Source organism: Neofelis nebulosa, chromosome 5 (genome assembly GCF_028018385.1).
Source record: "Neofelis nebulosa isolate mNeoNeb1 chromosome 5, mNeoNeb1.pri, whole genome shotgun sequence".
Lineage (NCBI taxonomy): Eukaryota > Metazoa > Chordata > Mammalia > Carnivora > Felidae > Neofelis > Neofelis nebulosa.
In genome coordinates, this window is record NC_080786.1 from 70,589,954 (window position 1) to 70,712,703 (window position 122,750).

The following is a 122,750-nucleotide window of genomic DNA, read 5'->3' on the forward strand; positions in this document are numbered from 1 at the left end:
ACATAGTATTGCAAAGCAAATATTTACAGGCTTAGAAATTCAGTGTGATTGTTGCATTTGACAGAAACGTATTTTCTTGTTATATGAAGCTTTGGGTGAACGAATTTTAACATGGAAGATAATTTTATAATTAAATTTTCCTTATAAGTGAAGATAACAATAGAATGCATAAACAGGTGTTTTGAATTCTGTACAAATCATGAAGCTGCTTTTGATCTCTCGTATAGTAAGTTACAAGAAATGTCAATGGAAACTTTATGGCACCATTGTATAAATTTATATTTAAAATTACATTCAGATTACACAAAAGTGATTTGTGTGAAGAGTTAAATCTCTTTAGAAATATTGTTGCCAAAGAATCATTAGCTCTATGATGTAGTGAAATGTAAATGTAGTACTATAATGTAGTACTTCAAAATAATATATTTTAGAAATTTATCCTAACATATAAAACTTGTCACAACCTATAAAATAAGATGCATCAGGAAAAATTTAACCTCAAAATTAAAAATTATCAAAAATTGTGTGATCTTGCATTTGACAAGAGCACTAATAGAGTTTTCAGTTGGATCATTTGAAAATTAAATTTTTAAAAGTATATATTTTGCTGGGTTAACAAAATATTGGCAAGACAAGTAAGGTAAATAATCTCACAATAAGTTTAGATACTGCATTTAAAAAGTTGTATTTTTATTGTGCTGTATAAAACCATGGTAGCAAAATATTATTTTTTTGCTGGTTTTGTGCTTATGTTGTTATTCATGTATCGCCATTACCCTATTACATTAATAAGATATTTTTAAAGGTAAAAGCTTTCTATTTGAGTATCTTTAATGGCACTTTTTTTCCTGCTGTTTCAACAGGAGGTCCACATTTTCATTTTGCTTTGAGCCCTGCAAATTATACAGCCAAACCTGCTTTGAACATTATGATTTCAGTTCTGTACCCTTTATCCACTTTCTCATCTCCACTCTCAGAACCCTCCTAGCCAGTCCTACTCCTCTTCCCGCCTCACCCTGCACATTCATGATTCACTCCTGCCTTCTTGCCTGCCAGCCATTTGCATCACAGCATGTTATTCCGGTTATAACAGCATATTTGCCATCATTTTGAACACTTATTTTTGCTAAATCCTTTATATATAGCACCTAATTAATTGTCACAATCACTCTGTGGGAAAGGTATTTTAGCTTAATTTTATAGACAGAGAAGTAGAGGCTTATTGATTAAATGTTTTTTAATGTCACACAGCTCATTGGAGTTTGAAATATACTAGTAAACTGGGAGGAACATTAGATTCCAAATTCTTGTTTAAGACATGACTATAGTGGCTCATAAATGGTGATGTTTCTTCCAGGGTCTGTCTTCTTTGGTTCACAGAGTCCCTCTCCTGACACTTTCATTGTCCTGTTAATGTCTCCCAGGCTTCCAGAAATGCTCTTGGCCCATTTGCTGAGATCCTACCAATTCCATCTGAAATATTTTCTCCATCTTTCTCATTGAGCAAATGCCTTTTCATTTTTCATGACACGGCTCAACCGTGCACCTTCTTTACTGAGTCTTGCCTCATTCCCTCTCCCTCACTAGACAGAGTGACTGCTCTGTTCCACACATTGTTCTCTCAGAGCCTGAGCACTTCCAGCATACTTAGACAGTGACTTATTGGTCTCTAGTATAGGATGATTTGTCTGTCACAGATAACAGGGTATCTTAATTTGCCTTCCTCTTCCCAGCTCAGTTTACTCTGAATAAATAATGAACAAATGAGCAAAAAAAAAAAAAAAAAAAAAAAGTTGGGGAGAACTAGTTCCCCTTATACTGGTAAATTATTACTACTACTTCAGTTACTACTACTATCTAATTTGTAGATATCGTTTCTAGTTCTAAGTGCTTTTTGTATAACTGTCAATTTATAGATCACATCACCTCCATGTTCGTGGACTCGTTATTTCTTTCAACACAGCTAGAGAGGTTAAGTTCATTGTTCAGTTTCATACAGCTACTAAAGGAGTTGTAATTTGAGCTGAGATACTTCTAACTCCAAGACCTGAGATCTTAAGAAAATGTGTTTCAGGGTACCTGGGTGGCTCATACAGTTAAGTGACCAACTCTTGGTTTCTGCCTAGGTCATCATCTCACGGTTCATGAATTCCATCCCCATAACAGGCTCTGCACTACCAGTGTAGAACCTGTTGCGGATTCTCTCTCTCTCTCCCTCTCTCTCTGCCCCTTTCCCACTCATGTGTATACACTCACTCTAAGTTAAAAAAATATGTTTCCTGATACTCTGCAATTATTAAAGCACTTATCTCACGGAATATAACTCTTCGTTTAAGTAAACCCTCTGTGCTAGGAAATTGACTGAAGTTCCCTGGGACTAAAAAACTGTATCAGTATCTCTTTCCCATGCCAGATGAGAAATCACCTTTCCCATCCAACCCCTAACTAGTTTGCCTGGATCCGAGATCCAAGATCCAAGATTGCACATCGATCCTGTATATACTGTTGTGGAGTCTTAGTACATAAGGGAAGGGGTGGGAGGCCAGCATCTTTCCCATCAGGTCCGTTCAGGTTCTTCCCAGCAGACACCTTCCTGGTAAATAGATGCCTGGCCTGGCACAGAGATCTGGGTGCCTCATGGTTCCAGGGCATCCATGCTTTCCGTGGTTCCTTCCCAACATTTTGTATTCTCTCTCTCTGGGGCATGTACGGTAGACAGAAAATCGCTGAAACTTGGTCAGCTTAACTTAAATTTTGTATATATAATTTTCAGTTTCAGAATATCTAAAATTTATACTAGGCTGAATAAGAGATGTAAAAGGAACAGAGAAGGAAAGATACAATCTAGTCTCTCTTTACCATAAGAATTCAAATTAGTAATTGAAATCACCTCTGTAGCTAGTTTCTTAGAAAATCTTTTTCTATGACATTTTATTTGAATTTGAGATTTGGTAATCTTTTTTTTAATGCTTAATTGGTTAAGTACTGTATTTAAGGAAGCTTCTCAAAGGACAAATCATCTACAATTCTCTTAATGTTTATGAGATACTAATAAAGGGTAAATTTGCAATTAGGGCTATATTTTATATGAATTTAAATACAAGACTAATATTTATGTGTAGTGAGAGCAATTCTTACTTTGGAATGGTAATTCATTCTTTTCTTTTCTTTTCTTTTCTTTTCTTTTCTTTTCTTTTCTTTTCTTTTCTTTTCTTTTCTTTTCTTTTCTCTTTTCTTTTCTTTTTTTTTTTTTCCTTCACAGAACAGCTGAGCCTCTGTAGTACCCTCCATCATTTGTCACATTTAACAACCCAGAGTAAATAGCTCTCTGAAAAGTAACTACAGGTCCATCTTGTTGATCCCAATTTGTCAAACATTGCAATGAAGAAAGCGCTAAGCCTTTAGGAAGGGTGTGAGGAGATTTGTAATTTATCTGAAACTCTAGACCAAGGCTCAGAAATAGATTTTCTTTCTTGCATCTATATAGTTCCTATTGACCTAAGAGTGGGATTTGTTATGTCATATGATACAATTGAAATTTCCAAGTCTTCAGTTTTTCTGATATTATTTTTCATTGAGGATACATTAAGGAATTTGTTAATATCCATGCCACCTTTTTCAGGCATGCCACCTTTTTCAGGCATTACCTTTACAGAAAGGGTAAAATATATTACACTAAACCATGTACATAGTTTATAGTAAAGGCAAGATTCATTTTCAGAAATGTTTGGCAACCAAATTCACTTTATAGCAAAGAATGGAAGCAAGAATATTGAGGATACAGTGATTGAGGACCATAGAAAATGTCTACATAATGCTGGGTAACAGCTAAATAACAATATTTAAATCCAGTTAAGATATGGATGTTTTTATATGTTCTCATATAAAAAACAACTCTTAGCTGGTTTGACACTGATTTTCTAATTTCAATTATAACCATTGGATGACTTACATTAAGGGCTTTCTTGTTTATGAAGAGTTATTGCTTCCTGTTAATAAGAGGAACATGTGGGGGCATCTGGGTGCTCAATTAAGTGTCTGAATTTGGCTCATGTCACAGTATCATGGTTTGCAAGTTTGAGCCTCACATTGATCTCTCTGCTGTCAGAGCAGAACCTGCTTTGAATCCTCTGTCCCTTTTCCCTGCCCCTTCCTCCCTCTTAAAAATGAATAAACATTAAAAAATACAGGAGGAACATGTGCTTACCTAAGTATGTGTGAATTGTATCTGTCATGTAAAGTTTCCTAATAAATGACCAGGTATCATCTCTCTGATACCTTCATTTATTTCCCCAGCAAAGCCAAGGCAATTAAGTCTCAGTAGGTTATTTTTCACAACACAACTATACACTCTAAACTGTAGCATTGGTAAGTCTCTATAGACATTTAGCCAAGCTCACCTTTACTGTATAAACTGGCTACTGTGTACATGCTAAGGGGATGAGGATTGAAAGTAGGCAATATTGAGCAGAGAAAACATATTATGTCAAGCTGGACATAATACCACTTGAGAATACAGAAAACTGCTGCTGCATTAATAGAAAGCAAAGTTGCTATTTAGAGATCTCCTTCATACATACAACATGGGTACAGTTAGATTCTGTATCAACACCCAGCCTCTTCTCAGTAGCGTCTATAAAACCTCAGGGGCTTAGGGACTGTTTCCTTCACTCAACCTTTTATTAAAAAATGAAAAATCATTCTATAGGCCAGGTATGTAAGGAAGTAGCACAAAAATGGAGACAGCAATTTTCATATACAAAACAGATGTATAATATAGCAAAACAGAGAAGGTAGGACTACAAAACAAGGCAAAATCAGAAAGAATTATAGTGCTGTACGTATTTAGGTGAGAGATCGTCTGTTGGGTGATAGTGGTGGATTGAAAATAGGATGTGAAGACAATAGAATTTAAAACAACTGATGTGATGAGTATGGGAAGGAGTAATTGGATTAAATGCTTATTACAAAATTATGAGAGCACATGTAAAATCAAATAGCTTGAAATCATAATCAGTACATATATGACTATCAAAAATATTCAGAAGCCTAGGACTATAGATAATCTGTATTGTATACTTGAAAAATTTTTTCCCATCCCCTTCCCACCCATCTCACCTCTGGTAGCCATCATTTTGTCCCCAATAGTTAAGAGTCTTTTCTTGATTTGTCTCTCTCTTTTTAATTTTTCTCAGTTGGTTTGTTTCTTAAATTACACATGTAACGGAGATTATATGGTATTTGTCTTTTACTTATTTTCCTTAGCATTACGCTCTATAGTTCTATCCATGTTGTCACATATGACAAGATTTCATGCTTTTTTGTGGCTAATATTCTTGTGTGTGTGTGTGTGTGTGTACACACACACACACTTGGGCTGCTTCCATAATTTGGTTACTGTAAATAATGCTGCAGTAAACATTAGGGTGCATGTATCCCTTTGCATTAGTGTTTTTGCTTTTTTTTTTTTTTTTTTTTTTTTTTGGTAAATACCAAGTAATGTGATTACTGGACCATAGGGTAATTCTTTTTTTTTTTTAAATATGAAATTTATTGTCAAATCGGTTTCCATACAACACCCAGTGCTCATCCCAAAAGGTGCCCTCCTCAATACCCATCACCCACCCTCCCCTCCCTCCCACCCCCCATCAACCCTCAGTTTGTTCTCAGTTTTTAAGAGTCTCTTATGCTTTGGCTCCCTCCCTCTCTAACCTTTTTTTTTTTTCTTCCCCTCCCAATGGATTTCAGGATCCACATAAGAGTGAAAAATATGGTATCTGTCTTTCTCTGTATGACTTATTTCACTTAGCATAACATTCTCCAGTTCCATCCACGTTGCTACAAAAGGCCATATTTCATTCTTTCTCATTGCCATGTAGTATTCTGTTGTGTATATAAACCACAATTTCTTTATCCATTCATCAGTTGATGGACATTTAGGCTCTTTCCATAATTTGGCTATTGTTGAGAGTGCTGCTATAAACATTGGGGTACAAGTGCCCCTATGCATCAGTACTCCTGTATCCCTTGGGTAAATTCCTAGCAGTGCTATTGCTGGGTCATAGGGTAGGTCTATTTTTAATTTTTTGAGGAACCCTCGACACTGTTTTCCAGAGTGGCTGCACCAGTTTGCATTCCCACCAACAGTGCAAGAGGGTTGCCGTTTCTCCACATCCTCTCCAGCATCTATAGTCTCCTGAGTTGTTCATTTTAGCCACTCTGACTGGCGTGAGGTGATATCTCAGTGTGGTTTTGATTTGTATTTCCCTGATGAGGAATGACGTTGAGCATCTTTTCATGTGCCTGTTGGCCATCTGGATGTTTTCTTTAGAGAAGTGTCTATTCATGTTTTCTATTCATGTTTTCTGCCCATTTCTTCACTGGATTATTTTTTTCTCAGGTGTGGAGTTTGGTGAGCTCTTTATAGATTTTGGATACTGGCCCTTTGTCTGATATGTCATTTGCAAATATCTTTTCCCATTCCGTTGGTTGCCTTTTAGTTTTGTTGATTGTTTCCTTTGCTGTGCAGAAGGTTTTTATCTTCATGAGGTCCCATTAGTTCATCTTTGCTTTTAATTCTCTTGCCTTTGGGGATGTGTCAAGTAAGAAATTGCTGTGGCTGAGGTCAGAGAGGTTTTTTCCTGCTTTCTCCTGTAGGGTTTTGATGGTTTCCTGTCTCACATTCAGGTCCTTTATCCATTTTGAGTTTGTTTTTGTGAATGGTGTAAGAAAGTGGTCTAGTTTAATCCTTCTGCATGTTGCTGTCACTGGACCATAGGGTAATTCTATTTTTAATGTTTTGAGGAACCTCCATACAGTGGCTGCACCAGTTTGCACAGTGGTTCCTTTTCTTCCCCTTCTTGGCCAGCGCTTGTTATTTCTTGTGTTGTTGATTTTAGCCATTCTGACAAGTGTAAGGTGACATCTCATTGTAGTTTTGATTTACATTTCCTTGATGATGAGTGATATTGAGCATCTTTTCATGTATGTGTTTGTCATCTGTATGTTTTCTTTGGAGGAATGTCTGTTCATGTCTTTTGTCCATTTTTAATTGGATTTTTGGGGGGAGTGTGGAGTTGTATACATTCTTTATATATTTGGGATACTAACCCTTTATTGGATAAGTCATTTGCAAATATCTTCTCCAATTCCATAGGTTGACTTTTAGTTTTGCTGATTGTTTCCTTCACTGTCCAGAAAATTTTTATTTTGATGTAGCCGCAATAGTGTATTTTTGCTTTCATTATCCTTGCCTCAGGGGAGGTATCGAGGGAATGTTGCTGTGGCTGATATCAGGGACATCACTGCCTGTGCTCTCTTGTAGGATTTTATGGTTTCAGGTTACACATTTAGGTCTTTAATCCATTTGGGTTTATTTTTGTGTAGGGTGAAAGAAAGTAGTCCAGTTTCATTCTGTAGCATGTCGCTGTTCAGTTTTCCCAACACCATTTGTTGAAGAGACTGTCTTTTTCATTCCTCCTTTGTCAAAGATTAACTGACCATATAATTTGTGGGTTTATTTCTGGGTTTTCTGTTCTATTCCACTGGCCTATGTGTCTGTTTTTATGCCAGTATCATACTGTTTTAATTGCTACCACTTTGTAATATAACTTGAAATCTGGAATTGTGATACCACTAGTTTTGTTTTTCTTTTTCAGGATTTTTTTTGGCTATTCTAGGTTCTTTGTGCTTCCATACAAATTTCAGCGTGGGTGGTTCTAGTTCTGTGAAAAATGCTCTTGGTATTCTGATAAGGATACCACTAAATGTGTAGATTGCTTTGGGTGATATAGACATTTTAACAGTGTCTGTTCTTTGAACTCATGGACATGGAATGTCTTTCCATTTCTTTGCATTATCTTGAATTTCTTTCATCAGTGTTGTATAGTTTCCAGAGTACCAGTCTTTCACCTTTTTGGTTAAGTTTATTCCTATTTTACTGTGTTTGGTGCAGTTGTAATTGGGGTTGTTTTCTCAATTTCACTTTCAGTTGTTCCATTATTAGTGTATAGGAGTGCAACAGATATTTCTACACTGATTTTTATACCCTGTAACCTCAGTGTATTTATTTTTCAGTTCTAGTTTTTCGGTGGAGTCTTTAGGGTTTTCTATATATAGTATTATGTCACCTGCAAGTAGTGAGTTTTATTCATTACCAATTTAGATGCCTTTTATTTCTTTATGTTGTCTAATTGCTGTGGTTATGACTTCCAGTACTATGTTGAATAAAAGTGGTGATAGTGAACATCCTTGTCTTGTTCCTGACTATAGAGAAAAAGCTCTCAGTTTTTCACCATTGAGTATGATGTTGGCTGTGGATTTTTCATATAGGGACTTTATTATGTTGAGGTATGTTCCCTCAAGACCTATTTTTCAGTGTTTTTATCATGAATGGATGTTGTACTTTGTATACTTGAAATTTTTAAAGGAGTAAATCTTAAGTGTTCTCACCACAAACACACATGAAAGGTAACTCTGTGAGGGGATGAATAGGTTAATTAATGTGATTGTGATAACCATTTCACAGTATGTAAACATATCAAAACATCACACTGTATACCTTAAAGATAAACAATTTTATTTGCCAATTATACCTCAATAAAGCTGGGAGAAAAAAAAGAAGCCCAGAAGTGGGAATGGGAAAAAGCAAAAATGGGTGGTGATTCAGAAGTGGGGACTTAACAAAGCTGGAATGGTTGCCAGTCAAGGAACAAAAATTCTTGGGTGATATCAGGTGGTCTCAGTTGAACCGAGTAGACCAGAGGTACAACTGGGGTGGGAGAGAATGAGTGTGCTCAGAAGAGATGTGATGACTTTGGCACAAATGGAATAGATGGACTGGTGTGATCACATGCAGATGGAGAACAGGTTCTGTGATGGTATGGAGCGGGGATGTAGAAGGTAATAAAGTTATTGTTCTAAGGGCATGCTTATTCCTCACATTTCCCAGGAAGAGAGGTAATTCATTTGCAGAAGGAAAAATTGTAGTAGGAGAACTTTTCATGCCTCTCTCAAAGGAGGGGTAGCAACTTCCTTGGTGGTAAGATCAGGAAAGAAGCCTTTGCTGCTCAGTCCCTTCCAGAGGACTGTACTTCAGTCTGTCATCAGGAAGCATGAATTCGTGTTTTCTTTATATGGGGGGCCTTCCTATCTGGGTGGGCAGGCTTTAATTCATGAACAAAAGCAGTAAGGGGGCGCCTGGGTGGCTCAGTCAGTTAAGCATTGGACTCCTGATTTTGGCTCATGTTGTGGGATCGAACCCTGCGTCAGGCTGTGCGCTGATGACACAGAGCCTGCTTGGGATTCTCTCTGTCCCTCACTCTCTACCTCTCTCAAAATAAATAAATAAACGTTAAAAAAGTAGTAGGAATCCCATTACACCCAAGCCTAAGCTACATGTTCCATTTCAGCACATTCAATAAATGCTAAAGCCTCATCTCTTTGATACATTCCTAAATTTCTCTGAAATAAATTTCTCAATTGATTCTGAACTTGGATGGAAGCAGGATGTAATTGTTACCTCCCCAAATTCTAAGAGCCATGATGAAAAAAACTTTTGAGGTGGGGAAATTTGATCAGTTGACAAGGTATTGCCAACAAATGGATGACTTGATAGAAGGGTCACAGAGTATGAGGAAGCCAAGAATCTTTGAAGTAGTAATATATAGAAAACTTACTAGCATGATGCTAAAGTCTCTGAGGGAGATTTCAGGACTTAGATAAGGAAATGTGGGAGTGTATCATCTAGTCTTTTAGATGCTGAACAGAAAAAAAAAATGTTGGCAAGGGTGTGAAACAATGATAGCTACCATACACTTATATTGAGAATATAAGTTGATATGGTATGGTTTAGTGTTATCTAGTAAAACTTAAGATGTGTATGTCATATGATCTTACAGTTCTTCTCTTAGGTATCCACCTTCAGAAACACCACACATTAAGGCAAAATACATATTCACATTTGCTCCTAGAAGTTTTGTGGGCAATAGTAAAAACAAATGATCAAAAACTGTTCTCATATATTGCAGTGGAATATTATACAGTACTAGAGTGGAATATTATATAATAATAAAGTGAACAATCTTCAACTAAACCTAACAGCACAGTTCTGAACCAAAGAAGCAAGGCAAAGGAATATTTAAACTATAACTCGTTTAAAAAGTTAAGAATAGACAATATAAATCTATTATTTATCAAATCACTCTTGACTTTTGCTTTTATACATTCCTTACTCATGGGCTTCTTAGTGTTTCTTGAGAAAGTTATAAATGTACAGATTATAATTCAAACTACCTCATTTAAAATGTGCTATCTTTATTTAATGTGTTATCATAAACAAGTCACGCAAAAAATAATTTGAAATAATCACTTTGGAATGGTAGAAACACAACAAAAGGAAACAAGATGAGAGTTAACATCATTCAAATAGTTTTGCCATTTATCTCTAAAATTGTTAAGTGACTTGTCTAAGATTGCTCAACTGAAATGGACACAGCTGACATTTTAATGTAGGCATTTTGCTCTGGTTCATTGGTTCTCAGATTTTAGTGAGCAGTCTAATCACTTAGAGGGCTCATTCACACTCCTAACACACTCCTGATATTCTGAACTCCTAACATATTCCCAGGTAATGCTGATTCTGAGGAGGACAACTGGTTTAGATAAGGAAAATAATAAGAGTTATCTTATAGGATACACACACATTTAAAGGGTTAATAACTTCGGATAGGTAAGACACTTAACATAGTGCTAGGCATGCAATATTCACACATAAATGTCACTTTTTATTATTATTATTACTACTATTCCTCTATAATCTTTAATGGTCTTGTGAAAGTCCCACATTAGGCATGCCACCTTCCTCCCTTTTCACATTGCATCCTCCTGGGTGCTTCATCTTTTTCTTTCTTTAAGTTTTTTTTTAAAGTTTATTTTTTTAATGTTTATTTATTTATTTTGAGAGAGAGAGATAGCATGTGTGCATGTGCATGAGTTGGGGAGGGGCAGAGAGAGAGAATGAGAAAGAATCCCAAGCAGGCTCCACAGTGTCAGTGCAGAGCCTGATAGGGCCCTAACTCACAAACTGTAAGATCATGACTTGAGCTGAAATCAAGAGTTGGATGCTTAACCAACTGTGCCACCCGGGCTCCTCTGGGCTCTTCGTCATTTTACATGCAGATGGGCAGGCTCTTTTTCTCCCAGATCTTCTCCTTCTTCAGAGAGGAGAATCTAAGAGATCTCTGTAAACTGCTCTTTGCTACTAGAGATTGCCTTCCATGAAATAATCTTTGACATGTTCTTGTTAAACACCACCTTCTCAGCAGGGCTGATGAAAAGAATGCAAGAATTGAAAGGGTTAGAGCCTCATTCTGTTGCATTAAAATGAGAATGTGATGAAGTCATGGTCAAGCAGAAATCCTTCAGTGGCTCCTTCCCAGGAGGGAGACTCAGTCTTCCCTGTGACCTGCCCTTACCAACCTGTTCTGCTTCCTCAGATACCCCTCTCCTGCTTCCCAGTCCTGGGAGCCACTGGTGCTTCTGATCCTTGGAGTTCCTCCTGCTTCAGGCTCTTTGCTCACATTGTTCCCTCTAGCATGATCACTCTATCTTTCATCCACATGGCTATTTATTTCCCACTCATCCTTCCACTATCTGTCCAACCATTATTTCCTCAAGAAAGCCTTTTATGATATTCTAGATTAGTCAAAATCACTGCTTTATGCTCTGGAGCACCTTCATCTTTTATTTCAGAGCATTTATCACAGTTTGTAATAGTATACTTATGTATGTGATGATTTGATTACTATTTGATTCCCTCACTACCAACATTATTTAATGGAACTTCCTGTGATAATGGAAATCTTTTATATATTAAACACTTAAAATGTGAGTAATGTGACTGAAGAGCTGAAGTTTTAGTTTTATTTAATTTTAATATCCACAAGTGACTAATAGCTACCATGTTAGACAGCAGAGTGCTAGACTGTAGGCTCATAAGGAAAGGAGCCCTAACTATATTGTTCATTTCTGTATTCCCAGCTTCTATCACAGGGTCTAATAAATGAAATGATCTCAGTAAATATTTATGAAGTGAATGATCTCTCCAATGTCTATATATTTTAATACTGTAAAAGAGTTGAAAGTCTTTCTTTTTTTTTCTATTAGAATAATTCCCTCTTTTTATTTTTTTTCTTATAAGAAATTAAATAGAACATTGGTGACACTAAGAAATGCTTTTTGTGTGAAATTCTGAATTGCCTAAACCTTGTGGCTTATATATAGGTAACATCTATTGCTTCAGTCCACTGAGAGTACATTTTAAGATTCTTTGTAATTAAAAAAAAAAAGTTAATTTATTTCCAACTATTCTTTCTTTTGCTTAGAATTTTCTTCTAAGTAGTCCTTATTTCTCATTTACTCAGAGCATTTTGTAAGTTTCTGCTGTCATTTGATGATTTAAAATGATTTCTTCTTTATGAACAAATAATTGCAGACACACAAAGAATGTTAAAGTAGAAAAGTAGCCATATGAGTATAATTTATAAGAAATACCTTATTTTCTAAATATTATACCATTTGCCTACATTTCCAAAAATTACCTAAAAGCAGTCAATGATAAGGAGCTTTCTTGGATTAAAAATGACCACTCTCAATTTTTGAGCTCTAATCATTACTATATGGATGGCTAAACTTTAGGTAACTACCCAAAGATATCCGATCTAGTCCCTGGCACACACACAACAGGTACTAATAACATGGGTTTTGCCTATTCAGTGTTTCTGTCAATTAGTACAATTGCTTGTCGGGAATATATTGATAAAAACTAATGCCTTTATCCCTGTAGGGAAGATTATCTAATGATCCCACTCTTCCTAACTTCCTTGAAGACTTGGAGGTTCAGGAGGCCAGTACTTATTTCATTTTGATGGCAGAGGTTGTTTCTGGCACGGCTTCTAAAGAAACTCTTACTTATCTTCTTGCTTATGACTATAACTGTTTTCCTGAGTGTGAGATTGGGGTCACAGGGACTCTGCTACAGACTCTTTATTAAGGGGGGTAGGATGGTGTGCAACAGTTGACTATTTTTCTGGGTCTTTACAGTCTGTTTAAAGGTCATCTTCCTTTACTTCCTATAGTAAGTCAGCCAGAAAAAAGAAAAGATGACCTTAAATTCATAAAAATATCCTATTTTTAAAAATTTTCTTTGAACCTCTAAAAAAGCACCCTTTTGTATTGATGTGTCTCTCATTCATATACTGGGCATCTGCCTTGAGTATAGGGACCATAGATGTGTTACCACTATGAAAATTAACTATTGCAAAATAAGATTAATGTGGAAAGTTAGATTTTAAAATCAAGATATAAGAGAACAAGCAAAGATGTGCAGAATCAAATTGAAGAGAAAGATTTGTTCTGAGTCAGGCAAGAATGACATATGCTCAATTAAATAGCCATTTTCAGGGGCGCCTGGGTGGCTCAGTCGGTTAAGCGGCCGACTTCAACTCAGGTCACGATCTCGCGGTCCGTGAGTTCGAGCCCCGCGTCGGGCTCTGGGCTGATGGCTCAGAGCCTGGAGCCTGCTTCCGATTCTGTGTCTCCCTCTCTCTCTGGCCCTCCCCCGTTCATGCTCTGTCTCTCTCTGTCTCAAAAATAAATTAAAAAAGTTAAAAAAAAATTAATAAATAGCCATTTTCAGTACAAAATCGATATCAATGAGAAGAGGATAGGTGGGTTTATCAGCCATGGGGACTAAGAGGAGAATCGTAGAAGCAACTGTTGGCAGGCAGTGCCCATGCCAAGGAAATGAACCCTGCCATTTCCTTGGCTTGACATCCCTGTAGGAGGGAAGAACTTTCTCACCAAGAAACCACCTGGGTGTTTAAAATGGGCTTCATATTTAATTTCCCTCCAAGGAAAAATGTATAGAGAGGCTGGTATGGGTATATGGCTCTCTTGACAGCTTCTAACAAGTAATAAATGATTTGGCCTACTATCTCTGCCAACAACATTAGGTTCCTGAGCTGTAATCTTGATAGCCAGTTCTGAACCAAAGACATTTCCCTGGTAAATAGGTTTCTCTGCTTCAGCACGTAAAATACAAAATGCCAATTAAATTTGATTTAAGATACATAATCTGGAGAACAGTTATTCTAAAAATCATCATTTATCTAAATTTCAAACTGAACTGGGCATCCTACATTCTGTCTGCTAAGCCAACTTAGTGAAGATCTGTGTGAACTGCCAACTTGCCTAACCTGCAAGCCACCCTTGGACATCACACTGGTATGAGTTAATATTTGAGGGTGAAGCCATGTCCTGCACTTGATAGGGCTGATGATTCTTTTCCGTCTTATCTGATTTGAGCTTCACAATGAATGTGTGCCCTCCCTGGTGTGCATGACTACCATGTGTTCATCATCATGAGAATAATGAGACCCTCTAACTTCTGGTCTACTGTCTTTTCCATTTGACTGCCTCTCTTAGAGGATGTCTTATTTCACATCATTTCATTAGCTGTTTGTGTTAATCCCTTGATTCTCACTTTGAACACTTACTCCCAGCATCACTTTCAAAGAGTAAGTCATTTCATTTGCTTCCTAACTGATAAGGAGTTGCACTGACACATAATACTTCTCATGGGAATGTAACAGTAGAAATAGAGGTTCAGAATACGCCCCAAGCAAACTTTTGGTTTGACAGACCTTGGATTGGGCACCTTTCTGGACTTCTTTTCTAAGTCAGAAGTCCCTTCATTCCTACCCGCCCCCAAGTATTGAAGATTTCCTTAACTGTTGTTGTTATTTCCTTAAAAAGTTCCAACTTTTCTTTCCAAACCTTCTGTCAAGAAAAGACCTTTTTGCTCAACTAACCTAAGGTTAAAAGTACCCAATAATGGGCTTAATTAAGTTAAATGAATGCTTATGGACAGCTTGTAGGGAAGAATGTTATGGTACTTTACTATTTAGATGGGGATCTTTTCACTTACTCTGAAAAGACTGGCATTTGATCTTTATGGAAGATGGAAGGTTCTAGGAATGTTTGTAAACTCTCTTTAAAAATTATTTAGATCAATAGGCGGACAATCAAAATCACTGAATCCTGTCTGAACAGGGAGCATGACGTGAAGAGGACAGTATGGTTCAGCTTCTCTTGCATGGAAGAAGTTAATATGCAGCCAGCAGGTCTGTTGAGAAACAGGACCTGTAGCTTCAGTGTCTGAAATCTGTCCCTGATTCTAATGACTCATTTTGTGACCCTATGCAACTTATTAACTTCTTTACTCTAATCTTATCTGCTGGAAAAGAGATTTAATAATACACAATTCATAAGAGATTATAATCCCAAATCATTAATGCAAGAATCTGTAGAGAGAAAATACTGTTAGCTGGTAGAGTGGGGGTGATAAAAGTAATTCTGAAAGGCAACATTTGAAAATCTGGAGACAGTAACAAAATAAACTTGTAATGCTACAATTATGGCTTAAAAAATAGAATCAAGAGGTTAAATCATTGGAGACCTAGAAAATGGAGAGGCACTGTAGGGAGCAAGAACAAATCTAAACCATATTGTGCCATGTGACATGCCTGTTTCCATTGTCACTACCCCCACTTCCTATGACCTCTCCCATTTTTGTCTTTTCTCCACATCCCAAAAACTGAATTCTATTAAGGGCCTTCTCTTTTTGCCACCCTAAACCTGAAACTTGTTCTGAAATGCTTTTTATGTACTAAGACAGGTATGAAGTAATAAGTCAAAAGGGTATTATTTTACAGGCTGGTGGCAGAATTTCTTCTGAGAAAATATTTTCGGTTTAATATTTGAGAAAGAAAGGTGAAGGCTGCAAGGATAGGTCGGAAGGAAGCAACTAAACTATCTTCCAAAGAAATGACGTTGTGGGTGAAGGAATACTCCAGGAGATGGAGAAGAGGAAAACAGAAGGCTGGCAGAAAGCCAGCAACCCAAATTGGTAGCAATGGCAGAGATACTCTGTAAAAACTTAGACATCTAATATTCATTCTTAAGCTGTTCACATTATTATGTTATAGAACTACCCACACCAAGGCCTTTGTGCTTTCATCTGTGTGTGTGGAATGGAGGAAATGGGTCACAGTGCACTTGAAATGCAAGTCTAGGTCACAAGAGGCAGAAGCCAGACAGCTGGTGGACAAAAGTGAAATGATGAATTAAATGAACTCACACGAAATAGAGTTTTGAAGCTTGAGGTGACTGAGAAAAAAACCAAATACTTCTCCTCCAGAATTTCCACTGATTTCTACCACAAACAGGAAAGGGTTTCAGTGCGCTTTGCTTTAATTTCCACAGACTGGTATCTTAACAACTCTAGGATTTAATTTGGGCTATAAAAAGCCCCTCTCTGGGGCTGTGTGACGTGGGGCAGAAAGCTGGCATCCCTCATTTCCCTCTTCCATTTCCCCAGTCTACCCTCGCCTTGCTGCTCCTCGTGGCAATTCCAGAAAAGAGTTCCTTTGAACTATGAATTGCACAGCTGGGAAAAAACAAACAAGCCAACAACAACATTGTTTTAAGCAGTTGGAAAATCTCTTTGGAAAGATATTTCTATTTTAGTACAGATCAAATAAAATGATTGGGACTGTGTGAAGTAATGTCATGCACAAGGCTTTCCAAGAATGTGGGGACAAGTTGGAAAAGTGTGCACAGGGTTGGGCTGGAAGATGGTAGGCCAGATGAGGAATCTGGAGGATAAAGCCTGGAATTTGAAGTCTTCCCAGTGAGCCCCAGACATTCCCCAGAGGAGCATTTTCTAAAGACTATTTTGGCAGAAAAAGAGAATAGATTTTAAGAAGAAAAACTATAATTTAAGTTCAATTGCTGACCTTTAACATTATATTCTGCTGTCAGAATATCTCAAAGACCTTGAAGCTTAATAAAAAGATTCAAATATTATACCATCCACTGATGATAGCACAACTGTAGCTTATACTGTTTTGTTTTTGCAAGAAGTATTACATTTTGCTGTGAATGCTAATAATTTCTTAAATAGCATGTAAGATAGAAGTACCAAGAAACTCTTCTCTTCATATAAGAAAAGGTATAATTTTTCACTTAAAAAAATTAAGATTTTATTCCCATTTCTTCACTTCCTTCAAATTGCTTTTTAAAAGGCTACTTAACATTTCTTAAGCTTCTTTTACAAAGGTGATACTTTTGAGAACTGAGTTCAGGATTCTCAAATTTCTCTTCTATCATTTGGTGCTGGTAGAGATCCCCTCACTTTAAAAAATGACTTTTAAATGACAATCTCACAGCTCATTTTTAAATAGCCTCTTTCCATTTCTGCAGAATTGCCTTGGAGTTCAAACAAAATTAGTCACCCAAGGGAAAAAAAATCACAAGCCATTTTTATGCATTCTCCAGAGCAGAAATTTAATTTAATGGCACTGATATAGAAGAACTCCTTCATGCAGCAATTTAAAAGTCAGTTCCTTTACTTTTATGACAGTAACAAGTTATCTATGCAGATGAAATAATAATGAGTGGTGAATGAATGGTGCTCATATATGTATGGGAATGGGGTGCTGGTGATGAGGGAAAGGGGTGGGTAGACATAGTATCAAAGGGATAAATAATTATGTAATATAATTTGGGGGGAAGGTGTCATTGGAGCCCTTCCTGCCTCCTCACTGGGATCAGAGCCATCTCAGTCCCCCATAGCTCCTTCCTTCCTCCTCCTCTGCCTTCTGATTGGAAGGGTTTTCCTGTGGGAAAAATGGAGGATGGCAAAAAAGGAACTTGAAGTGGTTCAAAATTTCTCTACAAGTTCAAATTGTTTATCTCTACCTTATGTCTGTTTTTCTAACATTACAGAGAACTTACCAAGGTGTCCTGTTCTAAGTCCTATGTCCCCTTTCTGCCATGAGGGTCCTTTCCTTGACTCCCACACCTGGGGATGAATCCACTACAGAAGTAGATAGATGTGTGCATACATGTTCTCACGTGCCTCAAGAAAATCTACATGTTTAGAATAAGTGACAATACTGGTCTAAGGTCTCTCTGTTACATTTTGAAATGATCTCTATGGTTCACAATTTCATTTCTTCAACAGGACATACTTTTTATTTATGTTTTATTCAGTATAATTAACATACAGTGTTATATTAGTTTTAAGGATATAATGATTTAACAATTCTATATATTACTCATTGCTTGTCACAGTAAGTAATTCCTTTATCTATTTCACGCATTCCCCCACAACTCCTCTCTGGCAACCACTAGTTGGTACTCTGCATTTAAGTCTCTTTCTTGGTTTTTCTCTTTTTCCTTTGTGCATTTGAGTGAATCGTATGGTATTTGTCTTTTTCTGACTCACTTATTTCACTTAATATTGTACCCTGTAGGTCCATCCATGATTTTGCAAATGGCAAATGTCAAGTCTGTTTTATGGCTGAATAATATTCCAGTGTGTGTGTGTGTGTGTGTGTGTGTGCGCGCGTGCGCGCGCTCTTATCCATTCATCTATCAATGGTCACTTGGGTTGCTTCCATATCTTGGCTATTATAAATGTTGCTGCAGCAAACATAGGGTTGCATAAATCATTTCATATCTTTTCTTTGCTTTCTTCAGGTAGATACCCAGTGGTGGAATTATTGAATCATATGGTAGTTCTATTTAATTTTCTGAACCTCAGTACTGTTTGCTACAGTGGCTGCATCAATTTGCTTTCTCAACAGTGCATAAGGGTTTCTTTTTCTCCATATCCTTGCCAACACTTGTTATTTCTTATAGTTTTGAGTCTAGCCATTATAACAAGTGTAAGGTGATATCTTACTGAGTTTTTTTTTTAATTTTTTCAATGTTTACTTATTTTTGAGAGAGAGAGAGAGCATGAACAGAGGAGGGACAGAGAGCGAGGGAGACACAGGCTCCAGGCTCTGAACTGTCAGCAGAGAGCCGGACGCAGGGCTTAAACACCATGAACCGTGAGATCATGACCTGAGCCAAAGTCGGATGCTTAACCGACTGAGCCACCCAGGCACCCCTCACTGCAGTTTTGATTTGCATTTCTCTGATGATTAGTGATGTTAAGCATCTTGTCATGTATCTGTTTGCCATGTATATGTCTTCTCTGGAAAATGTCTACTCATGTCATCTTCCCATTTTTAACAGGATTATATTTTTGGGTGTTGAGTTTTATGAGTTATTTGCAAATATCATTTCCCATTCAGTGGGTTGCTTTGTTTTCTGGACAGTTTCTTTTGCTATGCAAAAGCATTTTATTTTGATATACTCCCAATACTTTAGTTTTGCTTTTTTTCCCTTGCTTGAGGAGACATATCTATAGAAAATGTTCCCATGGCTGATGTCAAACAATTTCCTGTTTATGTTTTCTCCTAGGGGTTTTATGGATTCAGGTCTTACATGTAAGTCTTTAATACATTTTAAGTGTGTTTTGGTGCATGGTGTAAGAAAGTGGTCCAGTTTCAGTCCTTTGCATATAGCTGTCCAGTTTTCCAAGCACCATTTGTTGAAGACAGTGTTTTCCCCATTGTATATTCTTGCCTCCTTTGTCACAGAATAATTGACCATAAAATGGTAGTTTATTTCTGGGCTTTCTATCCTATTGATCTATGTGCCTGTTTTGTGTCAGTACCATACTGTTTTGAATACTACAGCTTTGTAGTATATTTTGTAAACTGGGATTATGATTTGTTGTTTCTCAAGATTGCTTTGCATACTAGGGGTCTTTTGTAGTTCCATACAGATTTTAATATTACTTTTTAGTTCAATGAAAAATGTTTTTGATATTATGATAGGGATTGTATTAAATCTGTAGACTGGTATGGATGGTTTGGACATTTTAACAGTATTTGTTCTTCCAACCTAAGGGCATGGGATGTCTTTCCATTTGTTTGGGTCATCATAAACTTCTTTCATCTGTGTTTTATTGGTTTTGTAGTAAATGTCTTTCACCTCTTGGGTTAAAATTATTCCTAGGTGTTTTATTTAAATGGTGGGAGTGGACATCCACTTCTTGTTTCTGATCTTAGGGGCAATGCTCTCAGGTTTTCACCATTGAGTATGATGTTATCTGTATATTATTTATATATGGTCTTTATTATGTTGAGATACATTCCTTCTAAACCTACCCACTTTTCCATTCCTGTAATAAATCTCACTTGATCATGGTAGATGATTTTTTAAAATATATTGTTGAATTCTATTTGCTAATACTTAGTTGAGGATTTTTGCATCTTTGTTTATCAGAGATATATCTGTGTAGTTTTATTTATCTGGTTTTGGTATCAGGGTCATTCTGGCCTTATAGTATGAATTTGGAAGCTTTCCTTCCTTTTCTATTTCCTGGAATAGTTTCAGAAGAATAAATATAAACTTTAAATTTTTTGTAGAATTCACCTATGAAGCCTCTCATCCTAGAGTCCTATTTGTTGGTAGTGTTTTGGTTACTGAATGAATTTCATTGCTTCATAATTGGTCTAGTTAAATTTTGTCTTCCTGGGGCACTTGGATGGCTCATTCAGTTGAGCATCCAACTCTTGATTTCATTTCGGGTCATGATCCCAGAGGCATGGGATCGAGCTCCATGTTTATTGATAGGTGTAAACTTACTGCCATTTTGTTATTTCTTTTATGGTTGTTTTTGTAGTTCTCTGTTCCTTTCTTCTCTTGTTTGATGGCCTCCTCTAGTATTATGCTTGGGTTCCTTCCTCTTTACTATCTGCCTGTTACAAGTTTTTGAACTATGGTTACCTTTAGATTCATATATATCTTACACATTTAGCAGTCTATTTTAAATTGATGGCCACTTAAGTTTGAACCCATTGTACGCATATGATGTCATACTTTATATCCTTTAATTTTGTGAATCCCTTGAATGTTTTTTGTAGATACAATTGATTTCACTGCTTTTGTGCTTTAACCTCTATACTGGTTTATAAGTAATTAATCTACTTTGATTATCTTTGTATTTCCCTGTGAAAGTTTTTCCTTTCATACTTTTCTTAGTACTGATTATGGCCTTTTACTTTAGCATTTCTTGTAAGCATATTTTAGTGGGTGATGAACTTCTCTAACTTTTGTTTGTCTAGAACATTCTTTATCTTTCCTTCTATTCTGAAAGATATCCTTTCTGGGTAGAGTATTCCTGGTTACATGTTTTATTTTTTTGTTTTGGGTTTTTTTTTTCCCAGTACTTTGAACATATCATGCCATCCCTTTCTGGCCTGCAAAGTTTCTGCTGACAAATCAGCTGAGAGCCTTATGTGGTTTCCTTTGTAAGTAACTGTATTCTCTTGCTGCTTTTAAAATTCTCTTTCTTAATACTTTCTGCCATTGTAACTATTATGTGTCTTGACATGGACTTCCTTGGGCTGATTTTGTTGGAGGCTTTCTGTGCCTCCTGGATCTGGATATCTGTTTTCTTCTCCAAATTAGGGAAGTTTTCAGCTATTATTTCTTCAAATAAATTTTCTGCCCCCTTGTTTCTCTCTTTTCCTTCTGGGATCCCTATAATGTAAATGTTGTTATGCTTGGTGATATCACTGAGTTCCCTTAATCTATTTTCATTTTTTATTACTTTTCCTTGCTGTTCAGCTTGGTTGCTTTCCATTACTCTGTCCTTCAGCTTGCTGATCCATTCTGCTTCCTCTAGTCTACTATTATATCTAGTGTATTCTTTTCTTTAAGTTAATTTATTTATTTACTTTGAGAGAGAGCGAGCGAGCATGTGTGGGAGGGGAAGAAAGAGTCCCAAGCAGGCTCTGTGCTGTCAGCACAGAACCCGGTGTGGGGCTCAAACTTACTGTGAGATCATGACCTGAGTTGAAATCCAGAGTCAGATGCTTAACTAACTGAGCCACCCAGGTGCCCCTAGTGTATTCTTAATTTCGCTTATTGAGTTCTTCATCTCTGCTTGGTTCTTTTTGATATTTTCTGTCTCTTTATTGAAAATCTCATTGAGATCCTCCACTCTTTTCTTAAGTCCAGTAAGTATCTTTATGACCATTGCTTTGAATTCTTTATCAGGCTTATTCTTTCTTATCTCTGATTCATTCTTTCTTTGGGATATATTCCTCAGTCTCCTCATTTTGTTTAACATCCTGTGTCTGTTTGTATGTATTAGGAAAGTCAGTTATGTCTCCTGATCTTGAAAGTAGTGGCCTTATGAGGAAGAGGTCCTCTGGTACCCTCTTCAGGTGCTTCAGGAATGTCTCCTGTGTGTGTTGTGTGTGCCCTAATATTGTGGATTAGCCTCATTTGCCTTCAGTCCAGTTAGCTACAATGGCTCACTTTACCTGTTGTGGGATGGGTTTAGGACCTATCTGGGACCACTCTGGGCTTGGTAATTGGGTGGTGTCAGACTAGATGCCTGCCTCCAGTCTGTCTGTTGGGGCTGCAGTAGCACCAATCTACAGGGTACTCTCCCTGCCTTGTCCTTTGAGAGGCTTTTGTTATTGGGCAGATGTCTGTCCCTAGTCCCTCTGTTGGGGATGCTGACACACTGATTAGCAACACTCCCTGTGTGCTGCCAGTTATAAGATTTGACTTCTGGGGCTACAATCCAACTGGTATGTATGGATATAACTCAGGCACTTTTCCAATTGCTGCTTCTATGCTATATCTCTACAGGGCTATTATGCTGTCTCTTTCCAGGTAGGGACTCAGTTTCCTATTGCCCTTTGGCTCTCCCAGAACTAAGCCCACTGATTTTTAAAGTACCTGAAATTAAGCTCCACTGGTTTTCAAAGCCAACTGTTATGTGTGGACCCCTTGTTTCTAGAGTGCTGGGAATGGGATTTGCTTTCCTTTCTCTGTGCTTGTGGTAATCTTATGGTGGGTTTGGTTTTCAACCATGTCATCACCCCTCTTACCCTTTTCAGTGTGGCCTTTTCTCTGATTAACTGTGGAAAGTCTATTCTGCTAGTCTTCAGGTCATTTTCTGGATTGGTAGCACTGATGTGGCTGTTGTCTAGGTGTATCCATGGGATCAGGTGAGCTCAGGATCCTCCTACTCCACCATCTTTCCAGAAGTCTAACAGGACACATTTTAAACATATGGAGTATGAAACTATAAATATTTGACTTCAGCTTTAGTGTAAAGATAGCTGACTAACAACCTGGTTCATCTCCTGTCTAGGCCCAGTTTCTAGGTATGTGCCTTTGGCAAAGTTTCTGTGATTCAGTTTCATCAAGTTTCTTCATTTGTAAAGTAAGATGATAGCAGTAAGCAAGTAAATACATCTTAGGTGCTATTTGACAGTAATGTTAGTGCTAACAATTATTATTACCCTAGAATTAAGCATGAAGTAAACTTTTGGCTGTAATTAATAGACATAGCTATTTACAGTTTGCAAGTCATTTCAATATATATTAGCCCATCAGATGTTCACAAATACTGAGTAGAGGTATGTAGGACTTGTGTTTTTATTCCCATTTTTCTAGAAAACTAAAGTAAACCCCATGCCCTCCCCCCCCCCAAAAAAAATCCCACATCACATTTAAAATTGGAAGTGAAAAGTCTTTACAGGATGATTTATACAAAGCAGTGGAGATAAGCTGAATATAATCAATTAAAAATAGTATTAAAAAAACCTTCCCTATGACATGTTTAAGACAATGAGTAAATAGTACTCTTTCAAATGTCTTTGCTAATAAATTTGTGAAAAAGCAAAAGGATTATATAAAAATAAAAATATTAACATAATCATAAATAGAACTTTAGATAATGTCAAGTGTATATATGTATATGAATATATGTGTGAATATATATTAGTATATACACATGAGTTAAACTTTGCCCACATTGAAACCACAATATAAAGATGATATACATAGCTACCTACCACACCCCACCACTGCCCCCTCATCTGAATTAGAACTACTTATCCGATTTTAGATAAAACATTAAATTTATATTTTTATAAAATGCCTAAGATTAACTGAAGTAAAATCAGAACACTAAGCTGTTTTCTTTAGCAAAGCATTATCACTTGAGGAAAATTTCCCAGCTTGTACTTACATTTTCATAACAGGAAGGATTATAAGAAAGCTTTGGTTAAACTGCTGATAACCTCTCCCTTTCACGTAAGCAGTACACAACCTTGGAACAGAAGAAGCTGTCTTCCTAGGGATCCTCTTGGTTAGTACACCCAATTTGGTCCCAGCCCCCATTGCTTACAGGTGTGCATCTTGAGGTCTACTGAAAATAGATCCTGGAAGGAAATAATGACTTACCAGGACTGACAAGTTCTGAAATGTCAGTGGGTTTTTCTATCTTCCTGAGTTGTACTCATGCTGGAGGGTCTGGCCTTAATTCTGTGTCACATATTCTTCATTGCTCTATTGAACTTTCATCTGGATGTTTCTCCCTGGGATTGTTGGCCCCAGACAGTCCCCCCCCCAAAAAAAAAGAGAGTAAAGGATGCTTATAACTAATTATTGAGGACATACATGCATACTTTTCTCTCTACCCATGTGATACTCTTCCTATTCTATCTCCTTCCGCCCTCATGTCCCCTATCCCATCCATCAGTCCTCCCATCTCTCCACCACTTGGGATTATGAGAAGGAATAACTGGAGAGGGGGACCCTGTAACACTATTGGACAGCCTACCATCACCCAGTTGCATTCAGAAAACCAAAACAGGTAGTAAGGCCAAGTAATACTCTGTCCTCAGTGGGTGAGATCACTACTGGTTATTCTCTGGTTACCTTTGCAAATCCATTCACTCTGTGATGATCCCTATTGTCTACAACATTTAGACACCCCCCCCCCCACCTCCCAATGGATTGTTTATGCCTGGGCAGTGGGTGGCACCAGCAGGAACTCAAAGGCCAAGAGGGTTTTCCACCAGGACTATGGTAGTGTCTGATTCCTGTTATAATTACAGCTCCTACCAGCAGCCTCTCCTCCTCAGTTCCAGCTCTTAATGAACTTCCATAGCAAACCTGGTTTCCTTTGTCTCCTTAGTCACAAGGCAGCAATGGCTCCCCATCGTTACTTGTCTCTGGGCGCCTCACCATCTTTTGTCCTTTCCCTTCATCATTCCTATACCTCAGTAAGTAGACCCTTCCTGAGGTCTTGCCAGTTGAACTACCTGGTATGAATTCCTGCAAGGGCTTTGGTTAATATGGACAAGAAAAATAGAATCAGATATGTCTCAGATATTTCCTACACCAGGAAACCATAACACAATACAATACAACATCACAAACCACACCACAGTAAGTTCTTCATGAAGTCCATTTAATCTGCATGATGAGCTCCTGGAGTCACTCTCAGCTCTGTACAGTCTGGGCCTGGATACTTTCATCAACCATTGAGATTCACAAGTAAATGGAAAACTCTTCTCCCTTTGAGTACCAGAGGGTTTGATGCCTTCTCTGATCCTTAAAAAAAAAAAAAAGGTTAGCTATCATACACACACACACACACACATGTATGTGTGTGTGTGTGTATATATCTTTGCTATTATATCTAATAATCTTGTCTTGGGGCTACCTTAGAAATATATGGCTTTTGAAAGCCCATGATTTTAGCCCATTAAAATAATAAAAATATCAATGTAATGATGGTGACTACTATCAACTGAGTCTCAAAGATGTGGGGTTCTTGCTTTGAATACGTTATTTCATTTATCCTTCATAACACCACCATGAGGATGTTTTTCTCTCATTTTATGGGTAAGAAAACAGATTGAAGAGATAAAGTAACTTACTAGGTGAAATATATGTTGCTGTGTAACAAACCAGCCTAAACTCAGTGGCTTAAAACACAACAATTATTTAATTTGCTCAAATATCTGCCACTTGGGCACCATGTGGTTGGGATAACCCATCTTTGTTCTAAGCTGGGTTGATGCATAGGTTGGGAGGACATGATGGCTGGGGACTAGAATCATCCAAAGGCCCACACACTTACACAGTCTGGTGGCTGATGCTGCCAGTTACTTAGATATTCAGGTATGGCTCTTGGCTGGAATGCCCATATGTGTTCTCCATGAAGCTATTTGACTTTCGTGGATCTTGGCAGCTGTGTCCTAAGAGTGGGCACCCCAAGAGACAAGAAGTGGAAGTTGCTAGTTTTAAAACCCTGAGCCTGGAAACTGACACAGTACCATTTGCATAGTATTATCTTGGTCACAGAGTCTAGATTCAAGATAAAGGAGACAAAGACCTACCAGATGATGAGAGAAATGTCAATGAATTTGGGGGCCGTGGTTTAGAACTGCACATTTACTGGCATCATGCAGCTATAAGGAGAGAAGCTGGGACTCAAACTTTTAATTTTATAACTTCAAGGTTCTGGTTCTTTTTAAATATATTGTAATGTTTATTTTTGAGAGAGAGAGAGAGACAGAATCCAAAGGAGGCCCTAGGCTCTGAGCTGTCAGCAGAGCCTGATGCTGGGCTCAAACCATGAACCATGAGATCATGACCTCAGCTGAAGTCTGACACTTAACCAACTGAGCCACCCAGGCGCCCCAAAGTTCTGGTTCTTAATCATAGCTTTGCTAAGTCACCTGAAAACTAATTTTAGCTTAATGAAGGGGAACATTTAAGACAGTTCTATCCAGCTGTCCTACCTCGGTTCACCTGACCTCCCCAAACAGTAATGATGACCTGCTTTCTCTCTTCCAAAACAACTGATCCTGTTGATCCCACCTGGCCCACAGGGACATGCCCACGGATGTCACCATGCCCTGCCCCCCCCCAGCCCAGCCCCATCTGACACTAGTGACTCCCTCCTGCCTCTCCCCACACACATCTGGAGTCAGGGCCTGCCCCAGCCACCTGGCCTCTGAAGCTCGAGGCAGCTGCCCTGGGTAGAATGGGGCCCTGAGTGCCTCACCCCTGCCCAGCTTGCTGCTACAGCATGGCTTTTGAGGACATGTTCAATCCTGCCCCCATCCACATCTTGCCCCCTAATCTGAGCCCAGTTTTGCCCAGTCCCCAACCTTCCCAGTCCATACACCCTTGCTACCCTTGGCCTCACCTTTCACCCTGGTCCTTCCAACCCTGCCTTCTCCCACTGGCTGCATCTTGTCCAGCGTTGACCCGTCTCTTTTGATGACCCCTCAGTTTACAGAGCCAGCAAGAAGTAGGGCTGCTCTCTCCTGGGTCTGAGCTTGAAGTAGAAGAGGGCTTCTCACCTGATGCTTCAGGTTGAGGCTGCAGGGTAGGGAGTTCTAAAGCACAACAATATGCATAGTGTAAAAACACTAAGAGCTATAGAGTCATCAGTCCCTCATGTGCAGCCAGGGACTAGCCAGGCTCTTGTCTTACTTGGATGGACACAGTTTGGGGAGAGAGTATCCAGTGCAGAATGTAGCAAGCTTCAGCCTTATGGGAATAGGTGCTTAGACTCTGTTCTGTGTACAAATCCTCCCGAGTTCCCCTTTTTTTTCATGAAAGTGAAAACTTAGTCTCACCATGTTTGTTTTAAAACCACCTTTCCCGTGTCAACTTTTACCAGAGTCATGCAGCGTTGGGGAGGAGGAGCCACTACATCCCTTGGCTCAGGACCAAGTCATGACCCTGTCCTTCCCATGTCTATTAAAGGACTCCCTCATGAAGGAAAACATATGTATGTGTGTGTGTGTGTGTGTTTCAGAGTTCTATGAATGCTTGCATAAAGTATCCCTCTAAAAATTCAGCTTAAGCAGAGTTCAAGAGATACTGGAGTTAGAGGGGACCTTCATGTACTCCACTCTGCCTCCCCCCTCCGCCCCGTATTTTACAGACTTGGATGTTCAGGCACCAGTTGGTTATACAACATGGCCATGTTAGCCAGCTGCGGTGTTGGGACCAGAATCCAAGCCAGTGCCTTCTGTACTGTGTCCCCACATGGGTGCACATTACTTCCTTATCCACTTTGGATACTGGTAATTTTTTATCCAAATAACTACCATCTATGAAGTGCTGTAGTATCATTTGTGCTTTTTGTCTTTACAGTCTCCTCCAGGATGTCTTTCCTAGCCCACTGGGACAATGCAGAAAGGTGGAAGCAGAGATGCTAATGGCAAATTCATAAAAATCAAACCACTGATTTTAGGGTATGCAATATTAAGCTAGAAAATAAAGTTATAAATGAAGAGTCAACAAATAGCATAGTGATTGGAAGCTGGTAGAAGAAACTGGCAGTGAGAGGATTGACATACAGTGAACAAGGCAACCAGAGGTGTCCTAATGGGGTGTGGTTGCTCCAAAGTGAATATCATGGAGGTTGGATTCTAGTGGCTGCACCCCTTTTAACTCTCACCCCACAAGGTCAAACCCTCACTAGACCTGGCATAACACCACTGTGAGGTACATAAGTGCTGTTATTACTCCCTGTATCAATTTCCTAGGGCTGCCAAAATAAATTGGCCCAGATTGGGTGTCCTCAAACAACAAAAATGTATGCTCTCACCATTCTGGAGGTTAGAAGTCTAAAATGAAGGTGTCAGCATGGCCATACTCCCTCCAAGGGCTCAAGGGGAGGATCCTTCCTTACCTCTTCTAGCTTCTGGTGGTTGCTGGCAATACTTGACATTCCTGTATGTTTGTTTCCAAATCTCCCTCATCCTATAAGGACACCAGTTCTTGGACAAGTGTCCACTCTAATACAGTATGATCTCATCTTAACTTGATTGCATCTGCAAACACATCATTTCTAAATAAGGTCACATCCACAGGCTCTGGATAGAATGTGAATTTGGAGGGGAACACTATTCAACTCAAGCATATGCTCTTTTACAGAAGTAGAGACTGAGGTCCAGATAGGCTAAGCAGTTTTCCCAGATTGTTCAGAGGAACAAATTGGAATTTAAAACCCAATTTTCTGATTCCAATTCTGTGGTGTTTCTGCTGTATCCTAAAGTATGAAAGTTTTCTGATGTTATTTGATCCTCCATATAAAGCCTGTAAAAAAAAATTAATGCTGCAGCATGAGTATTATCTATATTTTCACTAAGGAAAAAAAATGACTTCCTTGAACTTTCTGCCCTTTCTATTTGTTCCCATAGCAACCTGTAATAAGTCTTTCATAAATGTTATCACTTTATTGTATTTGCCCAATTATTTATCTGTTTCTACTAAAAGCAGAGAAAAACAGCATTGGTGCTGGCACTGGTGAATGAGAAGGAGACAAAAGGTCCTGCCTGAGTCAAATAGGTTAGATGCAAAGCTTGGACTTGAACTCATTCTCAGCGACCTTGATTTCATCTTACATATCTCCTCAGAGAGTCCAACTTCTCTCCCTATGCACAAGACCACTCATCCAGAGGTATCATCAGGCATAGTGCCTATAATTGATGAATTTTATAAAGGCCAACACAATGTCTGACAGACATCTGGAAAAATATTACCAGCTGCAAAATAAAAGAACATTGCAAAACTGAATGCAATATGTATTTTAATTAAACTGTAGTAAAATATATGAACAAAATAACTGCAATAATTATTACAGAAATAAATATGCAAATTAGAATTGATCTAACACCTCGGTGCATTCTAATTTACTTATTATAATGTGGGATAGGTGGGGGGCTGTCTCCAACAGTAAGAATGCCTCAGGCCTATAAAGATCCCAAAAAGGCTCTGATGACCACATTAAAATCAACCCTATTTATGAGGATCAAAACAACTCCAGATTGTCTGGCATATGAAATGGGAGAGTGTGAACAGCTCTTTTTTTTTTTTCTTTCATCACGAGTAAAGCAGCTTCTTCTTATTATATAACCATATTACTCAGGCTCAGTAATGCGGCATTTGGTGAGGTCGTCATGTACTATTTGTGGCTCACTTAATCCTAGTGCTCCTCCCGGGGATAGGCCTAACAGAGAGATATTTCATCTCGGTGTGTTTTTCCTGTGAAATTTTTGATCCAATTATCTTTTAATCTTTTGCTACACAGTGTGTTGGGCAAGCAACTTTGCAGCGAGAGCCCTTGTCTATAATGACAATTAGCCCAAGAGACAAGAGAACCGAAAATATTTGAAATCAAAGAAGGTAATTCTGAAGAGGAGAAAGCTTTATCATTTTCTTATCTCTCTGTTCCAGATAACACCCAGATAGCTAAAAGAACAACTAGATTTTAAAGATGTTATCAGTTTTCTCAGTGACAATTAATTTTAGGTCCAGCTCCCCCTATATTTCCATTCATGGAATAAAAGTCTTGTTAATCCCTTCACTGCGAACATTTTCTTAAAATTCAAAGTAGATCTATGACACGGCTGTGAACAGCACAGTTGAGGAATCTTATGACTCTAGTTGGCAATGAGAGTTTATTTTGTTTAACCACAATAAAAGCTAAGGATGTAGAGTGAGTCTATACTTTTCTCACAATTTCTCAGCCTACTCTTGACTTCCCATCCTTTTTTCTCCGGGCTAAACTCTTAGACCATGATTTCAGTCATTCTCTTGCAAATCTCAACTCCCTCAGCCCTTTGGCCTTCATGCAAACTTTACAAATCCCTGTGCTGTTTCAGTCCCAGGATCTGTCACCTGCTTCTTCACAGTCAGCTGAGTTTCCTTCACTCAGCTCCCATGCTGCCCCATAGAGTTACCACTTACAACCTGCCTTGGGGGATTTCCTCCTTCTCTCACCCTTTTATTTATCTTTGGCCCGCAGCCTATCCCAGTCTCAGTGCATCCTCCAAACTTTCTCTTCAAGTTGTAATCCCAGCACTCATGCTCAAAAAGCTCAACCAGCTTCCAATGACCATCAGGTTTGAGGCACCACCTCACGCGTCCTTCTGTATTCCCAGAAATCTCTCTATAGCACACCTCGCCCTTCAGTCAGAGGTAAAGGCGTCACACCCCTTTGACATAAATCTCCCGTCTGTGCTCTTCATTGCATCCATCTTCATTTTCTTTCTGTATCCCAAAACTGAAATAGAAGACCGAATGCTTTCTCAAAGGATAGTAAGAGAGACAAGAGACCCAACAAAGGTAACAACAGTTTATATCATTTTGCTCTTCTTGCTAGAAGAATATCCACTCTAGAATACTGGGGCCAGAAAAAATTTCCAGAGTAGGTGATACCTGAACCAAACAGAATAAAAAAAGGCTAGCCTGGATTTAAAAAAAAAAAAAAAAAAGTGTGTGTAGGGAGACCATCCCATGCAGACTGAGCAGCAATTATAATGGCACAGAATCCAAAAATGAGGGAGGGCTGAGCTAAAACTGAATTATCTAGGTTATCTAGGTTGAGTGGAAAACAGTCAAATAGGACAAGTACTTAATGATCAGACTCTGAATATGTCATACAGACTAAGAAGCTTGGGTTTTTATGCTGATGGCACTGGGGAGCCATTGAAAGTTTCCATGAGAAAGGCACAATCACATTTGCATTTTAGAAAGAACATTTGAATGCAGCGTGGAAGACAGATTGCAGTGGGACAGACATTAAGGGTTTGAACTAGCAGGAGAACAGTTAATAAACTCACAGTAACCCCAGGCCAAGAAAGACAATAGGGTGAACTAATGTATCGCTGCCTCAGAGCGACAGTGGGAGGGGTGCATTCATACGGCACCAGTTCCCTCAAGCATCCCTAAGTACAGATCTCTGGTCTGGATGTTGATGCTGGTCCCCTGGACTTGTGAAGGTTCTGCAGCAGATCTCACTGCTGCAAGCCAGGGCAAAAGTAAAGAAAAATTGTAGACCCCACAGAGGAACCAAAACTGAGTTTCTAAGCCTATGTGAAGAATTGACAAGGTCAGGTTAAATTGGAGAATGTGTGTGTGTGTGTGTGCTTGGTTGGGGTGTAGAGATTAATGACTGGAGTTAAAGTTCCTGCAAAAATGGGCCGAGGCATGGGGAGGAAGGAGTTATAGCAACTGGGCTTATATTTATTTACGTGTTTTACTAGGGTACACTCTCAGAAGAAGTAACAGATGGCATGTCACCCAGTCTGATCTCCTTGTCAACTGAATCTCCAAGCAGATACACTCATAATATATGCTATGAGGAGGAGAACTGGAATTCAGAATGCCTTTGGAAAGATGTCCCTGGCTAAAGATTTATCTATGATAATAAACCAGAATCTCTGGATTTGTAAGACATGACTTCCTACAGATTTTCACATAAGTTCCTCCACCTTGGGGTATAAAATGGGAGATTTTTCACTGCTTAAACATCCTCTGCTGCGTGAGGTAACCTCAGGAATCTCATTTGGAGACCTCACTTCTTATTCTGAACCAGAGGTACATGTTTGCTGCAGGGAGAAAAGACATGGCTGGCTGCCCCCCACATCCCAGGCTCTCCCTTGCTCCCCTCTGTGCCTCTTGATTGCCCGTACCCTTGAAGTTAATAGTAAAACTTTATGCTAGATGAGATTTGTGAGTCTGATTTCACAATCCAATCCTGTATATTATATCTGAGAAGAACTAGTAAAGTAACTACTAATCTTGCTATGTTCCTAGTTTTACCTGGAAAATGTTTTCTTTAGGGAAAAACAGGTTATACTTACATTTTATGGTTTTAAGTCTAGCCTTTTGACCAAATCAAATGCTTCTTGATCCATTCAGATATTTCTGACAGACCCGTCCAGTTGAGCATGAATTTTTATCCACACCATCTCTCACGCTATCTCCACTAACTCGGACCGGTGAGAATAGTTTCTGCCCCCTTCCCCCAACAAGATAATCCCTGAGTTGTTTTCAATACATTACCAGTACAAACAAAATGTATATTAGTGCATGCCTTCAGAATCTTGTTCCTCATGCCCCAACTGGAAGAAGTCACATGGATTAGAGTAAAAATATCTGTAAGAGAACTTGTATGCAAAGCAAGTATAGACACTGCTTTAAATCCACAAGATAAAGCAAGCAAAGCTATGCTTTCTTCTCTAGGGCAATTTGGGCTAGCAGGAAGGCAATTACTGCCTATAGCAGAAGAAAGCTGTCCCCACAAGTAGGCAGCCAGGGAGCTGTGAATTAGCTTTTCAACACCTGAAGCATACGTTAGAGAAAGTTAATGGCTCTGCTTTGAGAATAATAGAAAAGCCTGGGGTTAGAGGAGGTCCCTTTTTTCACAGTAATTTTGCACATTTTAATAATTAGTAGTATATCAATATTTATGGTATCACAATAAAGGAGCATATTTGGGGGGGATGTTTGATCATGTGCATATTTTGTTCACAGTTGTCCATGACTAAAGAGAGCTCCATGTCAGGGCAGGGACAGTTTCTCTGCCAAGACATTCTAAGTCAATACATATTGGCTGGAAGAAATTAGGCCACTTCGAAAGTACTAGACTTACAACCCTAGACCTAAAATGTGATGCTCATCTTAAACTACAGGTCACTTCATGCAGTGATGCTATGGTAACCTTTTAAGTACCTTTTGAAAGACTAGAGGGTATCCCTCGTATTATCTCCTTCAGTGGTTTTCAAACATTAGTGCACATTCAGTGCTCATGGTATTTACTTCCTGATACATGATGAAGGTACTTCTCTGTGGTATTCTTTACAAAAAAAAAAAACAAAAAAAAAACCAAACCCTAAAGTAACCATGAGAAAAAATCTATACACTGAAAACTATAGAAAGCTTATGAAAGAAGTTGAAGAAGACACAAAAAAATGGAAAAAGATTCCATGCTCCTGGATAGAAAGAACAAATATTGTTAAAATGTCGATACTACCCAAAGCAATCTACATATTCCATGCAATCCCTATCAAAGTAACACCAGCATTCTTCACAGAGCTAGAACAAATCATCCTAAAATTTGTATGGAACCAGAAAAGACCCCGAATAGCTAAAGCGATCTTGAAAAAGAAAACCAAAGCGGGAGGCATCACAGTCCCAGATTTCAAGCTGTATTACAAAGCTGGAATCATCAAGACAGTATGGTACTGGCACAGGAACAGACACTCAGATCAATGGAACAGAATAGAGAACCCAGAAATGGACCCACAAACATATGGGCAACTAATCTTTGACAAAGAGGGAAAGAATATCCAATGGAATAAAGACAGTCTCTTCAACAAGTGGTGCTGGGAAAACTGGACAGCGACATGCAGAAGAATGAACCTGGACCACTTTCTTACATCATACACAAAAATAAACTCAAAATGGATGAAAGACCTCAATGTAAGACAGGAAGCCACCAAAAGCCTCGAAGAGAAAGCAGGCAAAAACCTTTTTGATCTTGGACACAGCAACTTGTTACTCAACACATCTCCAGAGGCAAGGGAAAAAAAGCAAAAATGAACTACTGGGACCTCATCAAAATAAAATCTGCACAGTGAAGGAAACAATCAGCAAAACCAAAAGGCAACCAACAGAATGGGAGAAGATATTTGTAAATGACATATCAGATAAAGGGTTAGTATCCAAAATCTATAAAGAATTTATCAAACTCAACACCCAAAAACAAACAATCCAGTGAAGAAATGAGCAAAAGACATGAATAGACACTTCTCCAAAGAAAATGCGGTGTACCCTGAATGGGATCCTGGAGCCAAAAATGGGCATGAATGCAAAAGATAATGAAATCTAATAAAGTGTGGAGTTAAGTTACTAGTAATGCACCAGTGCTGGTGTCTTAGTTGTGACAAATGCACCACAATAATAAACATATTAACAAGATTGGGGACTGACTGAGGGACATATAGGATCTGTTTGTACTGTCTTTGCAACTTTTTTGTAAATCTGGAAGTACTGGAAAAATAGGTTTATTTAATGATGCCCACGGAATACTACAGGCAAATCAAAATCTCTGGGGTTGGGACCTGGCTATTGGCATTGTTTTAATCTCCCAGGTGATTCTCCTATGCAGCCAAACTTGGGAGTTACTGATTTAGATAGATGTAAATTAAGGACTTCCATACTAAATCTACCTTTCACTTGGTCAGCATGGTAGTTAATACTGAAACAATTTGCTACTTTTTGTATTTCTAGAGAAAACATCTCTTTTAGTTTAGGTTAATCAACTCTGTAAAATAATAGTGCCAGTCACTTAAAATAAAAAGTAGAAACAGAAGAAATCCATACACTGACTTTTAAAGATGACATTCCAGAGTATATCCTGAGGTCCATATGCATCCCATCTATCCTATTACACCATGTTTTAAAACTATCAGACAGAGCTTTGGGACCTGGGGAGAATTTTGTGACTAATAGAATTTAGGCAATTTAGATAATTGCACATAAGCCCTCTGTACCTGGAAGACCCTGTGCAAGCCCCTGTGATAGATCTATAAAGTCTTTATTCCAAAGCATAAACTTTTCTTTTTTTTTTTTTTTTTTTTGGGACAGAGAGAGACAGAGCATGAACGGGGGAGGGGCAGAGAGAGAGGGAGACACAGAATCGGAAACAGGCTCCAGGCTCCGAGCCATCAGCCCAGAGCCTGACGCGGGGCTCGAACTCATGGACTGCGAGATCGTGACCTGGCTGAAGTCGGACGCTTAACCGACTGCGCCACCCAGGCGCCCCAACTTTTCTTCTAATCTCTGTCAGTTTTGTAAGAACTAAGGCTCAACTGTAGCACTCAACTCTAATATTTGTCTCATTTTTCCATCTCCACATTGTGTGGATAAATCTTCCCAATAGGGATACACTAAAAACAAAGAATAATTCTAACTACGAGGTCATTCAAGTAAGAGAAAGGTTTTTACTTTTAGTTAAAAAAAAATTTGTTATATTAGGAGTGCTGATGTTGGAGAGGCTAGCTATTCAATTGGCTATTAGAGCATCTCCTGATACTTCCTCTTTAGTAGGGCCACATGGTTTTTCAGACTCAGCATCTGACCTATGGAGAGTCATGAGGAAAGGAAATTAGTACCTGGAATTCTGCCAGTGAAGTGGCAAGTTGTTCTGGTCCCTCGCCAGGTAGTGCCAACCAGTTCACTGGGCGGCCCAGTTTTCTGGTTTTTGCAGGTCTGCAGGATACCACTGGAAATGGTTCCATTTCATCCTTTCCACACTCTGGCTAATCTTTGTAGATTGAATGCCACTGGCAATTTTGAATGAAGGATCAAGTCTGCAATTGATGAGACTATACAGGTGGTAACAGAAAGTCTGGCACTTGCCTCCACTGCAGTTTTTTACTGGCATCACAGGCAAGCATAGGAATATAGAAAAAATATCAGGTATTATGGAATTGCAACATTCAAGGAGTGAATGTACATTTTTCATATTTAATGTATTTTTCCTCTTGTGAGTGAATCTCCCATAATCTTAGAAAGCAGTTAGAAGTATTACTACCTGGTTTTAGGAAACATTAATATGACTTTTTAGGCACTGAGAGAGAGAAAGCAAGAGAGAGAGAGAGAGAGAGAGAGAAAGTCACCATCTTTTATACACAGCAAACTTATTATTCAGTTTTCCTGCCTTATTCAAGACCCCGAATCTTAGGGATTCTGTTCCCTTAGCAGTTCTTGTGAACACACCTTAACCCTAATGCCAGGCATTATTGATTGGACCCAGAAGAGGACATCTGGTTGGAAATAACTCACTGATTTCCTTTCCTGGGAATCTGTAGTTTGGATCCAGTTCTAGTTAATATTATAGGAGCTTTTAGTGCGCAGCCTTCCATGTTCACTCAGAAAGAGGCTAGATCTACAAAGAGGCAAGTGATCAGAAAGATGCCAGCAAGGTACTGAGTGGTAGATACGCATATGAAGGGGGTGGGGAGAAGGAGCAAGAGAATCTGGAGACTAAAAGAGAACAGATTTGTTCTGTTAGTCTCTGTTAGTCTGGAGACTAATTTGACCCCTAACTGCCTACTTTTTGTACTTCTTGCCCCTAAATTCCATAAATTATCCTGTATGCTAGTAAAACTTATTTTGTTTGTTTGCTTCTGTTTCAATCTAATTTACATAAGTGTGTTACTCTCATCAAAATGATTCGTAGGAGAGTATGCATACATGCAAGTAATTGAAGCATTCCTTCTAAATTACAACAGTGCCTGCCATATACTTTTTGATAATATATTTGATAAGTAGATTTTCTATGCATCTTTCAAAACATTTATTGTATACGTTTAAAAATTTTTTTAATATTTATTTTTGAGAGAGAGAGTGCAAGCAGGGGAGGGCAGAGAGAGAGGGAGACACAGAATCTGAAGCAGGCTCCAGGCTCCGAGCTGTCAGCACAGAGCCCAACGCAGGGCTTGAACTCACAAACTGTGAGATCATGACCTGAGCCAAAGTCGGATGCTCAACCAAGTCACCCAGGTGCCCCATATTGTCTACTTAACATATAGTATGTATACATATATGTATATGAAATATGTATATTCATATATATGTATGTGTGTGTATCCTATTTTTTAGGGAACACCATCAAAGACATTCAACTAGTAATACCACTTACGACCTGCCTATGTTGAAGAACCAACAAAAACTCCTTAGCAATATGTGACTTCGCAATATTTTGCATAGTGACTAAGAACATGGGCTCTGGTGCCAGACTGAAATATTGGGAGGATTATATAAATTTATGTGCAGAACTTGTAACCATTTCCCACATATATAATAACCATTCAAAACTAGTATAGCTTATTATAATGCTCATTATCATTATAACTATAGTATATAATAAGTATTCAAAGTTATTGTTTTTATCATTATTATTATCATTATTAAAAAGTTGGTTTAGTCTCTGGAGAATTTGTTAGAGGAGCATAGTCACCTTTTCAAGGACCATAAAACTTTATATTCAGAAAATAAATCAGCCAAAATCACATATAAAAGCACTAAGCCTAGAATGAAGGTTTCTTCCAGTTGGGAGCCAAATTAGTGGCAGAACATGAATTTGACGAAGGTTGGACAAACTAAGGTGTAAGTGCTGCTTAGAGGTTGCTTGGCAAGAAGATATCAAACAATACCCTAAGATTCTAAACACCTTCTACTGTTTCATAAAAAGTATGAAAGGACTGCTGACATCCCCTTTGGAAGAAGTATGAGAGCAATGTGGGATCAAGGGTAACTGGTATGTCCAGAGGCGTGAGAAATATGAATAAGAGCTCAAGCCAAATACCTTGTTGATTATTACTCAGGCTATATGTGTATGGCAAAAAAAAAAAAAAACAAAAACAAAAAAACAAACAAAAACAAACACAACAACTATTAGAGTGTATCCTTTTTGTTACACATCCACCTTAAATTTACTCTCTTAACTATTAGAGTAATTAAGATAACCAAGCATTATTATTTAATATGCTCCCTAAAAAGTTTAATAATGTCTTAGAACAAGTATGTGTAAACTGTTGTGTAAACGATCAGATTGTAAATACCTTGCGCTTTGTGAGCCATGTTTCTTTTTTGCAACTACTCATCTTTTTATGCCATTATAGCACAGAAGCAGCCATAGACAACACATAAATGAAAAATCATGGCTGTGTTTCAATAAAGTTTTATTTACAGAAACAGGTGGAGGGCCAGATTTGGACTATGGGCTATTGTTTGCCAGTACCTGTCTTAGAAGATTTCAACTGCTTTTCCCCTACAACTTTCACTCCCAGTGAGAGTACTTAGAGACTTGCTAGGAACTTCAAAGTTGATTAATCTCTAATGATTTATAGAGCCAGAAAGTCCACACCACTAGAGCATGTATCCATAGAGGATGAAGGCAAGCATTGGAATGGTCAGCCTCAGGTCATGTCTCCATAGTGGCATGGAAGAGGAGAGGCAGGAAGTGCCATTGCTCAGATTATCAAGCATGGACTGTAACAGATAAAACAGAAATATTCCTACTAAGGTGAAACTGGAGGAAGGTGGTTGCATAGGAAAAATTCCTTGAATAAGGCTAACTAATGAAGGGAAATGTCTCAATCTTAATAAAGGACAGTCTTTGGACTGTGAACATCACAATGACAGAGAATATACCTTTCCATATATTTTAGGCCCTAACACAAAGCCTGTACTCAGAAAATGTTTGTTCAGGTGTATCCAGTCAGGCGGCAATAGGGAACCCAACCTAACCATACCAATAGGGAATCCAGGCGGTGGTCATCATTAAACACTGCATCTGTATGTGGAAGCTGTCTGGCTCAAAAGATGACAACATAAGAACAGAGTCTAGTCCTAGAAGGTACAAATACAAAAGCCAAGCAGAACTTTATGAAATAGGAAAGAAGATAGAAGGAAAAACCCAGGCACTACTCCAGGGCAGGTCAACACTGGAAGAGGAAGAGTCACTGGAATTAATGTGTCATGAGAAAATATGAGCTCTTTATGTCTATAGTACTGGATTCCCATTCTGGCTGATAAAAAGGAGACTTAAGAGAGATCCAAAGGTAATCCAACAAGGGACCTATCAGATGTGATTAGAATACTGACTTCTAAACCTACAAGAAATTCTTAGCTTCAAAACTCAGTGAAGTTGATGAAATATTATCCTAAATCAGGGAAGACTGTTGGGGAAGAATGGAGCTTACAGATGTGTTCTATGGGTGTAGCGAATATTTGGAAAGGATAGGCTGAGAGATTGAGTTATTAAAATACAGTGTAATCACTAAGATCATGAACCTCAGAGTCAGACATCCTGGATTTAAATGTTGACTGCCACTTATTGCTCTACCCCATTTAGCTTTTACTCTTAAGCAAGTTATTAAATATATAGTATTTATTCTCAGTTAGTTTCCCTATAAAATGGGCATAAAAATAACACCTACCTCAAAAGATTGCTATAAAAACTTAATGAGGTAAATATGCAGAGTGCTTTATGTCTGGCTATACAGTAACTTTTCAATAAAGGAAAGACCTTATTAAGTAGGAAAAGAAACTATTAGGGATATGGGTTTAGCATTTCTTACATTAGCTTTTGTTAAAATATATTTAGATTTCTCAAAGCACAGATCTGGGAGCACCAAGTCCATTTTTACATTTTCTTTTCTATTTTGGCAAGAACCAGCACTTTTGGACTTTGCAAATTTTGTCAGGATAGATTGAGAATCTCCAGCAAGTCAGAGCCCAATCTATGGTTCCAGGTGAAGTTTAGAGACTGCTCCACTGTAATGTAGACTGGCAAGTTTCCAGCTTGAAGAAAAATACATGAGCTGCAGCATTGCAAGGAAGAACTTTAATTTTTCCTAAAACTTTCTCAGAATCACCAACTCTTCTCTCCCTTATATTTTTCCTGAAACCAAGAAATAAGCCAAATATGAGACAGTTGTCCTAAGAAGGTTGTCGAAATGAATCTCCTAGGCCTGTTATGATTTTAATCTGATCCTTTGGAGGGGTCAAGAGAATGCTAATGTGACCTGGTATTCAATGTATCAGTAGATTCATCAAACAAGAGTTTTTATTTTTTAGGGTTTTCTGGGGCACAGTGACCTCTCTTCCCAAACCCTGCAAAAGACCTAATTTGGACAGAAGATAGAGGAAAACTCAGTACATGGAGCGTGTCCTCAGTCTCCCATACCTCCCTGGACATTGAGCTTCAGAGACTTACTGCAGAGAGTAATAGTATAGATGGCATATTGCCTGATGCCAAATGCCTTTTGGAGAAAATTAAAACTAGAACTCAAGGGGCACCTGGGTGGCTCAGTCGGTTGAGCGTCTGACTTCAGCTCAGGTCACGATCTCACGGTCCGTGAGTTCGAGCCCCACGTCGCTCTGGGCTGATAGCCCAGAGCCTGGAGCCTGCTTCCGATTCTGTGTCTCCCTCTCTCTCTGCTCCTCCCCCGTTCATGCTCTGTCTCTCTCTGTCTCAAAAATAAATAAACGTTAAAAAAATTAAAAAAAAAAAAAAAAACTAGAACTCAAGTGCTATGAAATCTTGTCATAAATGGCATTTTCTTTTTTCCACACTTTTCTGGATGTTTGGTTTGAGCTTCCAACAGAGCTCTGTTAAACATTTCAAATATGTTTTCATTGTGATTATAAGTCACTTAAATATTGTCACAAAGGTAGCTTGCAAGATGTTTTCATTCATACCAAATTTAAATACCACCTTTTCTTTCCTGAGTTGAGAGGCAAAAGGTTCAAATAAGAAAACAAAATTTTTAGTTTCTACATTCTCTTATTTGGAATGACTGAACATAAGACCCACATAGCCTCCAGACATTGCAACACTTAAATTATGCTTTCACCCAGCAGAATCAATATGGTCATTTGTCATTAAACAGTTACTCATAAGGAAAATATCAACAGCACAAGGACATTTCATTTGAATTTTCTCTTGGAACTGCTACATCAGAATCAATAGGAGTATTGCTTAAAAAAATGGTGATAAGCATAAGAGACTCTTAAAAAATGAGAAATGAGGGCTGATGGATGGTGGGAGGGAGGGGAGGGTGGGTGATGGGTATTGAAGAGGGCATCTTTTGGGATGAGCACTGGGTGTTGTATGGAAACCAATTTGACAATAAATTTCATATATTAAAAAAAAAAAGAAAAAAATGGTGATATCTTGGCCCCACTCAAAACATAATTAAAATACTAGAGTTGGGATTCAGGAATCTACTCCTTGGCAAAGATTCCAGCTGATTCTTGTACACCAAAAATTTGAGAATCAATGATTTAGGGATTCAGTTCTGACACTTGATTTAATAATTTAAAAGCTTTTAAAAGATCACCATAAACTTTATAATTTATTTTGTCCATAATTTCTGGCATTTCACTGATTGTTTCATTATATTAAAATATTGTATTACTAATTTCATAAAATCAAATAAACATTTTAATCTTGAACCAAATAGGCAAAATTTCAGTGTCTTTTTCTATTGGCACCATATATAGTTTTCTTAACATGAAATTTCCAAAAAAACTAATTACATTGCTTTACACAAAGAAAAGAAGAAAAATTAATAAAAATACATGAATCTGTAATCAAGCATTGGAAAATAGGAGCCAAGGGACGCTTATCTCTCATAAAGGGAGCACAAATGAGGTAAGTCCTATAATTTCCCTGGCTTCACTTCAGTAAACTCTTCTAAGAATACAGTTCTGGGAAGAAGGACTAAAACCAATCAAGGTAGTTTTGTTGAGTTGAGGAAATAGAGATTTAAGTCTTAGAAAGTTGAGGCAGGAAGAATTTTCAGGCCAGGGACCTGGAAGGAATGAGTTACACAGAGAAAGTACCTCAAAAATCTGTATAGAGGTCTACTTGGGTGTTGCTAACTTATGCAAGTTGTATAGGCATAAAGTGAAGCTCAGTGATACCAAGCAAAAAACAAAATGGTGAGCTCACACAGGGGTAGAAGACATTTATCTTCCAACTAACCAGGGAGTACAATTCTCAATAAAAATTCAGGGTATTGATCAGAGACCCCAGCGAGTCAGACATTAATAGTAATGCTACACTAGTCCTGGATAAAAAGATATTCTAAAACTTTTATAACAAAGATTAAAACTAACCTAAAAGGATCAAGTTGATTGGCCACTTACCTGCCTACCAAAATAAACAATACTTTTTTAATAAAGACAAAATTCACTCACACACACATATACGTGAAAAAAATATATATGTATACACACACACACACACACACACACACACACACACACACACTGTGAAAGTGAGGTATATGCAAAATGACCTCCAAAGACCAAAGGGGCTATAAGACCAGATAGATGAGAAATGATTTATTAAGAGGACTTACAGGACAGAATCCTATCGTAGGCAACTATGAATATATCCTTGTAACTCTACCTCTCTTAAGACCTGCTTTTATAGCCCTAGAGGCTGGGAGTACAGGCAAGGGAACTAACCTCGAGGAGAATGTTTAAGAATAGGTGTACGTCAGTCACAGACATTTTCTCCTGGGCAGATCAAGGATGGTATGCCCTGAGGGTGTACTTAAAGGTGGGATTAAACAAAAGGAAAGAATATGGGAAGGTGGAGGGGATCTGTACTTAAGGTTTCAAGTCACAAAATGGTCCTCATCGTAGATTCGTCCAAGATGCTGTTAGTCTGGTTCACCCAATATATATGAGATATATATGTATATATGTGTATATGTGTATGTATATATGTATACATATATATGTATATATGTGTATGTATATGTATATATGTGTATATGTATATGTATATATGTGTATATGTGTATACATATGTGTATGTATATATATGTAGATATATGTATATATGTATATGTGTGTATATGTATATATATATGTATATGTATGTATTTCTGTATATGTATGTGTATATACATACACATATGTATATGTGTATGTATATATATGTATATATATATGTATATGTGTGTATATGTATATATATATGTATATGTATATATGTATATATATGTATATATGTGTATATGTGTATATGTGTATATATATATATGTATATATATCATATATATAAAATCATATCACAATGGTCAGCATCTGATACAAAATTAATAGATGTGAAGACTTGGAAAAATGTCCTCTATAACCAGGAGAAAAATATATGTTTAAAAACAGAGATAGAAATGATAGAAATTAAAGAACAAAGAGTTTAAAATTGCATATATAAGATAAAAAAACAAACTGGGTAGACTTAAGTTTTTCAGTATCAAGTACAAGTTTACTTTTATCTGTGAATTTCAAGTCATGACTATAGAAGTCATCTAAACTGAGGTGCACAGCAGAGAGAGATAAAGTGTAAAAAGTTTCAATGATTTGTAGAGCAACATCAATGGTGAAACATACCTGTCATTTGAGTATAAGGAAATACAAAAACAAAGGAGTGGGCCAAAACAATGGGAAAAAAAAAGAAAATAAATCCAGCTAATTTTTTTTTCAAAGCAATGAAAATCCAAGGAGCTGATGAACATTAAGCAAGATAAATAGAGAAAAATTCATACCTTTGTATGCACTGGAAAACAGTGATAAAGGGAAAACTTCAAAGCAGCCAGAGAAATAAATCACAATACATATAGGAAAACAAAGATAAGAATGATCTCTGACTTTTCATCAGGGGCAGGGAAGTACATCAGTAGACAAAGTTTCTACTGACAAAGTTGCTGAAAACAGCAACAGTTATTTTTACACTTTTACATGTAGCAAAATATAAAAGGAAACTGGGACTTCTGGGTGTCTCAGTTGGTTAAGTGTCCCACTCTTGGTTTCTGCTCAGGTCATTATCTTACGGTTCCTAGGATCGAGCCCCACATCAGGCTCCATGTGGAGCCTGGTTGGATCCTCTCTGTCCCTCTGTCTCTGCCCCTACCCTGCTCACACTCCCTCTCACGTGTGCTCTCTCTCTCAAAATAAATCTTTTTTTTTTTAAAGTAAAAGGAAACCAAAAACATTTTCATACAAATAGTACCTAAGTGAATTTGGTGTCTGATGTAAACCTGGATCTTCAAAAATCAATAAAGAGTGTAAAAATGTTCAAAATGGGCAAAAAACATAAATTTTTTCTCACTTTAAAAGTTCCTGAGAGGGGCGCCTGGGTGGCTCAGTCGGTTGAGCGCCGACTTCGGCTCAGGTCACGATCTCGCGGTCTGTGAGTTCGAGCCCCACATCGGGCCCCTGTGCTGACAGCTCAGAGCCCGGAGCCTGTTTCAGATTCTGTGTCTCCCTCTCTCTGACCCTCCCCCGTTCATGCTCTGTCTCTCTCTGTCTCAAAAATAAATAAACGTTAAAAAAAAAAAAAGTTCCTGAGATTTGAGGCTATGACATAAGACTTATTAACAATGAACTGTAACATATATGGAGGTAAAACATATGGCAACCTTAGGACAAAGAAAAGGAGGGGGAAATGATATATTTTTGTAAGATTTCATACATGTGAAGCACTGTAATAATATTTGACTATAGACAATGATATATTAAAATTGTATATTGTAAATCTTAGAGCAACCACTAAAGAGCAAAACAAATATATAGCTTATAAGTCAAGAAAGGACTTAAAATTAAATAATTAAAAATAATCAGAAAAAAAGACAAAAAATGAGAAAAATGAAGAACAGAAGCAACAAATATAAAACAAGTGGAATGACTCTAGACTTAAACACATCCAGCTAAAAAAATAAACATTCTATGTAACTCCAAATAAAAAGCAGGGATTGTTAGACTAATAAAAAGGCAACATCCACCTATGTTCTGTTTATAAGACATGCATGTAAAACATAGACCACATATATTTTTAAATTAAAGGAGGAAAAACTATATACATTTTACGAATCATAATAAATTGGGAGTGGCTATTGAGTATCATAAAAGTAGACTCCAGGACAAGGAATTTGACCATTCATAAAGAATAAGGCTTAATAACAATAAAATGGTCATCAATTCGTTAAGAATAAAAGCTTTATTCCAAGGAGGACATCCAGATGGCCAACCAACACATGAAAAAATGCTCAACATCACTCATCATCAGGGAAACACAAATCAAAACCACCATGAGATACCACCTCACACCTGTCAGAATGGCTCACATTAACAACTCAAGCAATAACAGATGTTGGCAAGGATGCTGAGAAAGAGGATGTCTTTTGCATTGTTGGTGGGTATGCAAGCTGGTGCAGCCACTATGGAAAACAGTATGGAGGTTCCTCAAAAAACTAAAACTAGAACTACCCTATGACCCAGCAATTGCACTACTAGGCATTTATCCAAGGGATACAGGTGTGCTGTTTCAAAGGGACACATGCACCCCTATGTTTATAGCAGCACTACCAACAATAGCCAAAGTATGGAAAAAGTCCATGTCCATTGATGGATGAATGGATAAAGATGCGGTGTATATATATATATATATATATATATATATATATATATAGACACATATATACATATATGTATATATATATATAGACACACATATATACATATATGTATATATATATACACACATATATACATATATGTATATATATATACACACACAATGGAGTATTACTCAGCAATCAAAAAGAATGAAATCTTGCCATTTGCAACTATGTGGATGGAACTGGAGGGTATTATGCTAAGTGAAATTAGAGAAAGACAGGGGCGCCTGGGTGGCTCAGTTGGTTGAGCGGCCGACTTCAGCTCAGGTCACGATCTCGCGGTCTGTGAGTTCGAGCCCCACGTCAGGCTCTGTGCTGACAGCTTGGAGCCTGGAGCCTATTTCCGATTCTGTGTCTCCCTCTCTCTGACCCTCCCCCATTCATGCTCTGTCTCTCTCTGTCTCAAAAATAAATAAATGTTAAAAAAAATTAAAAAAAAAAAAGAGAAAGACAAAAATCATATGACTTCACTCATGAGGACTTTAAGAGACAAAACAGATGAACAGAAGGAAAGGGAAACAAAAATAATATAAAAACAGGGAGGGGGACAAAACAGAGGAGACTCATAAATATGGAGAACAAACTGAGGGTTACTGGAGGGGTTGTGGGAGGGGGGATGGGCTAAATGGGTAAGGGGCACTAAGGAATCTAATCCTGAAATCTGTTGCACTATATGCTAAATAATTTGGGCGTAAGTTTTAAAAAATAAAAAAATAAAATAAAGGTGAAAAAAAAAGAGTAAAAACTTTATGTATGCAACCAGAAAAGACCCTGAATAGCCAAAGTAATGTTGAAAAAGAAAACCAAAGCTGGAGGCATCACAATTCCCAACTTCAAGCTATATTACAAAGGGTGATCATCAAGACAGTATGGTACTGGCACAAAAACAGACACATAGATCAATGGAATGAATAGAGAATCCAGAAGTGGACCCACAAATGTATGTCCAACTAATCTTTGACAAAGAAAGAATATCCAATGGAAAAGAGACAGTGTCTTTAGCAAATGGTATTGGAAAACCGGACAAAGACATGCAGAAAAATGAACCTGGACACTTTCTTACACCATACACAAAAATAAACTCAAAATGGATGAAAGACCTAAATGTAAGACAGGAAACAATCGTAAGACAGGAGACAATCAAAATCCTAGAGAAAAAGGCAGCAACCTCTCTGACTCTGATGCAGCAACTTTTTACTAGACATGTCTCCAGAGGCAAGGGAAACAAAAGCAAAAATGAGCTAGACTTCATCAAGATAAAAAGCTTCTGCACAGTGAAGAAAACAGTGAAACTACAAGGCAAACAACAGAATGGGAGAAGATATTTGCAAATGACATATCGAACAAAGGGTTAGTATCCAAAATCTATAAAGAACTTATCAAACTCAACACCCCAAAAAACAAATAATCTAAGGAAGAAATGGGCAAAAGACATGAACAGACACTTTTCTAAAGAAGACACCCAGATGGCTAACAGGCACATGAAAAGACACTCAACATCACTCATCATCAGGGAAATACAAATCAAAAGCACAATGAGTTACCATCTCCCACCTGTCAGAATGGCTAAAATTAACAACTTGGGAAACAACAAATGTTGGCCAGGATGTGGAGAAAGGGAAACCCTTTTGCACTGTTGGTGGGAATGCAAACTGGTGCAGCCAGTCTGGGAAACGATATGGAGGTTTCTCAAAATATTAAAAATAAAGTTACCCTATGATTCAGCAATTGCGCAACTAGGTATTTATCCAAAGGGTACAAAACTGATGATTCAAAGGGGCATATGCACCCCAATATTTATAGCAGCACTTTCTTTTTTTTTTGTTTAGTTATACATTTATTTATTTTTTTTTTCAATATATGAAATTTATTGTCAAATTGGTTTCCATACAACACCCAGTGCTCATCACAAAAAGTGCCCTCCTCAATACCCATCATCCACCCTCCTCTCCCTCCCACCCCCCATCAACCTTCAGTTTGTTCTCAGTTTTTTTTTAATTTTTTTTAACATTTATTTATTTTTGAGACAGAGAGAGACAGAGCATGAGTGGGGGAGGGGCAGAGAGAGAGGGAGACACAGAATCGGAAGCAGGCTCCAGGCTCCGAGCTGGCAGCACAGAGCCCGACGCGGGGCTCGAACTCACGGACCGTGAGATCATGACCTGAGCTGAAGTCGGACGCTTAACCGACCAAGCCACCCAGGCGCCCCTGTTCTCAGTTTTTAAGAGTCTCTTATGCTTTGGCTCTCTCCCACTCTAACCTCTTTTTTTTTTCCTTCCCCTCCCCCCATGGGTTTCTGTTAAGTTTCTCAGGATCCACCTAAGAGTGAAAACATATGGTATCTGTCTTTCTCTGTATGGCTTATTTCACTTAGCATCACACTCTCCAGTTCCATCCACGTTGCTACAAAGGGCCATATTTAGTTCTTTCCATTGCCATGTAGTACTCCATTGTATATATAAACCACAATTTCTTTATCCATTCATCAGTTGATGGACATTTAGACTCTTTCCATAAATTTGGCTATTGTTGAGAGTGAGCAGCACTTTCAACAATAGCCAAATTTATGGAAAGACCCCAAATGTCCATCGACTGATGAGTAAAGATGTGTAACATATACAATGGAATATTACTTGGAAATCAAAAAGAATGATATCTTGGCATTTGCAACAACATGGATGGAACTAGAATGGATTCTGCTAAGCAAAATAAGTCAGAGAAAGACAACATCATATGATTTCACTCATATTTAGAATTTAAGAAACAAAATAGATGGACATAGGGTAAAGGAAGGAAGAATAACATAGAAACAGAGAGAGAGGCAAACCATAGAGACTCGTAAATACAGAGAACAGACATGGTTGCTGGAGGGGAGGAGGGGAGGGGGATGGGCTAAATGGGTGATGGGCATCAAAGAGCACTTGTAGTGGTGAGCACTGAGTGTTGTATGTAAGTGATGAATTACTAAATTCTACTCCTGAAACCATTATTACACTATATGATAACTAACTTGGATTTAAATAAAACCCTAAAAATATGTTCTTAAATTAAAAAAAAAGAACAAAAACCCTAAATTACACGTACCTAACACAGAAGCTCCAAAATTTATGAAGCAAATGCTTAACAGTTTAAAGGAAAAATAGACAGGTGTACAGTTATAGTATGGAATTTCAACACTCTTCTCAATAAAACAAGTAGACACTCAGTTCACCCACTGAGCTAGTGGACATTTAGAGAACATTTCACCCAACAATAGAATACATATTTTTTTTCAAGTGTATACAAAACTTTACTAAGATAGACAATATGGTGTCATAAACTTATTCTTAATACATTTTGAAATTATTGAACTTACACAGAATATACTATCTTACTACTATGGAAATCAATAATAAATTTTAAAAAGGAATCTGAAAAATCCCCAAATATATGGAAATCACTTTTTGGGATGGTGGAAATGTTCTAAACATTTGACAAACACATTGCCTTATATTTTAAAGTAGGTTCATTTTTTAAATGTAAAATACACTTTTATGAATTTGATTGAATATTAACTAAAAATATACATAGAGGTGCCTGGTTGACTCAGTTAGTTGGGTGTCTGACTTCAGCTCAGGTTATAATCTCACAGTTTGTGAGTTTGAGCCCTACATTGGGCTGTGCTGTCAGCACAGAGCCCACTTCAGATCCTCTCTCTCCCTCTCACTCTGCCCCTCCTCTGCTCATGCGCTCGCTCTCTCTCTCTCTCTCTCTCTCTCTCTCTCTCTCTCAAAAATAACTATTTAAATAAATATTACTCATTTGACCTGATTTTCTGAAAAGGTTTATTTGTACTCTACTCTCAGCTCTACCTTCAACATCTGGCTCTAATTTATTTAATGCTTGGAAGAATCCTGGAGCTACTACTTCCCCACAACATGTTGGGGTCATGCCACTAATCAGTGGAAGTCTTCTGAGGGGAATAGCCATGGAGTAAAGTAATGACCAAACAAATCTCCATGTTTTAAGGCATAAACAAAATCTCAAAACTTTTTACCATTTATCACATATTAAGCTCTTTTTTTATATTTTTCTTTTCTTTGCTTTCATTTTATCATCAATGTCTTCTACTGACACATTTTCCTATTTGGTAATCCTTTCTTCTTGTGATTTAATCTGCCATCAAAACCCATCTTCAGCTCTGAATTTCAATTATTCAGTTTTCATTTTTAGAATTTTCATGTTATCCTTTTTTATTTTTATTATTTCTTTAAATGTTTATTTATTTATTTTGAGAGAGAGACAGAGAGTGAGCAGGGAACAGACAGAGAGAGAGAGGGAGACAGAGAATCCCAGGCAGGCTCTGTGCTGCCAGTGAAGAACCTGACATGGGGCTTGAACCCACTCACCATGAGATCATAACTTGAGCCAAAATGAAGAGTTGGACACTTAGCCAACTTAGCCACCCAGGTGCCCTCATTTTATTATTTTAAAAAATAAATTCCTTTCTAGTGAAATTCTTTACCTTGTCAAATGTTTCTTGAACCTATTAATTAGAGTCCTTTCAAGGTCCATGATTGTTCATTCCCCAAAATAGGTCACCTATATGTGTTTCTAATATATGTATAAACATCTTAAAAAGAGGAATCTAATTGATAGTGACAACAGATCACTGGCTGGTGGTAGCCAAGGGCAGATGGAAAGAGAGAACTGACTACAAAGAGGCATATGGATTTTTTTTTTTTTTTTTGGTGTGTGGGGCGAGAAAATGTTCTGTATCTTGATTATAGTGGTGGTTACATTTATACATTTTCTTCTGGTCTTGTCCTCTTTAGTTACTCATCTAATGATACACACTTTACATAAATATAACTGAGTTACTCATTCATACATGCATTCATTCTTGCATTTATTCCAACAATATCAAGAGATTACTATGTGCCTGTCCTTTTACTAGGGACCCAGCAATAAACAGGACAAACACAACCTCTGCCTCATAGAGCTTTATAGTCTTCTATTTCCAATAGTTTTTGGGCATCCAGGTTTTCTCACACTTTTATTTACATAAAATGCCATCCTGTTTCTATCTCTATATTCAAACTATGCACACCTATTCAAAGTCGATTTTAAATGCCATGCCTAAATGAATCCTTCCTGTGCTTGAAGTAATCCCAATCTAGTCTGAATTCTCATGTTATATTATCTGTTCTTCTAATGGTATTTGTGCAACCCATCTTGCATTATTAATGAGGTAGCCCATCTGACTAGACTTCAGATTCTTTAAGTGCAAGAATCTTATCTTACTAACTCTTCTATATACTTCAGTATTTAGAAAAGTGCCTGAGTCATAGTAAATAGGTATTGATTAAATGAATGAATGCACAAGTATGCCATTGTAACATGTTTAAAATCATGGCCTGCATTTTAGTATTTTCTACCTAGTAATCCACCAGATTCTTCACCTCTAATTATTGAATTTGAGTCACTTCTAACCCTACCATGTCTAATTCTAGCTTGCAGCTTCTATGATACTCTATGCTCACAAACCAGATAATCAAGCTTATTAAGGACTGTGTATTAAATAAATGTAATTAGGCACTTAGGGAGGGTATAATGACTTTTCATACATTAAAGCATGGCTTGAGAGTTTGGGCTTTAAATCTAATAGCTCAGAGGGACTATTTTGTCAACATTCACATTTGGGGCTATATTTTAAAGAAGAGACAATGGTTTCCAGAAGTCTGACCTCCATAAAAATAGGCTACAGCATTGCTAGAGAAAAATCATTCCTTTTATATAAAATGGCCATTCTAACACTGGATATGTGTCCTCTCTGACAAATGAATTCTGGTGTTCAGGACTCAGAACCAGACAGCTGTCACAGCACCACTGAGGATTCCCTTAAATTGCAGCAGATGGTGCTACTTATTTGGCCATCTAATGCTATTCTGAAGTATCAGTTGGCCAACTGCTGTGGTGGAGGTATGAAAATAGGAGATTTATTTAGAGCCAGAGGATGCAAGCACAAATGTTTTGGGACTCTGAGTTTAAACTGATACAGAAAAATTGTATACAACAAATTGCCAAGCCAGATCTATTAGAGGGTGTGGCTGTAAAGCCTCATCCCTCAAACGAAACCAGTCATGGAAAATACAGCTTCTTTGGTCAGCTGTACTCTGATCTCTTCCATGCCCTTTTCTCCTGAGACACACACATGCTCATAGGCATACTCACACATGCACACAAATAGAGCGCATGTATTTCTACACATACAGTTGCTAATCAGTCTGACATTTAAATTTAATGCCTCTTAGGAACCAGCTGGGTCACCTGTGGCTGGCCTGTGGAAATATGCACAGCATGTGTCGGTGGCCTACTTCAGAAGTAAGGGTCTTTCTCCGCTCCAGCTTTAAGGTAGCAGCTGCAGTCCTATGTAGCTTTTTATCAGCACACAACAATCTGGGATTTCTGCATTATAGGGATATCAAATATTCTGGTCATGTCTTTGGCCATCTCCATAGCAGCTATGGCTCACTCCTTATCGGAATTACATCTAGTTAATGAATGCTCTGCTTACTACTGCTCAGAATACAGGTTTTTTTAACTCTAATTTACATCATTTGAGCTTTACTGTGAACATTAGTTTTCTTAACTCTAATTTATATCATTAACTATATATAAAGCCTAAAGATAGCTTACAATAGCTATTAAGTAGAATACTAGTGCACTGTAACCTCTTTTTGTAAAGTCAATAAATTCCTACTATGTGTCTAGTGAGCTTCTTACTTGAGAAAAATGAACTAATTAAATTATGCAACTGAATGGCAATTTAAATCGGTACACTAAGTTACTGAAAAGGGGGTAATGTAAAAAGTGAAAAATATACAGAAAACTTGGAGATTATTTCCAGGCATATGTATTGGAGACCCAACATATATGTGGCACATGAATTAGAAACACCAAAATGCAGATCAAAATGGCACATAAAAATAAACCTAAATAAATAAATGGATCAGCTTTGCATCAATAAAAGTGAGACTGTCATGGATGAAAAAGCTTTTAAAACACAGAAAGAGTACCTAGCCATAAAGAAGAGGAAGACCCCCAAGATGATCAAGATCAAAGGCAACTAGGAACTCCCAGAGAAGATAGCAGAGTAGGAGGACCCTGAGCTCACCTTGTCCCATGGACACACTGAGATAACAGCCACATCAGTGCAACTAACCCAGAAAGCAACTTGAAGACTGGCAGAACAGACTTTCCTGAGTTAACTGTAGAGAGGAGGCCACATCAAAAAGTGTAGGAGGGAAAGAAACGCAGTTGGGAACTAAACCCCTGGTGAGACTAACCACAAATGGGAGGGATACCACAAGGATAGAGAAGTGGGAGGATCAGATCCCACACCAGGCGCTCCAGGCATGGGGGACTACACTAGGAACATTTGGCTTTGAAAACCAGTGAGGCTTAACCATGAGTATTTACAATCTTCAGGGCTTAACTTGGGTACTTTAAAAATCAGGAGGCTTAGCTCTGAGAGAGTCACAGAAAACTGAGCCCCTTTCCTTAAAGAGCCAGCATAACAAATAACCTGGCCGAGATACAGCATAGAAGTAGCAGTTTGTGGCCTGGGGTATACTGAAGATGACTTATTTACTAATCTCAGAATGTGCACTGGAGGGGCAGGAAAATTTGGGAGACCTCTCCAAGAACAAAAGTGTTGGTGGGAACCATTTCTCTGCTGCCAGTCTCTCCCCCCAACCCCCATCCTAAATAGCTGGATACTTGCAGGAACCAGCAAGACTATTCTCCACCTATCTTCATAACATTGCATGCCTCACCTCCATGCTCTCCCATGGATGTGCCCCACCCAACCTGACCCACTTGGAAGGCATACCTCCAAAGTAGCTCCTGTCTCCACATACCCAGCAAACAACTCCAGCAGGGACCTGAGCCACTCCAAAGTGATTCCTGCCCCTAGGAAAGGGGAAGAGAACCATAAATATGAATGTGCCTGTAGTCCCAGCAACTGAACCTTTAACTGGCAGCACAGAGAGTGCCCTGCTGATCAGTCCCAGATGGGGTCCAGGCATCTGATATAGCCCACCACAGAAAGCCTCTCAGAAGACAAGGCACACAGAGTGCCTTGAAAGTTAGTGTGACTAAGCCCCATGAGATGGGTTAAGGGCAGACATTTGGTGTGAGTGCTGACAATGCCCAACTACAGGGCTGTGGCAGCTCCCGACTGCCAGGGACCAAACCCTGCCCAGTGCACCCACAACAGACAAAGTGGGTCACTGCAGTCAACTGGACTGAAGGCAAATGAAGCTCAGCTATAACGGCGGGACACACACAACCTACTTGGGAGACACCCATGAAGTACCTGGTTCTGGTGAACAAAGGATATTGCATAACTGGGCACTGTAGGACCTCTTCTTCATAAGACCACCACTTTTAAAATCAGGACACATAACTGACTTTCCTAACACATAGGAGCAAACACAGAGAGTTAGACAAAGTGAGGGGATAGAGGAATATGTCCTAAATGAAAAAAAAATGACAAAACCACAACAAAAGAGCTAAATGAAACAGAGATTAGCAATGTGCCTGATAGAGAATTCAAATGAATGTCATAAAGATACTCCCTGGTCTTGAGAAAAGAGTAGAGGATCTCAGACCTTCAACAAAGAGAAAATATGAAAAAGAACCAATGAGAGATGAAGAACTCTGTAATTAAAATTTGAGAATACACTAGAGGGAATAAATAGTAGACTATAAGAAGCAGAAAAACATATTAATGAACTGGAAGTCAAAGTGATGGAAAGCAACAAAGCTGAACAGAAAAAAATAATAAAAAATAAAAATTGGTTGAGAGAACTCAGCAACATAACCAATCATAACATTTGCATGATAAGGCTCCCAGAAGGGAAAGAGAAAGACAACGGGGCAGAAATATTTATTTGAAGAAATAATAGCTGAAAACTTACCTATTCTGGGGAAGAAAACAGACATCCAGATCCAGGAGGGACAGCGCGCACCCAACAAATTAACCCAAGGGGGTCCACACCAAAAGACATAATTAAAATGTCAAAAAGTAGTGATAGAACTTTAAGAGCAGCTAGAGAAAACAAAACAGTTACCACATAAGGCTCTCAGCTAATTTTTTAGCAGAAATTTTACAGGCCAGAACGGAATGGGTTGATATATTCAAAGTGCTTAAGGGAAAAGCAAAAACAAAAACATGTAACCAGCAAGGCTGGTTCCCAGCAAGGCTGTCATGCAGAACAGAAAATATAAAGTGTTTCCCAAACAAACAAAAGGTAAATAAGTTCATCACCACTAAACCAGGCTTACAAGAAATGTTAAAGGGAAATCTTGGAGTGGAAAGAAAAGGCCATAATCAGGATAAGAAAATTATTAAGGGAAAAAAAATCACAGATAAATACAAACATAATCAAAGTAGTAGAATAATCACTTATAAAGCTAATACAGAGGTTAAAGCACAAAAGCAGTAAAAGCAATTACATCTACAAAAATCAGTCAAGAGTTCACAAAATAAAAGGATTTAATGTATGACATCATATACATAAAAAGTGGAAGTGGAGAAGTAAAACTTTAGTGCTTTTAGAAGATGTTCATATGTAAATGACCATCAACTTAATATAGACTTGTATATGCACAAAATGTTACACATGAACCTAATGGTAACCACAAATCAAAAACATAGATACACAAAAAAAAAGAGGAGAAAGAAATCCAAGCATGTCGGCAAAAAAAGTTATCAAACCATAAGGGAAAAAAGCAAGAGAAGAAAAAAGGAACAGAAAAGAATTACAAAAATAACCATAAAACAAGTAACAAAAAATGGCACTAAGTACATACCTATCGATAATTACTTTATATGTGAATGGACTAAAGAAAGCTCCAATCAAAGGCATAGGGTGACTGAATGGATAAAAATGCAGGATCCATCTGGAAGCTGCCTACAAGAGACTCACTTAAAATCTAAAGACACATGAAAAATGAAAGTGAAGGAATGGAAAAATGCTTACCATGTAAAGGGAAGCAAAAAGAAAGCTGTGGTACTAATACTTATATCAGATAAAATAGACTTTCATACAAAGACTGTAACAAGAGACAAAGAAGGACACTACCTAGTGATAAGAAGGAACAATCCAACAAGAGGACATAACAATTGTAAATATTTATGCACCCAACATGAAAACTCTTAAATACATAAAGCAACTATTAGCTTACATAAAGGATGAAATTGACAATCATACAATTATAGTAAGGGGATTTTAATAGTAATATAATGATAGTATGGAACTTTAACACCCTACTTACATCAATAGGTCATCCAGACAGAAAATCAACAAGGAAATAGTGGCATATTTGAATGACATATTGTACCAGATGGACCTAACATATATTCAGAACATTCCATTCCCAAACAGAATACACATTCTTTTCAAATGTACACGGAACATTCTCCAGAATAGATCACGTATTAGGCCAGAATAGAATTCTCAATAAATTCCAAAAGAATGAAATCATATTATACATCTTTTCTTACCACATGGTATGAAACTAAAACTCATAAGAAAAAAATCTGGAAATAACATGCTACTAGACAATGAATGGGTCAACAAAATAAACAAAGAGGAAATTAAAAAATACATGGAAACAAGTGAAAATGAAAACACAACAGTCCAAAATCTTTGGGATGCAGCAAAAGCTGTTCTAAGAGAGAAGATTATAACAATATATGCCTTTCTCAAGAAGAAAAATCTTAAATAAACAACCTAACTTTATACCTAAAGGAGATAGAAAAAGAACAACAAAGCCCAAATCCAGTATAAGAAAGGAAATCATAGATTAGAGCACAAGTAAATGATATAGAGACTAAAAAAAGCAAAAAACAAAACAAAACAAAACAAAAACAAAAAACACAACAGAACAGATCCATGAAACCAGGAGCCAGTTCTTTGAAAATAAAATTGATAATCCTTTATCCAAATTCCTCAAGAAAAGGAGAGTACTCAAATAAATAAAGTCAGATATGAAGGAGGAGAAATAACAACCAACATCACAGAAATACAAAGGATTATAAGAGAATAATGTGAAAAATTGTATATCAACAAACTAGACAACTTAGAAGAAATAGATAAATTCCTATGAACATAACCCTCCAAAATTAAATCATGGAGAAATAAAAAATTTGAACAGACCTATTACTGGCAATGAAATTCAACCAATAACCAAAATACTATCAACCAACAAAAGTCTAGGAGCAGATGGCTTCACAGGTGAATTACACCAAATATATAAAGAAGAATTAACATCTACTCTTCTCAAACTATTACAAAAACAGAAGAGGAAGGAAAGCTTCCAAATTCATTCTATAAGGACAGCATGACTCCGATACCAAAACCAGATAAAGATACTACCAAAAAGGAAACTATAAGCCAATATCTCTGATAAACACAGACGCAAAACTCCTTAACAAAATACTAGGAAGTTGACTCCAACAAGACATCAAAAAAAAAAAAAATCATTCACCACAATCAGGTGAAATTTATTCCAGGGATAAAAGAGTGGTTCAGTATTCACTAATCAATCAACATGACACATCACATTAACTGGATAAAGGATAAAAACCATATGATTATATCAATAGATTAGTGAAAAACAAAAGCATTTGATAAAGTTTAACATCTATTCCTGATAAAAACTCTCAACAAAGTAGGTTTAAAAGGAACATATCTCAATATAATAAAGATCAGATATGGAAAAATCCACAGCTAATATCATACTCATTGGTGAAAAATTGAGAGCTTTCATGTAAGATCAGGAACAAAACATGGATGTCCATTCTCACCACTTTGATTCAACATACTACTGGACATTATAGCCAGTAAAGAAAAAGAAATAAAAGATATCCTAATTGGTAAGGAAGAAACAAACTTTCACTATTTGCAGATGACATCATCCTATATGTAGAAACTCTAAAAACTACACTAAAAAGCTGCTAGAACTGATAAATGAATTCAGTAATGTTGCAGGATACAAAATTAATGTACAGAAAGCTGTTACACTTCTGTACACTAATAATGTAGTAGAAAAAGAAATTAAAAATATAATAGCATTTACAATTACACCAAAAATAATAAAACACCTAGGAATAATCCTAACCACAGAGGTTAAAGACCTGCACTCCAAAAACTGTAAAACACTGATGAAAAAAATTGAAGATGGCACAAATGGGAAGATGTTCCATGCCCCTGGATTGGAAGAACCAATATTGTTGAAATGTACATGCTACTCAAAGCAATCTACAGATTTAATACGATCCCTATTAAAATAACAATGACATTTTTCACAGAGATAAAAAAATAATACTAAAATATGTATGGAACCACAAAAGACCCTAAATGGCCAAAGCAATCTTGAGAAAGAACAAGGCTGAAGGCATCACAAACCCAGATGTCAAGATATACTAAAAAGCTACAGTAATGAAAACACTACGATACTAGCACAAAAGCAGACACATGCATCACTGGAAGAAAATAGAGAGCCCAGGAATGAACCCACACTTATGTGGTCAGTCAATCTTTGACAAAGAAGTAAGAATATACAATAGGGAAAAGAATATACAGTGGGGAAACTGGACCCCTTTCTTAAATCATACATAAAAATAAACTCAAAATGGATTAAAGATCTAATGTGGGACCTAAAATCATAAAACTAGAAGAAAACATAGGCATTAATTTCTTTGACATGAGCCATAGGAACATTTTTCTAGATATGTCTCCTCAGGCAAGGGAAATAAAAACAAAATTCAACTATTGGGACTACACCAAAATAAAGAGCTTCTGCACAAGGAAGAAAACCATCAACAAAACAAAAGGCAAACTACTTAATGGTAGAAAATATTTTCAAATTATATAATCCAGAAAGGGGTTAATATGTATATATATGCAGAATTTATATAACTCAATACTGGGGAAAAACAATCTGATTATAGATGGGCAGAGGAGCTGTATAGACATTTTTCAAAATGAGCCATACAAATGGCCAACAGACACATTAGGATGTTCAACATCACTAATCCTCAGGGAAATGCACATCAAAACCACAATGAGATATCACCTAACACCTATCAAAATGGGTAGAATCAAAATGACAAGAAATAATAAGTGTTAGTGATGATGTGGAGAAAAAAAGAACCCCTGTGCACGGTTGGTGGGAATGTGAGCTGGTGTAACCACTGTGGAAAACAGTATGGAGATTCCTCACGAAACTAAAAGTAGAACTACCATATTATCCAGTAATTCCAATACTGGGTGTTTATCCAAAGAAAACAAAAGCACGAATTTGAAAAGATACATGCACCCCTATGTTTATTGCAACATTTTTTACAATAGACACAGTATGGAAGTAACTCAAGTGTCCATTCATAGATGAATGGATAAAGAAGATTAATATATATATATATATATATATATATATATATATATACACATATATATATATACATATATATATATATGTATGTATACACACACACACACACACAATGGAATATTACTAAGCCATAAAAAAGAAAGAGATGTTTCCATTTGCAACAAATTAGATGGATCTACAGGCTACAGTGCTAAGTGTAATAAGTCAGAGAAAGACAAATACTATATGATGTCACTCAAATGCAGAATTTTATGAACAAAGAAAAAAGACAAAAAAAAAAAAAATCCCAGACTCTTAAGTACAGAGAACTGGTGGCTGCCAGAGAGAAAGTAGACAGAGGGATGGATAAATTAGATAAAGGGGACTATCAACCTTGCCAAACACTGAGTAATGTACAGAATTTCTGAATCATTATATTTTACACTTGAAACTAACATAACACTATATGTTAATTATACTTCAATAAGAAATATCCAAGGCAACTCAAAATTCAAATTCCTTTAAGTACATACATATATATATACATACATTAACTCTTACAATAAAATAGAAATTGTCCCAGAATGAACTGTAGCATCGGTAAAACTTTTAAAATAAAACCAAGGGTGAATAACAGCTACAGAATACATGTAGAGTGGACACGCATGATCACAGCATGCAAAGTGCCCTGGGGACTAGTGAGTTGGAAGCACATAGGCTTGTGAATGCTTTTCATCCTTGTGGGAGAAAATATTATCAATGATCTCTCTGCCAAATTATCTTTCCAGCAGGTTCTAAATCCATGAAAGGCCTGTAGGAAAATTTAGGGGCAAAAGTGTCTTCCATACTATTAGGACAGTAAGAACCAGCAGAAATAGCAGACGCCAAGCTGTTGGCATTTATCAACACAGCCTTTTGTCTGACAGCTACGGTCATAACTGATTTCCTTTTGTCCCAGGTTAACTCTTTGCCCTAACTTGAGATTTATGGCTCAAGTTGTTTAAATCCTATTAATTTTTTTCATGGAAAAATATATTGCTGACTTGCTTACTGACTTATTTACTGACTGGCTTGTTCAACTTCCACCCCATCTCTTATCCTTTACTACCATCCCCTCAGCCAACTTTCATAAGGTGAATTAGGCCTGATACTCATTTGCCATTAACACTTAAAGTTTGTTAACAGTACCTGTGTTGAAGCCCATTTCACCATATCTGGAAGAAGTGATATAGACACAGATGAAAAATGGTAAAATCACAACATACGGAGATGAAATTAACAAACCAGACTTAGAGAATCTGTATTGTAATAGTTAATATTTATGGAGAACTAAGGGATAAGGACTGTTTTAAACACTTCACATGATTACATCACTTAATTCTCTAACAGCTCTTTAGCATAAGTAATATTTAAGCTCATTTTACTACTGAGGAAGCTGAGAACAAAGAGATTAAATAATATACCTACTAATCAGGGCAATTGGGTGGTTTAGTCGGTTAAGCGTCCAACCCCTGATTTGGGCTCAGGTTATGATCTCATGGTTTGAGTTCAAGCCCTGCATTGGGCTCTGTGCTGGTAGCCTACAGCCTGCTTGGGATCCTCTCTCACCCTCTCACTCTGCCCATCCCCTGCTCGTGCTCTCTCTCAAAATAAATAAAAGCATTAAAAAAAAATAATATACCTACTACTGCTAGAAAATAGCAGAACTAGAATTTGAGCCTAGGCAGTTTGAGGACAGAGCTCCTCCTGTTAACCATAATGCTGTATGCAGTCTTGAGAAGTGAAAAACAGGAAGGAAAAAAATCATGGTGCTGTTAGGACAGTGTATAAGCTATCATGGCAAATTACAATTTTCAAGAGTATCTTTGAATTAGTAACATAAAAAACCTATATGTACTCATCAACAAATTAGATTCTGGAGAGGCCTTGTAACTTAGATTGAGGAGTCTAGTTACTCATACCTAAACTGAATACAATGAAGGAATTGTATATACCAGTCTAAGGACTGGTATAATCTTAGAAAGCTTCCAAAGCTTTCAGGAAATTGAAATGGTTGTCTATTTTTGGTTGTCAGGTATATCTTTAGTTCCATTCCATTCAAAACTTCAAAGCAAGGCAGATGTCCATAGAAGTTATATGCCCATAAGATAATTTAGATATATGGATGGGATTTTTGTTCTTATCAAGGGAGGATGTGGTGTTATTGTGCCACATATAGTGAAAATCCATGGTTGACTAATGAGGGCAGTGTCAGTAAAATATTATATTGAGCTTAGGATAACAAGGTTATATGGTGGGTTTGGTGTAACCTTAATCATTAATTAGCATTGTAGTTCATTATATAAAAGACTATGCACCAATTCTAATATCTTAGGTAAAGGACTGGGGAAAGTCTTAGAGAAAGGGAAGATTGATGAGTGTAGTCAGACATAAGGCAACATTTTGCATGATGGTTGATGCTAAGATTTGAATATTTGTTTTCCCCAATATTCGTGTGTTGAAACGTAGCGCCCACTGTGATGGTATTAGGAGGTGGGAGGTGATTAGATCCCAAATTAGTACCCTTATAAAAGAGGCCCAAGAAAGCTACCTTGCCCCTTCTGTCATGTCAGGACATGACTGACAAGTCAGCAGTTTGAAGCTAGGAAGAGGGCCATGCCAGCACCCTGATCTCAGATGTCCAGCTTCTAGACTGTGAGAAATAAAATTGGTGTTTATAAAGCAATAAATCAATGATATTTTGTTAAAGTAGCCCAAATGGACTCAGAGAGTTGACAATCTGTTTTTACTTATGTTTCTCATGTAACAAGGTGCTTTGTAAGTCGGTCTGTATGTCCTGAAGTTCATCTGGGTTGTTATATCATGAAAGGACCATTTTGCCAGACACTAGAAAATACTGTTGAATTGGGAACATACTTGGAATGAGTGAGGATATTCTGAGAGTAGATGGCATTATGAATAAAATGTTAATACTTTGCTGGTTTTGCCTGCTCAGAGCTTTCTGAGCAAAGATTGCTAGCAACATGGGTTAAAGGATGATTGAACAGCAATACTAATATAGAAACATCTAGAAAAAATTTAAAGAATTATTTTCCTGAAAACTTTTTGTTTCTGTTTCATCAAGTAACAAAATCGGGAGCCATTTGTTTACATTTTAAAGGGTGGTGGTTATAAATACCTAGGAATCTTCTCCGTCTCTTCCCAGAAAGAATTTGTTTTCATTAGAGAGAAAAAAATTTCTCTCCCTGTCTCCGGGAGAGAAATTCCTATATAAGCTCTGAAAGCTAGAGTTTTGGAGTTCCTCATCTATAGTGTAAAACTCCCTTTTTTACACATGCAGGTGACATCTGCCATCATTACCTTACCCTAGGGGGAAAAAGAATACTAATGTGAGGTTGCTGTATAAGTAAATAATCTGCCTTCCTCTCTGATGCATAAACTTTCAAGGTTAAAAAAATTACAGATATTAAAAAAACTTACTAGTTACATTGCAAATAATATTATTCTAAGTTCTGATTAGCCAGTATGTTTGTTCTACATGAATGGCACTTAGAACAATGCTTCTAAGATTTGGTTGTGCAAGATGTTCATATGTTGCACAAGTAAAAAGGGTCACATAATTAAATTTGAGAAAAGTGGTGTACCATATCCCTCTCTGGGATATTTACAAATTGGGGTCCACAAACTTCATAATAAAGAAACATGTTCAGTCTTGATTGAGGATTTACAAATCAGAAGTACCACTGTGCCATTGTAAAATGACTTCATAGCATCGTCTTATCCCTCCAGATGTGTCAAGAGTATCTAGAAGTTAGTGCCATATTCATAGGTTTATTTTCTGCCTAAATGTCCTGGAAGAGTTACTAGTTCATGTCATCTTTTATCTCATTGTCCTCAGAGTCTTAGAAGAAGTCACTCTATTGACCATCTAAAAGCAAAGACTATTCACAAAGAGCAGTGCTTTTCAATGCTGACAGCACATTAAAATCATCCAGGCAGCTTTTAAAACACCAATGCCTGTGTCCCAAGCCACACCAATTTAGAGAGCCTCTGAGGATGAGTCTTAAAATCCGTAAGATTTAAAAGCTTCCCAGGTGACTCTAATGTGCAGCCAGGCTTAAGAACCACTGATACAGAGGAGTGGTTCTCAAACTTTAATGAATGTAGGTATCACTGCCATATGAATGTAAATATCTGTGGAGCTTATTATTCAGCAGGTCTGAGGTGGGCTAGAAAGCTCCTTTTTTAAACAAATATTCCAGATGATTCTGATAAAGTTCTTCAGTGACTGCACCTTGAGGTACATTTGTATAAGCTGAACCTGTCATTCTGCCTGCTTCTTGACAGTTAATCAAGAATCCCATCTTCTGGAAAACAGAGAGTGATATTCCAGTTCTCCCTGTGGTATCTTTCACTCTGCCTCTATTTGCAGACATGAAGGATTTGAAATTACTTTAAAATTCTGACAACAATGTCCTGACCCATTTTTAATGTCCTGGCAGAACTCTGGATGAGGCAGGACAGTCTAACCCCCAGCAGTTAGACTCAGTTGTGAGAAGGTAAGCCCAGCCACTCTAGGAATATTCTCCTCAGAGTTCATAAATCGGACTGCTGTAGTCACTCCACCTGTAATATACCTGCCTTAGACCTAAATTGCAAATGAAAGAGAATGAGACATGCATGCACAGAAAATATGGGCGGTGGGGAGCTTCTACTTTGATAATGCTCAAGTAGTTCCTATCAAACTAAGATGCTGTAAATAACAACTATGACCTCTGGACAGGATACAGAAAACAACTACTCAAGAGACTAGACAGAAAACAAAAATGCCCAGATATCAGAGGGCAGTCAACACATAAAAGAAATAACACAAGGTAAGTTTCCCACTTTTTAATAGTTGTTAGCCTGAGAGCAGGCCACAGTTGGCATTCAATGTGGATAAAGCCCAGAAAGAGACACCAGAATGTTGAGGAAGCAGAATACCCAATATGGGAAATCCATAGGAACTAGAAAATGAAGCAGTGAATCCTAGAAAGAAAAGAACAATGGGGAAGTCGCAAATTCTTCAAATAACTCTGTTCAAATATCTGGCTAACCCTATAAGTGTACATTCAAGAGGTAGCTTCCAAGTAGCCCAGTTAAGACTTAAAAAAAAACCCTGAAGAATGAATTCAGAGTTTCAAGTTTCTCTTTATAGGAATATATTAGAATCAAAATCTACAGCACCTAATCCATAATATCCAGCTTACATTCTAAAATTACATGTTAAAACTACAAAAATATCTATTTTCAAGAGAAAAAAATAAAGTCCAACCTCAAGATAATGCTGATGTTGGGACTGCCAAAGTTTGTATTTTTAATTTTTTTTAAAATCTTTATTTATTTTTTAGAGAGAGAGACAGAGTGTGAACAGGAGAGGAGCAGAGAGAGAGAGAGAGAGAGAGAGAGAGAGAAAGGGAGACATAGAATCTGAAGCAGGCTCCAGGCCCTGAGCTGTCGGCACAGAGCCCTACGCGGGGCTCAAACTCAGAAACCGTGAGATCATGACCTGAGCCAAAGTCGGACGCTCAACTCACTGAGCCACCCAGACACTGCAAGCAAGGAAGTACCAAAGGTTTTAAAAGTTATTTTAAATATGCTCAATGAAGTAAAGGAAGATATGCTTGTAATGTGTAAAATAAATAAATAAATCCCAACAGAGAAATAGAAATATAAAAAGTAGGGGTGCCTGGGTGGCTCAGTCAGGTAAGCATCTGACTTTGGCTCAGGTCATGATCTTGTGGTCCATGGGTTCGAGCCCTGCATCAGGCTCTGTGCTGACAGCTCAGAGCCTGGGGCCTTCTTCAGATTCTGTGTTTCCATCTCTCTGTGTCCCTCCTCTCTCTCTCTCTCTCTCTCTCTCTCTCTCTCAAAAATAAATAAATATTTTTTTAAATTAAATAAAAAGAAATATAATAAGTAAATAAGGATTCTGACACCTAATTCCAGTGTTTGGAGAGGAGGGATTTGCCCACATATACAAGTAATTCTCAGATACCCCAGTTGGATACCCTATAATTTGATTCAATTTTGATACTATCTACCTGGAGAGAGCATCTGAGTCCACAGTTTAAGGGCTCAGTCCTACAAGATTTCAGAGGCCAGTTACAAGTCCAGGCTGTTACCTGTGCTTCTGACCCACTAGCTACAGGTTGAAGATTTCAATGGCCCCTCACCCCCACCACCTCCTGCTCCTTAGGTAACATTAATTTGCTAGAGTGTTTCACAGAACTCAGAGAAATGTTTTACTTAATAGACAGTTTACTATAAAAGAATCTAACTGAGGAACAGCCAAATAGAAGAGATGCAGAGGGCAAGGTACAGGAAAGGGGAAAAGCTTTTTTGACCTCAGAATATACCACTCTCCAAATTTTCATGTGTTCACCAACTTGGAAACTCTCCTAGCACATTCTTTTGGAGGCTTCTTTACATAGACTCGACTGATTAAATCATTGGTCATTTGTGATGATTCAACCTCCAGCCCCTCCCTTCTCCCAGGAAATCAGGGAGATGGGACTGAAAATTCTAACCTTCTAATCATGTGCTTGGTTTCCCTGACAACCAGTGCCCATCCTTAGGTTAAGTCCAAAACTCACCTCACCAAAATAAACTCAGGTGTATTTGAAGGGGTTTATTATGAATATTAAGACACCTTTATAATTCCTATTGCTTAGAAAATTCCAAGAGTTTTAGGAGCTCTGTGCCAGAAACAAGGATATATATATATATATACATATATATATATATATATATATATATATACACGCACATACATACACATACACACACACATGTGTGTATGTGTGTGTGCAAAACCAAGTGGAATTCTAGAAATAAAAACAAAATGCAGTATCTAATACAGAAAGTTCTATGGATGTACTTAATAGCAAAATAACACTTTCTTAAGAAAGAGTCAATGAATTAAAAAATACACCAATTAAACTTATCCAATCTGAAAAAGTACAAGAGAAAACAATTTTCAAAATAATAGTGCCTCAGGAGTCTGTGGGGCAATTCTAAAATATATGGACTACATGTAATTGGAGTCCTACAGGGGCTTTCTGAAAAAATATTTGAAGACATATAGGAGCCAAAAATTTCCTAAATTTGGTGAAAGACAAATTTATAAAGATTTCAGCAGCCCCCAAGCAGAGTGAGTACCAGCAAATGCCTCCAAGCATACCAGTAAAACTGCCAAAGGCCAAAGATAAAATCTTGAAGGCAGCCACAGAAAAATGACATTGAATACAGAAAAACAAAAATTCATTCGAACATTGGCTTCTCATAAGAAACAACTGAGAACCAAAGACCGTTGACATGTGCTGAAGATGGCCCAGGAATAGAATGGGAGTGGGAATGGGGAAAATACAATAATTTAACAGAGCCATAGAGAGTGAAAATATTGAAAACTCAAGATTGTATGATACAACTAAATAGTACAGATAAAAATGAGATATAGGAAAGAAAATTCCACCACGAATCCTAGAACAAAAAGGGAATGGCACATTAATGTGGCACGCATCACCAGAGGGCAATATGCGTATATTTATCCCAAGGTCATGTCTGAATTTGCACTTGCACAAACCGTGTTTCTCTCCTACTATGGTCTCATATAAAGAAGCCCGTGTTCTCCACCTACTCCCTTTCCCTGACTACACAAGCACTTCCATGTACCTAATGGGAATAACTCTCCAGTGCTAGTTCTGCTCCATTTGTACTATATAATATAGCTATATATTTCAAAAGCCTCTAATATTTGTATACTTTAACACAATAATTTCAATTTGATTAATTTAGTCCAAGAAAGGTATGTGAAATGCAGGCAAATATTTACACAGAAGAATATTCGTCAAAATTTTATTTAGAAACATCTTTTAACAATAGTATTAACAGAATACTGTTAAAGTAACAGAATTACTTTATGGGTAATTTGCAGCTATTTCACAAGAACCATGTATGTTTAATAATTAAAAAAAGAAAGGTAGAAAAATAAATATGGTTCCTAGAAAAACCAAGCTGCAGCTAAAGTAATGAGGCATGGTAGGGGGAAATTGGAGTCTTGGTGAGACAGGGCATCACAAACTAGATAGGGAATCAAAAGTCCATGCATATACTGCAGTAAAATAAGAGCACACTCATGATTTAGGGAAATCAGAAAACTGGCAGGTACGGGCCGCAGATATATAAGCAAAGAAAATCAGGTGGTTAAAACGGGTTAGGCAGTCAAGTACTCAAGTAGAAAGTCAAAAGCCAAGAAAGAACAAAAATCATATGACAAAAATCATACAAGGGGATATTGAGCTCCCTAGCTATGAAGCTTCCTATGTGCTCTGAGCTAGACTAGAAATGAACCTGAACATTTGGCCAGTTCAGAGTCCATAGAGGAAAGCAGATAAATCAGGAAACCTAACAAAAAAAAGGTAAAGATAGAGAACGGATTTCTGAAATCTTTTATGTAGCTGACACCAGGGAAGAATATGGGCAAGAGGAGAAGACAGAGGGAGAGAGAAAGAGAGAGAGAGAATATTAATGAGGTTAAGAGTGCCCCCAAATTGCTGGATACAAGGGCAAACCAGTGCAGAAATCAGGGCACTGGGACTCTACAGATCTTCAGTGTGGCTTATTCACAAGCGTATGATCTAAAATGTTATAAGTGTAAGAAGAATTATGTTAAATCATAGGTTATATGTATTTAATACCTGTAGTAAATACAATGCTTATGTATCTACAAAATATTCCTTTCATTTTTCAGCATAAGAACAATCTATATCTGATTTCCATTACAGGAATGTATAAGCATTTACTGTATTTTTGCAGACTACAGTTCACTAAAATACTACCATTTGTTTCCTACAATGCTAACATTCTGTTTTAGAAATGCCAAGTATTAGAATTTGCTGACTATATGCTTTTGATCTATTACAGAAGTATGCTACAGGTTCATCCTTTGGAAAGCTCACAATCACATAAATGAAAATTTACAATCTGTTACTCACCTTTAACCAATGCAGAGTAAATAGAGAATCTATAGACATTTTCCCATGTCTTCACAGCTTTTCACAAATACAAAGAGACACTCTGGCCCCAGTACTGTGCCTGTAAAATGCCTACGTCCCTCCTGTCAATGTTAATAACAAAATAAAGTTCCTATGACAATTTCTTTCAGTTTAGAGTTTATCTCAATCAAATGTATTATTAGTTATATCCAGTTCATTTAAAATTAACCACATCTTCTGTTCAAATGTTTCTGGAATTGACCTAGCATGTCTGCAGAGATAATAAGATTAAGGTGAATGAAGTAGTGAATAGTATAACATAGCCTAATTATATACCATACTCCCATTCACCTTAATTTGAGAAAGAGCAGAAGCTGGATGGAATTCAAATGGCAGCAGATTGAAAATGGATAAAAAGACTTTTTATGTGGTGCATAATCAGCTTTCAGAATTCACTGCTGCAGGATATTTCTCAGGCTAAAATTTAGTAAAGTTTCAAGATAAGAATAAGAATAGCATCTGTGGGTACACTAGCTGGATGTGAATTTATGAAAGCCATCAATCCTCATGCTGGTAGCCATAAAATCATCACCAGCTGGTGCTGGGATGGAAACCCTCCCTGTGGTATCCCACTGCACAATTGGCCAGATGCATGATGTGCTGTTGTTGTTGTACAAAGACAAAAGAACCCAGAAAGCCTGAGGCATTAGCCTTTGCAAAGGAACGAGTGTGCATGTGATGGAAACTTGCAAGCAAGCCATGAGCTGTGCTCCTGAGTTTCACAGTAACCGCCCCTATCTGTTTTTTTCATCAAATGTCATTTCCCCCGTCATGGTAAAACACAATGATTCCTCCTTTCCATGGAGTTTATACAGTGTTATCACTGAATTATTGTGCACTTTATTGGTTAGAAATGCACATAATTTCTGCTGTGAATAAATAGACCACCTTTCATTTCTAACTGGCAGGTCCCAAATGTTCTTTTTTTTTAAAGTGGCTACAATGGTGACGGCGGTCATCTGGGGCTTTGTTAATGGACAGCATGGCAGGTCTATTTGTTGGCATCCTCCCTGACACCCTGAGCCATTTAATTCCATCTAACAGATTCAGGCCATGCTCCAGATCTCACAAAAGAGGCAAGAGAGAGTATTGATCCTCCTGTTATTGTTGGTGATTTACCATCGAGTTCCTTTAGCAAATGTAAACACACAGGCACACATACAAACACTCACCACTGGGGTCACAGCTGCTAGATGGAAGAGTAATGAGTGATTATTTTCTTATCTCCCCTAAGCTCCATAAGTAACTTCTCTTGTGGATTCATGACAGTTCTGCAGATTTAGGCCAAATAAATAGTATCTTTTCAACCTGGGGTCAAGGGGTTCCTAAACATGGTAATAAATATCTGCTTAAAATAAAAACTCATACATGTTGAAAGCATGCTGAGAACTTAAATTGGAGAGCTACAAATTGTATTTTTTGACCATTCTACAGTCTAAAACACATTTGCACTGCGCCATTTTAGAGTAGTCTAACACAGTGTCACTAACGGGATAAATAATGTACCAGTGCACATTTAGGTGTATTGTTAACATCATGCCGTGAAACTGCTTCTTCCCCCAAAGCCCAGATTCATCATGAAGACTGTTCCTCTTAAATGTTGCTGCATTAGGACACTGCTGACTTTAAGCATGTTACTATTGTACAGACTGCTTTTGAACTCGTTTCTCTTCTTTCCCAAGTTTCTTTTTTTCATTGCTTTATATACTTACAGCGTTTGTGCCCTCAAAACATGATATAAACAAGTTATTCTATTAATGTGCTTGGGCTGCCATAACAAAATACCACAGACTGGGTAGCTTAAGCAATAGAGACTTATTTTGTCCTAGTTCTATGGATGACCAAGATCAAAGTTCTAGCAGGGTTGGTTTCTGGCGAGTCCTCTCTTCCTGGCTGTGGATGTCCACCTCCTCACATGGTCTTTCCTCTGTGTGTGCACAGGGAAAGAGAGAGGGCTTTGATATCGCTTCCTCTTTTACACTATCACCAGTTCTGTCACATTAGGACTTCACCTTATGGCCTCATTTGCTTCTTTAAAGGTCCTATCTCCAAATATACTTTTATTGGGGTTAGGACCACAACATGAATATTAGGGGGACACAATTCAGTCGATAACAATCATCTTATTTTTTTATTTAGTACCAAATAATTTTTTGCCTATATAAGAAATATCAATTTTTTTCTTGAGGTGGATGACAGTGTTTAGATAAATGCCAACTCTTAACAGATTGAAAAATGTATCACAGGCTCTTAAGGCAATTCCTAAAGAAGTGCTAAACATATGTTGAAAAAGTCAGCATTTTCCAGAATAAATAGATTCCTATGATGACTACATCTAGAGAGAATAAATCATAGGAATTAATAATTTTTATTTAGTCATTAAAAAATCCATTCCATGCTAGTCCTTCATTATTCTATAGAAAAAAATTTGGTGCGATGGCTGTATAAGCTCCTAACAGCTTCAAACAGTCTTTCTGCCAATAACAACTATAAACCCTGAACAAAATACTGCAAACATCTTGAAGACTTTGGGGAGGAAATAAGGCAGGCAGGTTCTGAAGAGAAGTTATCACTAGGAAAAAGGGAATAGTACTATATATGCTTTATGTTCCTATGGACTTGGCTCAGTGAGGAGTGGCTAAAATTCTAATATTCTGATAGAAAGACCTTCATATTTATGTGGAACCAGGGAATGGAGGAACCAGGGAATGATCCCAACAACCAGATGATAATGGAATCATGGAAAAGAGGGAAACAGAAAAGGGGAATCTCTAAATTGTGCATATAAACTCTGTCCCAGTCTTTGGCTAATCCCTGAACTATGCATGAATAAGGAAAGCTACCAACTAGGGAAAGCTACCAGTAAACCATCCAAATATAAAATAATTAAACTTTGATTTGAGATGTCATCTACCACAGGTGAGTCAGAGTTTGCAGTTTGAATCTGACCAAATTAATTGCCTTCAAAACAAAAAACATCAAGTCTTCTAAGAAATATAGCAGGATCTAGAGCTACACAGAATTACATTTATAATGTTTAAGATGCAATCCAAATTATGTCACATACAGATAACAAGAAAATTTGACCAATTTTAAAGGGAAAATACAGTCAACAGAGCCAAACCCTGAGATGAAAAGAAGTTGGAATTATCTCAAAATGACTTTAAATCAGGTGATAATAAATATATATTCAATGATATGAAAGAAAATATACTTGAAATAGATAATATGAAATCTTAGTAGAGAAATAGTATACATAGAAAGCAACCAAATGGAAATTTTCGAAGCAAAAATACATTATTAGAAATTCAAATGTCACTAGTTGGATTTAATAATAGAATGGAGATGACAGAGAAAATTCAGTGAACTTAAAGAAGTCAACAGAAATAATCTGAAAAAAAAGAGAAAGAGAAAATAGATTAAAAATAAAAAATCAACAGACACAGAAACCTATAGTAGATCAAAATATCTAACATATGTGTAATTGTAGTCCAGGAAGCAAAGGAGAGTGAGGGGGACAGAAATAAATCTGACAAAATACTGGCTGAAAAGTTCACAAATTTGATGAAAGCCAGATTCAAGACGCTCAGCAAATTCCAAGCTGAATGAATACAAAAACGCCCCAACATATACCCTGCCAGGTGTGTGTGTGTGTGTGTGTGTGTGTATGTATATGTATGTATATATATATACACACATGTATGTGTATATATACATATATACATATATGTGCATACATATATAAATATATATACATATATACATACACACACACATATATATACATATATATATACACACACACATACATACATACATATATACTGGTGGCAAACAAAAGATAAGACAAAAAATCTTGAGGTCAGGAAAACATATATACATACATACAAGCATAGAATAACAGACAACATACCCAGAAAATTTGCATCAAAAACCATGGAGGACAAAGACAGTGAAAAATATCTCTAACTTACCAAAGAAGAAAACAAAAGAAAAAAAAATCAATCTAGAATTCTTTATACAGCAAAAATATCTATCAAGAATTAAAGAGATATAAACACATTTTACATAAAGGAAAACAAAGAATTAGTCACTAGTATACCTACAATAAAAGAAAATTTGGAGTTCTTTAGGCTGCAAGTTATGAAACCAGGGAGAAATTCAGATCTTCAAGGACAAATGAAGAGCACCAGAAATGGTAAATATCTTATTGAATGACAAACTATTTTTTGTCTTAACTTCTTTCAAATATACATGACTGTTTAATACAAATTTATAAAAGACATTAGAAGGTAGAGAGAAAATAGTCTAAATTGCAAAGTTTCTACATTTCATATTAAGTTATATTTATAGAGAAAATATTTTGGGTGAAAGTAGAATTTTTCTCACTGAAATATCCATTTACAAACATAATGTTAGAAATTGTCACTCACACCCAATACTTTTGTATTTTACTTCATTTCTAAATTGTACTTGCTCCATCAGCAGATACACTAAAATTGTAGTAATACAAGATAATTTTCCTACCAGTAGGGCCAGAATGACACATTTACAAATAATTTAATTTACAAATAATTTAACAAGAATGAAGTGATAGGATTTACTCACTCTTTTAAAAATCCTTAAGGAATGCCATAATGGGATTCCATAATACATATGTGAATTCTTTCATCACATACACACATACACACACATGTCCTAAGAGCTGGATTAAAAGCATATAAGAAGAGATAGAAACTTTTTATCTTTCAAATAAAAACATGTCTTGTTTTAAATTAAAAAAAAGTTGGGGCGCCTGGGTGGCTTGGTCAGTTAAGCGTCCGACTTCGGCTCAGGTCACGATCTCGCGGTCCGTGAGTTCGAGCCCCGCGTCGGGCTCTGTGCGGACAGCTCAGAGCCTGGAGCCTGTTTCAGATTCTGTGTCTCCCTCTCTCTGTGACCCTCCCCCATTCATGCTCTGTCTCTCTCTGTCTCAAAAATAAATAAATGTTAAAAAAATAAAAATAAAAATAAAATAAATTAAAAAAAAGTAATGTTTATTTATTTTGAGAGAGAGACAGAGTCAGAGACAGAGACAGAGAGAAAGAACAGGTGGGTGAGGGGCAGAGAGAGAATGGGAGAAAGACCATCCCAAGCAGGCTCCACAGTCAGAGCAGAGTCAGATGTGGGACTCGATCCCACGATGCAAGATCATGACCTGAGCTGATATCAAGAGTCATATAGGTTAACTGACTGGGCCACACAGGTGCCCCAAATATGTCATATTTTAAAACAAGACAAAGAAAGCACTAAAAATGAAATAAGTTAAGAAATAATGAATAAATATTACCTTGGATTTGAATCAAGAAATATTATAAAATACATAAAAAAAACACCTTAGAAGCTAAGAGAAGAAAATTCAAACTATTCCTAAAAATCAGTGAATAAAAGAAAAACAGTTCAAAGGAAAAGATATGAATAGGCACATAGGAGATAACCAAAACAGCCAATAAACAGGTGAGTATATATTATCTATTAATAATCAATGAGATTCCATTTAGACCACATTGAGATAACATCTTTTCCTCAACAAATTAACAGAAATTAAAATACCTAACAATACCACATTTTATTAAGGGTGAATAGTGAACTCCTGTTTTTGGTAAATTGGTAAATTTACTACTCTAGATAGCAATTTTGTAATATCAGATAACTTAAAGACACAAATATGCTATTCCTAAGCTATTTCACTTATACATCTAGAAATATTATTGCACAAATACCTATGCATAATAATAATTATTGCAGCATTATTGAGAATAAAAAAATGTTACTGAAGGTAATGAATCTATTATGTCAAATTCATAAAAATAAATGTTATATGGCAGTGAAAAATGAACATTAAGACAGGTAAACTTTTATGGATCAACATAGATCTTTTTCAACGTTTTTTTAATTTATTTTTGGGACAGAGAGAGACAGAGCATGAACGGGGGAGGGGCAGAGAGAGAGGGAGACACAGAATCGGAAACAGGTTCCAGGCTCCGAGCCATCAGCCCAGAGCCTGACGCGGGGCTCGAACTCACAGACCGCGAGATCGTGACCTGGCTGAAGTCGGACGCTTAACCGACTGCACCACCCAGGCGCCCCAACAACATAGATCTATCTTACAAGCATAATGTTAAGCAAAAACACAAGTTGCATTTATGTCAAATGTTTTTAAGTTTATTTTGAGAGAGAGAGAGCAGGGGAGGGGGAGAGAGAAGGAGAGAGAGAATCCTAAGCAGGCTGACATGGGGTTCGATCTCACAAACTGTGAGATCATGACCTGAGCCTAAATCAAGAGTAGGATGCTTAACAAACCAACTGAGGCACCCAGATACTCCCTATCAGTTTTAAAACATATAGAGCAAAACAATATATTGTATTGCATACATATAGTTATACTAATATTAGCAAGAAATGCATTAAATTGTAACAATGAACACTAAATTCAGTATAGTGATTTTTCTTGAAAGGGGTGATCAGGGAAAGATACATATCATATCAGAGAGGACAGTCATAAAGCTGTTATGCTGGTCCTCACAAAAAATAATTATTTGAATTAGAAAATTACGGAGCTGAGATATGAACCCTGCTTTTTTTTTTTTAATTTGCCATTTGAACCTAATCCACCAGTAAGGGATCTCATTTCTAATGAGCAAATGTTTCTCTTTTCATGTCTGCTCAAACTAAGCATAAGCTTCCCTCATTACCAGAAAGAAGCACCTATCTCTTCACCTTGTCATATGACTATACAATAACACAAACCTATCAGTATTTATAACTAACAGACTACACAGCTATTTGTACAATGTTCACACTAAACAGCAATGTAAAAACATCAATGTAATAGACTTGGTGAAATCTTAACTTGTGCTAAATGTTTGAGTCTCAATTTTGGCAACATACTTTTTCTTCACGTCCTTCCTTCTCTAATATGTAGTGGTGAGAAATGAGGCTTCATTAATATATTCTGTAAACTCAATATCTGGCCACATCTATTCCTTCAACATTTCATGTTCAATAGCACACTTTACATCTGAAAAATTGCTTGTCTTCATATAATTCCCTAAAAATTCTCTGCACATATTTCAATGTGATGCCTATCATCCAGGGCTTTCAAAATGTTTCAGTCATGTCGACACACTAATCATGCATATATATTTAGTAAATCGTTTTTGTTTTTTTTGTTTTTTTTTTTTTTGCAAAGTACTCAAAATTCTTTAGACAGTACTTCATAAGTTTGTTCCTTAGAACTGTGGTCTTGGGAGCAATTGCCTCTGAATTTGCTATAAATAAGTTCAGAAAATTTAAGAGGAAAAAAAAATTCTTAGTCTCATTTTTTTCTCTTTGTAAGGAAAAGTTCAGATATTTGATTATTGGTATTTCTCTTAAGCATTTGAAAAAATGCTGTTCTAATGGGGAAAAAATTTGAAAGCCAGTTCTCTGCACATGCAGTTGGAGCTTCAAACCAAATTTCAAGTATAAGAGCTTATTCAGATCTTGGCATCCTATGGGTGAAGACTGAAGGCAAATGGCAAATACCCTAAAGGAAGATTCACTACTGGTGAAAAATTTCCTTTGAAACTCATCCATAAAATAAAAATTATAAGGCACACAAGAAAGACAAATATTATAAAACACCCTACAGCAATTGTTTGAAAAACTTTTATCAATGAAAGAGATATTATGTGCATTTTAAATCCCTAATTAGTGAAGACATCCAAGAACACAAAATTAGATGTATAAGTAAAGATAAATGGTTTAAAAAAAATAAAACAAAAATAAATAAATAAACCAATGTGACAGCCAGTGATATAAAACCACAGTAGACTATATATAATAGAATGGCATGTCTGAAGAGAAAATTTGTCTTTGGAGCAAAGCACTGACAAAGTCTCTAAAAATGCTTCACAAAGACACAAAAGAAACTTTTTAAAAAATGAAGGAAAACCTAAAAGACAGTGAAGACAGAAAAAAAAAAGTTTAAAATCCTTGTAGTGGAAGTCCTAGAAGAAATGAATTTAAAAAAATGGTATTGAAGCTAAAGGATATCTATTAATTTTTTGAGATAAATGAAAACATGTATTCTAAAATTGAATTGGCTTCTCATGTACCAAGCAAGATTAAACAATCGAAAGAAAGAAAGAAAGAAAGAAAGAAAGAAAGAAAGAAAGAAAGAAAGAAAGAAAGCAGACAGACTAGGAGGAAGAAAGCAAGAAAGGGGCCTAGTTATAGTAAAACTATAGGATTTTAAGAAAAGTCTTAAAAATTAATAAAGAAAATAGATCATGCAAACAGAAATTAAAATCTAATTGTGCCAGCTCTATGTTTATAGTGCCTCAACTTCAAATTCATACTTTATTAAATGCTATGCAAAAACAGAGATGGACCCTTTAAATATTTTCTTTTTCCAGCTGACAGGATACTAAATTTTAACAGTAAAGGGCGATGGAGAGACAAGGCAGGAAATAGAGGTGTTGCTTCTTGGTTCAGTGTACCTTCTTATTAGGCTCCTACAGTATATGTCCAGTTCCTGCAACACAGATGCCTCCCCAAATCCCAGCTTCTGCAGCACAGTGCAGGAAACTTCTCCAGTGCTGCATTGCTGTACTACAGATGGCTTCCTCAGCACCCTCCTTCTGCACTGCCCAGTTGTCAGCTGCACTCATTACCCAGAAGATTCCCTTGGCATCTCTTTTGGATGGTATACAGTTAGAGAACAATACACAAAATCATCATTACTTCTGAAATGGATTGCAAGTTTAGGGATCTCCAAGACCACTTTTAGGTTTGATAATTCACTAAAAGTACTCATAGAACTCACTGAAAGCTGTTAAACTCACACGTTTATAGTTTATCACAACAAAAGGATACATTAATTTTGATTTCTTAAAATCAGCCAAGGGAAGAGATGCAGGGGCAGAGTCCAGAAGAGTTCTAAACACAGAGCTCTCAGTTGTCCCTTCCCACTGAGGTCATGGTCAGTGTTAACTCCTCTCAGCAAATATATGTGACAATATGCTGTGAATATGGCCAACAAGGGAAGTTCACCTAAGCCTTGGTGTGGAGATTGTTTTGGGTCACACAGACATAGTTGACCACCTGTGTGGCCAACCTTGATTTCCATCCCCTCTGGAAGTTGAGCTGATATGACATGGCTCAAAGTCTGTACCATAAATCACATCATTAAACTATCCAATATTGTAAACAAAGATACCAGGCAGAATATTCCAAGGTCTTAGAGAATATATCTCAAGAACCCAGGGCAAAGGCCAGACCTCTCTTTTGGTAAGGTTAAATCTTTACTACACAGATGGCTTCATGGAAGAGTGCCTCTGATGCAATAACTCCCCATAAATAGCTCTCCTCCATCCCTAGAAGGCATATTTTCATAAATTTCTACCATTGTGGAACCGTCAAAACTGGGGTTGAGTGAGTCACAAGTGTGTACAACTCAAGGTGGTCTGAATCTCAATCTGGCATTAGAAACAATTTCTTATATTTGTTATTCCTATATTGTTTATATTCTGCTTTCCTTCTCACTATCAAATTAATTCCTTGATATTCCAATCCCTTGTCACAGTTGATGATTCTTTACATTAAACTTAACCTATTCAAGTTGGTAAGTGGGTTCTGGCCCCTGAAGGTTTAGCATATACTGATTAAGTACAGATTTCATAGCTGTCATGACAGTCTCCAGAAGACAGTGGTAAATATCTTCATAATGCTAATTAAAATTAGCCATCGACATCAAATTCTATTCCAAGCAAAATTATATTTTGAGAACGAATAAAAATATGTTCTGACATTCAAAAACTGAGATATTTTATTTAAAATGCTGTCATTAAAAGAAGTAAAGGACTTTATTAGGAGGAAAAGATAAAAAATTCAAAGCAAAGAATATGATGCAAGTATAATAGTAAACAGAGAAATAATTTTATACTACTGACATATGTAAATTAAATCTTCCCCTCTCTTCTCTTCCCTCTCATTCCCCTCACCCTAATTTCAAGTGTGTGTGTGTAAAAACAAACTGGAACCATAATTATGAAAAATATCATTCTAAACATTATATGGAAATATAAAGGACAAAGAATAGTCAAAACATCTTTGAAACACAAAAACAATGTTGAATAACTATCAACTGATTTCAATATTTATTATAAGGTTAAAAGGAAGTAACGGTAGTGTGGTACTGGCAAAATGATTTTTAAAAGCTAAATAGAACAGAGTTGAGAGTTCCTAAGTGTATTCATACATTTCTGGACAATTGATTTTTGATGAAAGTAAAAAGGAAAATCGACACAGAAAAGGCAAATCAGTACAAACCTAAATATATAGTGATGGAATATTTGGATAGAAATATTTTAAAAAATAACCTCAATTTATACTTTACACCATATCCAAAAATTAACTCAAATAGGGTAACAAAACTAAATATAAAATCCCAAACTACAATACCTCTAGAAGAAAGCAGGACAAAATCATCTTGATGTGGAATTAGGCAAAGATTTTTTTCACTGCAACACTAAAAACATGATACATAAAGAACAAAGTGAAAATTGAACTTTATACAAATACAAAATTTCTGCTATTCAAAGGGCACTCTTCAAAGAATGAAAAGATAAGCCACAGATGGAGATAAAATATTTGCTAGCATGTATAAAACAAAGGATTTGTATCCAGAATATATAAAGAACTCTCAAAAAGTAAACAATGGAAAACTAACAACCAAATCAGTAAATGACACAAGATTTAAATAGACACTTCAAAGAAGATATATAAATGGCAAAAACACACACTAGAAACTGGAACTTTTATTTCTGGGAAATGGAGTAGATGGACTTTTCCCTTTTTCTCCTAAATATAACTAGAAATGTGAGATATTATTTATAAAAGGAACTTAAGAAGACTCTGAGAGGTTAACAGAAGAAAGCAGACTGGCTGGACCCTCAGGACCTGAGCAATGATATGGTGAGGAGTTCCCTAGGCTTTCTTTTTAACTTACATATCCCAATCTTAAGAAGCTAGCAACCTGGAAATACCTACAGGCAAGACAAAAATAAAAGCCCCTTTGAAAGCCTGCCCTTTCTAGCTAAAGGACAGGAAAGGGACAGCCTAACAAGACAGAAAATTCAAGATAATAACCTCCCTACATTAACCAGACACTAATGAAAAAGACATGGCCCCATGTGTTCCCTTACCAGCAAAGGCTGAGTTGGGAGCCTACACTCTTACATTTGGGAGGCTGTAATGAGTCACCCAACATCCTTGCCAGATTGGTAGAAGAGAAGGCCAAGTAGGAAGCCAGGATTTCATCCCCTCCAGCCAGTAACAAGGCAACTCTTCCTCCCTCCATTGTTAGTGGGACCATGTAGGGAGTCTGGAATTCTACCATCATACAATGGTAATGAGGTCACTCTGACCACACTGTCAGTGTAAATCACAAAAGGAGCCAGAACTCCCACTCTCCCTCCCCCACCCCACCACCTCAGATGTTAATGGAGGCTGAGTGGGAAATGGAGGCTCAGTTGTTAATGGAGGCTGATCTGCACTTGTATCTCCATAAGGCATTAATGCAGTAGTACCTCCAGTAAAAAAGCTGTAAGAAGGGATACAATCAAAAAGCAACATAAATAAATTAAAATGGAATTGTAAAAACTGTTCAAGTTATCCACAGTAAGGCAGCAAAGAGAAAACATAAATGAAAAATAGAGAAAAAGGAGAAAAAAAGCAGACTTAAGCACTGACATACCAATAATTACCAATGTAATTATCACTCATCTAGATATACAAATTGAAAGACTGGAATAGAGTAACCTGGCCCAACTGTATGTTGTCTATAAGAAACTCACTTGAAATACAATAATATAGATAGGTTTATAAATAAAGAATGTAGAAAGGTATTTCACAAAAGTATTAATCAAAGGAAAGCAGGAATGGCTATATTGATACCAAAGTAGACTTCAGAGTAAAGAAAATTACCAAATAGAGAGAGAGACACAATATATGATTAAAGTGTCAATCCACTGAAAAGACAAAGCCATCTTAAATGGTTATGCACCAAAAATAGAGCTACAAGGTATATGAAGTAAAAACTGACAGAACTGAAAGGAAAAATATAAAAATTCATAATTACAGTTAGATATTTCAATACCTTTTACTCAAGAATTGATAGAAAAAAACAGATAATCAGCAAGGAGAACACCTCAACAACACCATCAAACAAAAGGATCTAGTTGATACCTATAGAACACTACTCAACAATATTGAAATACACATTCCTTTCAAGTCCCCATGGAACTTATACTGAGATGGGTCATATGTTGGATCATAAAACAATATAAAGGAATCATGTTTTCCAACTACCACGCAACCAAACTAGAAATCAATAACATAAAGATAACAGGAAACCAACACTTGGAAACGAAAAAACATACTCTCAAGAATCCATAGTTCAAAGAGGGAGTCTCAAGGGAAATAAAAAAAAATATTTTGGAAAATGAAAATAAAAATACCACTTATCACAGTGTACAGGACACACTAAAACAGTGCTGAGGGAAACATAATGTCACTAGTGGACACATTAGACAAGAAGAAAGGGCTCAAATCAATAATCTAAACTCCCACTTCAGGAACCTAGAAAAAGAAGAGCAAAATAAACCCAAACAAGGAAAAGGAAGGAAATAATAAAGATAAAAGCAGAAATAGATAAAATTTATATAACAGAAAAATACCGGAGAAAATCAATAAAATAAATAAGTGGTTCTTCAGAAAGATCAATAAAATTGACAAGCCTCTATTAAGACAAAAAAAAAGAATGTACAAATTACAATTTCAGGACTAGAACAGGGATTACTGGATCCTGCAGCCATCAAAAGACAAAAAGAAATACTAGGAAAAATCTATGTAAATCTACACATAAATTGACAACTTGGACAAAATGCATCAATTACTCAAAAAACACTACTACAACTCACCCAATTTGAAATAGATAACTAGAACAGCTCTTCTAAGAAAATTTAATTTTTGATTTAAATACTCCCCCAAAAGAAACCTTCAGAGGAGATGGTTTTACTGGCAAATTCTATGACACATTTAAGGAAAAATTAGCCTGAATTCTGCACAATCTCTTTTGGGGTGTGGTTAACACTTCTCAATTTATGTTATGAAGCTAATATTATCTTGATACCAAAATGAGGGACAAGTAAAATCCATGAAAGAAAAAAGAAAATCACATATTAACTTTCCTTGTGAGTATAGATGAGAAGAACCTTAACAAAATATTAAATAGAATTCAGCAATATATAAAAAGAATTATATACCATGATTGAGTGGAGTTTATTCCAAGGGTACAAAACAGACTCGATATTCAAGTTCAATCAGTGTAATCCACCATATTAACAAACTAAAGAAGAATAAATTGTATGATTATATCAACAAATGCAGAAAAATCATTTGAAAAAATTTAATATTCGTCATAAAAATTCTCAGAAAAATAAGAATAGAGCGAAGTTCCTCAACTTGGTAAAGAGCATCTATAAACAACCTACAGCTGGCATAATGCATAATGGAGAAAGACTGAATGCTTTCTCCCTAAGAATGGAAATAAGGCAAAGATGTCTGAGCTGACTCCTCTTATCCAGCATATTATGCAAGTTCAAGCCAGTTCAGTAAGGCAAGAAAATGAAAAGAAAATGCATACAAATAAAAAAGTAAGAACTAAAACTGTTATTTGCAATGCCATCATTGTCTATACAGAAAATCTCAAGGAATCTACAAATTAAATAAAAACCAAAAACTCCTAGAACTAAGTACATGCAGCAAGATTAAAGGCTACCAGATAAATATACAAAAATTTATTGTATTTCCATATACTAACAATGAACACTTGGACACTGGAATTAAAAATGCAATTTATAACCTCTAAAAAATGAAACATTTGGTTTAATCTAACAAAAATTGCATGGGCCTAAATGCTGAAAACTACATAGTGTTGACAAAAGAAATCAAAGCTCTTAATAAATGTAACAATATACTCATAGAACAAAAGATTCAACTAAGTAGAGATACCAATTCTCCCTCAATTTCAGACATGGTTTAACTCAATTTCAGACATGGTTGTAGTAAAATTTTGTCCTAAAAATCTATATGGATGGGCACCTGGGTATTTCAGTTGGTCGAGCGTCAGACTCTTGATTTTGGCTCAGGTCATGATCTCTAGGGTTCATGAGTACAAGCCTCATGTCAGGCTTGGCACTAACAGGGCAGAGCCTGATTGGGATTCTCTCTCTCCCTCTCTCTACCCCTCCCTCGCTTATGCTAACTCATGCGTGCTCTCTCTCAAAATAAATAAACTTAAAAATAAAATTAAATGAAATCTATACAGAAATGCAAAAAAAAAAAAAAAAAAAAAAAAAAAAAAAACCCAGAAGTGCCAAAACAAATTTAAAAAATAATAAGTTGGGAGAAATCAGTATATCTGATTTTAAGACTTTGTATATTGCTACAATAATTAAGACTGTGGTAATGACAGAGGTATAGACACATAAACCAATGGGGCAGAATATAGGAAACCCAAAAATAAATCCACATAAATATGCCCAATGGATTTCTGACAAAGGTGCAGTAGTAATTCAATGGAGGAAAGATAGTATTTTCCAACTGCTGCTAGAGCAGCTGGACAGCCATAGGTTAAAAAAAACAAAAAAAACAAAAAACAAACAAACAAACAAAAAAAACTCAAAATGGATTATGGATTTAAATGTAAAACACAAAATTCCAAAACTATAAGGAAAAAAAATGGGAGAAATCTTCTGGCTTCTAAGGCTAAGCAGAATTCTTAGGCTGATCTATAAAAGGAGAAAAGCACAATCCATAAAAAGAAAAAAAAACTGTAAGTCTTCAAGAAAATTCAAAAATTGTGCTCTGTGAAAGACCTTGTTTAAAAAATAATAAAAAAAAATAGCTACTGAATGGGAGAAAATCTTTACATACCACATACACAGAGAATTATATCTGGAATATATAAAGAACTATGAAAATTTGATCTTAAAACAACAAAGCAAACAATTTAATTAGAAGATGGGCAAGAGAAAAGACATTTCATTAAAGATAAACAGATGGTGTATAAGAATATGAAAAGATGTTCAACATCATTACCCATTAGGGAAATGCAAATTAATACCCCAACGCAATGAGATAGCACTCCACCTATCAGAATGGCAAAATACAAGACAGTGAGTGACAACAGAGAATGCTGGCAAGTATGGAAAATAATGATGTAAATAATAATGTAAATAATGGGAATGTAAAACAGCACAGCAACTTTGGAAAACATTTTGGCAGTTTTTTAAAAAACTAAATCTACAACTACAATACAACCCAACAATTTTGTTCCTAGGCATTTATCCCAGAGAAATGAAGACTTATGGTCACACAACAACATGTACATAAATGTTTATAAGCAGTTTTAGTCATAATAGACAAAACCTGGAAGCTCAGATTTCTTTCAACCAATGAAGAAATAAACTGTTAACACATCCATTCTATCCAATAGAAAGGAAAGATCTACTGATACATATGACAACCTGGATGAATCTCCAGAGAATTATACTCAATAAAATAATCCTTAAAACTACATACTGTATGATTCCATTTATATAACATTCTCAAAATGAAAAAAAATATATAGAGAACAGATTAGTGGTTGCTAGGGATTAAGAAGGGGGTGGGGATGGGAAGGACATAGGTGTGGCTATAAAAGAGAAATGTAAGAGATCCTTATGATGATGGAAATGTTCTTTCTCTTGACTTCATCAATATCAATATCCCAGTTGTGCTATGGTATTATGGTTTTGCAAGATGCTACCATTGGGGAAAACTGAGTAAAGAATTCATGAGATCCCTTTGTATTGTTCCTTACAATTGCATGTGAGTTTATAATTATCTTTAAATGTCTAAAGACAAATAATAAATTTTTTAAATATGAAAATTTTATAAATATAAATATAAAATATAAAAATTTTTAAGTATATGACAGACAGATCAGTATCATCTGTGACCGGGAAATGCAACTAAAAGCACAATCCAAGATCACTATACGTTAGACACCTAAAATGAAAGACACTGACCACACCTTGTGTTTGTGAGAATATGGAGGAACCAGGCAAGAATGTAGATGAATCTGGACTGTCATACACTTCTGGCAAGAATGTGAAATGGTACAACCCCTTTGAAAAACAGGTGACAATCTCTTGATGAGTTGAACATAGAAGGGCCATGTGACTCAGCCATCTAATTCCCAGGTATTTACTCAAGAGAAAAGAAAACTTAAAAGCAGAAAATGCTGTATCATAGCCATCAGGTTGGGAAATAGAGTCCACAGTGTAAATTGACAGCTTCCTTGAGGAACATTACCAATGTCTACAAAATTTTAAAATGTGCTTATACTGTGATTTAATAATTCCACTTCTAAGCTATGTGCATTAAAGCAACACTCACAAAGACACACATGGAAATGCATACATAGGTATTTACTGCAACTGTTTGTACCTGTAAAAAATAAAAAAAGACTACCAATAAGGAAATGAAAAAAATAATTAATGGAGTGTTCACACCATGGACAACTAAGTTTAAAATAGTTAAAAATGTGAACTATTTCTTAAAACTATAGGGGCACCTGGGTGGCTCGGTCGGTTAAGCGTCCGATTTCGGCTCAGGTCATGATCTCGTGGTCCGTGAGTTCAAGCCCCGCGTCGGGCTCTGTGCTGACAGCTCAGAGCCTGGAGCCTGTTTCAGATTCTGTGTCTCCCTCTCTCTCTGCCCCTCCCCTGTTCATGCTCTGTCTCTCTCTGTCTCAAAAATAAATAAATGTTAAAAAATAATTTAAAAAAACTATATAAATGGTACATCTCAAACACATAAGATGAAATAAAAATTTGAAAAGCAAGTTTCAAAACAAAGTGGAAAACATAAGGTATTTGTATGAATGTTTCAAATGCACACATGTAAATATAATTGGTTATGGATACATGTATATGGATTTAAAATGTAACAGGTGGAGTGGGACAATATACACTGTACACACCAATCATTACCTCTGTAAAAGAGTAAGAAAAATGGGACAGAATGGTATTTCAAAGGAATGAAAGTTTTCTGTGTTATTTTCTAGCTCAAGAGTATGTATATACATATATATGTGTGTCAATAAATTTTTAAAATTTTAACTAATGTTAACTGTTTGAAAGCACTGACCTTTGTCTATATAATTTACTGTTCAAAAAATTAATGCTATGCATATAAATGCTAGAAAGATTAGCTATATATTGTATATGTCCATATGGATGGGAGTCTTGAGCTCAAGTTTCATCTTTATTTGTCATTGGGACCCAGATTTAAATTCCTTGTCCACTGTGTAATCGTGTATGACTGTAGACAACTTACCTTCTGTCCTGCGCTTCATTGTCCTCATCTTGTGCAACCACATAAGTTTGTTTTTAGGACTCAATGTAGTAACATATAGATGAAAAATAAAGTATTAAGTAGCCATCACTTACTGAACATCTAATAAGATGAGATTATTCTAGTAAAGTTTAATGCATTCATGTCAGTTTACTTTTTATATAAACAATTAGTAGACTTACAAACTACTTATCTTTTAAATGACCATTTTTTTTAATTTATTTACCTACGTATTTACTTTTGCCAATGATTTTCACAGCCTGGGACACTAAGAAACAGTAGCACTTTGTACAAACATTACCTGGGATGCGCTGAGCTAAATGATTATTATTTCAAATAATATGCTTCTCTACCTCTATAGACATGGTGATCATGTGAAACAAAAAAACCTTCCTGAAAAAAAGCAAAGGCTTCCAAAGACCATGTAAAGTCTCTTCTCTCGATCCATTCCTTTGATCTTGCTTAAAAAAAATATTAACTACAGTTTGTTTCTTGTGGTGCTTACTTCAAATAAGCTAGCAGATGCCCCTTCAACCCCTGTTCGTGGTGAGACTGTGCTTTCGCAGAAGTCTATTATCTGGAAGCCTCCTTATCAGTGCCATGGTAAACACCTGGAATTTATTATCATTGTCTCCAGGCTGAGGAAAAAATGGTCAATAGTCACAACAACAAAGAAGTTTGAAGTTTTAAAAAGTCTTTTAAAGTGACAGGCAACCATGCTTTGACTGGTTCCTAAAACAAAACGTAACGGCAACCCACGTATCTTTTCATACATTTGGGCAAGAACAGCAGAAACAAAATGTCATGCACTTAACTGGTATGTAGAAGCCTAGAATGTAAATATGAAAAGCATAAGAATTTTTATAGCTTTCAAACTATAGGAGATAAGTAATATCTTTGTAATGTGAAGAGAGCCATTTTCATTATCACAGGGCCTTGACAAGTAGCTTCCTGCACAGCTTATCAAGCTGAACGCCACTAATACTGCCAGAATACTGATTTTGTTCATGCCTTTGTTATGTCTGAAGGAGAATTTTATGCAGTTGGCTAAATGAATACACTGACAAACTGATAGGTCTCCAAAGTGGCTATTGATTAAAAAAAAAAAAAAAAAAAAAAGATAAGCAGATTCTCTGACATCTGCTTCCATATTGCTTTGTGAACCCTATTTTTCACCATGATAGGAATTATTATCACCTGCATGTACTCCCTCACAAAGCTACACCTTTTCTTACTGTTACCAAGACATAACTTCTGGTTTCAGTTTGCCCTACGAAGGATAACTCTTTCCACATACCCCAGGTCTGCTCAGCACTGGTCCTCCTCATCTCTACAGGAACAGATATAACCACCCATATTGAGTAATATTTGATCATTTACAGACTGCTTTCACGTACAGTATCCTATTTTATTCACCCTGCAGTTATGAACTGGGGATTATTTTCCAATTTAACAGATAAGGGAACTAAGCGAACAGAGATGTTGAACCACTTACCCGAGATCACAAGACATCTAGTTCTGTGCTTTGTTGGTTTTTTTTTGCTTTGTTTTGTTTTGTTTTCTTGTTTTTAGTAGGGAGAGGTAAAGCACTTCAAATCTCCATAGGTATACCTAGGCCGTGCTGTTATCCCACCGACTCTTCCTTGAATCTGGTATTTTGAATATACAGTATTACCTTTTAACCCTCCTGGCCCATTTCTCCCTCTGTTACAGACTTGCTCTACATAACAATTCCTGACACACTAGAGGCCCTGGATGCATGTTTGTTGAAAAAAAATGGATGAGAGAATAAAGATATATAATAAGCAGTTTATATGTTTATTCAGATGTTTAAAGATCAGACGCTCTTAACGGTGATTCGGTAATTACTTTTTGTCCTTAAGAAGTTATTGAAGAGGTCTGTGAAATTATATGGTGAATGGTTACATGATAACATAAAATGTTACCAAAAAAAAAAAAATTACCTCTTTATATGGTAAAATATTTTTCTCCATCTTGCCAAAATCATAGTTCCAAAGTAAAAAGGGGCTTGAATTTTTATTTATTTTGCACTACAGAAGTCAACAGAATATAAATCATGAGAATGCACAGACATGCATGTAACTCCAACTATCCTATGTACTTTTCCATTTTCCCTTCTGAAATTGTTTCTGTCACTATTTTGATTTAGATCCTACCAAAAGGGGAGAAAGAGAAAGATTTAATCAGAAGATTGTCAAATGCCTTCATATGCCTAAGAATTAGTGGATATTATGGTATTTGAAGTTTGATACATGTAATTCTTGGGAGATGCATCTCTTATAGGCATTACTTCTTTTCTACAAATTTATTTACTTATAGGAATTCCAGATACAATTTCCTATTCTCAGCAATTATCTATTCATGTCATGTATGTGTGTGCATAATTTATATATTTACAGTCCTTCCCAAATACCAGTCTATGGCCCGAACATCAAATAGAGAGGTATTTTATTTTAAAAAGTTAAACATTGAATTTTAGGTAGGTGATTATAGGCATTACAGACATGGAAATAGACCATTTAAATAATAAAAAACTCAAGATTCTTTCAGGCTACAAGTAGGCATGAAGGTTTGAAGCTTGCATGAGTTAACCTGTGACTTAAACATTCAATTTTGCAAAATCCCGAGGCTCAGCTAGTTGCCATATCTCCAGGAAGGAGGGTATAGTTCTTTCTGTGCTTAATGGTGGTTCTGGCAACTTCTTCTGATTACTAATTATTAAAGCCTACCCATGAAGGTTATGCCTTAATAGAGTGAGTGATTTAAGGGTTTTCACAGTCTGGTTTCAAATTTCCTTATCAGCTTCCTCTATTTTACATATGAACTCTGAGCTCCATCTAGGCCAAACCACAAACCATTCTTTTGCTTTCCAGTGGTTATCAAATTGAACTTTTATTTTTGATATACATCATTCCCTTTCTATGTCTTTATACAAGGTCTCTACCATCACACTCTAGAAGGGAGAAGATTAGATCTTATATCTTTAGTTCCTTCCTTCCAAACCTCAGCAGCTCCCTCCAGCTTAGACTATTTTTAAGTTGTAATAAGAGCTCAACAGTTAAGCAAAACTTCATACATTTTGTGATATACATATGAATAAACAAATGGGATGAATAAATTATTATTCATTTGACCAGAAATGAATAAAACACGTAAATAATTTTTATTTCTCTCTGGAACAGAATGAATCAGAACAGGGTGTTTGATACCATGTTTCCTATGAAGCAGGTGACTTGATTAAATGTTTCATTTTTCAAATGGTTTAATCTGCCTATTTTTATAGTGACTGGATTCTAGAAAGGTCTTTCCCTGCTTGTCTTCTCCATACTGTCCCATAGTGGAGGTAGGAGAGAACAATGTGATTCGTTTCCTACAAAAAGAAATTAATTGTTGATTTGAGAGGAAAGGAGATGAGTTGGGGGGAAAAAAAAGGTTCTGCTTCTCACCTATGAACTGAGAGTGAGAAAGTAATTCAGGAAGGATGCTAAGGGGCAAGTTCATTGCCCTGAGGCATTTTCAGTGGGTATGAATTAGGTACTGGAAATTAGAATTAGCAGTAAAAATAGTTCACTGGTACATTTAAAGGGGAAAAGAAAGAAGAACTAGATATTTAGTTGTGTTTTACTTTGTGAAAAACTATTACCTGAAAATCCAAATTGCAAAACAGACCAATCGCAGAAACCTTTACTGGCATTATGAAATAAAATGGTGGGGTTGTAAACACAAGGAGTTTTAGAAGTCAAATTGAATAAATCAACAAATTTTTCTTGAGCATTTACTGTAATTAATAAATAATAAATTGAGTGAAACATACATACACACATGCACAAACCCTGAAATTGTATTTTAAACATCATGAATCAGCTAGTTTTTAACAACATTTTTTCTTAGCTTAGACTTTGCAGGATTATTATAATATGGCCACACCTCTTTGTCTACTATGTATGTCACGTAGTTTACATGCTTTATTTAATCCCCAACTATCTTCTCTACAAGCTAAAGGATAAAATCTGTAACTCATGGGTAATAAAAATGGGCATTCAGAAATTTAAGAATCTCACCTCAGTTCAATTTGACTGGAAAACATCAGATCGGGGCTTGAATCCATGTTGTTCTGACCTGATTTGAACACCAGAGTCTCTGTCCAATGTTATGTTCCCTCTCCTTGGAGGAACTATTAGCACTACCAAATTTTGATGACAAAGTTATATAAATATTAGTTTTAAGTGGTATTAAACAGGTATGTTTGGATCAATTAATATCTAGATGTATTAAATTATTTTAAAGTAAATCTAAGGAGATGCATCTAATTGCCACAATTCCATGTTAAAAGATGATTTGCACGTACATATTTTCTAGTTTAAGCAATATACTGTAATAATTACTTGGACGACAAACCTCATTAAGATTATCTTAAATAACTGGATGGCATTTGGCTAGCACAGTATGTAATAAATGTCTTATTGAATTTAAATTAAACTCCTATTTGAGCAACCAAATTGAAATTACAATCTGGCTGATGAAATAGGAAAACCTAAATTATAATGGGCAAGCATGCAGAATTACTTGACAATGGGAAACCCTATGAAAAGTTCAAGGATTTACAGACCATTCCCACTTTCGTTAGTTTGTAGACAAGTATATATTTGTGATTATTCCTAATTGGTATTTTAGAGCTAAAAAAAAATAGTCATCATAGTTCAATATCTTCCTTTTGAGTAAAAGAAACCTAAAGGCTAAAAGACTTCGTCCAAAGTCACATAGTTAGGGAGAGAGAGTTTTAGGTTTATAAACAATCTCTTATATTCTCAATTAAAGTTTTCGCACTGTACTGTATAGTCTCTTCTATATCAAACAGGTCATATAATAATGACATATTAGCCAGGTGAATGACAGTATTAGTGCCCATTGAATATCATTAACCTACTCCCAAAGTGGGCTTAGTCTGGCTTCCATGCTTTAGTGTTAGCTCCTACACAAGCACAGGTGTCACCTGGGCTCTGAGATTCTGCATTTCCAACAGCAACCAGAAGCTGATGCTGTCAATGTGAGGACAACTCTATGAACACCAAAGCCTTACAGTTTACATATACTTTTCCTTATGCCAGACACTTGGACTTCCTACCTTCCCGAAAGGTTTTACTGCTTCCATAGACCTCCAACTTAAATGCCTTCTACCTTGATCTTTTCTTATTGAAATTCTGTCTGTCCATCCATCCACTCACATATCTGTCCATCTAATTATCCAATACCATTTGTCCATGAGTGCATTTCTTGGTCATTTATTCTTAACATATTTATTCTGGCCATACCAGCTTCCCATTTCTGTATGTGGTCTACCTGAAAAGTCAGCTCAGTTTAGTTCCCTAGTTCATCTCTAGACAGCTCTACAAGCATTAGGTTCTGGTGATGAGTGGTTTTCAGCCCTGGCTGATTATCAGAATTCTTTACAGTACTAAATCCAGGTCCCATGCTTCAGAGTCTGATTGAATAGCTAGTTCTGGGGTGAGACACAGACATTAGTATTTTAAAATAACTCTCAGAGACTCAAATGTGAAGCCAAGATTGAGATAAATTGGTTAGTCTATGTGCCATACTAATCTTGGTTGAGATTCCAGTCTTACTGGTTGGAAAGACGCTATTTTAACAAGTGATAGGTATATCATGGCAGGCAAGGTAGGATGCTCACACTCTACAGACATAATTGCCTATAAGCATTTAGTACATTCAGATACAAATCTGGACACACCTCTGGAGTTTAAGATTTGTTAGGTTTTGTGAGAAATCAAGGTTTTTATGTAAGTTGTCAATAAAAGTTAATTTAAAAGAAAAAGGGGAAGAAAGGATGAAATTGTACCAATCCTGGCAAGAGAGTACAATATAGCACCAGTCACCTTTCTACATGTTGTTATTCTGTGGCCCAGCAATGGCTGCCAGACTCTGGGATAACTTCCAGATTTCCTTCTAGAGTACAGTATCTCATATAGTTAGTCATGGAATGTGGAACATGGATCATAGCTAGCAGTAGTCTTGGAGATTTCTGTGGTTAGTCATGAAGTAGATCACATACCAAATCTGCATGCTGCAAAAAAGAATGGAAAATAAGATGCGGAAGCAAGAAGATCCAAAATGTCAACTGGTTGAGGGAGAGAAGGAAGCAGTGTGGGAGCTAGGAAGGAATTCTTGTGCTTGGGAGTCCCATGAATACAGTGGTGTATGGGTCTATGTGTGTAAGGCATTCAGAAAGGCTATATGGGGGCACTCCAGAAGATCAAGGGCGTAAAGTTGAGCAAATGCTAACCTCTACTCCTGATGCACCAGCCTCATTCTAACTCTGTTGTCCCTGATCAATTTCCAAGTTACAATAGACAGCCTAGTCCCACTGCAATTTGTGTTTCTGACTATCATTACACTACATTATTCAAACTTTTTTAAGTAATCATTTTCATATCTCTTTCATTAAATTGCAAGAGTCTATGTCTCACTCATCTGTGGATATGACAAGGTACTTGATACAGTTTGTTTCGATTAGTAGATTGGTATGCAATAAACATCATTCTGTCTCTCTATAAATATTGCATCATTATAACTTTTGGTTTGAATATCTATGACTCTCCTTCCTCATCCTCCCCCCCCACACACACACACACAGATATTTTCCTTCAAGACTGAAAGGCAAACCTCCCAAAGTACAATAAAATTCTCTTCCCATCCTTGCCTGGAAAACTATCAGAGTCTTCAAATTATAATCACATTTGTCTTCCCCATATGAAGCCATCTCTAGCATCTCAGTTAATATCTCATCTGTTCCCTGGGTACTATAGCTAGATCTTATATGTGTCTATTGGTGGAAATATCACATTGTATTTTAATTATTTAATCGTCTATTTAGTGTCTCATCAAGCTGTCAATTTCTAGAGGAAAGGGACCACTTCATTCATCACTGCATCCTCAGTGCCTGGCAAGATTCCTGGAACATGGTAGGTAATCACAGTGTCTACTGAATTGAAATTAATATATTTGTATAAAGCACACAGCCAGCTCTGTAGATTTTATGTAATGAATGCTTCACTAAAATTTATTAAATAAAGCTGGGAAGAAAGGTAAAAAAAATTTCAATAATCATTAGAAAACAACTTGTCCATAATTAAGACAATGCTTCCCTGTGTTGAATGTTTATTGTTGCTATATAAATAATAGAATTATGGCTTTGTTCTTAAATCTCTGCACTAATGAGAACATGGGACAATCTTCTTATACTGTAGTAGCTATACTGATGATATTCATGTGAAAAACATTGTTCTCAATAAACCAGGACACCAGTTAAGATTCATTTGAATCTATTAAGTTTGAGATAAGTTCTCTTTGCATTACTAGACAGGTGGTAACTGCTTTTGTGTTCTCTAAATATGAACAACTTCTAAAATTTAAATCTCAGTTGATGTCTCAAAAGTTCTTAGGTGACAGGCAGTTAACAGAAGGGAAGGTTTACTTGCCAAAGGTTGGATTCAATGAAGTTATGAAGCATCTTTAAGAAGACATGGCCATTTCCCATGTCATTAGATAACTCCCTACTGCCAGTAAACATTATTTCTATCTGGCTTAGAATGGGGTGCAACCATTTTCTTTCATCAAGATTATTCTTTCAAAGAGAGATAGCAATAAAAATCTACATGCAAAGGAGAAATGTTGAATGAAACACAGATGAAGTTGTAACCAACAATACCGACAAATATCTTATTCTCTTTAATCCTGATATTCAGAGCTGGTTTTAAGAGATGATGATTTGGTTATCTAAGTAGAGTGAATTGTGCATAGAAGGGAGACCCCTTTCCAGTCTCTGTATCACATTCATAGTCCACACTCAATTCTCCCTTAAAAATTGAAAGGCTCCAGGAGTTCCTGGTGGCTCAGTGAAGCATCCGACTTTTGCTCAGGTCATGATCTCAGGTCTGTTAGGCTCTGTGCTAAGATCCCTGCTCTTGTGGATCTTAGGCAATATATCATACTTAATACACAAGTTTATTATGGAATATACTACAGATGGTTGTGCTATGGAAATAGCATCATTATAGAATAGGGTAAGGAAGACTAAGATTAAAAAGGCAAGATTTGACAAGAGAAAAGTTAAAGAAAATGAAGGATGAAACCAAGAGGACATCCTAGAGAAGAGTGTGCCAAGCAGAAGGAAGGTAGAGCAAAGGCCCTAAGACAGGAACATACCTGTTGTGTTGGAAGCTAGTATAGCAAGTATGTTGGGAGGCTAGAGTGTCTGGAGCAAGGTGATCCATAGGCAAGGAAAGTATGAGGAGAGGAAGACAAAGAACTAACTCAGGACTGGGAGGGTACAGAGGCAGGTAACATAGGGCTATTCAGATCTTTGCAAGGACCTTAGTTTTACTCTGAGATTAATGGATATCTTGCAGAGTTTTGAGCAACCACACATGATCTGAGTTAAGTTTTGTAAGACCCACAAGAAGGTGAGAGACTATGACTTCTTGAGCCAGGGTCATAGCAGGGGCAGTGTAAGAGGTGCTTGGATTCTAGTTATATTTGAAAGTAAGACCAATATTATTTCTCCATGGATAATATAGAGAATATGAGACTAAAAGAGGGTTACTTTCAAGGCCTGGGCAACTAGAAAGAGGAGTTTCACTGATGAGATGGTGAAGGCTAATAAGGTTTGGGTGACATTCAGAGTCTATCTGAGACTTGTTAACTTTGAGCCATCCAAGTGGAGATGCCAAGCAGACAGGTGAATACTCAAGTGCAAAGTTCAGGAAAAAGGCCTGGGTTGGAAACAGAAATTTGTAACTATTTGATGTGTGAATGGTATGTACATACACATAGCACATGAGGAGAGAAGAGGGCTGAACATTGAGTCCTGCACACATCATGGTCAGAGAACAGGAGGAATAAGCCTGGGAGACTGAGAAAAAATCACCAGTGAGGCAAGAGGAAAACCAGGAATACATTGTGTACTTAAAGCCAAGTGAAGAAAATACATAAAGGAGAATGGAAAAATCAACTCTGATTAAGGCTACTTTTGAATTAAAATAAGATGAAAGCTAAGGAAGACCTTTGTCTTTAACAACATGGAGGTAATTGATACCATTATTGAGAACAGATTTGATGAGTCAGAAGAAGAAAGCCTCGGGGCGCCTGGGTGGCTCAGTCGGTTAAGCGTCCGACTTCAGCTCAGGTCACGATCTCGCGGTCCGTGAGTTCGAGCCCCGCATCGGGCTCAGGGCTGATGGCTCAGAGCCTGGAGCCTGCTTCCGATTCTGCATCTCCCTCTCTCTCTGCCCCTCCCCCGTTCATGCTCTGTCTCTCTCTGTCTCAAAAATAAATAAAACCTTAAAAAAAAAAAGAAGAAGAAGAAAGCCTCACTGGAGGGCTTTAAAGGAATTCTTTCTACATTCATGGCCCATATAGTATGCATTAAATAAATATGTTTTTAAAATTGAAGTAGTAGGAAAATTCAGAGAGCATTTAATTTATCCTGATGTAGAGATCCGATCTATGTATTGTATGGGAAACTTTATAATCATAGTGGTTAAGGGCATGAGCTCCAGGGTGACCCACTGCCAACAGTAGTCGGATTCCTCAAACTTGGTGCCTATATAGAAGCACCCTTTCCATAAACATTAGCTAAAAGCAGTAGTCTCTGTATAGTGTAAGGTTCTTCTTTTGAGTGCAGTAAGATTTGAATGGCCATTTGAATACCTGATAAAACTAACACAGTAGTGCCCATGCCTGTGGATCTGAAGCAAAAGTTGATCCAGGATAGAGTTTTATGAAAATAGAAGTCATGATAGATTGACAGAATGAGTTGGTACCTTACAGTTCAAGGGCACATGAACATTTAAACAGCAACTACATGCAGAAATCTCCAAATGTATGCCTTTACACAGTCTTAGAAATCTGTCTTCTAGCAGCAGGCAGACTAGTTATCTACATGCTTAGGTTAAGCATTCAGAGTCCTCACATCCATGTCTACCTTTGTGTCCAGTTACACAATGTGAACTATGCTACTGAGATGTGATCCAGTCTGAATGGAAATAGAGGAGTTTAATAGGTTATGTACCCAAAGTATTCATATTCATTTCATTCCTTTTAAATTCCGATCTTAATAATGCCTTAAAATATACATTTTATTACAAATATCTCATAAGGAATATGGGACCTCTGACTTGATCAATACTAGGGGTTTTCTGAATGAAGATGATCCATGAAAAGCTGCATTTTTTTTTTTTTTTTTTTTTTTTTTTTACTAAAAGTATCTTTCTCCTCAGAGCATGGCTTTGGAAGGAAGGTCAATAGATCAACCCCAGCCATGTGCAATTTTCATTTATCTTTGCCAGTAACCCTAGGTTCAAGGCTATCCAAAGACTACCAGACTGATTTGGTGAATCTCTGTCAAGGGAGAGATTATGATTTTTACAGTTCAGCCGGAAAAGGAGCCAAGTTTATTATCTATCTGTCCTCCTAGGTAACAAACTGTCTATAATATTCATCTTTCTCCTTCAATCCCTCTGGGCTGTTTTGAATGAAACTGGTAACAAATTTCTGCCATCTGACTATTCCTTGAGATTTTCTAAGTAATTAAACCTGCTTTAAGCAAAACTAGTCACCCTATCACAGGATTGGAAATTTCCAGAACCATGGCATAGACACAGGACAAAGTCAGATCTTCTGAACTTCAGCATTGCTTGTACTGTAATAGGATGGGAAATTAACAGTAATTACAGTCTACATTAATTGCAGCATACCGTGAATATCTCATTAGTCCATTATGTTCTGGGTGGGCAAAGAGAACAGGGTGACTTAGAAATCAGGATAGTTTCCAGGGAAGATGTGTCAGTCCTGTTTCATGTGATCTGGGGGAAGAAAATGGGGCAAGAGAATTTCCAGGAGTAAAAATTATTTCTTAAATATTAGCTTAGTCGATAGTCTGACTGTCTGGTCCTCATCACTAGGCTCTGTGCACAATGGGAACAGGATGCTCTGTTCAGTAAATTGAAGAAGTGCATGAGATATCTCAACTTCACACATTTTAAGGTTAGGGGACATTAGGACCTCAGTCTAAACTTCTCATTTTGCAGAATACTGAGGCTTGGATACATTTGCCCATTAATTTCTCAAAACATTCTATTTTTTAGTGTTACTCAGATAATAACAGACTCCTGACAAATCCATTGCTTCCCAGAGAAAGAATCAGGAAAGCTTTCCCTTAATATTGTAATCTACAAACTCTTGATATTATTTTCAATCTTTGGACCTCAAAGAAGTTTTTACATCACTCTCCAGCTCAGGCCTTCCTCCAGGCATGCACCTGAGAGATCTTTATCCTCTCTATGCCAAAGAGGTGGTATGGCACACAGGGGGACAAAGATAGGAATCCGGCTTCCCTGGAATTAGCCGTCGACCAAAGACATACCACTGGACCTGTGGAACTCTCAGATTCCTTAGCACCGAAACTGAGATAATAACACCTTCCCTGCAGATTTGTGGTGAGGAATAAAGTGAGGTTATTTACACAGTAGCACATGGCACTTATAGAATATTAAATGAATGATGCAGAGATAGCACATTGTGCTCATGGACATAACGTGTTTGGAGACAAAACAGACTTGTTTCTGGGTCCCAGTTCTGATACTTATTAGCAGTGTGGGCCTTGGACTAGTTACTTTATAACTCTGGATCCTCATTTGCTAATTCATAAAATGGAAATGATGGCTCTTCCTCATAAAGCTGCATTGAGTAAGAGTAATTGACATAAGGCACTTAGCACAGTGTAAACATGTAAACTACTATCTGTGTTTAAACCTAAGTATGTTTTTAACTTCAACTTTGTCCTAAACTCCTGTGTCATACTTTATATCCATTTTGCTGGTTTGGAAAACTCTATGTGCCAGTAGCTTGAAAATGGCTACTTCCAGCCCCAAATGCCACCTTTGGGCTCTCCTTTTAACCTGCTTACTTGGTGTGGCTGCTTAGAAGTCTCACAAGCATCTAGGGCACCTGGTTGGCTCAGTCGGCTAAGCATCTGACTTTGGCTCAGGTCACGATCTCTCAGTTCGTTTGAGTCCGGCGTCGGGCTCTGTGCTGACAGCCTGGAGCCTGCTTTGGATTCTGTGTCTCCTCTCTCTGTTCCTCCCCTGCTCACGCTCTCTCTCTCAAAAATAAATAAAGATTTTAAAAAATTTAAAAAAAAAAGAAGTCTCACAAACATCTCAAACTTTACTTGTCCCAAACTGAACTCCCTTTACCCCACCCAACTCTGTTCTGATCCCAGTAGTTCTTCTTTTGGGCAAATGGCACCTCCATTTACCCAGATGATCAAGCCAAAAATTTTTGGAAAGCGGCCTTTCCCTTTTGGAGTTGATAAAACATGGACATCTTTGGCTAATGGCTCCTAGAAAATCATGGATCATTACATCCAATTTCTACCTTAAAAATTAAATGGCAAATAGATTATATCTAAGCAAAATAATGTAATAAAATACAGTCTTCGTATTTCATACTTTCCTTTCATAGATATTTTCTCTGCAGACAATCTAAAATATTTATATCTAGGGGCTCCTTGGTGGCTCGGTCAACTCTTGATCTCAAGTCATTGTCTGTGGTTTGTGAATTTGAGCCCCACATTAGGCTTTGCGTTGATAGTGTGAAGCCTGCTTGAATTCTCTCTCTTAAGAGAGAGACTCTTAAGAGAGTTAACTCTTGATCTCAAGTCATTGTCTGTGGTTTGTGAATTTGAGCCCCACATTAGGCTTTGCGTTGATAGTGTGAAGCCTGCTTGAATTCTCTCTCCCTCCGTCTCAAAAATAAATAACTTTTAAAATTTTTAATTTTTTTTAAAAATATACCTAAAATATTTATCAGTACCTCTTTTTTAGTTAAGGACCCTTTTTGTTCCCGAGTCTTCTTTTCTCTTAGAATGTATCTACTGGATGAATGTCTGTTCAATGAATACATATTACCTTCCAGGTAGCATTCTATGAGCTACTTATTTGTAGGCTGTTAGGCACTTTGTAGGCCAGAGTGACAATACTTTTATATAGTATGTAAATGTCATATTACACAATTGCCTAACTCATTTAATGGGAAAGATCAGCCTAAATATAAGGATAAAAGTGAAACTTGATAAAAGCTTCAAGCCACACAAAATTTTTTAGAGCAACCAGCATACTCAAAACATTAATCACTTTTGAGCAGCAAATCAGAGATGGGATTTATTTCCCCCCTTGGCAATTCATCTGATTCTATGTACCAAAAGACAAGACTTAAAGGAAATAAGCCTTTTGTGTACCACCACTTAAAATCTTCTCAACTTTTAAATGATTTTTGTATTATACAACCATGCCTATATTCATCCAAGAATTGTAAGAAGCCATTTAACATGTAGAGATTAAGGAAGCAAATACCAAATCTGGGCTTCAGGAAAAAAAAGAAAGTACTTCAGCGGAGGTAAACGTTTTTGTGGTGGAGAAAAACAAGGCATTATTTTGGTGATGAGTGTTTCTGTTTTGAACTTGATGTGGTACGACTCTCTCTAAATTCCATGTGGGTGGAGAAAAAGCTAAAGTTCAGGCTGACACAGGAACTGCAATTCTCTGCAATCCTGCCCCGGAGCATCTTGTTTTTCATTTCAGAATCTGGTAAACAAGGTTGCTCCTGCAACCTTAAATGGACACTGGTGGCAGCGCCTTTTGCAGGTGCCCTGTTGCGAGTGTTTGAGAACAGGGACTTTCACAGGCATACGCAAATCACACTCCCTCAGAAACTAATATTCTCGTATTACATAGAATCATATCCTCCTTCTTATTTCAGTCTTCTTGCCCTTTTGCAAAAGATGGGTGACTTTCCATGTTTACCTCAGAGAGAAATAGGAAAAAGTGAAGAGGAAACCAGGCTGTCTTAGCTTTGAAACTGCCACCTAAGAACTATTCCCTAGAAGCCAACTTAGTACCTGGAAGCTGGTGTTTACATTGTCCACAATAATCAGTTGAAAATGAAAGTGTTGAAGGGTTCACTCAGTTAAGCGTCTGATTTCAGCCCAGGTCATAATCTCATGGCCCCTGAGTTCGAGCCCCATGTCAGGCTCTGAGCTGACAGCTCAGATTCTGTCTCCCTCTCTCTGTCCCTCCCCTGCTCATGCTCTCTTGGTCTCTCAAAAATAAACAAACATTAAAAAAAAAAAGAAAGAAAGAAAGAAAGAAAGAAAGAAAGAAAGAATGAAAGAAAATTAAAGTGTTGGACAATATACTAGTTTGCTTTTATTTTGCCAGATAACATGTTTGATCAAAAATAAGAGGCAATGGGGTGCCTGGGTGGCTCAGTCAGTTCAGCATCCAACTTTGGCTCAGGTCATGATCTTGCAGTTGGTGGGTTTGAGCCCCACGTTGAGCTAACAGTTCAGAGCCTGGAACCTGCTTTGGATTCTGTGTCTCCCTCACTCTCTGCCCCTCCCCCGCTCATTCTTTGTCTCTCTCTCTCTCTCTCTCCCCTTCAAAAGTATATATACATTACGGGGCGCCTGGGTGGCTCAGTTAGTTAAGTGTCTGACTTTAGCTCAGGTCATGATCTCACAGTTCATGGGTTTCAGCCCCGCATCGGGCTTTGTGCTGACAGCTCAGAGCCTGGAGCCTGTTTCAGATTCTGTGTCTCCTCTCTCTGCCCCTCCCCTGTTCATGCTCTCTGTCTCAAAAATAAATAAACATTTTAAAAAATTAAAATGTGTGTGTATATATATATACACATATATATATACACACATAAAAAAAAACAAGAGACAAGATTAGCAACTGTATGTTGAATGATGTAGCTTGCCAAGAAATACCCCTGACATCTTACATACATTTTTTAATTTAATATTTATAAAAAATATATAATATGGATGACAATGAAGGTTAAGAGTTTAAGGCAGTAGGATTATAATGTTCTTTTATGAAAATTTACTAAACTTGGAAAGAAGCCTTTTAAACTTATACTTGGAATAAATATTTTATGGAGAGGATCCTATGAAACTAAACACAGGATGGGGTCCCTGTGTGGCTCAGTCAGTTTAATCTTCTGACTCTTAATATCAGCTCAGGTCAGGATCTCACAGTCTTGAGACTTAGCCCTGCATTGGGCTCCACACTGAGCTTGGAGCCTGCTTGGGATTCTCACTCTTCCTTCCCTCATTCACACTCTCTCTCAAAATAGATAAATAAACTTAAAAAAAAAAAAAAAAACTAAACACAGGAGAACATTACTTTATCACTAAAGCATATCACAACAGTTGAGAGGAGGAAATTACACTAGATGGCTTGCTTTATTTCAAAAACATTTTTGAAGCTCAGAATGTCATGAAAAGTTTAATAATTATCTCATGATCTTGATTCATGAGATAAAAAGTGAAAAAAAATGGAAAATTTTCATCCAAAATTGCCCTCTTTTTCCCTTATGGTTTTTTATGTTTGGTTATGTCTCAATTGTTTTTTATATAGAAATGAGGTAATTACTCATGAGATTTATCTCATTCAATAGTGGAAAGTAAATAGTAACTCATCTAAGTTTTAGAAAGCATAGGAATAGGAAATCTGACTTTACTCAGGACTATTTATAGACAAGAATATAAATAAATCATATTCAGTCTTTTTTTTTTTTTTTTAGTTGTGGAGGGTGTATGTATAGGAAAGAGAGATCCAAAGGAATTCATGGATCAGAACTTTAGAGAAGGGAGGAACCAGAAAATAGGAAGTGGTATTGCCTCCTATTTATGTGTGTGTGTGTGTGTGTGCGCGCGCGCATGTGTTGTTCAACATGCATATTATTAAAGTATAAACCCCAGGAGATGGATAAATTGGTGCAAACTCCAGAACACCATTTTGGAACATTGTTTTCCCTTCAGACTATTCACTACATTTATTAAAAAATGTATACGTATGTATTGGAAGTGGGGTATATCCCATTTTTTTAATCAAATATACCTATTAATTATGGGAATACACAATATAAAAATAAAAACTAATTAATTTATAATTTTCCCATCTACTGATAACATCTATTAGTATTTTGCTCTATCCCCTTCCAGTCATACCTTCTCTAATAGCAAATGGCAAGTTAATATTTTCCTGTTTATAAACAGTTTAAATTTTTTTATTGCATACATCTCATTTCAATTTAGGTATGTAGGTAGACCTTAATTTACTGATTGAATCTTTTATTGTTGGAAACTTAGATTATTACAGCTCTTTTATACCATATAAAAATGTTCTAATAGCTACATCTTCTTGCATGTTCATATAGCCTTCCTCAGGATAAATATGTAGATTTAACTCTCCATACATAGGTTTAAGCATATATACTTAGCAATGTTTTGTTATCTATTGGAAATTACCACCTCAAAATGCCTGAGCTGTGAATTCTCCTATACTGATACACAAAAATCTTCCATACTGATCTTCATTTTATCTAACTCCTTGTAATAATAAAATGAAATAGTGTAGTATTTGTTTTTAGTGGCAGCTTATATGTAATGCAGAGTTTTCATGAACTAATGAATAGTTGTCAACAATCTGAAAGATGAAAGAAAACATGCCAGATGGTATATGGACTGCAACTCAAGTTTTGATTTATTGCTTTCATGGGATCATGGCCTCCTGTCTGCATTGTTACAGAAAGGAGGAATGTGTGAGACTAAAACAGGGGACAGCAAACTTTCTGCAAGGGGCCTGACAGATAGTTTAGGCTTCACTAGGCATAAGATCCCTGTCTCCTACGCAGCTCTAATGTGGTTGGTCCTACAAAAGTGGCCCAGAGAAAAGATGCAAATGAGTGGGTGTGGCTGTGTTCCATGGAAAGTAACTTACACAAAGAGGCTAGCTAGTAATGGCTGCCAACGTCTGCAATAGAATATGAGCTCTTTGCTTCCCTGATATTTGTCTCAGGCAAATGACCAAACAAAATGAAATTCAAGAGATTTATATTATTAATTATTGGGTGGTGGTGTTCTGGAGGTGTAGTCTTAACCTAGAAAGAAACACAATGCTGTCTGATGTTCTTTCTGATCATTAGTCAGCTTTCTTCTGGATTTCACATAGACACCTCCTCTGGGACTCACTTGTCTAGAACAAGCACCAAGGAAGCTTACAAAACAAACAAACAAACAAACAAACAAACAAAAATCCCAGTCTATACCCACAAAGACAATTCAAAATGCCTGATTCAACTATATCTTTTACTCTCACTGCTCACATGCCCAATTTACAGATTTATATCTCTTTCAATACATTTAGTTTTATGATCCTTCTAGCTTTGCTATTTTATCTCAATTATTTCATGTTCATTTTCCCCCACTGTATTTTATTTCCTAAATGCCAGTGTTCTTAAATTTTACCATCCCATTTGTCTTGGCTCTCCCCAACATAGTAATCTGCCAACACAATTTTTTTTTGTAGAATTTAGTCAAATGTAAAAAAAAAAAAAACAACTAATAAGCTTCAGGTCTTTCCATATAGCATCTTGCATGAGAAGTGAGTTTTTCTTTGCTCTCTACAGACATCATTACAGAACCCCCATGGATAGATCCACTGCTGACTATATGGGCAGCAGAGAAATGTAAGACTCAGGCCTATTTTGTAAAAGTCTACAGTTAGTGCAGGGTCAGCAAATATACTAATTAGAGCATAATGTGAGTCATGGTTTAAATAAACACAAAAGCAAAAGCAAGGTGCAACTAACTCAGATTTGGAATTTGGGAAATGTTTCCTGGAATAGAAGATTTTTAATGTGACTAATGAAGAATGAATGGGATTCAGGGGGAAGGAGCATCTAAGCAAAGGGAACAGCAAGCCCAAAGGCCCAGGAATAGTAGGGAGAATTACTCCATTGTGGGAAAGGATGGTCATGATAAAGCCAAATGAAGGTCTGGTGGAATGGAGATGGTAGAGATTAGGCAGCCAAGGAGGGCAGTGTCCATCTGTGAATTGCTTTCAGTTCTAGCCTAAAGAATATGTACTTTGTTTCCCCAAAGACCATAGAATTTTTCTCTATTAACCTATCTGAGAAAATAAAAAAGAACTTAAGACCTTGCACTTAATTGAAAGAAATGGGTGGAGAACCAAAAGTAAATAGGCTCTATGAAAGTCTCAGGATATTATTGGTTTTGCTGAGCCTATGTTATAAAACCTTTTTAAATCAAGGTGAACAGAAATGATTTCCTGGAGTATTGAGTTCCTTAGAAAAGTACGACTGATTCAGATATCCATTTTCTATCTCTGCATTAAGTTATGAATTCTTTCAGGGCTGGGACAAGGGCTCACTCAGAGAAGGAATTCCATAAACATTTATTAAGTGGATGTTTTACTTCTTTCATTATTGTTTTAAGATTGTTTTTAATCTCAACTACACCTCCCTCTATGAAACAGTGTGCTTGATTTTTTTCCCACATTTTCTTCTTAAGTGTAAAAGATGACTGAAACATACTTAGAGGGAGATGGATTCTAGAAGAGAATTACAGAGGTTTAGCGATTGAAGGGCCATCTAACTTTACAGATGAGAAACTTCATCCAATGGTGTGGAGTACCTGCCAGTGTTCCATATGAGATACAACAGTAGTGATGCTTCATATATTGCACACCAAACACTATGCCTTATATTAGCTCATTTTATCCCACAGCAATCCTTACAATGTAGGTACTGTTGTTCCTAATTTACAAATAAAAAAAAGAGTCATGAAGACGTTAAATAATTGATCTAGCTTCACAGAGATACAAATAGCACAGCCAGGAGTCAAACCCAGTCCTTTGCTCATTCATATCTCCCTTCTCAGAAACAGTGTTACTTATAGTGTGGTTCATGAACTGGCAACACTAGCTTGACCAGGAAGCTTGTTAGAGATTCAGTGTCTTGAGCCCAACCTCAGATGTGATGATTCAGAATCTATATTTTAACAAGGTCCCCAGGTGATTCACTTGCTCATTAAATTTTAGAAACACTGTTCTAAACTGCTACAGTACACAGCTGAGGCTCTTAGCTAAAATGTTCAAGTTAAGGAATGAATGCTATAGTAAAAACTTGTAATGTTTTATATCTTAACCTGAGTAGTGCTTACACAGGTATATACTACATTTAAAAATCACCAAGCTGCAGCAGAGGAGCCAAGATGGTGGAACAGCATGGAAGTTTGTATTTTTTTTTTGCCTCTCTTATCCCTGAAATGCAGCTAGATCAACACCAAACCATCTTGCTCACCTAGAAAAATCATTTGAGGGTTAACACAACAATCTGCACAACTTGAACCACAGAACTCAGCAGGTACGTGGTGCAGAGAGGTGAACTTGGGAAGAGAGAAGCCGCAAAGAGCAGTGAGCTGTTTTTGCTTGCAGGGAGAGTACAGGAAAAGCACTCCCCCTGAAAGCAGCTGGTGAGAAAGAGAAAGAGTGGACTGAACAAAAAAGGGAGAAGGGAGAAGGGAGAAAGGAGAAAGAAGAGGGCTTAAATTCCATTAAGACTCTATAAACAGAGGGAGCTCAGAGTCTGATACTCACAGCTCGATGCCTGGCAGTGCTCTGATGGGAAGGGTGAATCCCAAAGAGCAGAGAACAAGGTCCAAGGTGTCCACAGGCCACACAGGGAGAGGTGGTTCCCCCGCTGGGAGAACATTTAGTAGAGGCTGCACAACCTCCCCACAGGCGAAAGTCCCAACAGATCCCAGAGAAGAGCCACATTCGCTGGTGTTGGAACAAGGATGTTAAGGGTGAAGCCTGGCACTAGACATGTGTTGTGATTTTCCATAAACCCTGAAATGCTGCTGCTACATGATCTCCCAAACTTTTTCTGGGGAGGGCTGGCACCTGGCCACAGTCTCTGGGCATCGGCAGCAGCACAGTCTCCCGAACATTCCTGGGGGCAGTAGGGTAGCACCCGGCCCTTGCTTGGCAAGACCCTCCCCTAGAGGGTCTGATCAAGTCAAAGCTGCAGGGTCTTCGGAAGTGAGGGGGTTGGAAACACAGCCCCATCTAAGATAACTCGGGAGGGAGGTGCTGCTTAGCAGTCTGATGGCTTGGTCACGGACAGTGTAGAAGCAGAGAGTGGATAGAAGCTGGAGACAAAGGAGGGGTGCTTGAATGCTGGTTGGCAAGAGCACAGAGTTCTGATAATAGAGACTGGGTAGCTGGGTGACGCCATTTTCACCCCTCCTGCACATGGGCATACATGGATGCAGGAGCCACAATGATCCACCCCAGTAAACTAAGCAGTGCCACCTAGTGGAGGATGGAGCCATTACACCAAAACCCACCCAATTGGGCCAACTACACTTTGGAGGAACACCACAAGTCGGCCTACTTAGTTTACAGACTATAAAGTGCTTCATAGTTTGGTTTCTAGGGGAAACTGGATGTAATTTCAATCGTATTTCATTCTTTTCGCTGATCCATCTATTCACTTTTTTCTTTTCTTATTCTTGAAAAAAGAGAAAAAATATATACTTTTTCCCATTTTTATAAAAAAGATTTTTAAAATTTTTTTCTACTATATTATTTTACTTTCTGTAAATTTTTTAAATTCTATTTTACTTTCATCATTTTATTCTATTTTATTGTATTCATTTTTTAATTTTCAAGCAATTTCCTTTTCTTTTTTTTTCCTTTTTTTCTTTTCTTTTCTCTCCTTTTTTCTCTATTCTACCAAGCTTCTTTAAACAACCAGACCAAAACACATCTAGGATCTAGCATCCTTTCTTTGATTTTTTTTTTGTTGTTTTAAATTTTATGATTTTTATTTTTTATTAATATTTTTTCTTCCTTCAAAATGATGAAATGAAGGAATTCAATCCAAAAGAAAAGTAAGAACAGGAAGACAGCCAGGAACTTAACACAGATACAAGCAAGATGTCAAAACCAGAATTTAGAATCACAATAATAAGAATACTAGCTTGGATTGAAAAAAGCATAGAATCTCTTTCTGTGGAGATAAAAAGTAAATTCAAGATGAAATTAAAAATGTTGTAACTGAGATGCAATCTTAAGTATATGCCATGGCGGCAAGGATGGATGAAGCAGAGCAGCAAATCAGCAATATAGAAGACAAACATGTAGAGGATAATGAAGCAGAAAAAAAAGAGGGAAACTAACGCAAAAAAGCACGATAAGAATTACAGAACTCAGTGACTCATTAAAAAGGAATAACATCCAAATCATAGGGGTCCCAGAAGATGAAGAGAGAGAAAAAGGGGTAGAAGGTTTATGTGAGCAAATCATAGTCGAAAACTTTCCTAACCTGGGAAAGACACTGACATCAAAATCCAGGAAGCACGGAGAACTCCCATTAGATTCAACAAAAACTGGCTATCAACAAGGCATATCATAGTCAAATGCACAAAATACTCAGGCAAGGAGATAATCATGAAAGCAGCAAGGGAAAAAAATGTCCTTAACCTATAAGGGAAGACAGATCACGTTCACAGCAGACCTATCCACAGAAACTTGGTAGGCCAGAAAGGAGAGGCAGGATATATTCACTGTGCTGAATTGGAAAAAATATGCAGCCAAGAATTCTTTATCCAGCAAGTCTTTCATTCAAAATAGAAGACAAGATAAAAAGTTTCTCAGACAAACAAAAACTAAAGGAGTTCATGACCACTAAACAAGCCCTGCAAGAAATTTTAAGGGGGACTCTCTGAGGGGAGAAAAGACAAACATAAAACAAAAAAAAGACCAAAAGCAACAAAGACTAGAAAGGACCAGAGAACACCACCAGAAACTCCAACTCTACAGGCAATATAATGGCAATAAATTCATATCTTTCAGTACTCACTCTAAATGTCAATGGACTTAACACTCCAATCAAAAGACATAGGATAACAGAATGGACAAGAAAACAAGATCCATCTATATGCTGTTTACAAGAGATGCATTTTAGAACTAAAGACAATTTCAGATTGAAAGTAAGGGAATGGAGAATGATCTATCATGCTAACAGTCACCAAAAGAAAGCCAGAGTGCCATACTTAGACAATGCAGGTTCTAAAATAAAAACTGTAACAAGAGATGAAGAAGGGCATTATATCATAATTAAGGGGTCTATCCAGCAAGAAGATCTAACAATTGTACACATGTATGCTCCAAACATGAAAGCACCCAAATATATAAATCAATTAATCAAAAACATATAGAAACTTATTGATATTAATACCACAATATTAGGGAACTTCAACACCCCACTTACCACAATGGGACAGATCATCTAAACAGAAAATCAACAAGGAAACAATGACTTTTAATGGCACACTGGACTGGATGGACTTAACAGATATACTCAGAACATTTCATCCTAAAGCAGTGGAATATACATTCTTCTCCAGTGCACGTGAAACATTCTGCGGAATAGATTACATACTGGGACACAAATCAGTCCTCAACAGATACAAAAAGATCAAGGTCATACTGGGCATATTTTCAGACCATAAAGCTATGAAACTCAAAATCAACCACAAGAAAAAATTTGGAAAGATAGCAAATACTTGGAGACTAAAAAACATCCTTCTAAAGAATGAATGGGCTAACCAAGAAGTTAAAGAGGAAATTAAAAAGTACATGGAAGCCAAAGAAAATCATAACACCACAGCCCTAAACCTCTGGGATGCAGCAAAGGCAGTCATAAGAGGGAAGTAGTATGTAGCAATCCAGGCCTTCCTAAAGAAGGAAGAAAGTTCTTAGATACCCAACCTAACCTTACACCTTAAAGAGCTGGGAAAAGAACAGCAAATAAAACCCAAAACCATTAGAATACAGGAAATAATAAAGATTAGGGTATAAATCAATGATATCAAAACCAAAAAAAAAAAAAAAAAGGACAACAGAAAACAGATCGATGAAACCAGGAGCTGGTTCTTTGAAAGAATTAACAAAATTGATTAACCCCTAGCCAGTTTGATCAAGAATAAAAAGGAAAGGACCCAAATAAATAAAATCAAGAATGAAAGAGGAGAGATTACAACAAACACCGCAGAAATACAATAATAAGAGAATGTCATAAGTAATTATACACCAATAAATTGGGCAATCTGGAAGAAATGGACAAATTCCTAGAAACATATAAACTACCAAAACTGAAACAAGAGAAATAGAAAATTTGAACAGACCCACAACCAGTAAAGAAATTGAATTACTAATCAAAAATCTTCCAAAAAACACAAGAGTCTGGGGCTGGATGGCATTCCAGGGGAATTCTAACAAACATTTAAAGAAGAGTTAATACCTATTCTTTTGAAGCTGTTCCAAAAATAGAATTGGAAGGAAAACTCCCAAACTCACTCTATGAAGCCAGCATTACCTTCACTCCAAAACCAGACAAATACCCCACTAAAAAGGAGAACTATAGACCAATTTCCCTGTTGAACATGGATGCAAAAATCCTCAACAAGATACTAGCCAACCAGATCCGACAATACATTAAAAGAACTATTCACGATGACCAAGTGGGATTTATACCTAGCATGCAGGTATAATATCCGCAAAACAATCAATATGATACATCATATCAATAAAAGAAAGGACAAGAACCACATGACCCTCTCAATAGATGCAGAGAAAGTATTTGACAAAATACAGCATCTTTTCTTGATAAAAAGCCTCAAGAATGTAGGGATAGAAGGACCATATCTTAAGATCATAAAAGCTATATATGAAAGACCCACCACTAATATCATCCTCAATGGGAAAAACCTGAGAGCTTTTCCCCTAAGGTCAGGAACATGACAGGGGTGTCCACTCTCACCACTGTTATTCAACATAATATTGGAAGTCAGCCTCACCAACCAGACCACACAAAGGAATAAAAGGCATCCAAACTGGCAAGGAGAAAGTCAAACTTTCACTCTTCACAGATGACATGATACTCCATATGGAAAACCCAAAAGATTCCACACACACAAAAAAAAACCCTCTAGAACTAATCGAGGAATTCAGCAAAGTCACAGGATATAAAATCAACGCACAGAAATCAGTTGTATTCCTATACACCAATAATGAAGCAACAGAAAGAGAAATCAAGGAATTGATCCCACTTACAACTGCACCAAAACCCATAAAATACCTAGGAATAAATCTAACCAAAGAGGTGAAAAATCTATACCCTGAAAACGTAGGAAACCTATGAAAGAAATTGAAGAAGACACACAAAGAGGAAAAATATTCCATGCTCATAGATTAGAAGAACAAATATTATTAAAATGTCGATACTACCCAAAGCAATCTACATATTCAATACAATCCCTATCAAAATAACACCAGCATTCTTCACAGAGCTAGAGCAAACAATCCTAAAATTTGTATGGGACCAGAAAAGACCCCGAATAGCCAAAGTAATCCTGAAAAAGGACACCAAAGCTGGAGGCATCACAATCCTGGACTTCAAACTGTATTACAAAGCTGTAATCATCAAGACAGTATGATACTGTCACAAAAACAATCAGATCGATGGAACAGAATAGAGCACCCATAAATGAACCCACAAACATATGGCCAACTAATCTTTGACAAAACAGGAAAGAATATCCAATGGAATAAAAACAATCTCTTTAGTAAATGGCGCTGGGAAAACGGTAGAGTGACATGCAGAAAAATGAACCTGCACCACTTCCTTACACCATATGCAAACAATAAACTCAAAATGGATGAAAGTCCTAAATGTAAGACAGGAAGCCATCAAAACCCTAGAGGTAAAAGCAAGGAAAAACATCTTTGACCTTGGTTGCAGCAATTTCTCACTCAACATGTTTCCAGGAACAAGGGAAACAAAAGCAAAAATGAACTATTGGGATCTCATCAAAATAAAAAGCTTCTGCACAGAGAAGAAAACAATCAGCAAAACTACAAGGCAGCCAATAGAATGGGAGAAGATATGTGCAAATAACATACCAGATAAAGTGTTAGTATCCAAAATCTATACAGAACTGATCAATCAACACCCAAAAAACAAATAATCCAGTGAAGAAATGGGCAAAAGACGTGAATAGACACTTTTCCAAAGAAGACATCCAGATAGCCAACCAACACATGAAACTATGATCAACATTACTCATAATCAGGGAAATATCAATCAAAACCACATTGAGATATCACCTCACACCTGTCAGAATGGCTAACATTAACAATTCAGGCAACAACAGATGCTGGTGAGGATGCGGACAAAGAGGATCTCTTTTGCATTGTTGGTGGGAATGCAAGCTGGTGCAGCCACTCTGGAAAACAGTATGGAGGTTCCTCAAAAAATTAAAAATAGAACTACCCTACAACCCAGCAATTGCACTAGTAGGTATTTATCCAAAGGATACAGGATACAGGATCCAAAGGATACCCACAGTCAGGTTTTCTTTCAAAAATCCATTATATAGCAATAGGGAAATTATTGTTTGGGCAGTCAGGCTCTAGAACCTATGAAGTAAGTCATTCCTCATTATTCACACATTCTGTATTTTCAAATTCATCTACTTACTAAATTTTATTTATAACTTAAAATCATCACTTGCAAGACTTTAGAAGTCATTCACAGATGTATACAAAGTGGTGAAAAACTTGAGTTGCGTGACATGCATGTTACCACCTGATGTAAACAAGATAACATGCTGCATTCTTATTTCATCTCTTACAGTGTGAATTTAGTGCCATGTTTTTAATATCTTTGTGCTTTTTGTTGGTTATTTTGCTGTTTAAAATGGCCCCCAAGGTAGTACTGAGGCGCTAAAAGGCTGGGTTGTGCCTTAAGGAGAAAATACCTGTGTTAAATAAGCTTCTTTCAGGCATGATTAACAGTGCTGTGTTTCGTGAGTTCAATGTTAATGAATCAAGAGCATATATTAAATAAGGCACATGGAAAAAGAAACACACATAAAACAGGGTTATGTATTGATTAGTTGAGGAAAATACTGTGACCAGAGTCTCTCAGGAACCTAACCCTGTATTTTCCCCATGAGCAATTGTTCAGTGTCCACTAATTCAGTGTTTACAGTGACTTTACAGAACATAACTACTGCAACAACAATCAACATTCCTATGGGCACAACCCCCTTAATGGCATTTAACAGGTACAGGGAAACCCCTCTAACTGTATTAGTTCACAGGTCCCTAAGCAGGTTGATGTTAGAGTCATGGTTTGTGGCACTGTCTTCAAACATATATTTGAGCGTATACTACATAATAAGTTTGTGCAAGTATGTGAGGATACAGGGGTCCTCAATCTGGTGGGTGATACAATTAAGTAGGAAACTACAACTGAGTGTGATTAATGGTAAGGTCTTGAGATGGTTACATATCAGGTGTGGCTACACCAAAGGGACATGCTGTCAGCAGCCTTGGCAATGGAAAGAAGAAAGCTGTTAAAAACACTGAAGAAGGGGATAGGGAAGGAGAAGTAGAAAGAGCAACTCTGATGTTCCAGGATTTACTTATTTCTGAAAAGTGTTTGAAGCTCTTTCTACCTCTAGGCTATGAAAGAGAAATTGATCTGGGCTTTAATCAAGAATTATTCTATGAAAATAACAAAAATTGCTTTGGAGAAGAATTATTATAAAAAAATAAGTGAAATGATAAATCCAAAAGCAGTCTGTGACTTGCAAAGGCTTCAGTGCATCAAATTGGTATTTAAAAAAAATTTTTTTTAATGTATTTATTTTTGAAGGAAAGAAAGACACAGCGTGAGCAGGGGAGGGGCAGAGAGAGGGAGACACAGAATCCAAAACAAGCTCCAGGCTCTGAGCTGTCAGCGCAGATCCCGACAAGGGGCTCGAACTCACAAACCACAAGATCATGACCTGAGCTGAAGTCAGTCGCTTAACCAACTTAGCCACCCAGGCACCCCATCAAATTGGTATTTTTTTAAAAACAGATTTATGTTTTAGAAGTTTTAGATTTACAGAAAAATTGAAAATACAGTATAAAGAACTCCCATATATTCCATATACTCAGTCTCCCCTATGATTAACATCTTAGATTAGCATGGTGCATTTATTATAATTATAAGCTAATATTGATACATTATTAGAAACTGAAGTCTATAATTTATCTATGTTTCCTCAGTTTGAACCTAATGTACTTTTTCTGTTCCAGGATCTCACCTAGGGTACCATAGTACATTTAGTTTTCATGTTTCTTTTGCCTTTCTTGGCCATAAAATTTTCTCCTATTTTCCTGTTTTTTTATGACCTTATCAGTTTTGAGGAATTCTGCAGGGTATTCTCATTATTGGGATTTGTTTGATGTTTTGTCTTTGTTTTTATTTTTGTGGTAAGACTGGATCTGTGGGTTATTGCAAGGAAGACAGTGGTTGTTTTATATATTTATAATACATAGATTTTCTTGTCATACTCTGCATTCCTTCCTGAGATCCCCTACCTTCTTCCTAAATGATTTTTTTTTCTTGAATTGAGGTTGTTTTCTTGAACATTAAGGTTCACTGTTTGTGCTTTTAAATTCTAAGGGTTTTGACAAATGCGTAACTTCATGTATGCACCATGACAGTATGATTAAATAGCTTCACTGCCCTAAAAATCCCCTGTGGTTCACCTATGCATCTCTCCTCTCCCCTTGAACCATGGGAACTACTTACCATTTCGTCTATAGAGTTTTGTCTTTTCCATAATGTCATATAATTGGAATCATATACTATGAAGCCTTTCTAAGGTGGCTTCTTTTAGTTAGTATGCATTTAAGGCTCCTCTGTGTTCTTTCATGACTTGATAGCTCTCTTATCATCTGGATATACCACTGTTGGTTTATCCATTCTCCTATTGAAGGATACTCTGCTTGCTTCCAAGTTTTGGCAATTATTAATAAAGCTTCTACAAATATTCAAGTTCATATTTTTGTGTAGTCATAAGGTTTCAATTCATGTGGGCAAATGCTAAAGAGCATAACTGCTGGATCATATGGTTAAGACTATGTTTAATTTTGTGAGAAACTGTGAAAAATGTATTCCAAAGTGGCTGAGCCATTTTGCACTAGCTCCAGCAATGAATAAAAGTTCCTGTTACTGCACATCCTTGTCAACATTTAGTATTGTAGGGTTTTGGTGTTGTTGTTGTTGTTGTTGTTGTTTTTTAATTTTAGCCATTCTAATATATAGGTGGGAGTATCTTGTTTTAATTTGCAATTTACTGATGATATGATATTGAACATCTTTTCTTATGTTTATTTGCCATCTTTGTATCTTCTTTGGTGAGATGTCTGCTCAGGTCTTTTGGTTTTCTTATTGAGTTTTAATTCTTCTTTGTATAATTTGGTAGGGTTTTTTCTTTGTATATTTTGGAGAAAAGACACTTATCAAAAGTATGATGTGTAAATATCATAAATACTTATGCACCCTACATGAAAGCACCCAAATACATACAGCAACTACTAACAGACAAAGAAAGAAATCAATAGTAATACAACAATAGTAGGGAACTTTAACACCCACTGACCTCAGTAGATAGATCATTCAGACAGAAAATTGACAAGGGAACAGTGGCTTTGATTGACACATTGGACCATATGGATCTAACAGATATATTCAGAACATTCCATTCCAAAACAGCAGAGTACACATTCTTTTCAAGTGCACATGGAACATTCCCCAGGATAGACAACATTTTAGGCCAGAAGTCTCAATAAATTCAGAAAGATTGAAATCATATCATACATCTTTTCTGACCACAATGATGTGAAACTAGAAATCAGTCACAAGAAAAAATTCGCAAAGAACACAAATACATAGAGGCTTAATAACATGCTACTAAACAATGAATGGGTCAACCAAGTAATCAAAGAGGAAGTTTAAAAATATATGCAGACAAATGAAAATGAAAACATAATAGTCCAAAATCTTTGAAAAGCAGCAAAAGCTGTTGTAAGAGGGAAGATTATAGCAATACAAATCTACCTCAAGAAGCAAGAGGACCCTCAAATAAACAACCTACAACTACACTTAAAGGAGCTAGAAAAAGAAGAACAAAGCCCATAGCCAGTAGAAAGAAGGAAATAAAGATTAGGGCAGAAATAAATATAAACTAAAAAATCCTCTAGAACTCATCATTGAAAGATGTCTTTTTTAAACATAATTATTTTAAGAAAGGCTTTACAGTTGCCAGTCACTCAACCTAACTATATCTTATTTCTTACGTTTTTAATAAAAATTTATTTCTTAAATAATTTTCATTTTCTGTATGAAATTGTTTTCTATCTATATAAATTTTCAGGAAAATTCTTATTTCTCCTGTAAGTCTATTCTGCTGTGGTGAATTTTTCTATGGTAACTTAGTTTTACCCAGTCCTCTTTTTTCTTTTTTGAGAGAGAGAGAGTGGGGGAGGGTCAAAGGGAGGGGGAAAGAGAGAACCCCAAGCAGACTCCACACCCAGCTCAGAGACTGATGTGGGGCTGGATCTCAAAATGGTAAGATCATGACTTGAGCCAAAATCAAGAGTCAGTGGCTTAACCAACTAAGCCACCCAAGAACTCCTACCCAGTCGTCTTTAAAAAGTCTGCTAAGGGGCGCCTGGGTGGCACAGTCGGTTAAGCGTCCGACTTCAGCCAGGTCACGATCTCGCGGTCCGTGAGTTCGAGCCCCTCGTCAGGCTCTGGGCTGATGGCTCGGAGCCTGGAGCCTGTTTCCGATTCTGTGTCTCCCTCTCTCTCTGCCCCTCCCCCGTTCATGCTCTGTCTCTCTCTGTCCCAAAAATAAATAAAAAACGTTGAAAAAAAATTTAAAAAGTCTGCTAATAAGATGATTATTGATCTTATTATTAGATGATATATATGTGACTGGTATTGGTGCAAAAAGTAATGAATATGGCAAGGTGTTTATAGGATTCTGAATGTTTTAGGCGGAAACTAAGGTACAGATCCCAGACCCTTCATTTTCCTGCAAAAAAAAAGCAGCTGACTCCCAATTAAGTGGAATACTAACTGATACAGAGGACAGAATTCCACAGTCATTTTAAAAGTTACATACTACCTTCTTAATTTATGACATACTATCAGTATATTGATGTAAAGTCTAATTAAAACCAAAAGTTTTTAACATTCAACGTAAATTATCATAAGAAATGAACATCAATAAAAATCTAGTTGTATATGAATTGGAAAAACATCCTGACATGATGGTTCTTTCCTGTTAGTCTGCAGATTTATATATAAAAAAAGGAAACAGCAGTTGCCATGGCAAACTTCTGGCTCTGTTGAATACTGGAACCTGGCATATAAGCTTAGGATTTGATGAAACTATGTAATTTTGAAATGAACAGGCATATTTTACATTGCCATTCACTTTATGCTGGTTTAGATTCTAGAATATACAGCTGTTCCATTTAACACAAAAGAACAGACATTTTGAGTTTAAGAAACACTAAATATTCTTGAAATCACAGACTGAATTTTTAATACCATGAATCTAGAATTCTAATATTTTTAGGACATATGAATTATTGAGCCAGAAGTTAAAGGAATTATCTATTCCTTTTTTCCAGAGGCTGATTTCATAAGACAAGCTGCCATTACATTAATAAAAATATAGTGCTTTGTCTGCATTTATATCATAAGGTATAAAATGTAGTTTCAAATCTTTTTCAGTCACGTGAGGCGCATTTCATATATAACCATGGCTATACAACTGGGGTAACATTTTAAGTTTTTTGGTCATTGAAATTCATTTGTATTCATCCCAATATTCAGGAATATAATAAATGCATGGTATTCATGTTGATGACATATACTCCATAAAAGTTTAATTGTCATTCTGCATTAATTAAGCCTGAATTAATGAACACTTTCAAAGTTTTGCAACAGTTGAATCACCGGTTCTCATCAAGCGTGACTGAAACAGAATTGGCTCATTTTGAATGCTAAAGTGATCCAACAACAACAACAAAAAAAAAGCAAGAGAGACATACAGAACCTCAGTCAATTGTAATATTGAGTAAGCTGAGTTCATTGGCAGAAATGACAAATTCCAGGTAGAATTTAAATCTAAGATCAATATCTTTGTTCTAATTCTGTTGTTGTTTAAGCAGACTAAGATTTTTTTTTCACCATTATATAGAAAATTTTAAACACTGTAATGTGAAACGTGCTTGCATCATAGCATGTTGGGAGAGTTGTCTACATTTTCTGACCAGTTTAGACGTGGTGTGTGCGGGAATTGACAGGGTTCAGGACACAGTACCCAAAATGTAACACCTTAGCATACTGAATGTTTCAAGCTGAAAGAATGTAAGAAATGGCAAGTACTGGAAGGACTTTCAGAACTTCCCCTGAAGCAGGTCACAAAGCCCTCCTGTGAGAAATGTCCTCCTTATACCTGGAGTAAGGGAACATGCTTATCTCCAAGACCCTGAAAGGAATCTAAACGAATAGACCTTGCTGTTTTCCCTGGTTTATGATGCTTAGAACAACAACAAAAAAGATTATAAGCTATCACATTTTCCCACACATTTCCATTCTTCATCAAACCTAGCGTAAGAACACTCAGATTTAGCCACACTATCAGGTCCTCATTTCCTTATGAAGGCTCCTGTGTCATGTAAAATTTATATTCAATACGTATGTATGTTTATCTCTCCTTAATTTAGCTTTTTGTATTACAGGGGCCTCAGCTGAGAATTTAGAAAAGTAGAAGAAAGGGATACCTGGGTGGCTCAGTCAATTAAGTGTCCAACTCAATGTTGGTTCGCATCATGATCTCACGCTTTCTGTGAGTTCAAGGCCTGCATAGGGCTCTGTGCTGACATGTGGAGCCTGCTTGGGATTCTCTCTCTCTCCTTCTCTCTCTTTCCCTTTCCTTCCCCTTCACATGCATGTGCACTTACTTTCTCTCACTTTCAAAATCAATAAACTTAAGAAAAAGATATTTTCCTCCCCTACGAGATTTAGGGTCAACTAATACTATAATACTAATACCCTTTCCTCATTTAATTCTATCACCGAATTTTAAAGGAAACATAGTCCCCCTTTCTTTTCTTTCTTTTTTTTTTTCAGGAATAGAATTTAGTGATTCATCACTTACACCCAGTGTTCATTCCAACAAGTGCCTTTCTTAATGCCCCTTGCTCCATCCCCCTACCCAACACCCTTCCAGCATCCCTCAGTTTGTTCTCTGTATTTAAGAGTCTCTTATGGTTTATCTCCTCTATTTTTATATTATTTTTTCTTCCCCCTTTCTAAAGGTACCAAAAGTGCTATTTAAAAGTGTGTCATGACTCATCCAAGTTGTCAATGGCAGAATCAGGAAGCAGATGCAATATTTCTGACTAAATTTAATCACTTTCTCCTCACTGGATAACTAATGCTGCCTTTAAATAACATAGAAAGGATTACTGAAAGTTGAAACTATCTATACAGCCTACTGTCTACATTAACATGACTATTCTATTGACCTCACCAAGAAAGTTTTAGTGTTCCAGGAAACCCTTACTCAGGAAGATAAGTTGCAGATTACTTTGTTAAGCAAGTTCATTACTTTCATGAACAATTATGAATTATTCACTCCAGGAATTTCAAGTCTTCTGTAGAAAGCATCAAACAACTGTTTGCATTCCAAGACCGTAAACCTTTGCATCAAAATCTTCCTCTTCCAGTGTCCACCAATTCTAAACTATCAGTCATGATCTTTACCCAGTTCTATCCAAGCATACCTTCTCCATATGTCAATCCCACATTGATTTCAATGTAATTTCAGAATCACGCACTAGACTTCAGAATCTTAATAAATATCCCAGTGTTGTTCTTTCCCCTCTGCAAGGCTCCTGACACTGTTGAGGTAGTGTTCTCCTTTAACATGGTAAGCAATAAAAATTTTTTGTCTTATCAGCAGGTTATTTTGGTGATATTTTGGAGAGCTAACTTTTGACAGATAGGAGAAGTTGGCTGAGAGTAAAGTAAACAGAAACATGAGTTTATTGCGGATGTAATCGGAGTTGCAAGAGGAATTTACAGATAGAAATGGCCATTTGCCTTTCACTAGTATCTCAGAAATCATATTCTCTTGGAGCTTCCTCTAATCCCCTGTTCCAAATCTGAATTTAATATCTGTGGAATCAGAGAACCCTGGGCATCACGCATCATCATATTGCTTTACAAAGGATCTATATCGTACAATATAGCACTTATACTGCATAAAGATGAAATAAGACTTCATTGCTCCTACCCAAGTTCGTAACTGGAACATTCCCATGAGCATTATAGCTACCTACAGGCTCCTGTCCATCTCTTCTTACTGCCTCTCCCAGCCCCAGAGATAACACTATCTTGTTTTGAGACTAAGAGCTATCTTTTAAAAATAAACTCTAAAATAATCCTGTCCTATATGTATGTCTGCCTATACATTTTTACATTCATTTTTAGTCTTTAGAAAATATAATCACACACTTTCAATAACTTCCCTTTTGCACTAAATATGATATTTCTGAGGCTTACTTCTATTGTATATAGCTATAGGACTTCCATTTTTACTATGGTTTTGGGTGGCACTTTTCACATACTTGTTGAAAAAGAAAATAGTTATAATTAAGTTAAAGGTGACTGCCCCAGAAAGATAGGAATTGTTTAGGATGACAGCATGATTGCCCTTTATTGATCATGAAAGGATAGGCCCCTGTGCAAGATCAGGAAAGGCAAGTCTGTGAAACAGGGCTGTGTTGCACTACTTATATGGGATGGGGGTAGTAGGAGCTGTGGGTTCACCACTGGAGTGGGAGAACACTGCAGGAAAGAGAAGGTCTTCACATTAAGGTAGGGAGCTGAGACCTATAAAGATACCAATGAGAAAATGCCCACCAAGCATCAGTATTTCACTGTTTTCCCTTCTAGCTTTCTATAGTTATACCTCCGTTATATCTAGTACTTGTGTAAAAGTCTATTATTGGCAAGAGCCAGTGTTTGCAGGCTTCAGGTTATGAAATAAGAGAGGCAATAATGATCCCTTTGCATAGACAGGACAACAGCTCCAGGAAGGAACCTGTTCTTAACTCTAGACAGGAATTTGAAGCAAGCACTATCCAAATATATGAAAGAGCACTGGGAGTGCTCAAAAGTGGGGAGTGGGTCATCAAGCATCCCACAATATGTGGGATGAGGGCGAAAGTCACATTGTCTGACAATTAAAGGAAAGTGTGAGGCCCCAAGAGCTAGAGGAATTACATAGTGAATTGAAATTACTGGGTTTTCTATATTCCCCACAGGAACTCTAAGGACTACTTTACCCTTTCTCTGTTGTTATGTCTCTATATTGATATATCATGAATGAATGAGAGAAATGAGTAAATAACCTTTGGAACAGAAATAAAAACTCCAGAAAGATCAATGCTGAAGATAAATATATAGAGGTCATCAATTAGAATTTAAAATGAGTTACAGGGGCACCTATGTGGCTTAGTCAGTTGAACCTCCAACTTCCACTCAGGTCATGATCTCACATGATCCCACAGATCTCATGGGTTCGATCCCCACGTCAGGCTCTGTGCTGGCAGCTCAGGGCCTGGAGCCTGCTTCAGATTCTGTATCTCCCTCTCTTGCTCTGTCCCTCTACAGTTCATATGTTCGCTCGCTCTCTCAAAAATAAATAAACTTAAAAAAAAGAATTTAAAATGAGTTCCAGATGAAGGAGAAAAGGCCATCTAGAGAAAAAAGGAAGGAGGTCTTCAACTTGAGGAATAGCCCTATTAGGTTAGGAAGTTAAAGACAGTGCTCTGCAGTCTGTGTATGGGATCTACCGGTTCTGCTGATTTCACTATCAGGCTGATGCTTGCCCTAACCTCTGACTCGTGGAAACTATTTGCATCAAAAGTCATTCTCCAGTTAACAGCTTTTAGTATTTTTTTTTTTTGGTTGTCATGGTAAGAGAAGAAATATCTGAATCCAAGTAGACCTATTAACCATCCATTATAATTTTGGTGCCTATATTGAGTCCTCCTGTGACTAAACTTGCTGGTTACCAGTTCCAAATAGGGTTTGAGTTTTCTTGAAGAGTTTTGATTTTGTTTCTGTTCTTAAACCTTCTTGTCTCTAGGCCTTCCTCCCCTATTTACTTTAATGCTAGAAAAAGGGTTTATGATATAATCTCCTTAATCATTCCACCTGGCAATTGTCCAATTCCAAATAGAATTTTCAAAATTGATAACATATTAGAGGAATAATTATACATCACAGAGAATAAAATATCTACTTCCTTGATCCCTGAAGAAACAAATATTTATCTCCTAAAGGACAAAACAATCAGAATGTTCTCTGGAATATAAAAAGCTTACACATTGCATTCAGATGTGGCACTGAGGAAATCTAGCATTTTGTTTCCTAAGTGTGGTCTCCGGGCCAGCAGCACTAGTATCACCTGAGAGCTTGTTAGAATGACAGACTCACAGATCCCATCCCAGACCTACTGAATCGGGAGCTTTATCTTTATAAAATTCTCAGGTGACTAGTATGCATCCAAATTTTCAGGAACATGATTCCAGAGTACTGAGGAGAAACTTCAGGGCCTTCCTTAAGGAGAGTGAAGACCTCTGCAAGACCCAAGGCAGGGGTGGGTCCTCTGAATCTCTCCAACCTCCTCACCACCAGAGCAGTGTAGCTTTGGCTTTTGTTGTATGTTGTTGTTGTTATTGTTTTTAGAGTAGAGAGCGTGTGAGCAAGGGAGAGGAGAAGGGCAGAGGGAGAGAGAGAATCTTAAGCAGGCTCCATGCTCAGCCCAAAACTCAGTGGAGGGCTAGAGATCCCACAATCCTGGGGTTATGATCTGAGATGAAATCAGGAGTCAGATGCTCAACCAACTGAGCCACCCAGGTGCCCTGGTCTGATATTTTTAAGTGTTGAAGTTCCATGTTAAGCTTTAAAAATGGAATCTCTTGCTTAGAGAATGTTTAAAAATCATCAAACAAGTATACTAGAATACAAGTGGTTCTCAAAATGTAGGCTGGGGATCCTAAATAGACACACACACACACACACACACACACACACACACACACACAAACACACACCTGTTTTGTGTGGTGCCTTAATTCTCAATAGCTTATACTATTTTAAAAATACACATAGATGTCATTACAATTAATGAAACGGGTTCATTTCAGAGTAGAAACTTAAAGAGGGGGAGCTAACAAAGCTTGATAATGGTCAGCAAATGGAGGAATCAGAGGAGGAAGAAAACTGACTCAAATCTAAATCATAGAAACTGGATGAAGAAAGGTTTTCCACTTGTGGATGATCAGCTGCAGTAAATATTCAGAGAAGAGAAGCAGGAAAAAATGTGTCCTAGGAGATGTTGCAATGTGACATCCATGCGCCTCTTCAGCTGGCAGTTTATTTGTCTGTCACAGGAAGCAGTTTGGCAGGTTATGTCATTTTATAGCCATAATAATGTTCTGAGTCAAACCAGCTGCCTTGGCCTGTTGCTGCGACCTCAGAGAGAACAGATGAGGACTGAGAAAGGAACATTGGATTTGGCAATTAGGTGGTTCTTGGTAACAGTGGAGAAAGAGCAGCTTTATTTGAATAACAAGGATGAACACCAAACTGCTGGGGGTGGGGAAGAGAGGGGGGGTGAGAAGGGGAAGCTAGCAGGATGGCAAATTTAGATCCTCTTTAAGAAAATAAGTTTACTAAGAAAGAGAAAAAAAGAGCAATTTGAATAGAGACAGGTTTAGGGACAAAATTTTTTAAGGTTGTGAAAGCTAAGCAAATTAGTAAATTGAAGAAATAAAAATAACAGAAGGATTGAAGAAGAAAAAAATAAGGGAGTAGGTGATAAAACTCATTCACAGGGGAACTTCAATAACCTAGGTGGAAAACAGGACCATTTCTGCTCTATTCTATTTATGCCAACTATTTCATTATGAATTTTTTAACAGATAGTGAAATTAAAAGAGTTTTTCCTGTGAATATTTATATACCCACCACTTTGTTCTGTCATTAACATTTTGGTCTGTTTTATGACATATCCATTTATCTACCCTTTAATCCCGTCATTTATTTCTGATACATTTTGAAATAAATTGCTTCCCCTAGAACCTGTATCATGAATTTCATTAATTAGAGTTAAATATTAGCTTACAATTTTTTTCTTTTG

General features: G+C 36.9%; 1 long non-coding RNA gene across 2 annotated transcripts; it reads right to left on the reverse strand.

The window, feature by feature from the left end:
• Window positions 1-23,501: 23,501 nt before the first annotated feature.
• Window positions 23,502-79,711, reverse strand: LOC131512183 (uncharacterized). 2 transcript variants are annotated; one of them, XR_009262017.1, is made up of 5 exons: window positions 79,384-79,711; window positions 78,641-78,707; window positions 26,993-27,185; window positions 25,919-26,036; window positions 23,502-25,386 (listed from the first exon to the last, which is right to left on the reverse strand). It is a non-coding gene; the product is annotated as an uncharacterized LOC131512183 (long non-coding RNA). The 2 variants fall into 2 exon arrangements; XR_009262016.1 differs by lacking the exons at window positions 78,641-78,707; window positions 79,384-79,711 and adding exons at window positions 35,766-36,030; window positions 37,616-37,756.
• Window positions 79,712-122,750: the final 43,039 nt, after the last annotated feature.